General features: G+C 32.6%; 5 protein-coding genes and 2 long non-coding RNA genes across 8 annotated transcripts; all 7 read left to right on the forward strand.

Moving 5' to 3' along the window:
- Positions 1 to 9,004: 9,004 nt before the first annotated feature.
- Positions 9,005 to 34,770, forward strand: LOC145327136 (uncharacterized). 2 transcript variants are annotated; one of them, XM_080170699.1, is made up of 8 exons: positions 9,005 to 9,040; positions 26,601 to 26,653; positions 27,237 to 27,303; positions 27,766 to 27,829; positions 28,781 to 28,836; positions 29,476 to 29,512; positions 30,514 to 30,585; positions 34,319 to 34,770. In XM_080170699.1, the coding sequence occupies exons 2-8, from the start codon at positions 26,608 to 26,610 to the stop codon at positions 34,409 to 34,411; spliced, it is 435 nt and encodes a 144-aa protein (XP_080026825.1). In that variant the 5' UTR covers positions 9,005 to 9,040; positions 26,601 to 26,607; the 3' UTR covers positions 34,412 to 34,770. The 2 variants fall into 2 exon arrangements, with proteins under 2 accessions (XP_080026825.1, XP_080026824.1); XM_080170698.1 differs by having other exon boundaries at positions 9,022 to 9,040; positions 27,234 to 27,303.
- LOC145326644 (uncharacterized) lies at positions 12,065 to 12,874 on the forward strand. The gene is made up of 2 exons (XM_080170013.1): positions 12,065 to 12,508; positions 12,755 to 12,874. The coding sequence occupies exons 1-2, from the start codon at positions 12,170 to 12,172 to the stop codon at positions 12,872 to 12,874; spliced, it is 459 nt and encodes a 152-aa protein (XP_080026139.1). The 5' UTR covers positions 12,065 to 12,169.
- LOC145326645 (carbohydrate sulfotransferase 5-like) lies at positions 13,289 to 23,008 on the forward strand. Its single transcript, XM_080170014.1, has 11 exons — positions 13,289 to 13,486; positions 14,965 to 15,075; positions 15,503 to 15,544; positions 16,984 to 17,040; positions 17,703 to 17,788; positions 18,607 to 18,737; positions 19,261 to 19,337; positions 19,944 to 20,042; positions 20,419 to 20,487; positions 21,168 to 21,282; positions 21,989 to 23,008. The coding sequence occupies exons 1-11, from the start codon at positions 13,372 to 13,374 to the stop codon at positions 22,170 to 22,172; spliced, it is 1,086 nt and encodes a 361-aa protein (XP_080026140.1). The 5' UTR covers positions 13,289 to 13,371; the 3' UTR covers positions 22,173 to 23,008.
- Positions 34,771 to 43,863: 9,093 nt separating the features above from the next.
- Positions 43,864 to 76,407, forward strand: LOC145326647 (allatostatin-A receptor-like). The gene is made up of 14 exons (XM_080170015.1): positions 43,864 to 44,023; positions 48,841 to 48,922; positions 53,512 to 53,670; positions 54,541 to 54,602; positions 57,331 to 57,391; positions 57,891 to 57,975; positions 59,766 to 59,922; positions 63,188 to 63,252; positions 66,140 to 66,228; positions 72,178 to 72,270; positions 72,427 to 72,527; positions 72,806 to 72,882; positions 75,363 to 75,547; positions 76,312 to 76,407. The coding sequence occupies exons 1-14, from the start codon at positions 43,920 to 43,922 to the stop codon at positions 76,405 to 76,407; spliced, it is 1,416 nt and encodes a 471-aa protein (XP_080026141.1). The 5' UTR covers positions 43,864 to 43,919.
- Positions 76,408 to 78,189: 1,782 nt separating this feature from the next.
- On the forward strand, positions 78,190 to 81,069 carry LOC145327106 (uncharacterized). The gene is made up of 2 exons (XR_013882057.1): positions 78,190 to 78,312; positions 79,074 to 81,069. It is a non-coding gene; the product is annotated as an uncharacterized LOC145327106 (long non-coding RNA).
- Positions 81,070 to 82,670: 1,601 nt separating this feature from the next.
- LOC145325648 (uncharacterized) lies at positions 82,671 to 83,878 on the forward strand. Its single transcript, XR_013881539.1, has 3 exons — positions 82,671 to 82,726; positions 82,841 to 82,895; positions 83,097 to 83,878. It is a non-coding gene; the product is annotated as an uncharacterized LOC145325648 (long non-coding RNA).
- Positions 83,879 to 85,470: 1,592 nt separating this feature from the next.
- LOC145325649 (uncharacterized) lies at positions 85,471 to 89,166 on the forward strand. Its single transcript, XM_080168605.1, has 6 exons — positions 85,471 to 85,686; positions 86,050 to 86,153; positions 86,715 to 86,891; positions 87,895 to 87,936; positions 88,499 to 88,672; positions 88,833 to 89,166. The coding sequence occupies exons 1-6, from the start codon at positions 85,546 to 85,548 to the stop codon at positions 88,960 to 88,962; spliced, it is 768 nt and encodes a 255-aa protein (XP_080024731.1). The 5' UTR covers positions 85,471 to 85,545; the 3' UTR covers positions 88,963 to 89,166.
- The last annotated feature ends 42,481 nt before the right edge of the window (positions 89,167 to 131,647 follow it).

Below are 131,647 nucleotides of genomic sequence, written 5' to 3' on the forward strand. Positions count from 1 at the left end.
ATTTTCACTTCGTGTTTAAGGTTTAAACCTTTTTTACCTATTCAATTCTCCTTTTTTCTACTACTCTACAATTCTAAAATTACAATTAAACCCTTCATTTTTACATATTTTTTAATACATTTTTTCATATTTTTATTACATATTTCACTTTTAATTTTTTTTTAATAACTCATTCTAGTTTATAAAAGTTTATAAAATTGTTTTCTTAGATTAAATGTCACCGCCCCTGAATGGACAAACCCGCTGGTTTATTTGCTAACAATATATTAGCATAAAAACTTTGCAATTGAATTATAATAGGGTTAAATAGATAAGTAAATGCTCTAATTGAAACTTATTCTTTGATTAAAAGAAACCACCAAAATTTTTACTGTTATTTAGTCGGACCATGTTTCAAAACTGATGAAACCTCACTTTTAGTATGTTTGATGATGTAATAATTGATCGGTGAGTATAGAGCTTTATAATCTCTTGATAATCCTAATTTTATATTCCCTTCAAGCGCTTTAAAGATTTTCTTTATTTTTAACTAGCGGCTACGCCCCTAGAGACCTATACTATGCCAGAAAGGTCAGTTTTTTTTATTTCAAATAACTTGAGAAATAATTTGCGTTCAAGTCTCAACGAGAAAAATAATTTTTCAATTTTTTGTGATTTCTCTTAGGAGGGCGGTGGTATACCTCCCCCAAAATAGTTATAAACCTTCTCAGGACCTATGAGAAGCTACCCTGTTAAGGAAAACCCGATCGGTTCAGCGGTTAGCGAGATCCTTCAGTACAAACACATAGACAAAAAGACATCCTGTTACTTTATTATAAGAACAATTTTGATCTTACTAACTGCCGCGCTGGAACAATGTGGTTTGCTTTACAGCTTAGTATCTTAATAGTCCTGAAAAGATCTTCAACTTAAAGCAAATCCAATTTTAGCTGACAGAGTCACTTTATAAAAAAAACCAGCAGCTTCGCCCCTAGCCTTCGGGTACTATTCTTTATAGAATCGTAATTTGCAAAAATACGAAAAAAATTGTTTGCAAAAAAAAGATTGTGGGAAGGGGATTTTTACTTTTTTTTTGGGGGGGGGGCCCGGGGGTGTACCACCCCCAAAGAAAATAGCTTAAAGCCACCACAGACCAGTAGGTAAATATATTCCCTAAAGAGTAGAACCCAATCGGTTCAACAGTTAACGAGATCTTAAGCTTCAGACGGACAGACAGACAGAAATCGTTCTATTTTGTATTATAGATATGTTTTTGTAAATTTTTAAAGTCATAACAGAAATTATTTATTTCCGATTCTTTTATCCTTCCAACTAAAAATTATGAATTATATATCAATTGGGTTTAATATTTGATTTTGTACTTTTCTACACTGCATTGTTTATGTAAAATTCAAAGCAGGTATCTAAAGGGATTAGACAATGACCGATGAATAAATGTTCATCCCCAATGACGATACTCAAAATTTCCCCTTCTGTACATTACCATTCGTGGTTGAAACGTTTGGACACTCAACTAAATTCCATAAAAGTCCCCAATGTTGTTAAGCCAACGAATAAGAAAAGACCTCGGGGACTAGTGTAACAAACAGCCCAATGTCCCCTTCCTCCCTAAATTCAAAGTCAATTGGACAATAATAATTCTAAAACAATGGCTTAACCAGAATTGGCAGATTTTTTTTTTGTTTTCGATTGCGGTTTTTTTTTCACAATTCCTGCAGCTATTATATCGTGCGCGTGAAAATCTTAATCAGAGTATAAACAATTAGGACATTTAGACAAAGAGTTAATTGTGTAATGTAAATTTTAAATGTTGCAATGTTAACATAAGTAACCATTAATTTAAAAACCATATGGACATAACTAAACTTGTTGTTCTATGAAATGTTTTTTTTTCTCCTGAATATTAATATTGTTAAATTTGTTTCCTTTGATACCTTTATAAGTACAAATATCAATATTAATTACCTTCATGAAACTTATTTGTTTTACATGGAAATGCACTAAGTTAAAGGGTATTAGAATACTGAAAATGTATGATTTAATTAAATTAAGTCTTTGTATAAATATAGTTATTCTACCCATTAAGCTCATCATTAAGTTCGGCTAAGGTCACTTTTCTTTCATAGATATAAAATAGAAAATTAAAAAAAAAGTTTTTTCATTTTATTCGCATAATGAGTCAGCATTAAATAGTCTCATCACATAGGATAAAGCTTTGCTAGGATATATTAATACACCACTGCACTGTGTAAAAATTTCTCCGCTCGTGTAATGTAAAGCATATGACAAAACAAGTCAGGGATCAAGTCAAGCTGAGTATGCCAATAGCCTGTTTTGGCACACGCTACTTGACTTGGGGGAATATTGGCATACTCTACTTGACTAGGGGGGAATATTAGCATACTCTACTTGACTAGGGGGAATATTGGCACACTCTGCTTTACTTGTCAAGATATGTTTTTTCTAAAATTTTGAAATAATTTATGTATATAAACTAGCGGCTCCACAACCGCCCCCCCCCCCCCCCCTCGATGTCTCTAGGGGCATTTGATGGAAGAAGAGAGCTGAAAATCTCCTTTACATTTAAGTTTTAAAAAGAAAAACTATTGTAACAAAATCATGGTATTTTAAAGGACCAATAAGAAGCTTCATTGAAAGAAGAACCATAACAGTCCATCGATTAGTGAGATCTTTTATTTTAAAATTTTAATGGTTTTAGGCAAAATTTTTGTAACTTTTTTACTACTTGGAACAGAGAGCTCCTAGATGCTAGGGACGCAACTGCTAGTTTATATATTTTACGTACATAAAGTAGTAAATTTGTAGGTTGAATTATTATAACATAAATCGGAAAATATGTTAAATTCACCTTTTTTTATTTTTTTTTTCATGCTGCTTTGTTTGCTAAACTATTGGCATACTATGCTTTACTTGATGAAATATTGGCATACTAAGTTTTACTTGGGGGAATATTGGCATACTCTACTTGACTAGGGGGAATATTGGCACGCTCTGTTTTACTTGTTGCCATTGGCACACTCAGCTTGACTTGATCCCAAGTCAGATAAGTCCCTGAATAATAGAATCCGATCGGTTCAGTGGTTACTGAGATCTAAAGGGACAGACAGACATCATTCTACTTTGTATTATTCTATAATATATTTGCGATTACTTTTGTTTTATAGAATCTTCCAATTTTTAACATGTACAAAACGGCCTGCTTCATTGCTTCAAGATCCATGACAGATCTATATAGGAATAAATGAGCTCAAATTTTCCGAAGGATTAGTGTTTAAAACTCATAGTTTAAATCATTCTGTAATAACTCTCATTGACTGCTTAGTTAAATCCAATTATACTATTTTTCACGGACTAGATAAAGTTTTTAATTTTATGTTACTATTGTAAATGTCTTAATGAATATAATTTTGATTAATTTTTAAAAAGTATATAATGATGTAATTATAAAGAAATGGATATTTTGAAGAAGTAGACAGTAGCGACAAGTTTTTTGCGGCAGCTACGGGAACTAAACAATTTAACCCTTTGGGGAAGAAAATATCAATTTCCAAAAATGTAAAATATAAGTTATCACAATTTAAACAAAATAGAAATTTGCAATATACATATTTGATAAACGAAACAGCTTCTTAATATATTAATTAAAAATTAAAATAGAGAGAAATGTGAATAAGCAATTGAAAGAGATGATTGAAGATTAAGGTTTTTTTAGATTGTAAAACCTTAAAAAAAGTAAATAAAACATTAAATAAATCTAGCCAATTGCGGGATAGTTATGGCCTGCCACCTCTAGTATTATCAATATAAGACTGTAGTAACAGTATCGATTTATATAATCGCTATAATGTTTGATATTGGTCATAATGTCGACAGGCATATCAGGCAAATTTGCCAATCAGGAGAATATTAAGTCAGTCATAGCCGCCTATATCTTTGCAATATAGTCGATATAAATTATAAAACTCAAAGCACAATTTTAAATTTATTTCTAATCTCTCTATTTTGTACTTTATATGACAACTAGCGGCTTCGCCCCTAGCCTCTAGGAGAATTTTTAAAAATGTTGTTTACAATTTTTTAGATATTTTCTGTATTTTAAAACATTTTATAACCCTTTATAACAATTCCTGACAATTTATAACATTTTATAACTTTTAAAAAAAAATTTCTTTGCCATTAGCCTTTTTGGGGCTTTGACCTACAGGAGAAGGGAACTTTCACAATCTTTTTGAATTTGATAAAACAAAGTTTAAAAGAAATTTAAAAAGAAGAAAAATAATTGAAAATATAAAAAAACATAAAAAAGTATAAAAAAATGAAAAGATATAAAAATTTATAGAAATACATAAAAATATATAAATTCATAAAAAAAAATTAAAATTTGAAAAAAATATAAAAAAAAAATTTTTTTTGGGGGGGGAAATTTTCATTCTTGGGGGGGTTGGGGGTGTCCCACCCACCAAGAAAATAGCTTAAAACCACCACAGGACCAATAGGTATATACCCTAAAGAGTAGAATCCAATCGGTTCAGTGGTTACCGAGATCTTAAGCTTCAGACGGACGGACAGACATAGAGACATCATTCTACTTTGTATTATAGACTAGCGGCTTCGCCCCTAGCCTCTAGGGGCTTTGCCAAAGAGGTGATAAAAAAGATTAAGGCGAAATTCGTTAAAGGAAATGGGGGGGGGGGGATTATTTTGTTTTTTGGGGGGTTTGGGGTGTCCCACCCACCAAGAAAATAGCTTAAAACCACCACAGGACCAATAGGTATATACCCTAAAGAGTAGAATCCAATCGGTTCAGTGGTTACCGAGATCTTAAGCTTCAGCCGGACGGACAGACAGACAGACATCATTCTACTTTGTATTAAAGATATTAGATATCATCGCATTTAATGATCAACACACAAAATACCATTAGCCTCGGCCGCCCATACTGTGGGAAAAATCAGAACTGACAATAATTTAAATAAGAAATTATTAATAGAGGTAACGAGGCCAGGGATCAATTTTCAGAAGCAACTAAATGAGATATGAAGAGATTTTAATTGTATCATATTATGCAATATTTGTGTGTGTGTGTGTGTGTTATAGTGTTTTTAAAATCCCTTATTTTGGCACAGTGTGATTCTCACCTAAGAAATGTATAGTAATAGTTTATTATTAATTGTAATAGCAGGGCTCGGCAGCTATAGCCATAGTTATCAATCCTTTTGTTAATTGACCGCATAAATGCGTTAAGCAGCCGCTAAACATGAAAAATCATTTGTCGGATTACTAATCTGTTCATGCAGTAAAGCGGATGAATATTGGTGTCTATAATCGCTGCATCTGTCTCTTGACATTGTTGCCGCAATTTTTATTCCATTGCAAAAAACACGATATTGGGTTTGTTTAATTATCCATCTAATTAGTTTTTTTCAAGAATTTCATGCGTGGGAAAATTTTTCAAACGTGGGAACCATTTATTTTGATTTAAATGGTACATATGATTTTCATTTAAATTCATTTTTTGGACCTGTGGGAACTTTTTTTAACGTGAGAACCATTTAATTTTCATTTAAATGACACACATAATTTCTTTTTTTAGATGCAAGGGAAAAAAGTATGAGATGAGAAAATAATCTACATTTCCAGTATATCTTCAAAACTGATTAATATACGGTGGATTAGAACCGGTTCTCTGCCATACTGAAAATTTTATTTATAGCATCGTATTATATTCAGTTTTCTACGATTATAAAAATGTACAGTAAAAAACTGGTTTTAATCTTAAAATTGTACATTTTTATATCCACGGAAAGCTGTTTATAATAACTACGCACATCGCCCAATCATTTAATACCTTTGGATTTAAATATCCATTTATGCTAAATTTTGTTTGCTTAAATAACTCATTTATATTTTATGTTTGTCTACTAGTTAGTCTGCAACCTGCAGCTGATTTTTTTTATCAATTGATAGCGGGTGCCAAGCCCTGGATAATAAAAATTGCTGTGGCTGGGTATAATAAAAATAGTTGTGGTGCTTTGAAGTCATCTATCTAGTAGATAAATATTCATGATATATACAAGTACTAAAAAGTATACTTTTAAAACAAAATTAATAATAGAAGGCAAATATTGTTTAAGCAAATTCAATAATATTTTAGTAATGATGACATATTCATGTTATTTATAGTTATATAGCTGTTGTTTAAATAACTTTTTAATAAGGCTTAGTCTTGAACTAGAACGATGTCTCTCCGTCTGGAATTTAATTGTTTTTAAATAATTGAAAGTCTAAATTCATGATAAAAGTAAAGAGCAACCACAAATCGAATATGATTAAAGTCCCTCAACAGATTATGACGTCATACGTTAAATAACCAATGAGAGGCCAGCATAAATTTTACCATTGGTCAATTACAGTGTATACTGGCTATTCTATAACGTCATAATCTGTTAAAGGGACTTTAATCATCTTCCCACAAATCCATATAGAAAATATCTCTGTATGTTTGTACCGAAAGATCAAAACCTGGTCGTTCAGAGGTGAGTGGAATCCTTATAGACTGACGGACAGACAAACAAACAGCGTTTTACTTTACAACATTGTCATAATGACACATTAACAGCTGTTATTAATAAAGTAATTTTTATAATTAATATTAGTAATTCATTGCATCGTACTAATGACAGTTATTCATAGATAATGAAATGAAATATCATTATCATTTGTAGGGTATATTGCTTGATAAAAGCGAAGCTTTTCTACAATTAGGGTACGTCGAAACGTCCGTAACGGATAGATCTTAACGTTAATTTAGGTATATTAAAATTTTCCTATCGATTTCAAATTTGGCACGGTGATTTCTTAAGTAGTTAGATATGAGTTAGAAAGCGTAGCAACTCTATAATCATTACAAGAATGTCTGTATATCTATTTAAAACATATTTATTTTTGAATATTAATTCCTAAGACAACAATGTACAATATTAAAAACGAAGCATCTCTCAGATCCTAAAAATGAAAGTATGTCCTTATATATACGGTTCTCTATTTTGCAACAAATCTATGTACAATTTAGTTTAGACTTACAAATTAATGTTCTACTTTTTCAGTTTTGACGCTATCAAGAATCATTATTAGTTTGTCCTTCTTTCTGATTTTAGATATTCGCATTTATGGATGATGTCAACCTTGTTTTTTTAAGCAACTCAATATATATGAATGTTAGTCCGTTGGTTATTAACCCTTACAGATCGGGGGGGGGGGGGTCATATTGACCCCCCCCTCTAGTTTTTTTAATATCATTTTTTTTGTAGGTAAGATGGAGAGCTGTGACTTCATGAATTTTTAAGTTTAGTAATTATGCGTCGGCAGGAGTTGATTTTATTAGGATATCTGGTCTGTGTCGGTCGTGGTGTCCGGTCAAAGTCGGTTGGGTAGCACCAAAATTTAAAAAAAAATCTAAATAAATCTTAATTTCTACATTATGACTTTTGTGTATAAGGTAGAAACCTAAATTTTTTTTGGTGAATACTGAGTATCAATGACCTTATGAGAAAAGTGGTGTTATGACCGTTTGACCACACCCTGACCGACTTTATGACCGATTTTTGTCCGGCTTTTACTACAGACATATATCATGAATATCGTGGCTTCTATTACAGCTAGAGACCTATAAATTTTTTTGATGAATTCTTGAGCAACAATAAACAGATAAAAATATTAATTGGCGCCGCCAACCGCCGTTTTACCGCCGTAACCGCCGAAAATGGCGGTTTCCGTTATTTGCCGTTTTTCGGCGATGATCAGAAAAAGTAATTTTTTTGTTATGAAAAATAAAAGTTCGTCCTAAAATTTGATCATCCTAGCTGCAAAATTGGCCGCTCTACAGCTGTTTTAAAATTTAGCGGCTGGCCGCTAAAAAGCGGCTAAGGAGCGGCCTGACTGCTATGACTAGAAAAAGTAATTTTCTCTAAAAATACACATGAACCACCAGAAAAAAATTTTACGTCTTTATCTGTAACAGAAGCCAAGATAGAGGGGGGGGTCAATATGACCCCCCCCCCCCCCCGATCTATTAAGGTGGGAATAGGGGCCCGATCTGTAAGGGTTAAGGAATATTTTGTGATGTAGCCTTAGGAAAAATGCTTCTAAGTGGAATTGTAAAACTTTAAAGTTAATTTTCAAAAAAAAAAAACTGCTCAACTTATAACAAAATCATTCATGTTATTTAATATTAATAACAATATTAATATTAATAATAATATTAATAACAAGGTTGGGAAGGATGCTTTTTTGGCCGGATATCTGGCCAACGTTTGATATCCGGCAAATTACAGGATATCTGGCATTTAAAATCAGCCGGGTATCCGGTATCCGGATAGTTTCAATATCCGGTATCCGGCTGGATATTGAAAATGACCGGATATCCGGCCTAACCCTAATTATAACATTATTACCTATTTAATTTACATAACTTTTAATTTATTTTTATTATGTCTTCCGGTTAATAGAAATTAGCATATGTCAATAATAATATAAACAAAGATGATAATAACCATTTCTGGCGCAGTAACGACAAGTTCATAAAACAAGGACGAATACATTATATGAAAGCTTAGCTGTTGGAAATAATGAGCTAAACATTATGGAAATATTTAGAAATACAGGGAACAAGGATGACAACATCCTTAAAAACAAAGCTCTGAAACTGAAGGACAAACGAACATTAACATCAATAGAATGTCAGAACTGAAAATAAACAGAATATAAATGTGAAATATAAACAAATTTCTAACTAAGTAAATATGTAGCAAAACTGATATGATACAGAATATTGTTTAAGGACATATCTACTTTTTAGGACTTGATTATAGAGATTCTTCGCTTATGATATCATACCTAGTTGTAATAAGAATCAGTATTCCAAAAATCAGATGAAGAGGATACTCATTTTAAACAAAAAAAAAAACTGTGGTTTAAAATTAAACGACCAAGCTAATATTGCTTGATTCACTTCTACAAGAGACAAAATGAATTGAAAATGATTGCTAAAATCGAAATATATCTTCATGTCTTAGAATAGTGTAATTTTTTTAAAATAGGTTGAAAAACATACTAACTTTAAAATATTAAAATTTAAAAACTGTGGACTTACTTACATTCTGGTACCGATTAAAGAATTGCTGCGCTTTCTAAATCTCACCTAGCCACTACAGGAATCAATATGCTCAATTTGAAATTAATAGCACAATTCTAACATTCTTAAATTAACAATAAGAGCTATCTGTTACGGACGGACCTATCGATACAGATTATAGAAAAAACTTTGCTTTTAAAACGGAAATGAATTTAGATGCATTAAATATAAATTTCTATTTAAAAATCATGTTGATTTTAAAAATCTATTAAACTGTAGTCCTATTAACTTCATTAAAAGCGAGGCTTTTTTATAATTAGGGCAGGTCCGTGTCAGTCCGTAACGGATAGCTTTTTTCATTAATTTAGGCAACATAGAATTGTCCTATCAATTTCAAACTTTGCTTGATGATTCCTGTAGTAGTTAGGTGCAATTTAGAATGCGTAGCAACTCTATAATCGTCACCAAATTTATCATTAATTTAAGCATGTTAGAATTTTAAACTTTGCAAGGTGATTCCTAATATTTAAATGTTATGAGCAAAGCATCTTTATAATCAAGTCTTGAAAATGTATTTCCTTAAACATTATTCAGTTCTGACACTATACAAGTATTAATGTTTTTTTGTCCTACCGTTCCAGAGCTTTTCTTTTATGGGTGTTTTCAACCTTGTTGAGTTAAAAATATGCCTTTTAAATGATAAGTACAAATTCTAGGCACGAAAAAGTTTAGTATTGTTTTATATTTTGAATATAATAGTCTAAACATATGTTTAGTTTTAAATATATCCTTACTTCTAATTACCACATTAACGAAATCATTTAATTTTTAAAAGCCAAACTTTTCTATAATTAGGGTCGGTCCTATCCTTTTTTTAAACTTTGCATAATGATGCCTATGCTAGTTAGGTATAATTTAGAAAGTGTAGCAACTCTGTAATTAAGTCCTAAAAATGTTAGTATGTCCAACAAAAGTTTAATAATTTACTTACAATTTTGTTTATATTTATACATTTTTATTCTAATTATTCAATTCTGACTTCCTTGTTATGGGTATAAATCGTCATAATATCTATTAGTTTTGGTATTATCTGTCTGACTGTCAGTATGCTTTGTGAAGCTCAAGATATTATTAACGGCTGTACCGATATTTTGTGCTTGTCAGGGTATATATCAACTGATAATGTGGTGGTTTTTTGCAATTTTTTTTGAGGGTTTGAGGTTAACTCACAAACATTGACATTTTTGGTTTCATATTTTGTTTCTATATTACATATGGAAAAAAATCCTTATAATAAAGTAACAGGATGTCTGTTTGTCTGTCTGTATGTTTGTCTGTGTGTACCTAAGTATCTCGCTAACCGCTGAACCGATCGTGTTCTCCTTAACAGGGTAGCTTATCATAGGTCCCTGGAAGGATATAAATATTTTGGGGGAGGGTACCATCACCCTCTCAAGAGAAATTGCCTCAAAAAAAATACCCCCCCCCTCAAAAAACTTTAAAAAAATTCTTTTTACTTTTTTAAAATCTAAAATAATAGAATGGGTTATCAAATTCGACTCTCTCCTCCTAAAGTACCTCTACAGGTCTCTAGGGGCGTAGCCGCTAGGGACCTAAATAAAAAGATATTTGTATATCACACATTTTAATCACCTGTCATTAGTTAAATTGTTTTCTCTTATCTTTAATGTTCAAAATTGATAAATTCTATTTCTCCTACTGGATTAGTTTTAAAAAATGAATTATAAAGTTATCTTTCTTTACATAACTTATTGTTATTAGTTATTACAAAAAGTGATATAATGTGTTTTAGTCCCAAAGCCTCTCTACAATAATGGATATGAAATATACGTGGATATTACGACAGGGGAAAAATTGTCGTCAATTTAGATTGCTATTTCCCCTCTTTTTATTATACTCCATAAATATATGCTCTATAACTCACTCATATTTTCGTTTGTCAATTAATTGTTAAAATCGAAGCTTTTCTAAAATTAGGGTCGGCCCGTCCGTACGTAACGGATAGCTTTTTCGTTAACTTACGCATGTTAGAATTGTCCTATCGATTTAAAACTTTGCATGGTGATTCTTTTAGTAGTTAGGTATGATTTAGAAAGCGTAGCAACTCTATAATCATTACCAGAATGTCCGCACGTCCATTTTAAACATGTTGATTTTTGAAATTTTTTAACAACAAATTTTTATGTGATCTAATCATCCGATTGATCTGATTTTTGGTACACTGATTCCTGGGACAACAAAGTATAATGTTATAAGCGAAGCAACTCTATAATCAAGTCCTAAAAATATAAGTATGTCCATAAACATTATCCTGTATCAAGCAGTTTTTTAACAAATTTACTTACAATTTTGCTTCGACTCTTATACATTTATATTCTGATTATTTAGTTCTGACACTATACAAGTGTTGATGTCCGTTTGTCCTACCGTTTTAGTGCTTCGCTTTTATGGGTGTTGTCATTCTTGTTTTTATATGCAGAATTAAGTGAGTTATGCAACAAAGTAGTATTTTGCACAGCTGTCTTTTAATACAAAAAAAATTAAACCAAAGATGTAAAATTATGACGCACAAAATAACCCGAAATACAACTATTGGTTGAAACGTTTGGACTCTCATTTTAATTAATCAACTAATTAGAATTCAGAAAGTACTCAAAGTTGTTAAGCTAACGAATAAGAAAACGTTATTTTAATACTTTGGAAACTGATTTTAAACATTACAATGTTCCCTCCCTCCCTGGGTTTGTAAGGTTTGAAGGGGTAATCTATAGATGATTAGCTATTAGCTAATGTATTTTTTTTTATTTTGAAGGGGTAAAATGAGGGGTTTCAATGTTTGAGAGGAATAAAAGCCCCATTAATCCAACCCTTGGACGTCTATGTGTTTTAGTTTAGTTTCATATTTTCAGAAATGTGTTTAAAATTTAGAAATGCTGAGTGATCTTTTTGTGATAAATCACATTTTTACCTTAACACATAAAAAACTTTTTAAAAATGTTAAAATCTCGGTGTTGGTTCTCTTTTTTGATAGCCATTGGGGTCTTTAGTCTCCTGGCCAAAATTCATACCTTTGAATCAAGCTATGATTTCTCTGAAAAGCTGCTCAATATACAACAAAACTTCTTTCAAGCCTTTAATCCAACAAATTATACAGATGAAGTAAAGGAATATACAACGTTGCAATTACAAAGTTTGAACATTTCTTCAGGATCAGGAAAAAATTCGGTAATATCTGAACCTGAAATTACATCAGCAAATACTATTGTGACAGATACTGCTACAAATGATAAAGTTACAACTAGTACTGATGACATAGTTACAGCTAATACTGAGGTTGGTTTTCTAAAGCTGAAAATATATGTTTGTTTATGTTTAAGACAAGAAATGCCGCAACAGTAAAACAAATTCGTGGCTTTTTCGACAGTAAAACGACGACATTGTATTATATATTATACGCGGTATTCACACGTTATTTGGTTTGATAACTGAATATAATTAATTGATTTTAAAGCAGACGACAGAAAGAAAATTATAAACAAGCATATTATCAGCTTTAGAAAACCCATCTCTGATGACAAGGTTACTGCTAGTAATGATGAAGCTACTAAATCTGTGATAGTAAACAATATTACTCCAAATAAAGTTTATAATTTGCCAACAACAACGACAACAGAAAAAGGAAGGTGTAGCAAGTTTTAAATAAACTAGAAGCTTTGAATTTCAAGGGTTGTATGTTTAAAAATAGCTGAAAAACATCCCATACATGGCTTAAATAAAGCTTCTAATAATGAGCCATTGCTTTTTACCGACAGAAAACAGTTTAGCCTTGGCTGCAGACTTAATGACAGCTAGCTGGTGACAAAGTAGAGCCATATCTTCATACTAGATCATTAGTCAACCAACTTGGGAGACAATCATCTTTTATTTTCTAAAGCGTACTTTAGCCTGATTGGTATTATGTTTCCCAACCCTTTGATTGAATAACCTTTGACAGGAAGTCCTAATTCTGCATGTTAATGTGTATTTTGGGCCAAGGCATTTACCCCACACTTACTATAAATGCCATATATCAGACATAAAAGGAGTATGAACAACATGCAACGTCTTTATTTCAAACTCATATCACCTCCCCGACAACGAACGGATGCAATAAGTTTTTAAATATTTGCTAAACGCCCAATCAACCAGAGAATCCTATGCTGGAATTGGGCCAACACACTGTTGATAATGAAAGAGCTGAAATTGCAATAAAGTTGAAAAATTTTGTGTTTCCAGATGGGGAGAGCTTACAGGAGCATACGCCTGAAACAGGTACCTTAACTCTCAGGGATCTAAAGGGATAAGACAATAACATATACATTGATATACATTCACAATGATGATGTACAAAATTTCCCCTTCTGTAGATTAAAATTAGTGGTTGAAACACTCAAATTAATTAACCAACCAATCAAAATTTACTAAAGTCCACAAAGTTGGTAAGCCAACGGATAAGAAAACGTTATTATAAAACTTTGGAAACTAGTGTATTAAACAACCCATTTTCCCCTTTCTCTCTGTCTAACTCTACAGTCATATTTGTCATTAATTTAGATTGCCCAAATCATTACTAAACGAAGACTATATGGAGAGCAATAAACTTCGTAAAGAAGAAAGCAAGTGAGCGTGACTGACTCAGATAGACAGGCAAATGGACTTACGGACATATCCAGCTCAGGTTTAGAGAACTGAGGTGAATTCTTAAAAATACTTTTGTCCCACTAAAATCAGTTTGCCTCACTAAAATTAGTGAGGCTCGCTAAAAAAAATTATAAAAAACCCTCCAAAATTGCATAAAAAATCTACAAAAATTAAATAAAATCTTAAAAGGGCTATTACCATGAGATTTTATTTAATTTTTGTAGATTTTTACAGGGATTTTCGGGGATTTTTCACAAAAAGATTTTAGCAAGCATCACTAATTTTAGTGAGGCATTGAGTCAAAAAGTTTTTAAAGAATCCACCTCAGTGCTTTCACACAAAGTGAATGTTGATCACTATTACCTTCCCTCCTTATATTTTTAAAATATACTGAAAAAAGGGGGAGGTGGGATTTTTTCCCTAAGCCTATCCCCTGAGGCGGTAACCAGAGTTGGATCTTTAAATCATTTCAATGGTGCGCCAAATCGGGGTGAGCCGACATTCCAACAATGAGAGCAAAGCATTTTACGCTGTGATTGGCTGAAATTCGGCGCACCCCGATTTGGCGCACCATTGAATTGGTTTAAAGATCCAGCTCAGTACACAGTTTAAACTAACCTAACCTGACCTAAAGTAATATACATTGTTAAACACCCCTCCCACTTTTCATTTTTCATTTTAGAATTAGGGAGGGGGATTATCAGTGCTCAACAAGGAACATTGTGTGAAAGCGCCATAGAACCCGCTAATAAATTATGTACATAATTGAATAGGTCCATAATTACAGTTTGACTTAATAAGAGCATTTGACTACAACCCAACTTTACAAAGTAAACAGAGTTGGATTTTATTTTGTTTTTAAAAATTCCTTTTTTCAAAATACTTAATATTTTTAACTTGTTTTTTGTTAAACTTATATTAATTTTAACTAGTATGAAGCTTGTTGTTTTCTTAAGAATTTTTGCAAATATGGTTATTATTTTATAGAATTGAGAAGGCTTGAATAAAGCGAAATATATTTTCTACAAAGAAGTGTGTTCTTACTGTGTAGTTAGCTCTAGCCGCGCGTTTTTTGAGATTTACAGAATTATGCGAAAATTTATTTTTAGGTGGAACTCCTGCCCGTGCCATAATAATCTCTACCTGGCGAAGTGGATCAACCTTTATGGGAGACCTGCTCAAGTCACATCCTGCCGCGTATTACCACTATGAACCACTAGGCATTTTTCCTTATATTGTACTTGGTTCCTATATCCCCTTTTCTTTGTATATTGCATCGTAATATAGACAGTTTTTTTTCGGATGTTAAAATGAAAAATAAACGTGTTTTGTTAGGCCCGAGTCGCTGAAGACATTGGCAACATTAATTTATAAATTCACAATATCAATATTTTATTCAAAATACATAGTATAGTGTCTTTTGTCTGTTTGGAGCTTAAGATCTCGAAAACCACTGAGCCGACATAGTTATCAGGTAATATAGATAATAATTCAGTGGTTTAAAGCTATTGCCTTGGGGGATGGGATACCCTTCTCTCCCCCCTCGACCCCCAAAAATGACCCCTTCTCCAACTTTTAAAAAGGCATAAGATAAAGACCTTACATGCTAGGGACATAAAACAATACAATGTAAGAAAATATCTGTAGATCATTTTGAAATTATCCAAGTGAGAGATGGCGACCTTGCTCAGGGAAATTGTCAATACATTTTTAAGAAGCGCAGCTATACTATATTTTGGGTCTTTCTGTATGTTACAGATGAAGCCCCACTGCCATTTTTTTGTATGTTTCTTATAATCTCTTAACCTGTTAGGTTTTCAAGATTTAATTTTTTTATTCGGGGGTGAAGGGTGGGGGGTGAGGGGCGAAATCTCGTTATGATGGGAGGGGAGAGGGGTGTATTTCAACGTAAGAGGTGTAGTGAAATGTGACTTTACCAGAGGTGGATTCTTAAAAAAATTTGCCCCACAAATCGCTTAGTGGGGCAAAATTGTTTTCATGAAAAATCCACCAAAATCAAATTAAAAATCACATTGTCCCAATAAGCGATCAGTGGGGCAAATTTTCTAAAAGAATCCAACTCTGATATGTTAAAACTTTCGTGCTTATTGCATCCCCAACTTAGGGATAAAATGTTTATGGGGAGGAAGGTAAAATCTAAAATGTCTATTTCTAAAAATTGAGGGTAAAAAGGCCTATTTTACACGTTTTTTATTCAGTGAAGCTTACCCTGTGCATCTTTGGATCTTGGCTATTCCAGATTATTTGTAGGCCTTCTTATGCCGCTTAAAACAGTGTGCGGGCATGATCTGTACGTTCAGCCGTTTGGCAGCTAGCAGCCTTTAAAATTCATAGATTTTTGGAAATATTCTTTACCAGTAATATTTTACCGTGAACTGCAGTAGATCCTATGATTATTTTTTTAAAAAATGCGTTTAGATATAATTACAAACACTTGAAAAAAATAATTACTATCAAGTGAAATTATGTCATCTTTTTCAAATAGTACGAGTTATATAGGTCAATACACCTTAAATTAAAGGAAGTCTGCAGGAAATACAGAAAATAGTTGAAGCGTTGTATTTTCTGAAGGCTACCTTTACAGAAGATCTTATGCTTTTTAGATTGATATAATTTTTAAAGTGTGTTAGAAAATTCTAAGGTTGAAAGATGAAGATCATGCTTATAAAGAGGGAAATTGATGACAAAGTTTAAACAGTACATTAATTTGTAAGTCTAAACAAAATTAAACATAAATTTGTTGCAATATTGAGTACATACAGGACACTGTATAAGGACTTTCATTTTCGGGATTTTATTATATAGATGCCTCGCTTTTATTATTGAATCTTGCTGTCCTAGAAATCAACATTTTGAAACTCAGATGAAATCATACCATACAAAAAGTTGTTGTGAAAATCTCATCGTATTATCATAGAAGTCATCTTGCAAAGTTTGAAATTCATTGGACAATTCTAACATATATGAATTAACGAAAATACGCCGGCCCTAATTATTCAAAAGCATTGCTTCTAAAAATAGAGCAATTTAAAATCAAAACATAATTTATTGGGAGTTTCATAGCTACTGTATAATTTGATATTTATAAAATTGTATGTATTGACTTTAGGAAGCCATCAGCACCATCCGGAGCCTGTTTAAATGTAATTATACAAATCTTCAAGGTCTTAAATGCAGTTTTTTTGGTATTTTTTTTAGACAAAGACAATTATGTACATTAATAGAGCAGCAATAACAAGCGAAAAAAATTGTATATATATGTATAATATATATGTATATGATGTTTTCGGTTAGACAGTCTAGTCAGTCGAACGTTCACATTTATTGAGTAACTAAAGTAAAGACTCTACTAATAAAATAGCCCGGGTGGGAGTGGACTTTGGAGTGTATATTATGCTAGTACCCATAATCTTGAAATCTTAGGATATTAAATTTTGTTAGGGGGTTCAAACTGACAGTATCCACATTTGTAGACCTAAAAAATATGAGCCATCAATGGGGATGCACATAATTTCATCGTCCATGGTCTTATCCCTAAAGAACAGACTTACGGACAAACCCTAATTATAAAGTAGCAGAACCTATATGATCATAATGGTTTTATTATTAATTAGGATATTACACCACCAGATTATCATGTACTCTAATACATGAATATCATGTAGTGAAACGATCTCTTCCCCACCTACTGGATGAAAGAACTGACCAATAAGTGATGCTCATGTTTAAAACATAAATTGACGACTATTTCTGTCATAATATCCATGTATATTCTACATCCATTATGACCAGCAAAATTATAAAAATTAAAAACAGCATTTTGAAGACACTTCAGATTTCATAGAGTATGGTTGGGAACACAATGATCTATTCCAACAAAATAATCGTTTGTGGCGTCATTGTAACAACAAGGCACGGTTAATTTCAATTACAACTGGATATATTATTGCTTGGATGTTGCACCAGATTTTCATAAGTAACATTTGCAGCTGGCTAAAATAACGAAGTCACCTATCCATCCCCTCTCCTTCTACTGGATAAACAAACTGACCAACAAATGATGACCATTGTAGCAACCTAAATTAATGACATATTTTCTCCTATCAATATATCCACTTATTCTATATCCATTATATTACACAAGTAAATAACTTTTCTCTTAAACAATCTGTTACACATAAAGTTAGGTCCATCCATCTGTCCTCTAAAATCTCGCCTTGGATTTAATTTCCAAGAAATTTTCCTTCTATTCTTGCCATGGCTTTATGCTATTTTCAAGCGGATGGGGCACAAAGTACTCTCGTTCTAAAATGTATTCATATTTTTTTTCTCACTTTAATCAAATCTTATCTAATTAATATACTTGTATTTCCTTTTATTTCCACTTGTTTTAATTAGTTTTATTCATCTAATCTTTGGGGATATTACAATCAACGATTAATTGATATACATCTCCAACAAAGATAAACAAAACTACCCCTTCTGTAGATAAAAATTGTTGGTTGAAAAGTATGGACACTAATAGTTTGAAACCAACCAATAAAAATATTACAAAAGTACCTAACATTTTCGAGCCAACTAACAAGATACTTAAAATCAAAACTTTGGATACCATTGCAATTTGAACTCAAATGTCCCCTCCCTCCCTCTGAATTTATAATTTTTTTTCATGTATAGAAGTTCAGATTTTCTGCTTTTTTTCTTGATCTAAATTTAAATTAACCGTGAAGGACCACAGTCACTTTTGTTGGAATCCGGAATTTTTGCACAGGTTTTGTGCCATTTTTCCATTTCAAGTTGTGAAAAGTGTGAGGCTGAGGCTTAATTTAACAGAGAGCTTTATGGAGGATGATGTTAAAAGGCAAGAAAGTTTACAGTTATAATTATTGGTCTAAATTAAAGCAGCTTTTTCTGCTAGGGATCTAAAGGGATAAGACAATGGCCGATAAATGGATGTACATCCCCAATGATGATACACAAATTCCCCCTTTAACTTACTCAACTTAATGAATCGACCAATCAAAATTCATTAAAAGTCCCCAAAGTTGTTTAGCCAACGAAAAAGAAAACGTTATTATAAAACTTTGAGGACTATTGTAATAAACAGCCAATTGCCCACTCTCTCCCTGACTTTCAGCAATTAGGAATGTTGCTCGTTGTCGGGGAAATGATGAGTTCGAATCTTTGCCCAAAATTCGTTGATGACTTTAAAATTAGTAACTTTAAGGACTTTTAATAAAAGGTCCTGCAATCAAGGAGCTAGTTTTCTGCCATAGAAAATGTTAGTGGTTTATTGTTATTTCACCAAGAAATTCAGATGAAATCATTTATAAACAACATAAAATATTAACAATAAACATTTTTATATACTTTTTATTACATAGAAGAAACAAAATTGTCCTTTTGGTGAGGGATCCAAGAGGAGTTTTAGAAAGTAGAAAACATAGGGAATGGTGTCCAGGTAAAATTTTGGTGCTTTTCCTCAAAGTGTTTAGCGGGCACTAACCCCCATCACCTCATTTAAAAAAAAAATTGAAATAAGAAGGGGGGTTTTAGTTGAGGTGCTTAAATTTTTTGGGGCTACCCTATACCCAATATAAACTAACCTAAACTGACCTAAAAATGGATTTTACACAAATGATGGCACCTTTCAACAGATATTTGAGCAGTTTTTTGGGAATAAACTAGTTTTCTGTTCATATAGTTATATCAACTAAAATAAATAAGATTCATATGGTTTTATATATAAAAACTTTTAAAGGATATTTAAAGAAATATCATTAAATGTTTTGTTGAATTCAAAGAGCAAAATCCAACGGACAGGTCATTGAGTAACTATCAAAAAATACTTTTTACCTAACTGCTACTTGAAATTCCCGTGTTTATATTTATTGGAGGAACTCTCCCTAAAATAGTTATATACATCTTTTGGACCTACAAAATGTGTCACTATAAAGAAGAACCATATCGGTTTAGTGGTTAGCGAGACCCTAAGCTACAGACACACAGATAGACTGACATCCTGTTACTGTTACATATGGATTTATTTACATTTTTGTATGTTCAGGACACCCAGACTGTGAAGATCCAGAAAGACTATGTGGCGATATGGTAGACAATTATTATGCTGTCAACAGATTAATAAAACTTTATCCTGATAGATATAAGGAAAGTTAATGCTAATAGTAACATTATTGAATGTTTGACAAATGAATGTATAAGCATAGATGTATAATCCAGACAACTACCTGGTCCAAGTGGTGGAGACCTTTTTCGTCTGCTAACAAATTGCTTTCGGTTCTTTTTTTTGGCGACTTGGCGACTAGCAGCCGAGAAAACCATATTTCTGCATATAGCTTTACGGACTGATTGGCAGACGGTCAGACAAAGTGAATTGTATAGTAGCTTTGCTACTTAAAATGGGATGGAGATCCTAAAACATGCCTTTGTCCAACTAAAAACTTCTAAAAATCAAGCCCTTTACGAGATCTTTTGGGGCAGTAAGAAAGAAATCTTGTATTAATTGTATTAATTTTGAAACTAGGTGATCAGATATGAAGATTTTTCCATGGACCCATACAAAAATTCTAAGGAATTACTACAATACTTAGGCACAAGAAAATATTTGTTTTGTTATAAATTTTAAAAGAATATTAACGCTACGCCCCAAAATGACAAGATTGGTGCTTGAGGGAATGGATGGGACGCAAGGATTACTAAGCTTTTTATTTATGGAGGGGGGGGGGGGGAGTTTGAATTTTTTTTAGGAGGGGGGTAATCTTTATATCATAGAGACAAGGACGTTCAAACTTTTCAGAAAAATATAAAAAATGGGGGTTTAGTGGGCTATTTTTTCTGGAGCGATTTTTATTGGAAAAGTTGAGACACCCTGCCTAAAAATAGTTTAAACATTTCCTGGACCTATGAGAAGCTCTACAAAGAAAGGTCATATCGGTCCAACGAGATCCTTCGGTACAAATATACAGACAGACGGACACACACAGATACCTGATACTTTTGTTTCAGGATTACTTTTTTTAAACCTTTTTTAAATATAGTTGAAAATATCAGAATGGCTTAATCAAAATTTTAATTCTATAATACTTTTTTTAAGGGAAGGTATCTTCACCCTCACAAGGGAAATCACCCCCTAAATTTTTAATTTGTAAAACTAAAATTGAAAGTAGAGGATTGGACGTACCTCCCAATTTCTTTAAGAGCCCCTGGGGTCTTCTAAGGGCGTAGCCACTACGAAAAAACATAAAAATGAAACAATATTTATCTTTACAAGGTTTTACAATGAATAAGGATATAAAAATATTTTTGGATACCCACACCAAAACAAATGAGGGTGAGGTCTGGAGCACCACCAGGAATTTATGGCACACAATATTATTATTAGCGAAGCTACTCTATTATTCACTTTGTCTGTCCGTCAGTTTATACATAATGGGAGAAATGTGATTTCATCATTAACAATTTAAAATAGACATAGTATTCAAATGGGAAAAATAGCCTAAAACCATCCCGAGAATGAAAGCCTCAACAAAAAGGAGAATTAAATCAGTTCAGAAGTTATTAGGATCTTAAGCTTCAGAAAAACAAAACCCTACTACTTTATAATAATTAGTATATTGTCATTAATCTGGCAAAAAATATTTTTAATAATAATTTATGTATCGTATTATAGGCAGCTTTCCGAGGATATTAATTTTATGATTTTTATTTTATTATTCGAGGAAAAATTTTCTATAATACAATGATGTACATGATATTTCAGTATTCCTGAGAACCGGTTCTAATCCAGTGGATATTAATCAGTTTAGAAGCTATACTGGAAAAAATTAACATTACGTCCCTCTTAGGGGGCGTTTCTTCGTATTTTCACAGTAGCTTTTCTAATATTTCTAGCCCCTGGGGAGGGGTTCTAACCCTTCGGTGCAATCACCTAACCTTATACAACCTAACCTAACCTAAAATAACCTATCAAAAGCTACTGTGAAAATACGATAAAACGCCCCTTAAGAGGCGTTGTCACGAAAGGGACTATACTCCATTATTTAACCAAAGTTAATTTTTAAAAAAGGTTTGCCTTAACAAAATATGAACTAGGGACACCAAGAAGGCTCCGTTTGCATGGAGGAAAAAGCTGAATGCCAGTGAGGTACACAAAATCCAGGATGCCTGCAGAGATGCCATGCAACTCTGGGGCTACAGAGAGCTGCAACAAGGACAAGTATTAACACAGCTGGAACCAGTCATTGACTTGGAACATTTTCAGTTATCACATGCATGAAAATAGTACCAAATACCAAATAACGTTCCAATATCAAATATTGTTGAGCAGGGATCTAAAGGGATAAGACAATGGTCGATGAATTGAAATACATCTACAATGATGATACACAAAATTACCCCATTTGAAGTACAATAAGTGGTTAAAAGATATTAACACTCAACCTAATGAACCAACCAATTAAATTTAATAGAAGTCCCCAAAGTTATTAAGGCAACGTATAAAGAAACTTTATCATAAAACTTTACTAGTGTATTAAACAGCCCAATATCCCCTTCCTCCCTTATAAAAGTGGCAGCCAAATGACCAATAACGTTGCAATATGAAATATTGTTAAGAAACAATGCAGATGCGATTGAAAGGGCCATGCTTGACGTCATAAAAATACGTCTACTATCCATCTATTTTTAGGTTTTTTTTCTCACATCTTACTCCTTTATTTATGACGTCACACATGACACTTTCCAGTGCTTCAGCAATGCAGCCAAAACATGTAGGTTATGAGCTAAAAATATATATAATGTGATTTTAAAATGTAAAGAACGTGTCCTAATGTTTGTGTTTTTGTTTTAACCCATTCGTGACGATCTCCCAAAGTTCAAAGATTTGATTCAACGGGATTCAACAAAATAGATTTTTTCAATAACTACTCCACAGAATTCAAAAAGTAAGGTGTCAAATTAAAGATCTTACTTTTTTTTGTTCATAATTGCAATTTTCTTTTTTTTGTTACGTTTTAACAAAAACAAGAGATCTACAAGAAACTGATTGCATATCTAAATTCTATGGGTCATTTTACATCTACTACTTACTAAAAGCACCGACCAGCTATTTTTTTTTAAATCACAAAAGTTAGGACACGTTCTTTTGAATAATGTATGTTGCTTGCGTTATACTAGAGATATTGAAAAGTGTACCTGCTATTGCTATGTCGATTAAGTGTTAACGGGTTTACTGATTTTTTTTTTCTCATCACCATATCTATTTTCTAATACATAAAATGATTTTTTTTTATATGTATGTTAAGATCTCGCCAACCTCTGAACTGATAGAGTTCTCCATTATGGGGAACAAAGCTTCCGTGATGGTTTTAGACTATTTATTTCTAAATCTAAGTCATGGGTTGTTTTTGAACTTTTAGTCCGCCTGAAACCCCAAAGATGCTATTGGCGTTTACGCTAGTATCTATATACAACTTAGCATTTTGCAAATAGTCATTTATAAAGTCATTTTGTATTGTTGTTATCAAATAATCGAATAATGTGATATAAAAAATGCAATCTAAATGTGATTTTACATTTATGTATATTATAAAAAAAATATGTGATATTTTGTTAGAAAATTTAGTTTTTATCATTTTTTTTATAAATTCATTATTTTTTATAACAAAGCTGCCGAACAAATCGGAATGCAGAAGAACACAGAAAAAAAGAACAAGGATGACAACATCCATAAGTAGCTTAGCGGATGAATATAATAATAAGATGAACAGCTATCAGTAAGTTACAGTTAAGATGATTATAATTGAAGGACATCTTTACACGGAATTTCAAACAAATATCTCTAATAGCAACTAAGAAAAATCATGTTTCCCTAACGGATTATCTATTGCACACACAGAATAAAATACAGACGGACATATGAAGTTGTCGAGTAGATGTCTGTAGGTTATATGAATCTGCACACATAAATTTCATCAGTCTATACATGATAACATCAGAAAAAGAGCTTATTTCCTGTAAAAAATAAATGTATTCAGTTAGGGAATGACATACTGAGACCAAGTTAATTGTAAAATAGATGCAGGTAAAAAAATTGCCAAGAAATTATATTTAAAAAAACAGAAGAAAAATCAAATTATCTTGTAAAATTAGATTTTCCCTATAGCTATGTAGACCGACTTAGTAAATTATATGCTGGATACACAACAAAATTTAGCCATCTTAAATCTGGGTAAATAACGATTTTCCAAAACACATTTCAGAGGAAAAGATAGACACATGGAAATAGAGTAGCTTCGACTAAAAAAAGCTCTAAATTGATTAAATAATTTTATTTTTATTCAAGTTAATTATTTATGTTTAAAATTTAATCGTTAGTTTTATAACGGCTAAGTCATGTATTTTAATACCTAAAATAAAATGTTTTGAAATATAGTCTTTCTTTTGCTTTTCTGTAATCTATAGAACAGGAAACTATTATGCAGGAAAACAATTGCAAATTATTCAGTCAATGAAGTGAGGTAGGTAACATTGGACAGTGAATTATAGGCTACAGGTCCCTGAAATTGAATCATTTCGACATAGACGATATTATTATGAAAAGGGGGTAAAATATAAATGTCTTTTAACTTTTTGGAAGAACAAACCCCATGAAGTGTTCGTCATAGCAATAAATTGCCATTTGCTATTTTTTTCCAACAAATAATTTGCGCAAATAAATTGTAGTTGCCGCAAATTACTAAAATTTTTATTTGATGATTAATGCAAAGTTTTTGTAGATAGGCGGGTATTTGAAATCTTTATGTCAAAAATTGCGGCCACATGAGTTAATAATATACATTTTTTTCGTAGCATTATAGATTATTTTAGTAATTCTTATTTTTAATCCTTTGTTAAAAACAAATACATTTGCCCTAAACCTGAATGACCTTGCAAAGTTTGTTTAACCTATACTGAGTGTCTCGAAATGAACTATGTTTTCCGGTTTTGGAAAACAACCAGTAATATTCTTTTTATTCTTGTAGAATTTAGGGCTATAACATTCAATTAAAATCTTCTTTTTACTTAAAAACAACATTTTAGCATGCTCAACAAAATATTCTAATAATTACATTTAAAATTTAATTTCATAATATTTTTTTAAGAATAAATGATTAATTTTATTTTTGCTTTCGTTGTGATTCAAAAATGATAGTATTAAAAGTTCTGTTTAAGGTTAGCAGATCAAATCACAATATCAGCCCAAATCACAATGTCAATCAAACAGCCTTTCAAAATTCAGAATACTTTAAGTTGCATAAATTATAATAAATCGTTTTTTGTTGTTGTTTGTTTTTCTTCTACGTAAAGAAAGATAAAAATTTATGATTTTATTCAAAATTAATTTGACTTATAGAAATTCAGTACCTCAAGCATAGAACATAAGCAAACAGAAAATTTTATTTTTCATAGTGATTTTACAATCATTTTACAATTCAAAAATAATTTTTTTATTATCAAAGTCGGTTAGTAATTATTTGTAACAGATACCTAATATCGTTAAAATAAAAAGAAAACATTACAAGTTTATATAATAGGTTTGCTTTCTTTACGGTGTTGTTAGCTTACAAAATTCTGCTCAGTATGGACCTGATTGCTTATGTGTTATTTGAATAAATATTTTTAGAATTATTTCTATCAAGGCTCGGGAAGTCCCTCCACAGATTATGACGTCATACGATATTATAGCCAATGAGAGGCCAGTATACACTGTAGTTGACCAATGGTAAAATTTATGCTGGCCTCTCATTGGTTATTCAATAGTATGACATCATAATCTGTGGAGGGACTTTAATAATCTTTAAGGCTCGGCAGCTGCACGTCAGCCACGTTTATGCCTCAGTAAACTCGTCATTTTTTTAACTTTAGAATTCAGCTGGATGTCTAAACCTGTTTCTAAACAGACTATCCATCTTTTCGGAATTCTTTTATTTTGCACACAAGCGGGTTTAAATTTGAGTCTTACAGTTGGGGAGTAGAATCCATTTTTATAGAAGCAGAAATATAATCTATGATTACGGTTTTGACCCTCTAAAAAACGTAATCTACCATTCAAATTTCCCCTCTCTTAGTGATGATATCATCAACGCCGATATGATTTTTGTAATCTACCATTCCAATTTGGCCTCTCATGGTGATGATATCATTAATGCCGATACGATTTTGAAATGTACCATTCCACTTTCAAGAGAGGCGAAACTGGAATGGTGGTTTACACTTTTAACATCAACATAATTGAAATCATACATACTATTTTTAAATTATGTTAATCGTAGGAATGTATAAAATACTATTTATAATTATATTTTTTTATGTTAAATAAAAATAATAACTAGAATATAGAAATAGGAGAAAAGCTACTGTGAAAAATACTAAGAATCGCCCCATAAGGTGCGATGTTTTGAAAGGGACTATACCCGAATATACCATTACTATTATGTTGATTTAAATAAGGAAATCAATGTTTATGAATACGCTGATATGTAAACATAAATGTACTATTCCAGTTTCGCCTCTATTGAAAGTGGAATGGTACATTTCAAAAATCAGAGGGTCAAAACCGTAATCATAGATTATATTTCTGCTTCTATAAAAATGGATTCAACTCCCTAACTGTCTTATGTGCGGTTATGGCGCGGATGCAGGATGCTAATTTCTATTTATATTCAGATAAAATGGCAAAACTTTCTTTGCTGATAGTGGGCCTTTTTACTATAGTCGGTAAGTAAAATAGTTTTATTTCCAGTATATGGCTTCGAAACCGATTAATATAATCGGGATTAGAACCAGTTCTTGTCTGTACTAAAAAAATAAGTATAGCATCGTATTATACCTAATTTTTCAGATTTAAACAAAAATCTTAAAATTAATACCAATTTAATATCTGCGGAAAGCTGTCTATATTAGGATGCGATGAATAACCATTAGATGTTTATATTGTGTTGGGATGTAGTGAACTGTTAAGTGCACTAGTACCCAAAGTTTTATTGTAAAAACTTTGGTTACTTCTTTTAAATTTTGACTGGTAGGTTAATTAAATTGAGTTTCCAAATGTTTACACCAATAGTTTTAATTTTCGGAAGGGAAAATTTTGTCTATCGTCATTGGGGTCGTCTTTCCCTTAATATCACTGCTTGAACTTATATGATTTTTTTGCTTTATCAAAGATAGGATAAATTTACATCAGGCGTTTTTTTTAATAAGATGGGCGGATTTTTTTTAATGACCCATTCATTATAACCCAATTGCAAATTTATATGGCTGCCAAGAAAATTTCACCACTTAATTTTGTTTTAAAAAGCAGGTATAGCAACTGGGGAAAGCTGTGATGACTGTGAGAAGGTTCTTCTTGCTGGAGATGGGGCTTTCAGGTAAACACCCCACCCCGCTAAAAAAGGTTGTATCTCTAAAAAAAAGAATTATACTAGAAAAAAAGAAAATTTTTTAGTAAAGCGGAGAATTTTTGTAGCTGCTAAAACTATTGCAACGTCTATTGACAACACAAATCAGTTTTTTTTGGAAAAGCTACTCTAGAAACTTTTTTATAGTATACCTGGACGGCCATGTAATGCCAGAAACACTTACAAAGATATTCTTGATGGATACACCCTTGATAGAAGACAACTTACCCTTGAAAACTTAACTAGATGAAACATGCGTAAAATGAGTATTTTTCGCGCATTTATATGCACTGCAAGATTACTTATTGTGCCTATTAAAATTTTGTGCGGACATACACTCTATCTTGCAGCCTTTACAGTAAATATACTTTTTGGAGATGAACGGTCCCAGGAACATTTTACCGCGAACTGCACCGGACTTTTTTTTTCTAGCACAACATGGCCAATTTTCCACCATACCTGGGAGCTGAATGGAGAGTATGATGGTATGCCAAAGGTATGTTAATTTTATGACAGCCTTCATCTTCGAAAGGCATTAAAACTGTGTTTATGACAGCGGAAAAGGTGTAATTTTGACAGTGTATAAAATATTACCAAAAATACAGCATAAACAAAATTGACAAAAACACACACAGCCACTTAATTTGAATTTAAGCGATTAGTTAACAGGGATATAGAAATGTATCTAAAATCATATTCATTTGGTTGTCTTGGACGTTGAGACGTTTCTTGTATATTAAGTTGTCTATAATACGATTAATGATTTTTCAATTTGGCTTAGAACCGGTTCGAATCCAGCGGATATTTGTCGGTTACGAGGCATAACTCGAATGTATAAAAGGTTTGTCTGTTGTGATATTCCTTTTTAAGTTTGAAGAATTTTAGGGTCAGATGAACCATCTATATATGTTATGTCTTTTTTAAAAGCGAAGCTTTTCTATTATTAGGGTCGGTACGTACGTCCGTCACAGATGGATAGTTTTTTCGTTAATTTATGCATGTTAGAATTGTCCTATCGATTTCAAACTTTGCAAGGTGATTCCTTAAGTAGTTTGGTACGATTTAGAAAGCGTAGCAACTCTATAATCATTACAAGAATGTCCGTACGTCCATTTAAAACATGTTGATTTTTTACTTTTTTAACAAAAAATTTTTATGTGATCTAATCATCCGATTGATCTGTTTTTTGGTATGTTGATTCCTGGGAAAACAAAGTATAATATAAGCGAAGCAACTTTGTAATCAAGTCCTTAAATGTAAGTATGGTTATAAAAATTTTCCTGTATCAAGCAGTTTTCCAACAAATTTACTTACACTTTTGCTGTGACTCTTATACATTTATATTCTGATTATTCAGTTCTGACACTATATAAGTGTTAACGTCTGTTTGTCCTACCGTTTCAGTGCTTCGCTTTTATGGACGTTGTCATCCTTGTTTTACTATTAGTATTGGTGTTATGAGTGCATGGGTTCCCGTAAACAACTTATCTGGTACGGACAGAGGTAATGTATTTTCCAGTATGGCTTCTAATCCGCTTAATATCCGCTAGGTTAAAACCAGTTTTGGCCCATACTGAAAATAATATCGTATCAATTTTTCATGAAATAAAAATTATAAAATTACTTCTAGTTTTAATGGCCTTTGCATCGCCACATCGGGTCCAAAAAAAATAGGAATTAATCTTAACTTTCTATGTTACTATCTCCGGGAAGCTGTTTATAATTCAATTAAAAAAAACTATTTCAGCATAGTTTGATATATCTGCTCGATTATATCCGGTTCCAATCCATACTGAAAAATCATGTATTGCATCGTAAAATAAAATATAAATTGATCCATAGACGTCCAAGGGGGGGGGGGTAAAGGGGTGATTTCCCCCCCAAATAAAAAAAATGCCTCTATGAAATAAAGATTACACCCCCCCCCCCAAATTTATTTTAAAAATTTTACCCCCCCCAAAAAAAAAAAGCTTGAACGCCCCTGAATTGATCCCATATTTTTTTTATTTTACTATCCGCGGAAATTTAAAAGAAATATTATATTGCATTTTTAAAAATAATTTTTCGATCGTCTATATTTAGTTTAATGAATATATTCAACAACTTTTGAAGGTCGTCATCTTTGTTTTTATTATTTTTTAGATGGAGTATTGTGGACTGTTTACCCGGAGAAGATGAGGTCATTTTTAATACCAGATTTAACTGTCTGTCTGTCTGTAATGTACTTTTTACAGACTTTATTTTTGAATACTTGAAAATAATTTCTTTTCTTTCTTTCTCTGCTATCTCTTTTTTCCCTTAGTTCAAGTCGAAAGCTTAATAAAGAGCGCTTGCGAATCGCAAAATTAAACTTGTTTTCATTATAAACAGAAATGAAATTATTTTTGTTATAATACTTAACTACAGTCCAATGTTTCGTTCCTCTACTCCATAACATTTCTTTCTGTCTTTTTAAGTAACACTAGTTTCCTTCTCCGAATATTTCTGTTGTTTATATGCTATATAAGTTGAAAAGAATTTTAATGTATAAAATAGATTTAAAATCTGCATAAAAGTTTTAGGATTTTTTAAAAAGATAGTATTTTTTATATAATTCTTTATTTAAAAGCGCAAATACAATTTAGGTTAATTAATTTTGACCAATAGGATCTAGGTGGATTGAAACTACCTGAGCTCTGATTGGTTGAATGATGTACGAAACTTAAGCTTCTTCAATCAGAGCGCAGATTATTTTCAACCCACCAATCACAGGCGTCAAAATTAATTAATTTCAAATCTATTATAAACATTAAAATTCTTTCCAACTCATGTAGCTTACTGTTTATCTTGAAGCAATTTTCAATTAATATTTTGAATTGTTTCATCAAAAACAAAAAAATATTTAATATTAACATGCAGAAAAGTCAGATAGAGAGGGGACAATGGGCTATTTATTACACTAGTCCCAAAAGTTTTATAATAACGTTTTCTTATCCGTTGGCCTAACAACTTTGGGGACTTTAGTGAATTTTGATTGGTGGGTTTATAAAGTTCAATGATCATATATTTCAACTACTAATTCTAATCTACATTTTTGTAACCATCATTTGGATGTACATCTATTTATCGACCCTTGCCTTATCCCTTTAGATCCTGCAGAAAAGTAGGTATAATATTTGACCTAAATACAAATTTTGCTAGGCTTGCAACGGTGTTCATGAAATCCTGTATTCGCCAACAGTCTCCAAGGGAACCTGTGTTTGGGATGTGCAGGTTAATTATCATTTCAAAGTTTTTTGAACACTAGCGGGTACGCCTCTAGAGGCCTCTAGGGGCATTTGAGGAGGGGGGAGTTAGATGACCTTTTTTTAATTTAGATTTAAAAAGAAAAAAAATATTTTTTTTTTTGGGGGGGGGGGAATTTTTTCTAGAGGTGATTTCTCTGTAAAGGAGAACCATAACAGTTGAGTAGTTAGTGTGATCCTTCGCAACAGACAAAAAAAAGCTTGCTTCTTTATGTAATAGGATATCTTTAACTAGCGGATTCACTCCTAGAGGCCTCTAGGGGCACTTGAGGAGGGGGGAGTTAAATCACAAAAGCCATATTTTTACATTTAGATTTTTTTTAAAAAGTAAAAAATAATTTTTAGCGGAGGAAATGGTGGGAGGGGGTCGCCCCCCCAACCCCAACCTCATTTTTCATTTTAGTTTTTGAAGAAAAAAAAAATTTTTGAGGACGGGTAAATTTTTTTCTAGTGGAGATTTCTCTTGGAAGGGTGTTGTTACCCTCCCCCAAATTAGTTATAAACCTTCCCGTTACCTGAAAGAAGCTACACTGTAAAGTAGAACCATAACGGTTTAGCGGTTAGTGAGATCCTTCGCAACTATTTTTAACTAGCGGCTTCGTCCCTAAAGGCCTCTAGATGCACTTGGGATCACTGTGGGAGTTAATTATCAAAACCCATATTTTTACATTTAGATTTTCTAAAAAAGTAAAAAAATATTTTAGGGGGGGGGGAATGATGGGTGGGGGGGGGGGGGGGTCGCAGTATACCATTCTAGAACATGAATATTGAATATATCATGTATTTCGATTTAAACAATCAATTTCAATTATTCTTAAAAACGAAGTTTTTCTATGATTATGGTCGGTCCGTCAGTCAGAAACTGTTATAAATATGTTATAATTGTACTATCGATTTCAAACTTTGCATAATGATTCCTATAACAGCTAGGTACAATATACACTGTTATAAGTGAAGGATCTCTATAATCAAGTCTTAAAAATGTAAGTATGTCCTTAAACAGTATCCTGTATTTACCAAGTTTTGTAATATATTTACTTACAATTTAGTTTACTAAAAAATCATGTATAGCATCTTATCAGTGGCGTGCGAAGCACTTTGTCTAGGGGGGGGCATTTTGAAGATTTTGTAAAATTTTGCCCCCCCCTAAATCAAAGTGCCCCGGGGGGGCACTTTGCTTTAGGGGGGGGCATTTTGATTATATATACTAATTTTAAAAAAGGGCGTTTTAAGGGGTGGGATTATTTGATTATGGGCCTTCTAGTCCTTATCCCTTCTTCCCCATCCCTTCCCCCATCCCTATTTATATCCCCCATCTCTTCCCCCCTTATCTCTTCCCCTCCCATCTCTTTCCCCAATCCCTCCTCCCCACCTGCATTGACCGAAGGGAAGGGAGCTAGAAAGCATCTTCGAAAAAAAAGTACAGAAGATAATTTAACCTTCCCCTCCCCCCCCCCCCCCACCACCACAAAACATTTTATATGGGTGGAAGGAGATGTTATAAAATCTCAGCAGGAAGGATGAATAACCCCATTAAAAAAAAATTGGGGAGGGGGGGGAGATAAAAACACTCATTTTGGAAATAATTTACCAAAAATTAACCTAATATGTAAAACTGATTTTAAATATTTCTTTATTGTATGACAACAAGGATGACAACATCTTTAAGTAGCAAAGCACAAAAAATCATTAATAAGAATACAGACAAGTAGATTTAAAGAGCATCTGTTGAAATAAATATATATTTTAGGTAGAAAAAGTCACAAATCCTTTTTCCTGTATGTTGTGTGATGACAGACAAAGTAAATTACATACTGGATGCTCGAAACAGCGAGAAATTTTATTTTTTTTTAATATTATAATCAACAAAAAAATTTATCGTACCATAAAAACCAAAGATATAAATAACTATGTAAAAAATAAAAAAAATTACTTGTCCTTTCATCTACAGATATAAAAATCTCTTAGAAATATGGAAAACTTTGGGGTATAGTCTCTTTTGTGGCAATGCCTCTTAAGAGGCATTTCGTCGTATTTTCATAGTAGCTTTTGATAGGTTATTCTAGGTTAAGTTAGGTCAGGTGATTTCCCCGCAGAGTTAGGCAATTGGCCCCGCAGGAGCTATAAATAGGGAAAAAACTACTGTGAAAATACGACAAAATGCACCTTAAGAGGCAATGTCACAAAAGGGACTATACTCAAAATTTAAAAGATACAAAAATAGCCAAAAACGTCCTGAAAAGCAGTCCGACATCCATGAAATTTTAATAGTTATTATACTCCATAATGATGGGAATGTTAACATTAAGTTTTAGCCTTCTATCTTTAATTGCAGTTGAAAAAATCACATTTCCCCCTTAGCATTATGTACTGACAGCCATAGTGAATTATAGAGAAGCTAAAAAGTTATATCAACATATCCTACCCTCTTTACATGGCACTTTAAAACTCTGTTAATTTTTCATTAAGTGGTGTTTCCAAGGATTTATAAGGGCGGTGCGTGAAGCGCACCTAAAAATATTTACTCCACTAAAATCAACTAAAATCAATTAAAGACAACAAGAGTGACGTATTTCATCAAGTTAGGAATATAGAGTGTAGTTAGTTTTAAGGGTTTTTAATGAAAATTGCCATAAAAAACATGCCTTTATGTAAGGGTATGTACACAAAAATGATAAACTTATCCTGAAAATAATATGACATCATATAAAGTTATTCATTTAGACAGACCTACAGTGTTGAGAAAAAGGCTTAGATAAATATCAACGCTGTTTCTTTTTTATATAAAATAACTTTTTGATTAAATATTTGTTGTTTACAAATGATTTTATAGAAATAAAAACAAAATATACAATAAGATAAAAAGTAAAAACCATTTGGAAGTGCGTGAAGCGCCAATTTTTTTCTTCAAATATGCAGGGAGGGAGGGGTTTTTGGGCTATTTATTACACTAGTCCCCAATATTTCATATAAAATTTTCTTATTCGTTGGCTCAACAACTTTGGGGACTTTAATGGAATTTTGATTGGTTGGTTAATTAAGTCGAGTTTCCATACATTTCATCCACTAATTGTATCTATATAAGGGGTAATTTTGTGTATCATCATTGGGGAATGGGATGTACAAAATTTCTTTGGTAAAAAGTTTATATTATACAAAATAAAATACTTCCTATTACCTGGTCTGTTATGTTCAGTGAAAAAAGATTATAACCTAATTTCTACACTAATTAAAACATTTGGTAAGGTTAAATGAATAGTAACTGTCTATTTGGCGCGAAGCGCCAAAATTTTTTTTGGAGTATTTCTTGATCTTTTTTTGGAAACTGGGATAGTTGTGCTTTTTGTAGGGTAGGGGGCAAAAAGGGGCATTTTTGTTGACCAGGGGGGGGCAAAATGGGGCATTTTTCAACATTTAGGGGGGGGGCAGGGGGGGCGGTTGCTAGGGGGGGGCAGGGGGGGGCGTTTTGGTCGCTAGGGGGGGGCGATTGCCCCAAATGCCCCCTTCGGTTCGCACGCCACTGCATCTTATTATAGACAATTTTTTACGAATAATAAAAATGAAAGTCATGAGATTAATACCAGTTTTGTTAGACCGGGCGTTAGGCCCCTCGGGGCTATCAAAAAGGGTTTTGATTTCATTATTTTCATTTCAATATCCACGGAAAGCTGTCTATAATACGATTCGATTCAATTGTTTAGGGAGATTGGAACTACTGTACTGAAGGTTTGACCACCGCGGGCTGTGCTTCCTATGCAGTAGATGATAGAGTTCAATTTCAATGTACAGTTTGACAGGGTTAAGCTTTATTATATAGTGCCCTTAAAAAATGACGTCATAATGGCCTAACATTGGTCAATTAAAATGTATACTGTCCTGCCATTGGTAATTTAGTCTGTGTATTGGCCAATCATTGGTCATTTGTATTATATGACGTAATTTTTTATAGGAACTAAACAGCTTCTTTGACAGGGTAACAGTAAAGGGTAGGACAATGAACAGCAAATCATTCTTCCACCCAATTCTTAAGGGCTTTTTCATTCCTAAGTTCTGTTGTTACTTCTAGTTCTCTCTTTTGTTGTTAATCTTAAATTGCTTATTATGTAAGTGAATTTGACTTTTTAATGAAAATAAAAATAACTTTTTTAATCAATTATGTTCTTGTAGTAGCAAAGCTACTCTTTAATTCAAAATGTCCAACAGACAACAAATCCTTTGATTACACGACCTTTGTCCAAAAGTCCTAACTGTGCATGGTACTGAGTTGTGTCTGTTTATGAGCCAATATATTCAAGTCCTGCCACTCTTGGTGTTATCTTACAATGAATGAGATACATCCTGTTCTATACAACTTAGCCTGAAGCCTGTGAGTAATATCCTTATCACTGAACTAAAGCTTGCTTATAATTTCTGTGGATGATGTATTAGGTCAACGCCCTTTAGACAACCAACGCCTTGCACGACCTTTGTCCGGTAGTCCTAAATGCATGGTAACCAGTTGAGCCTGTTTTTTGCCAAGGCATTCCTCCTTCCAATTCAACTATTTATGCCACGCATCATACATAGCATAGGTACAATATAAAAAGTAGCCAAAGGACCGAACTAACAAATTTTTGTTAATTTTAATCCAGCTTTCTTCTCTATACAAAACAGTTGTTCTTGTTTAAGTTTTCATCTATCTTTTATCCAAAACAATAAATAGAAGAAGAAAAGAACTATAGAAGAGGTTTAATTTTATATAACTCAGATCATCTACTTAAAAACTACTTAAAATTTAACTTCAAATTCTAAGCTCTATTACAAAATAAGAAGGAAAATTTAATTAATTATTATACTATCTTTGTTAATATTTATCCTTACTATAGAGTAACGGGATCTTTGATTGTTTGTCTATGTCAGTAGCAAAGGATCTCACAAACCACTAAACCGATATGGTTCTTCATTACAGGGTAGTTTCTCATTGGTCCTGGAGAGATGTAAAACTATTTTAGAGGAGTGTGCTACCACCCTCCTAAGAGAAATCACCCGTAGAAAAACTAACCTCGAAAATATTTTTTCTTTCTTTACTTTTTAACTATAATCGAAATTGGGGTGCCCCCCCCCCCCCCTATCCAATCAATGACACCTAAATGCCTCTAGGAGGGTAACCGCTAGTATTTTTATATGCGATTAGGTGTACATGTTTGTCCCACTGCACTGCACTGTTTGTCGATTTGTTGAGTCTTGCTGTTGTGGATGTTGTCATCCAGAGGTGTACAGAAGAAGGATAAAAGGGGGTTGTATCCAAATTACTGGCAAAATTAAAGGGGGTGGATTCACTCCCCTAGGTATACATCCAAGAGGAGTGTCAAGTTTACTGCCACATTCCACTTAAATCTTATGGGGTGTAAAAAATTGCGCTTTTCGCGCGTCAATCCTTATACTAAAGTAACAGGATGTCTGTTTGTCTCTGTGTTTGTACCGATCGGGTTCTCCTTAACAAGGTAGCTTCTCATAGGTCCCGGAAAGGTTTATAACTATTTTGGGGGCGGGTAACACCACCCTCCCAAGAGAAATCGCCCATAGCAAGATCCCTGAACTTAGTTTGTATGCATAGACGTCCAATGGGGGGGGGGGGCGTAAAGGGGTGACTACCCCCCCCCAAAAAAAAAATCCCCCCCCAAATTTTTTTTACTTTTTCTTTTAAAATCTAAAATAATAAATTTGGGTTAAAAATTTCGACTTTCCTAAAGTGCCTCTAGAGGCCTTTAGGGGGGCGTAGCCGCTAGTATACAAATACACGAACACTTTTATTTTATTTTTAAGAGTGTGGGTGTAAACCCATGGGTATGTAACCACCCCAACAACATTAAAAATACAGTCTTGTAGTCTATAATACACCCCCCCCCCTTTGGTTTAAATGAGGTGTCAATATTTTCTGGTGTGCTCCGCGCACCCCCTGACAAAACCCTCTGTACATCACTTGTTTCATGAATGATAATGTAAACTGAGCAGGGAGCAGGGGACATAGGGCTGTTTTTTTTAATAGTCCCCAAATTTTTATAATAACTTTTTCTTGTTCATTACCTTGACAACTTTGAGAATTTTTTAAAGAGCTGATTGTCTAAACGTTTCACAACCACTAATCTAAGAAGGGTTAGTTTTATGTATAATCATTGGGGATGTACATAAATTTTTGGGCCAATGCAAATGTCTTATTCCTTTAAATCCTTGAACTTAGTTTGTATGACTATGATTAATCCTTGAAGGAAATTATGAAGACATTGCGCCCGTCTTTCTTTATTGTCCACATAGAATAATTTTATTTTCACTAGTTGCTTCGTCCCTAGCCTCTGTGGATGGAGGGGATGGAGTCAGGGAGAATAACATTAAACCATCCTACAACCCATTTAGACCAGCAATTCCCGAGATATTAGGCTTCCGTCCCAAAAAGCCTTAATACTTTTTATTTTTATTTCAATATCTCTGGAATATTGTCTGTAACACGATGCTATACAGGATTTTTTAGTGTGGCTGAGAACCAGTTCTAATTTTAAAGCCATACTAGAATAGTTATTTCTCGTATCATATTATAAACGGCTTTCCGCGGATATAGAATGTACAGTTATAAGATTAAAACTAGTTTTTTTAGCCCCGAGATGCCGAAGGCACGGGCTAAAAAAACTAGTTTTAATCTTATTATTGTAAATTTCTATATTCGTAGAAAACTGGATATAATACGATGCTAGACATAGTTTTTTCGTATGGATGAGAACCGGTTCCTATCCACCGGATTCGAATGAATACGAGAAAAAGAGATAAAATTTATTGAGATTTATTAATCACGAAACCTTTTATTTCACTACTCTTTTAAAAGCGAAGCCTTTCTGTATAGTTATTGTCTGTTATGTACGTCACTTTGTCTTTTATTTTTTCGTGCAGAAATAAAATATTTGTTATGAGTTAGGTTTACTTCACACGTTCTAATTTATAGGTTTCATTAATTTTTTTTTGAATGGTTTCGTCTCTAGATTGAGACATCCTATTATATAGAGTAGAAGCTTTATTTGTCTGTAAAGAATGATCTCGCTAACCGCTGACCCGATAAGTTTCTTCTTTACAGTGAAGCTTCTTGTCTTTTATAGGATATTCTATGAGGACAAAATACATAACGAGATCTTATTTCTGAACCAAACCTTGCTTAATGATGTACTCATAAGGGGCGTTTCGTCTTATTTTCACTGTAGCTTTAGATAGGTTATTTTAGGTTAGGTTAGATGATTGCCCCGCAGGGTTAGAGCCCCCTCGCAGGGGCTAGAAATATGAGAAAACCTACTGTAAAAATACAATTAAATGAACCTTAAGAGGCATTGTCACGAAAGGGACCATTCCCCGACTCTGTAATCGTTATCAGAAAGTCCGTACGTCCTTTCAAAACTTTTTAACAACAACTTTTTACAAGATATAATTATCCTGCTCTTCTAATTTTTAAAATCAATATACAATTTTACAAGCGAAGCATCTTTATAATCAAATCTTTGAAATGAAAGTATGTTGGTTTGTCCTTCCTTATGATTTTAGAGCTTTAGGACTTTTTCTCCCAATACCTTTAATTTCAGCAGACCAGTTGAAATAATAACTTACACAGTAGAAAAATATTATGCATACCATTAGAATCGTCATGAGCTCTAGTTTTTGGAAATATAAGTACCATTTTTGTGCTATTTGTAGTTTAGGAGCTATGTTGAAAATGTGAGAAAAGGTTGGAAAGTTTTAAGTCAGTTGGGACATTTTACCACGTAGCTCTTTTCCTATAAGTAGCACAGGAATGGTTCTTAAATATCCAAAAACTAAAGCTTATGATAATTCTAAATACATAAATCTTCAAAAATAAGCATTTTATATAATTGTTTTTTTTTCTATGCGTAGATAAGTTTTTAAAAAATCATTTCTCTTGAATGACCCTGTAGTTATTTGAACCAGATTTTTATGTATTCTAAACTCCAACTAGGCTAAAATATTGATACCCCAATACATTCACTTTACCTCATCCCCTCCCCTCCTACTGACCCATAAATGATTACCATTTTAGCAAGCTAAACTGACGGCAATTTTTCTACTGTCAATATAACAGATCTATAGTATAGATGTATATACAGACATCTACCTCCCTTCCTTTTTCAAAGACCTCTTTCGTCTGCTTCTAAATTATTTTGTGCTTCTTGGCTGTGTTAATATAAGCGACACCATTGGTTGATTTTCAATGACCCAATAGACAGGTTGCACAATGCACAAGGTGGTTGTGATGGGGAGATACAGTTATTTATCCCTTTCTAACTCTAGTGTTTTACTCTAATGTCAATATATCCACTTATTCTATATTCCTTAATTCAGTACGTTACCCTTTAAATTACGAAGAGGCCGAATCATAAATTTTACGCTGATCATTTTAAGGTTCAGAGTAAAGCTCTTTTTCCGATCTTTACTTTTGTCAAATTCTCTCTCGTTCTCTCTCTCTCCCTTCCTCCCTCTCTTTCTCTTTCTCTCTCTCTCTCTCTCTCTCTGTCTGTCTGTCTCTTTCTTCTTCTCTGAATTTCTCCGTTACATTTCTCTGGGGAGCCTACCAAAAATTATTTTAGTTGGGTGCTGATCTGTGCAATGTTAGAACCATTATTATATAAAATTACGCAACAATAGTTATTTCTAGTATGGCTTCGAAACTCATTATTATCCGCTGGAATAACTTGTTCTTAGCCATACTGAAAACTAATGTATAGCATCGTATTACATTAAAATTTTCTACAAATATTTCATTTTCATATTCGTGGAAAGCTGATTAAAATACGATAATTAGCTTCTTGCGGATAGTAAAATGAAAAATGTCCATAATACGATACGATACATGGTTTTTCAGTATAGCTCAGAACCAGATACCGGATATTATTATGTTTATAAGCCATTTTTGAAAAGTAATTCTTTAACTTTTAATTTGAAAACTTTTTTTTCTGGATATTTAAGGAATTAATTGAAGAACATTTTTTGAGATATTGGGTGATTTTTTTCTACCTTCCGAAAGTAGAAACTTATTAAGATTATTCATCCATTGTCGTGTAGAATAGTTGTGCAGTAGTCCAGGGATCTAAAGGGATAAGACAATGGCCGATAAATTGACGTGTAAAAAAATACCCCTTCTTGTGATGAAAAATATTTGTCGAAACAATTGAACACTCAACTCAATGAAACAACCAAGCAAAGTTCAGTAAAAGTCAAAAAAAGTTTTAGGCCAACGAATAGGAAAACGTTATAATAAAACTTTGGGGACTAGTGTAATAAGCCCGTTGTCCCCTCTCTCTTTCTCTCTGGCAGTAGTCTCCAGCTCCACTCAATATTAAATTTGGGATGGCTTAACTTCCCTTTTTTTATACCCATCAAAGTTTACCAACCCTGTGCACGCAGCACTACTAATAATTATCTATAATACAAAGTAGAACGATGTCTGTCTGTTTGTTTGTAGCGAAGGATCTCGCTAACCGCTGAACCGATCGGGTTCTCCTTTACAGGGTAGCTTCTCATAGGTTCCGGGAAGGTTTATAACTATGTTCTTGGGGGGTGGGACACCCCCAATCCCCCTAAAAAATGAAAAATACCCCACCCCCCCAAAAAAAGGGGCGAAGCCGCTAGTTAATTATAAAGTTGTTAAAGATTAATGGCTTATTAATAATTTTGTTATTTTTATGTTTAATTATACTTTATAATTAAAATGCTTTACTGAAATTTAGCTTATTATACATTTGATTGTCCGTTTTAAAATACTATTTCATTTATTTGGTTCCATTACGAAATTATTTTGATGAAATAGATTAACTTCTTCAGTTTTTTAAATGAGAAAATTTATTCTTTTAGATACATATCAGAAGATGAATAAAATTAAACTTAAAATACCATCAGAACTTTTAAAATGAATTTCTGCACTTAGAGTAAAATAATTTTGTACTATCGGCTGCGCCTTAGTAACTAGGGAATCTGTTCGAAGGGATTAGCAGGGTCGGCCTAAATCATTCCAATTAAAAAAGAACATCCTGTGACCCATGTTAAGCTACCCTAAAATTCAGAACGTGACAAACCCCAAACTGTCCAGATTTGAGCAAGACGATTCCTGTGACGTCATATATTTAAGGAGATTTTCTTCCCCCCTTCCCTTTTTCTTTCCCGAAACGTATATGACGTCACTGGAATCGTCTTGCTCAAATCTGGACAGTTTGGGGTTTTCCAGAACGTCAGCGGTTAAACGGCATGTAAGATTTTAAGCAAGAATCTATTTTATATAATTACTTGGATGTTGCACCATGGCTTTCCATATACTCTAATAAAATGATACTCGCAGCTGGCTAATAAAACGATACCCCCAATCTACCCCCATTACCACATCCACTTCCCTCCTACCTGATGTACGAACTAATAAATAAATGAGTTCTATAATAACAGCTGTTCACCTGTCAATATATCCACATATATTATATCCATTTAGTCAAGAAACATTTACTGGTATATAATAGGATAATTTGTATTAATTAGATTTCCTCGATACACTGTAAACTGCTGATAGTATTATATGGAATAAATGGATGCATAACAATTTTAATTAATACATTATTACTTGGTTGTTGCACCAGATGTTCAGTAATTCTATGTGATACCTGTAGCTGGCTAAAAAAACGTTACCACCAATCCACTCCCATTACCACATCACATCCCCTCTCCTCCTACTGGATAAAGTTTCACTTTTTGTAGTAAAATCATTTTATAATAGACGGTGTTGGATTGAAAGACCTTTCTTGAAAATAGCTTAAAACATGCTCAAAGAATCACTACAAGTCCACAAATGAGCGAGACAAATACACATCCAACTATAATATTATCGGGATACTTATACTTATTAGTGGCAAAGCTACTCTATAATTCTATAATTGTCTGTCCATAATTCCGTTCGTCAGTCAGTCTTTAACGCTATGGGGGAAATGTGATTTTTGCATCTACTTTTCGAGATAGACGACTAAATATTTTGTTACAAAATATAAATGTTAAAATTAAAAAAATACACGAGTAATTTTTCGTGATTTTTTCTCCAATAAATCTAATCTTGATTCTAACAAATGCTCTTTAAATCTTCCGTCATATGCCCATCCATGATTACTTGTGCTTCGCTCGCTACTTATATTGATGTTGTCATCCTTGTTAATAAAATTAATGGATGATAAGATAAGGTAATTAATTCTAATTAAGCCAGGATATAAATACTTATAAGTACAGACTAGAATAAATGGAAAGAAAATAGAATTTCCAGTATAGCTTCTAAACCAATTAAAATCTGCTGGATTAGAATCGGTTCTAAGTTATGCTGAACAAACAATATTAAGTAGCGTGTTGTATTACATAAATTTTCTACAATAATAATCTTAATATTTGTTTGGTGTTGCAGCCCGGGCCTTTGGTCCCTCGGGGCTAAAAAATGGTTTTAATTTTGTAATATCCGCGGAAAGATGTTTATAACACGATGCGATAAATAACTATTGTAAATTATAGATTTTTTTAACAGTCGTAGTGAACACTTTTAGTATTGATCTTATAATACCGATCATCAGCCCTATGTCGACCTTTGTCTCTATGTTCTAATTCTGTGTGTCTACGGCTGCGTCTATTTAATATTAACTTATTCACTTATTTGTCAAAGAAGAAAGGTCTTAAAGAGAGTAATTTTTTGTCGCGTATTTTTCGTTAAGTTGTGTGTAACGTTTTAGTTAAATGCGCTTATTAAGTCAAACTGTTTATAACTATGACCAAATATATATATGAAATGGTTATAATTAAGAACAGTCTGACTTAATAAGCGCATTTGAATAAATACTAACTCTTAACATTTAAGGAAACTTTGCGATGTTTCAAATAAAAGAGGCATCAACCATCCCTTTATACATAGATATCTATTTATACAATTAGTACTGTTCAGATAGATATGGACTAAATAAAAATAAGGATGACAACATTCATAAAAGCGAAGCACTGAAACAGTAGGACAAACGGACATTAACACTTATATAGTGTCAGAACTGAATAATCAGAATATAAATGTATAAGAGTCGAAGCAAAGTTGTAAGTAAATTTGTTTAAAAACTGCTTTATACAGGATTATGTTTATGGACATACTTACATTTGTAGGACTTGATTATAGAGTTGCTTCGCTAATAACATTATACTTTGTTGTCCTAGGAATCAATATACCAAAAATCAGATCAATCGGATGATTAGATCACATAAAAATTTGTTGTTAAAAAAGGAAAAAAATCAACATGTTTAAATTGAACGTACGGACATTTTTGTAATGATTATAGAGTTGCGACGCTTTCTAAATCGTATCTAATTACTAAAGAAATCACTATGCAAAATTTGAAATAGATAGGACAATTCTAACATTTTTAAATTAACGAAAAAATCTATCCGTTACGGACGGACGAACGGACCCTAATTATAGAAAAGCTTCGCTTTTAATTAAAGCGTTAAGAGTCAATAGATACAAAGGCAAATTTTGTTATAGGGATCAATGTTTTGTTTAGTGGCACTTGTTTTAATGAGTAGTAGCAATCACGCCCTTTTAGGCGTCAAGGGGCACTAATTAAAAGAAAAGGGAGAGGCAAGTTACCACTCCCCAAAAGAGAATGGATTTATAATATAAAAAGCAAGAAAAATAAATAGTTACAACCATCGCTTTACTGTAAAAAAAGAAACTATATTAATTCATCAGTTACCGAAATAAAACTGCTATGTATAAGGATTATATGCTTAATAAGAAAATAATGTTACTTTGACTCTAACAAAGCCCTAGATTATTAAATAGAATAAAGATTTTTTGTTCTCTACTACGATTTTATTGCAATCTTTGTCTGCCCATCCGTCAGCAACGCTATGGGGTAAATGTAATTTTCTCGGTTGCTATACAAGATACACGGATGACTAACGAGCATCCAGTATGTAATATACTTTGTACATTAGATTAATATCGATATGAAAAATATAAAATTATCTGAGAAAGGTTTTGTGATTATTAACGATGATATATTTCTGCCACTGATTTTAAGAAATCATCAATGCTATTTAAATCGAAATCGTAACTGTGACTTATGGATGTTGTCATCCTTATTTATTTATCAAATAGGCTTAGGCTAGGGTGCATAGACAATTCTAAACAAAATGCCAATTCTAATATTCTTTCAGAAAGCAAGAACAAAATAGCATAAAACCTAGAGTGATCTACGTAAAGTTTATAAAATGGAGGTGGAACTTGGCACAATAGAGGAGCATATGTTCCACAATGTGTCAGCTGATTCTATGAACATGAATTTTACTGAAATGGAGGAGGAGAAAATTAGAAGGTACGAATAGTCATTTTTACCTATAATACAAAGTAGAATGATGTCTGTCTGTCTGTCTGTTTGTTTGTCTGTTTGTTTGTTACAAAGGATCTCGCTAACCGCTAAACCGATCGAGTTCTCCATAACAGTGTAGCTTCTCTTAGGTCCTGGGAAGGTTTAAAACTATTTGAGGGAGGGTACCACCACCCTCCCAAAAGAAATCACCCGTAGATTACTTTTGCTTTCAAATCTAAATTAAGAAATTGGGTTATCCAATTAAATTCCTCCCTCCTCAAGTGCCCCTAGAGGCCTTTAGGGGCGTAGCCGCTAGTTCTTTTGATAAAGTAGTAAGGTTTTTACAAAAAAAATCGTCTGGGTATTATTTTTTTTCTGCCCTTCAATTCTCCTCCAATTACAAATGTTTTTAAGACAAGTGTACTTTTATGACAAATATATTTATGACAAGTAAATTTATGACAAAAATTACTGAGCCCTGATTGTTGATATTTATCCGTATTGTACTTTTCATGTATTCATTCTATCCTAATAAGATTGTTTATGACAGAAATCAGGGATCTATAGGGATAAGACAATGGCCGATAAATTGATGTACATTCCCAGTGAAATTCATTCCGTAGATTAAAATTAATGGTTGAAACGTTTAAACACTCAACTATTTACATGAATCAACCAATAAAAAGTCCCCAAAGTTGTTGAGATAACGAATAAAAAAAGGTTATTATAAAACTTTGGGGACTAGTGTAATGAACATCCCATTGTCCCCTCCTCCTCTGATATGACAGACAATACTGTATGTCTGTCATAATAGAATGTCTGTCATAATAATTCAGTATGAAGGAGATATAATCCAGAAAGTTTTTTTTTCTCATCCGCGAAGATACTCTATGAGTAAAACTAAAGTGTTGGTCTCGTATTCATTCGAATCCGGTGGATAGGAACCGGTTCTCATCCATACGAAAAAAATATGTCTAGCATCGTATTATATCCAGTTTTCTACGAATAAAGAGATGTACAACCATAAGATTAAAACCAGTTTTTCCGGCACCTCAGGGCTAAAAAAAAACTAGTTTTAATCTTATAATTGTACAATCTATATCCGCGGAAAGCCGTTTATAATACGATACGAGAAATAACTATTTTCTCATCAGCGAAGATACTCTATGAGTAAAGCTAAAGTGTTGGTCTGATTGGCTTTTTTTTGCCTGTAATTTATAGAAAAGGACATATAATTTCTTTTCATTTCAATGTTAAAATTGTTGCTAGCATTATTGTATTTTTCTGCATTTGAATACCCTTTTTCTTCGCCATTTTTCTCAACCAAATGCATGAAGGCTATATGATATTTCCCTTTATTCACTTTCCCCTGATTTATTTTTAATATCTGAGATTTTTAAGGTAAACACGAGCAATACTTGTCATATTTTTCACAAAGTTTCGCTAACAATGGACGCAGTCGCGTCCTTGTGTTTAGTTGTTGCTGCGTCTTTTTATATGCTTGTCTGACTTTCTCAATGTCTAACCAACCATTTGGCACCACTATAAAAACTCACTTTACCAAAAGTTATGACACATTTTGTGGACCAACCAATTTTTAAACCTGCATTTCAGTAATTTATTACGTGCCATTTGAGTGTTCTAAAGTACTTTTATTCTGTATATTTACGATTTAGTCTCGATTTCTCTTGGGATGGTGGTGGTATCCTCCCCCAAAGTAGTTATGAACCTTCTCAGGAACTATGAGAATCTACAATGAAAAGGAGAACCATATTGGTTCAGCGGTTTGTGAGATCCTTCCGTACTTAAAAAATTAGGTACCCCCACTACTTTTTTTCTGTTTTATGGGGGGGGGGGTTGAGGGTGTCTCAACCCCCTAAGAACTATAGCCTAAAGCCACCACAGGACCAGTAGGTATATTCCCGGAAGAGTAGAATCCGATCGGTTTAGTAGTTATCGAGATCTTAAGGGACGGACGGACAGACATCATTCTACTTTGTATTTTAAATAGTGTTATAGACATGGCTTTTTGAAGAAATTAAAGGAAAAATATCTTTCTTGGAGTGTGGTTTGTTGTGAAAAAATGTTGATAAGGTCAATTTGTCCATTTGGCTGCCAACTTCGTCAATACGCAGACAAAAGTTTAATGGAGGGGATACAAAATTCACAAATAAAAAAACATATTGCATATGTATATATTCAGAGGTGAGCAAAATTGAGGCGTCAGTTATGGTCAGTTATTAGTTCATCGAGTATTAGTGGAGGGGATGGGGTAACCGTTGCAAGTTTCACTTCATTAGAGAACAAGAAAATCTGGTGTAACATCCAATTATTGATATATCCCTTCTACTTATTTTTTGGGGGTATTTTGTATCACCACTTTTGTGATAAACAATAGAAGCTGTGGATACATTGAAAGCAGAAAGAAAAAAAGGTTACATAACAAAATGTTTTACATATTCTGTAAGTTTTGGCTATATTTAGATGTTTTAAATGGTAATCTTTGTTTTGTTGATGTTTTTTTTCTTTTCTAATAGTTGTTTCCACGGAAAGTAAAAAAATGAATTATAACATCAATTCTGATTTTGTGAGGGGGGGGGGGGGGCAAATTGAGTGGTTTAAAAGGTTTGAAGGGGGGCAATCCTAAAGTATTTTTAAAATTTTTGAGAGAGGTGAAATGATGGTATTCAAAGTTTGAAAGGTATAATCATTAATTCGCAAAGTTTTATAAAATCGTTTTCTCATTCGTTGGCTTAACAACTTTGGGTAATTACATAAAATTTTCATTTGTTGGTTCATTAAAATGAGTGTCCAAACAATTCAACCACTAATTGTAATCTATACGAAGAATAATTTCGTGTATCACCATTGGGGATGAATATAAATTTATCGGCCATCGTCTTATCCCTTTAGATTCCTGTGTCCGACCATATGTTGTTTACAATATTGTTCCCTTTCCCTGACTAAATGTATCTCAATCAATCTAACTGCCAAAAAAGCAATAACCATCTAAAAAGGTGCTTATTGTAGATAAATGTATCTCATTCAAGAAAGTTTATTTTGTAATTCCACTTTCATCGTACCCATGCTTTGTAGTAATGGATATACAGTGTGTTTTTAAAAGTGTAGCTTTTCTATAATTAGGGTCGGTCCGTCCGTCCGTCCTAACGTCTGAGATGGATAGCTTTTTTCATTAATAGGTATGTTAGAATTGTCCTAAATTTTGCATGGTGATTCCTGTAGCAGTTAGGTACGACTTAGAAAGCGTAGCAACTCTATAATCATTAACAGAATGTCCATACGTCCATTTTAAACATGTTGATTTTTTACATTTTTAACAACAAATTTTTGTGGGATCTAATTATCCGATTGTTTTGATTTTTGGTATACTGATTCCTAGGACAACAAAGTACAATATTATAAGCAACGCAACTCTATAATAAAGATGTAAGTATGTCCATAAACATTCTCCTGTATCAAGAAGTTTTTCAACAAATTTACTCACAATTTTGCTTCGACTCTTATTCTGATTTTTCAGTTTCGACACTATACAATTGTTAATGTCCGTTTGTTTTACCGTTTATGGCTTCGCTTTTATGGATGTTGTCATCCTTGTTTTTATTAGAACTTTTTTGAAAGCAGTTTTACTCTATTTATAGTTATCAAAATTTATTGATTAATGGCTTATTTTCTTCGTTTTTTAAGACCATTAGTGGAACAACAACAAAAATATTTTAGTTTTTATTTAAAAGTACAATAAAATCTAAAATTCAAAACTTAGGTGTCAACATCTAAAAATAGTTTTAGGGATTTTTTCTTATGCTCAAATCTTCTACCTTTTGCAAGAATGGCTGCAAAACGCTTCAAAGTTGAGATATAGAGATAAAAATTGATACAGATACTATTGGGGACATGCACTAGAACATATAAAAGTTTGAAGGTCATACCTCAACCTGGGAGGGAGTACTGAGCCCCCCAAAGTCGACTACTGAAAATCCAATTTTTTCTTGCAAAACGGGTAGAAAATTTGAGTATAAGAAAATGCGCTGAAACCATTATTAGATGTTGACACCTAAGTTTGGAATTTTAGATTTTACTGTACTTTTTAAATAAAAACTGAAATATTTTGTTGTTGTTCTATATTTAAATTCTGATAACTAAAAGTGAAGCATAACTGCTTTCAAAAAAGTTCTCATAAAAAAAACACAATGTATTATTACTTGGATCTTACAGCAGGTTTTCATTTTAAGCGGCATAAGAAGGTCACATATAATCTGGAATAGCCAAGATACAATGATGCACAGGGAAAACTTCATTGAAGAAAAAACGCTTAAAATAGGTCTTTTTCGCGCATTTCTCTGCACTGTGAGATAATTATGCATTATTTGTAGGTCTTCTTATGCCGCTTAAAACAGTGTGCGGACATGATCTGTACGTTCAGCCGTTTGGCAGTTAGCAGCCTTTAAAATTCATAGATTTTTGGAAATATTCGTTACCAGGAATATTTTACCGTGAACTGCAGTTGATCCATACTATATATTAATCCATAAATAAACAGAAATGCATGAAAGTAATAGGATGTCTGTCTGACTGTCTGTATGTACCCCCAGAAACATGTAATAAACATGGCTGCACAGAACGCTCAAAAGTTTGTAAAAAAAAGTCGAACCCCTCTAAATGTGATCTGATTCACTGGCTCTATTTTGATTGTTTTGATCATTAAGTTCAGTGTTTCATACCAATAATTGTAATCTACATAAAGGGTAATTTTGTGTATCATTTGTATATTTTGTGTATCATGTTCGATTATATTTTTTTTGTAGGTTGACTCAAATAATTGTACCTGTCACCTTTGGAATAATTTTGACTGTTGGTCTCATTGGAAATATTCTAGTTATTGCGGTGGTAAGTACGTTCTTCTTTAGTAGCGAAGCTTTCTATGATAATAAGTGTCGATCCTTTCGTCCATATGTCCGTTTATCCGTAAAGGATAGCTCTCAGTGTTAATTTTGGCATGATAGAATTGTCCTAGAGATTTCCAACTCTTCCACAAACTGGTGATTTCTATAGAAGTTTTACTATTTAGCGTAGCAGCTCTATAATCGTTCCCAGAATATCCGTAATTCTATTTAAATCATTTTGATTTTTAACGTTTTTGAAAACAGTTAGGTGATAATAATTCTATTCAGTTGAAATGCTAATTCCTATTAAAACAAGGTACAGTGTTATAAAAGCAAAGAGTCTGTATAATCAATTAAACATATCGACTGTTGGTCTCGTAGAAAATATTCTAGTTATAGCAGTAAGTCTTTGTTTAAAGTAGCGAAGCTGATCTACAAATCAACTAATTTTGTCGGTTAGTCAGCCTATTATGATCATTATATTTAGATGAATTTGAGATAAGAGCCAGTTCTTATTTTTAAATAAATTTCAACCCTGACCTAAATTAATAATTAAACAAACGACCCCTCCCCCCCTTTTTTTGTCAAGATTAAATTGGTTATAAAGCTAGGGGCGCAATTGTAAGCATAATCTTATTTTCATACATCTGAATAATTTTATATGATATAATTTTTAATTGGTTTACTTTCAACATGTTAATCGTACTATATACAATAATTTGACCTAATTAAGTCAAGAAAAAATAATTTAATTAATAACATTTCATTGAAATTATTAACTTTCTGAAATAACTTTTTTGATCTACGCCAGTTAAAGCTGAATTTATTCAGTCATTATTTAGAGAGAAAATTAAAAATCTTTTCATGATAGGATTATATTCATTTTCTAATGACAAAAATATTTAATATAAGAGTATGAAATAGGATGGGGAGATTATTTTTACGCCAATTGTCCTCTCCCTTAAAGCTAATATAAAGTTCAAAATAAAAATAAAAATTTAAAATTCGCCGAATGGTTTAGTAGTCAGAATTATGGTTAAGTAATGGATATATTATTTCTTGGATGTTAAACCAGATTTTCATGTACTGTAATAAAGTGACACTCGCATCTGGCTAGAATAATAAAAACACCATCAACCACCTTTATCCAATCCCCTACCATCCTACGGGATGAACGAACTGACCATAAATGAGGTCAAAATTAGCAATCTAAATTGACAACAAATATTTCACTGTTAATATAACCACGTAGTCTATATCCATTGTTAAATCCCTATAAAAATACTAGCGGTTGCGTCGTAGAATCTAGGGTTTTATGTATTCGAGGGTGCGGTAAGGGTAAAAAATAGCCTAAAATCATCCCAATACCTATTTGAAGCATATGGATACATTAATATGTTCAATATTTTAACCTTAAGATTCAGAAAACTATATCTATAATACAAAGTAGAAGATAATGTCTATCTGTCTGTCTGTCCGTCCGCTTGTCCCTTAAGATCTCGGTAACCACCGAACCAATCGGATTCTACTCTTCAGGGAATATACCTTTTGGTCCTGTGGTGGTTTTAGGCTATTTTCTTGGGGGGTGGGACACCTCCAACCCTCCCCCCAAAAAATCCCCTCTCATTTTTTTTACGAATTTTGCGAATTCGCCATTTATTCGGGAAAATTTGCGATTCGTTTGTATTTTTTTCGGCTGGGTAGGTAATAGAATATTTAATTATACCTCTTGGGGCAAAGCCCCTAGAGGCTAAAGGCGAAGCCGCTAGTTACTTATAAAAGAGGAACTGTATTTTGTTACAAAAAAATTACGATGCTCTAGAACTGAAACATTATGTTAACTTATTAACAAAGTTAAAGGAATTTTAGTTTAGAGTATATATACTGTTCCTGTACGTTTCATAACGAGACACAATGAAAAAAAGGGGTTTTTTTTTAATGCAACCATCTCGTAATCAGTGAGCAAATGGCACTTAGAATTCGAATTTCCATCTGAAATTTTACATGAGTAATCCTTGGTAGGTCTATTATCCCTAAATCGAACAAAAAGTTGGAAAAGTAACGGCTAACGGCTGGCGGCTCAGCCGTTTTGCCATTTTTTGGATATCTAAATTGCAAATTAGTCACGAAACCTATCTCCACATAATATTCTATTCCACTCCAAAACGCTTTTAAACGGTTCTAGACGGTAGCTATTGGTACTAGAAGTTTTAAAAATGGTTATTGCTATCATTTAACATGAATTAAACCAAAAATATGTTTTAAAAAGTTGATTCCTACGTAATTGATGATGGATTTACCCTGAAAATAGGCAAAAAACGGCTAAACGGCTGAGCCGCCAGCTGTTGTTTTTCCAACTTTTTGTTCGATTTAGGGAAAATAGACCTACCAAGGATTACTCATGCAAAAGTTCAGATCGAAATTCGAATTCTAAGTGCCATTTGCTCACCGATTACGAGATGGTTGCATTAAAAAACCCCCCCCTTATATTTAGAGTTGAACCAATCGATTTATTACTACTTGGATGTTGCACCAGATTTTCTTGTACTCTAATAAATTGAAACTCGCAGCTGGCTATACACCTATCCACTTATTTATCCCATCCTTTCCCCCCCTACTGGAAGTCACCAATAAATGAGGTCTTGCATTCTAGATTGATGACAATTTTTTCCTCTGTCATAATATCCACGTAAATACTAAATCCATTAATTCTAGTCATTAATAGTAGTTTTTCTTCTAAATATATGATTGTTTGTAATGTAAGTACAGTATAGTTGGTCAGAATTGATATTTTATTGATTGGATGTTGCACCAGATTTTCGTGTACTCTTATAAAGCGATGCTCACAGCTGGCTACTTTACTCAATCCTCGCCCATCCTACTGGATGAACAAAATGACCAATAAATGAGGTCTATATTAGCAATGGATAAATGGATAAATTTTCCCTGTCATAATATCCACGTAAATACTAAATCCAATAATACTAGTTATTAATAGTAGTATTTCTAAGGGAGTAAGGGAGGGGACAATGGGAAATTAATTCAATTCAAGAGTTTTCGATGAAAAGTAATGAAAACCAGATTTATCCAAAAATTTGACCAAAATTGTAAAGGGATCATGGTAATATAATATAGAACAAAATTAGTTCTAAGAAAAAAATCATTTACTTGAAAATTAAATTACCAATACATCACAATGAAGTAAACATTCTGTAATTAATCACTAGAAAAATCGTGTTTAGAACTTCATCAACCCTTCCCATATATTTTTAACTGACACTTAAATTCAAGGGGTTCTTAGATTGTTTAATACATAAATATCACAGTTTTGTTTCTATACATGAAATGACATTTTCTTGGTAAAAATATTTGTTAAAACCAGCCATCTAATACAAATTTTTCTGTCTGCTATATTCAAAACTAACTCAGCTAGTTAGCGGGGCATTGATGCGCTAGTACCCAAAGTCAGGCAGAACCTGCTGAATTCGTGCACATTCCCATTAAACCAGTACCCAAAGTCTGAGACTCTTAAAAAGTGAATATTCGATCCATTGTCCCCTTCCTTACTCCCTGAGTATTTCTACTAAATATTTGATTGTTTGTGGTATGTTTGTAAGTAGTTGGTCACAGGGAGGGAAGGGACATTGGGCAGTTTATTACACTGGTCCCCAAAGTCTTATAATAATGTTTTCTTATTCGTTAACTAACATCTTCGGGCACTTTAAATGAGTTTTTATAGGTTTGTTGACTAACTGTAATTTAAACAAGGAGCAATTTTGTGAATCATCATTGGGGATGTACACCAATTTATTGGCCATTGTCTTAACCCTTTAGATCCCTTTGTTGGTCAGACCGAAATTGGATAAATGCTATGATTAACCACGTTATACTAATAAGGAAGGTATTCTAGACAGACGCGCAATACAAAAAAGGATGGTAACATCCATAAAAGCGAAGCTCTAAAATCAGAAGGAAGAATAAACGAACAATAACTTTTATAGAGTGTCAGAACTTAATAAGCAGAACATTAATTTGTAATTCTAAACTAAATACAAACATAAGTAAAAAAATGTGTAAATACAGCATACTCTATAAGGACATACTTTCTTTTTTTAGGATTTAATCATAGAGATGCTTCGTTTATAATAATGTTGGACCTTTTTGTCCCAGGAATCATAGGTCCTTGGAAGGTTTATAACTATTTATGGGAGGGGGGGGGGGGGGGGGAATTTTACTTTTTCTTTTTAAAGGTAAAAAAGGACAGGGGGCCGAATTTAAGCCCCCACGATCTCAATTGTCAATAGAGGCCTCTTAGGGCTTAGCCTCTAGTGTATTACATAAAATGGTATAATAGCTTACATAACTCTAACATTATATATGACCATCCATATTGTTCATTAGTGAGTGTAAAAAAGCACAAAGCGTAGATCTTATGTTTATTATATAAATAAGAGTTAGATTTGTAATTTTTAAAGTTTATTTCCAGTATGGCTTCCAAACCGAATAATATTTGCTTGATTAAAACTGGTTCTTAGTCATACTGAAAAATCATGTATAGCATTGCATTGTAATACAGAAAATTGTGCTGCCTAGGTGAGCACAAATCCGCAGATGCGCAACACAACCAATCTGTTGATCCTGAACCTGGCCGTGGCTGACCTGCTGTTCATCACCATGTGTGTTCCATTCACAGCTGTGGATTATGCAATCATGTCGTGGCCATTTGGGCTGGTTTGGTGTAGAACAGTCCAGGTATAGTTTGGTGTAGAACAGTCCAGATATAGTTTAGTTGTTCCATTCACAGCTGTGGATTATGCAATCATGTCGTGGCCCTTTGGGCTGGTGTGGTGTAGAACAGTACAGGTATAGTTTGGTGTAGAACAGTCCAGGTATAGTTTGGTGTAGAACAGTCCAGGTATAGTTTGGTGTAAAACAGTCCAGGTATAGTTTGGTGTAGAACAGTCCAGGTATAGTTTAGTTGTTCCATTCACAGCTGTGGACTATGCAATCATGTCGTGGCCCTTTGGCTGGTGTGGTGTATAACAGTCCAGGTATAGTTCAGATCAGAACAGTCCAGGTATAGTTTAGATCAGAACAGCCCATGTATAGTTTTTATCAGAACAGTCCAGGTATAGTTTAATGTAAAACAGTCCAGGTATAGTTTAGAGTTGAACAGTCCAGGTATAGTTTAGGATGGACAGTCAAGGTATAGTAAAGATCAGAACAGTCCAGGTATAGTTTAGATCAGAACAGTCCAGGTATAGTTTAGATCAGAACAGTCCAGGTATAGTTTAGATAAGAACAGTCCATGTATAGTTTAATTGTTCATTCACAGCTGTGGATTATGCAATCATGTCGTGGCCCTTTGGGCTGATTTGGTGTAGAACAGTCCAGGTATAGTTCAGATCAGAACAGTCCAGGTATTGTATAGATCAGAACAGTCCAGGTAAAGTTAATATCAGAACAGTCCAGGTATAGTTTAGAGTTGAACAGTCCAGGTATAGTTTAGGTCAGAAGAGTCCAGGTATAGTTTAGATCAGAACAGTCCAGGTATAGTTTATATCAGAACAGTCCATATTTTTTAAAAATATGATTTTAAAATTAATGAATATTTATTTTCAGTATATAATCTACGTGACTGCTTATGTATCAATCTACACCCTAGTCATGATGTCAGGGGACAGGTTAGTCTTGCACAGTAGGGCTTCTAAACCGATTCATATCCGCTGGATTAGTACCGGTTCTCAGTAATACCGAAAAATCATGTATTGCAACGTATTACAGACAATTTTTCACAAATATTAAAATAAAACTTAGGATTAATACCAGTTTTGTTAGCCCTTTGGACACTCTGGGCTAACAAAACTGTTTTAATCTTAATATTTTTAATTTTTATACCCGCGGAAATCTGTCTATAATACTATGTGTCAAATAACTATTATACATTTAAAGTATCAGGATGCGCATGTATGTTACTTATTATCCCAGGAACTACTTCGCACATCCCTATTGATATTTCACAAAATTACCCCTTCTGCAGATTTCAATTAGTGGTTTGGACACTCATCTTTTAATTTACCAACTAATTATATTTTTCACAAAAGTTCCAAAGTTGCAAAGCTACGAATGTTCTGAAAAAAAAATGTTCGTTTATTATGTTAAAATTGAATTATATTTTGGTTAACTTTCGATAAATCTTTTTATAGCAACCTTGTCAAATAGAGATTTATAAGATTAATTTGGATTTATTTTATATTTTTTGCAAGGAGGGAGGGGTTATTTGGCTGTTTATAACACTAGTCAACAAAGTCATATTATAACGTTTTCTTATGCGTTGGCTTATCAACCTTGGACACTTTTATTGAATTTTGATTTGTTGGTTCATTTGGTTGAGTGTCCAAACGTTTCATCCAGCAATTGTAATCTCCATAAGGGGTAATAGTGTGTAACGTTATTGAGGATGTACATGAATTTATCGGCCATTGTCTTATCCCTTTAGATCCTGACTTTTTGGCCAAAATATAAAAAATATACATATATAATATATATGGTTTTATAAGTTAAACATTTTCTCGTATTCATTCGAATCCGGTGGATAGAAACCGGTTCTCATCCATACGGAAAAAACTATGTCCGTATTATCCAGCTTTCTACGAATATAAAAATGTACAAATACAAGATAAAACCAGTTTTTTTAGCCGGTGCCTTCGGCACCTCGGGACTAAAATAAACTGGTTTTAAACTTATAATTGTACATTCTATATCCGCGGAAAGCCGTTTATAATATTATGCGAGAAATAACTATTCTCGTATTAATTCGAAACTGATTGATATCCGCTGGATTAGAACCGATCCTCAGTCACACTTAAAAATCATGTATAGCATCGTATTACAGACAGTTTTCCACAACTTTTTTTTTTAAATAATCAGAAAATTTTTTCGTTTTTATTTCAATATCCGCGGAAAGCTGTCTATAATACAATGCAATGTGATAAAAAAAAAACTATAACTACTAAATAATGATTATAAAATTGAAAATAGACGATAGATTATTGTGCCTTCCTGATTTCAATAAACAAAATTACCCCTTCTGAAAATTGATGACGCTGCTAGTTTATACAAACCAATCAATATTTAACAAAATTTTTTACTTCAAAGAATAAAAGAACGTTCTTATTATAAGGAATTAGATTTTGAGAAAACTATTCTTTAAAAAATCATAATAGTTTTTAATCGCATCGTATTTTAGACAGCTTTCAACGGATATTCAAATGAAAAATTTTAAGATTAAAGTCAGTTTTGTTAGCGAGGAGGGGCTGAGGGCCCGGTCTAACAAGACTGTTTTGTTTAATTTTGCTATTCAATTCAATAATCATGGACAATTTTTTGTCATACGATGCTATACATGATTTTTTAGTATGGCTGAAACCCGTTTCTAATCCAGTGGATACTGATCGGTTTTGAAGTATTACTGGCAATGTCTTTATTTCTGAGTTGAAAAGAAATTGATTTCTTTTGTAAGGAATTTTCTTATTGAAATACACAAAAGGGATTAAAGATTTGCTTTCCAGTTCAGAATTTTAAATTAAATGATTTTACAACAAATTTTCTTTGTAATATTGTTACTAACAAGGATGACAGCATCCATAAAAGCGAAACTCTGAAACGGAAGGACAAACGAACAATAAAACTTGTAGAGTTTCAGAACTGAAAAATCAGAAATGTATAAGTCTAACAAAATTTATTGAAAAACTGCTTAAATACAGGATAACGTTTAAGAACATGCTCACATTTAAGGACTTGATTACCTAACCGTAACGGACGGACCGACCCTAATAAGAAATCTAAATTATATGCAAATTGGTCAAATAAAGTGCTCGACAGTAATTCTGAGGGGAAGCACCAAATCTCCATCTAAAATGTTAAATCAATAAGATGCTTCTATTACTCCAAAAGTAATTAGCAATGTATAATAGAGATCTAAAGGGATAAGACAATGGCCGATCCAATGATGATACACAAAATTATTCCCTTTTTTAGATTAGAATTGAACACTCAACTTAATGAATCAACCAATCAAAATTCCACAAGGTTGTTAAGCTAACGAATAAGACTAATATAAAACTTTGGAGACTAGTGTAATAAACATCCAATTATTCCATCTCTCTCTCTCTCTCTCTCTCTTTCTCTCTCTCTCTCTTTCTCTCTCTCTCTCTCTCTCTCTCTCTCTCTCTCTCTCTCTCTCTCTTTCTCTCTCTCTCTCTCTCTCTCTCTCTCTCTCTCTCTCTTTCTCTCTCTCTCTTTCTCTCTCTCTCTCTCTCTCTCTCTCTCTCTCTCTCTCTCTCTCTCTCTCTCTTTCTCTCTCTCTCTGGATGTATTTTATGTTTAAAACCTATTTTAATCCTTTTTTAGGTTTTTAGCTGTCGTTTTTCCAGTGACGTCATTGAGCATTCGGACAATACCATATACTAAGGTAAAATAAGATAGATAGATATCCATCCAAGTAATCAATATTTGGTATTAGGCCAATGGATTTATTAATACTTGGATCTTGCACCAGATTATCATGTACTCTAATAAGTTAAATCTTATAGCAGGCAAAAATAACGATCCCCGTATCCCCATATATTCCATTAACCTATCCCCTTCCCTCCTGCTATATGAACGAACTGACCAATCAGTGATGTCCATATTGCAACCTATATTGATGATATTTTCCCCATGTCATAATATCCACGTATATTTTATATCCATTATTGGTCTGGTGAAATTCATTTTCTTTCTTAAGAATCTACAACAAAAAATAAGTAAAGAATTAGAATTTAATCCAATTTTTCAAAGAAAATGAATGCTATTTTTAATTCATTATTTTTACCAACGCTATTCAATCTTTTGTAAAATAAACACAATATTAATTAGGTTTATTTACATTTTATTCATAATTATTGGAAAAAATCTATCTATCTATCTAGGTAGCTATAGCGTCCACGTGGATAGTAATATTGGTATGCTCCGCGCCAATCTGGTTTTCTCACAATGTTATCTCCATAGATGAGTGTAAGTAGTTTTTTTCCGTTGTGGCTTCGAATCCGATTAATATCCGCTGGATTAGAACCGGTTTTCAGTCATACTGCTGTAAAATCATATATAGCATCGTATTAAAGACAACTTTCCTCAAATACAAAAGTAAAAATCATAAAATTAAAAGCAGTTTTGTAAGCTATGGCCTTTGGCCCTTGGTTTTAATCTTATAATTTTTCATTGTCATAACCGCGGAAAGCTGTCTATTATACGATGCGATAAATAACTATATTGAAAGGAAAAAGTATATTTATATGGGTAAATTTGAAGACTTAATTGATCCCTTGTCAATTGTCTCAATCAAAATGTTTGTTAGACAACTATATCTTGTCTGGGTCTGTACCAAAGGATCTCGCTAACCACTGAACTGTTATGGTTCTCCTTTACAATGTAGCTTATCATAGGTCCTTTGAAGGTTTATATGTTCTAAATAAGGAGGGTAGAACCAACCAGCCCTCGAAACAGAAACCACCATTCGAAAAACAATTTTCACCCCCAAATTTTTTATCTCTTTTACTTTTACATCCATAAAAATAAAAACTTCTAAGCAGATTGAAAGTTGTAAGAGTTTAAAATCTGCTTTTTGAGGCATTCAAAAACAGATTCATTAATTGCAGATTCCTTGAACAGTATAATGTTTCATAACTGACTCTGAAGTAGTTTATGTAAGATTTTGTAAGTTTTTGGATAAATAGATAAGAAAATGATAAAAAAACATATCATAAATGAGACTAGCATTTAATAATAGTACTTTACATAATACTATAGGATGCTCGCCTAGCATATATAGAGTCTTTGCTCAAAGGGGGTAAGAAAAGAGCTGGAAAATAGCTTAGAACAATCTCGATGCTTACATCTTAAAATAAAATAGTATAAAAACATCTTGGGACCTATACAAAGATAAAACTCAATTAGTTCAGTTATAGTTATTGTAATCTTAAACTTCTGACAAAAAATGTTTGGGAATAGTTCCTTTCGTGGCAACGCCCCTTAAGGAGCGATTCGTCGTATTTTTAAAATGGCTTTTTATAAGCTATTTTAGGTTAGGTTAGGTGATTGCCCCACAGGGTTAGGCAATTGGACCCGCAGGGTTACACCTCCCCGCAGGGGCTAGAAATAGGAGAAAAGCTACTGTGAAAAATAAGAAGAATCACCCCTTAAGGTGCGTTGCCACGAAAGGGACTATACCCAAAATTTGTAAAACTTTATGAAATTAAAAATTAAATAGGATTTTACCAATAAGCAAGATTTTGAACCAACTTATCTATGTTTAAAGATATGGACCCATCCATTTTGAACAATTGGTTCTAGGGTTGAAGAATGTGTATGTGTCATATCCAGTAAATTGATTTTAAATTGGATCTTGCCCTCACTTTTATAATATTTCAATATTTTTTATTAAAGCCTTCTTTTAAAAATTGCAAATATTTTAGGTTCTAGTTTTAAAAAAGTAACAGAATGTCTTTGTTTTCGTCTGTCCGTACCGAAGGATCTTGCTAACCGTTGAATCTATATTGTTCTCCTTTACAATACAGCCTCTCATAGGTTCTTTTAAGATATAAAACTATTTTACGGGAAGGTTCAACCCGAGAGAAATCGACCCTAGGAAAAAAGATCCTCTTCCCACAAAAAAAATCTTATCAAAACTAAGATATAAAGTGGGGCGGGCGTGATTGGATAACAAAACTGGTTTAATTCTTTCATTTTAAAATCCGCGGAAAGCTGTCTATATAATACGATGAGAAAAATAACTTTTATATTTTTAGTGGAATTTTGTCGGTTTGACGAGTACAAGCACAGTTTTACCGGGTTCCACGTCGGGTTCTTTGTGACCTCCTTCGCGGTACCTGTCCTGATCATCCTGATCTTGTACCTGGCCATGCTGGGCAGGCTATGGACATCCACCTCCTACAGAATATCAAAGTAAGTCGATTTTCAATTATACAGACATCTACCTGGCCAGAGTGGTGGTGACCCTTTTCATCTACTAGAAAATTACTCTATGTTCTTTTGTAGCAACTTGGCTCGGTTTTTATTTCAGACGCTATTGGCTGATATTCCAAGACCCAATTGGAAGTCGCCGCAGGGTCCCCACGCCATACTGTAATACTTGTGCCCCCTCTATTCCTTTATTCAATTACTTGACAGTAGAAGAGAAATTAATTTCTTATATCTTTTTAACAATGAGATAAAAGCTTTGTTATCAATCTCTCTCTCTCTCTCTCTCTCTCTCTCTCTCTCTCTCTCTCTCTCTCTCTCTCTCTCTCTCTCTCTCTCTCTCTCTATCTCTATCTCTCTCTCTCTTTCTCTCTCTCTCTTTCTCTCTCTATCTCTTTCTCTCTCTCTCTCTCTCTCTCTCTCTCTCTCTCTCTCTCTCTCTCTCTCTCTCTCTCTCTCTCTCTCTCTCTCTCTCCCTCTCTCTCTCTCTCTCTCTCATGATGCACTTATGTTTAGCTAAAAGTTACAAAAAGCTTTGTTACCAATAAGCATAGTCGTTCTTGTTCTATTTTATCTTAACCTTTAAAATATCATTTGGATGTTGCACCAGATTTGCATGTACTCTAATAAATCAATACACACAACTGGCAAAAACAATAATACCCCCTATCCCCCTCCTTTATTCCATCCCCTCCCTTCCTAATTGATGAACGAGATAACCAATATTAAATGAGGTCCAAATTAGCCAAACTAAATTGACGAAAAATTTTCCCTGTCAATATGTCCATGTGTTATATATATCCATCTCTATTTTTAACTGGAAATGAAAATGTAAACATGAAACAGCTATTATCTTATTTAGACAGTTCTTTAGAAAAACATGGAAACTATTTGTTACATTGTAATTCTGTAATGGATGTAGAATATACGTGGATATTATGACAGGGGAAAATTGTTTTCAATTTAAGTTGATAACATGGACATAGTTCGATCATCCAGTAGGAGGGGAGGGTTTCTCTTGGGAGGGTGAAGGAAGAAGGTTAGCGAGATCTCACACACACAAACAAACATCCTGTTAATTATAGAAAATCGATATATTATTACTTGGATGTTGCACCAGATTCTATGTACTCTGATAAAGTGATGCTCGCAGCTGGCTAAAACAATGACCCCCCCCCCCCCTGCAACCCCTTTGCCCCATCCTCTACCATCCTACTGGATGAACGAACCGAACAAGCTAAACTGACTACAAATTTTCCCCGTCATAATATCCACATATATTCTATATCCATTATAATATCTTATCTTTGTTGTTTATTTGCCACCTTATATATTTTTGTACCATGATGAATTACAGGGATCTAAAGGGATAAGACAATGGCCGATAAATTTATGTACATCCCAAATCCCCATAATTAACCTTTCTGTAACTTAAAATTAGTTGTTTGGGCACTCAGCTTAATAAATCAACCAATCAAAATGTATAAATAAAAGTCCCCAAAGTTGTTAAGCTAACGGATAAGAAAACGTTATTATAAAACAGCGCAAAGTCCCTTCGCTCGCTTCAACCATGCACTTGTTGTGTGATTGATGCGATCATTTATTGTCAGAGAGTTATCTATTCTATTCTTTATATATGGATGTAGATAGAATACACATGCACAAGTGGGGGAAAGTGTCATCAATCAATGTTGCTATTTCCCTTGTCATTTATTGGTCAGTTCTTGTATTTATTGTTATTGTATTTATTGTATTGTTATTTCTTGGTCAGTTTGTTCATCCATTTGAAGGGGAGGGGATAAGTTGAAGGGGATTGGTCCTTTTTTTAAGCCCGCTACAATTTTCACTTTGTTAGAGTACATGATAATCTGGTGTAAGTTCCAAGTAATAACAAATCCATTGTTTTATAACATTTTGGGGTAGTTGACCCCAACAACCCAACTATGACAAACAACCTACCCTTTGATTGCATTACCCTTGAATAGGGGGTATCATTATATAAGCCAGCTGCGAGTATCTCTTTACTTGCTAATATGAACCTCATTTATTGGTCAGTTCTTTTTTGTCCAGTAATAGGGAAGGTTATGGGGTAAAGGGGATGGATGTTGGGTGTCGTTGTTTTAGATAGCTGTGAGTATTAATTTGTTATAGGACATGAAAATCTGAGGCAACATCCAATTAATAATATATCGATTGATGATACAAAATAATAAAATAGAAAAATAAGATAATAATCTTGTTAGTGTGATCTAGTAACTCAATACTACAAGATAACGAGAATAATACAAAACAAGAACTAAATTTTCCATTGTAATCATAGGAGGGAGCCAGAACTGTAAGAATCGTTTATTATTTAAGAGATAAGATAAGGGATACGACTCATAAATTGATGTACATCCCCAATGATGATACACAATATTACCCCTTATATAGCGTTGAATACAATTAGTGGTTGAAACATTTGGACACTGAAATTAATGAACCAACCTATCAAAATTCTATAAAAGTCTCCAAAGTTGTTTAGCCAACGAATAAGAATAAGAAGAATACCTTTTTGTTTATTATTACTTGGATGTTGTACCAGATTTTTACGTACTCTAATAAAGTAATGCTTACAGTTGGCTAAAATAATGATACCCCATCCCCTCCCCTCTTACCAAATAAACGAATTGACCAATACACGAGGTCTATATTAGCAACCTAAATTGACCCTAAAAGTTAGAAAAGCTTCGCTGCGTAGATTCGGCTGAAAAATCAAAATAACTTAAGAAGACTTATAAAGCATATTTTTGAAAAAATCAACTTAATTCAAATTAATTTCTATTGTTTCACCTAATTTTAAATTTTACATATTAGAGAGAAAAACTTGGATATTATGGCAGGGGAAAAATTTTCGTCAATTAAGATTCCTAACATGGAACTGGCTTATTGGGCATTCGTGCATCCAGTAGGAGGGGGGGGGGGGATTGGGTAAAGGGGGTTGAAGGGGGAAATCATTATTTTAGTCCCCTTGGAGTTTCACTTTATTACAGAACATGAAGATCCAATTAATAACATTATTTTGAATGTTTAAGGAAATTTATTATTTTCTATAAATATTGCAATATTTTTAATATTATTATTTTTAAAAACAAAAGTCTCTTTATTTGCAAAACTAGTAGGAGATTGTCAAAAGGGATTAGACAATGCCCGATAAATTGATATACATCCCCATTGATGATACATGGAATTACCCCTTCTGTTTTTTTAGGCAAGGTTTGAGGGCCAAGAAGAGAGTAACAAAACTGGTTATGGCTGTCATAATAGCATTCACAGGTATAAACATTTCTCGTATTCATTCGAATCCGGTGGATAGGAACCGGTTCTCATCCATACGAAAAAACTATGTCTAGCATCGTTTTATATCCAGCTTTCTACGAATATAGAAATGTACAATCATAAGATTAAAACTAGTTTTAATCTCATAATTGTACATTCTATATCCGCGGAAAGCCGTTTATAATACGATGCGAGAAATAACTATTCCAGTATGGCTTCCAAACCGATTATTATCCGCTGGATTTAAACAGGTTCTCAGCCATATTGAAATATCATGTACAGCATTGTAATACAGACAATTTTCCACAAATATTAAAATAAAAATCATTAAATTAATACGAGTTGTGTTTTCCCGAGTAACTCGGGGCTAACAAAACAGGTTTTAATATGTTATTTTTCATTTTAACATCCGCAGAAAGCTGTCTATAATACGTAGATGGAAATACCTATTTTAGATGTTTTTTTTTCTCAACAACTAAACGTAATATGTATGAGAATTGAAGAAAATTAGGTTCTTAATTTAGACTGGTAGGAAAAAGTACATTTGTAAAAAGTTTTAATGCAAATTATTTTTTTGAAAGTATAATTTGATGCAATTAGACCTTATCAACACGTTTGAAGTTGGTGATTTGATAAAAAACAAGGATGACAACATCCATAGAAGCGAAGCTCTGAAACGATATGACAGACGAACATTAATTCTTGTAGGGTGTCAAAACTGAATATACGAAATTTGAATATTAGACAAAATCATACGTAAATTTGTTACAAAACTTCTTTTATACAGAATTCTGTTTAAGGACATACTGATATTTTAAGGACTTGGTTGATTATAGAGATACTTCGCACAAATTATTGTACCTTATTGTAATAGGAATCAGTAATCCAAAAATCAGATAAATCGTATGATTTTATCACATAAAAAATTGTTGTTGTAAAAGAAACCATGTCTAAAATGAACGTACGGAAATTCTGGTAACAATTTAGAGTTGCTGCGCTTTCTAAATCGTACCTAACTACTACAGGAATCATGCAAAGTTTGAAATCGATAGGATAATTCTAACATGCCTAAATTAACGAAAAAAGCTATTCGTTACGGACGGACGGACTTACCGACCTTAATTATAGAAAAGAAATGTTTTTGTCAAGTGGGCCCTAATCGGATCTGAAGCCGTGATATGAGCGTTATTTATCGCATTGCATAAAAGACAGCTTTCCGCGGATATTAAAGTGAAAAATAATAATGTTTAAATCAGGTTTGTTATCCCCAAGTTGCCGCATGAAATTTTTCGGTGATACCATGTTATACATGATTTTTCAATACGGCGAAGAACCGGTTCTAATCAAGCGGATATCCATCGGTTTGATGCCATACTGGAAAATATATAACATTTAAAAAAAAATTCTCTCATTAATGAAAGAAAGGATTAGTCATTCCTAATAAATTTGGAAAACAAAATTTTTTCCTTACAAACTAAAAACTTTTTTTTAAACTTCCACTTTCTAAGTATACTAAATTGGGTCTTCAAAAGTCTATTCATTAAATGGATTTATTACTACTTGGATGTTACACCAGATTTTTAAGTTCTATAATAAAGTAAAACTTGTAGCGTTCTCAAATAACGATATATCCCCTTTGCACCTTCCCTATAATCTTCTATTAAAGAACAAACTGACCAATATAATAGTTCTATGTTAGCAACCTAAATTTATGACAATTTTCCCTATTCATTAATATCCAATTATGTTCTATATCCATTATTCATTATCTATTTTCATAAAAATTAACAAGGACTATTATTTTCATTGAAGATGAAATATTGAAAACAAAATTTGATGTCCTTTATCAAGAATACACAATGACAGTTCTTTAGTAGCGAAGTTACTCTATAAAAGTTTGTGTTTGTCGTTCTGATAGGTTGGGAGATTTTCATTAACAGATAATTACTTTTCTCGTATTCATTCGAATCCGGTGGATAGGAACCGGTTCTCATCCATACGAAAAAACTATGTCTAGCATCGTATTATATCCAGTTTTCTACGAATATAGAAATGTACAATCATAAGATTAAAACTAGTTTTTTTAGCCGGTGACTTCGTCACCTCGGGGCTAAAAAAACTAGTTTTAATCTCATAATTGTACATTCTATATCCGCGGAAAGCCGTTTATAATACGATGCGAGAAATAACTATTCTCGTATTCATTCGAATCCGGTGGATAGGAACAGGTTCTCATCCATACGAAAAAACTATGTCTAGCATCGTATTATATCCAGCTTTCTACGAATATAGAAATGAACAATCATAAGATTAAAACCAGTTTTATAGCTGGTGCCTTCGGCACCTCGGGGCTAAAAAAAACTAGTTTTAATCTTATAATTGTACTTTCAGAACCCTTTTTATACTCAATATATGTATAATAAATTTTGTTTTCATTTCTAATATTGATATATCCTATCTATTTTTCTCAATACTAAGAATATTATTATGAATTGTTTTAAACAGGATATTATTGTTTAGTAAAAAATATTAAGATTTAATTTGTTTTTCTATCCTTAACAACATAAAATATTCATTTAAATTTAAACCACCTCCACTTTTTTTATAGAACAACTTTTATAACTTTGTCCAGAGTATCTTAAAGAACATTAATGACTTATTAATGATGTTTTAATATCCTAATTATACAAGGATGACAACTTTCATGAAATTGGAAGAACAAAAAATAAGTCATATACCATAGATTCATAAAAAATAGAAAATTCATGTACAATTTTATTTAAACTTATATATTTCTATTTTGCTCTGTCAGTTCTGAAACTCTACAAGCTTCGATTTACGGATGTTGGCATCCTTGTTTTAACTAAAATTTATTCATTTTCAGTTTGTTGGTGTCCCATCCAAGTAATCCTGGTGGTGAAAGCTCTGAATGACACAACTTGGGACACGGAATATGATAAAATAGTTATCCAGGTAAGGTGTACAAGATCTCGCCAACTGCCAAATCAATCCAGGGAGTGCTTGAAAGTGTCATGTAAGACGTTATAAAATACGTCTAAAAAGGAGGGATGTAAGGAGAAGAGGGAAAGCAAACCCCTAAAAAATAGATGGATAATAGATGTATTTTTATGTTCTTCTTTTCAGGATACATCACCTTTATTTCTGTTATGGTTTTAAGCTTTAATATTCTAAGCCTTTTAAAAATTTTGTTGTTGTTGCTTTAATGACCTAGGTTCTTTGAAATAGAAGTTTCAGGTATGGCTTCGGAACCGAGTAATATCCGCTATATTAGAACAGTTTCTCAGTCATATTAAAAAAATCATGTATAGCATCGTATTACGGACAATTTTCTACGATTATGAAAATGAAAAAAACCTGAAATTGATACCAGTTTTGTTAGCTCTTGCATTCGACCCCTCAGGACTGACGAAACTGGTTTTAAACTTCTTCATTGTATTATAATATTACTTTTGCTTTTTTGCTTCGCTCTTAGAGACTAGAGTCGATGCCACTAGAAATTACATAAAGGAACTAATAAAGAATAATTCTTACATTTAAGATAAAAATTATTTTTATTGTCCAACATTTTAGCTAATTTTCCTGTATTCTTAGTATGGATAGACTGCAACCAGACTTAAGCTTCTTACAATTTGTATTTTTTAGCAGCGTAGGTACTCTATAATTCACGTTGTCTGTCTGTCCGTCACGCCATTGCAGTTATTCATGTTTAGAGCATCCAGTTTGTAATCTATTTTGTCCGTTGGTTTGTCATTCAAGCTATAAAATATAAAGATTAAAAAATATTAAATATGTGTGAAAGATTTCGTGATTTGATAAAGTGTTTCGTGATTCTTGATTTGAACAGATGCTCTATTAATCTCTTTGTCCGTATTCCTATCCAGGATTTTTTGTGCTTCGTTACTTATTGATGTAACTAGTCGGGGGAAAAATCTGTCAGTTTGCCCTTATGAAAATTGTGTATACTTGAAAATTTTCATTTAAATTGTAAAAGTTTTGATTCTTATAAAATATTTATTTATTTGAATTTCGTGACATTAGAATTAACAAAAGTGTTGGCTGTATAAAAAATTATTTTTAGAAATATTGTACAGTAGAATTCATTTATGATTCATCAGAAGTCAATAATAGTTAATTATCGCATCGTATTATAGACAGATTTTAGCGGGTATAAAAGTGAATAATTATAAGATTTAAACCAGTTTTGTTATCCCCGAGATGCCAAAGGCCCGGGCCAACAAAACTAGTTTCATATTATGAATGGGGTATTCCTATCCAGTTCCTATTCCTATTTCTATCCTTGTGAATAAATGATGAGCTATCGCTCCATCATTTATTCCCTCGGGCAAAAAATATTCATTCCTAAACAAAAAACTGGATAGGAATACCCCATTTTTATATTCGTAGAAAAGGTACACCGACAAACGTCCTACTACGACAAACGTCCTAATGCGACAAACGTCCTAAACCTGAAAATGCGACAAACCTCCTAATGCGACAAACGTACTAAGCCACAAACATCCTAAACGACAAACGTTCTAAAGGTACAAACATCCTAATGCGACATTTCTTAAGTAAAACGTCCTAAAATTTTTCAAAGGTTATGAAATAAAAAAAATCTTCCAAAATTTGAGAATAAAATCCACTAACAAAAAAACGATTGGAACAATGAAAACCAATATGGCGATAAAACACAGGGGATTATTTTTTAACTGAAATTTATTTCTTTAATAACTTCATCCACAGGCCAAATTTTAAAAATCTGTCCGACAGTTTTCCCAAAGTCTGTGTTGGCTATCAAACGGCATGGTTTCGAACCCGATACATCCTTGCATTAAAAAATTCGACCTTTAATTTTTTAGGACGTTTTACTTAAGAGATGTCGCAGTAGGACGTTTGTCGCTTAGGACGTTTGTCGCTTAGGACGTTTGTCGTTTAGGACGTTCGGAGGGATACTGGAAAATAAATATTTTTAGAAATAATGTACATTAGATTACAGTTTATTGTTTAAGTACATATTTAAGTTTTTTAGAGCTTGGTTATATGGATGCTTCGCTTATAACATTATACGTTGATGTAATAGGAATCATTATTAAAAAAAAACAGATGAATAGGATAATTATAACAAATAAAAAGTTGTTTTAAGAAAAAGGTTTTTTTTAAAAGTCAGTTTTAACAGGACATACGGACTTTTTAACGCTTATAGAATTGCTTCACTTCCTAAATAGTACCTAACCAGTTATAGAGATCACTTAATAGTAAATTTGAAATCGATAGGACAATTCCAACATGTCTAAATTAACGAAAAGAGCAAACCGTTACACGAGAAAAAAATTTTTTAGTCAATAAAATGGATGGGGTAAATGGGTGAGATGGGGGTTAACATTAGTTTTAGCCAGCTGCGAGTATTATTTTATTAGAGTTCATAAAAATGTGGCGCAACATCCAAATAATAATATATCTATTGATGAATTATGAAAATAGAGGCTTAATAATAAGAAAACAGACGTCAGCATAAAGTTCAACAAAGACTGAAAAGGAGGTTAACACTCTTTAATACCTGGGCTCGCCAGCCGTGCTATATCTACACCAGGGTTCGCCAGCCGCCGCGCTTCTGCCGCGACTAAGCCTAAATTTAAACCAGTTTGGTGCTTTGAAATTTTTTTGTTGAAATTTTCAATATTAGGGTTAGATTTAGACATTCAGCTGAATTTTAAAACTGTAGAAAGTTGATTTTTAAAAGGCTTACATTCGGCTGACGCCAAGCGGCTGTCGAGCCCTGTTTAATACATTTCAAGGCTACAGGATTAAGTAGTAGATATTTAAATCAAGGTCAACAATATTTGTTTCATCAATGTTGGGATGATGGAAAGAAAACGAAGTAGCGGGTTTCTTCGTATTTTTTACAATAGCTTTTCTCCTATTTCTAGTCCCTGCGGGGGGCTGTAACCCTGAGGGACCAATTTCATGACGAAACCCGCAACTTCGTTTTCTTTCCATGTTTCCAATGTTGTTTTATATTGTCTAACTAGAGGCTTCGCCCCTAGCCTCTAGAGGCTTTGCCCCAAATGGTATAATTACATCTTTTATTACCCGGAGATCCCCCACTCTACCATTATTTTAAATATAAAAAAATGGCGGGGGAATTTTTTGTTTTTGGGTGGGTTGGGGGTATCCCTCCCCCAAGAAAATAGCCTAAAACCCCCACATGACGATGACCAGTAGGTATATTCCCTGAAGAGTTGAATCCGATCGGTTCTGTGGTTACCGAGATCTAAAAAAAATTTATAAAAATTTTTCTTTTAAAATCTAAAATAAGAAATTGAATTATTAAATTCGACTCTCTCCTCCTCAAGTGCCCCTAGAGGCCTCTAGGGGCGTAGCCGCTAGTTATAGATATAGTCATTTATAAAAACAAATTCTGAATAGCCCAAAATATAAATAATCAGGGAGGGAGGAGACATTGGGCTGTTTATAACAATGGTCCCCAAAGTTTTATGATAACGTTTTCTTATTCGTTGGCTGAAGCAATTTTGGAACTATAATGAAATTTGTTTGGTAGGATCATTAAGTTGAATATCTAAACGTTTGCAGCATCATCATTGGGGATTTACTTCAATTTATCGGCCTTTGTCTTATCACTTTAGATCCCTGTAGAATGTTAACACTCTTTCTCGTATTCATTCGAATCCGGTGGATAAGAACCGGTTCTTATCCATACGAAAAATCTATGTCTAGCATCGTATTATATCCAGCTTTCTACGAATATAAAAATGTACAATCATAAGATTAAAACCAGTATTTTTAATCTTATGATTGTACATTCTATATCCGCGGAAAGCTGTTTATAGTACGATGCGAGAAATAACTATTAATACATTTAAGGCTACAGGATTATACAAGGTGAATAATAATAACATTAATATTGATTTAAATTAATGAAAACAATATTGCTTCGAATCCGAGTATTATCTGCTGGATTAGAATCGGTTCTTAGCCATACTGAAAAATTATGTGTAGTATCGAATTACAGACAATTTTCAACGAAAATTAAAATGAAATCATAAGATTAATACTAGTTAGATATAACAAAACTGGTTTCAATCTCAAAAGTTTTCATTTTAATATCCGCGAAAAGTGGTCTATAATACAATTCGATAAATAACTATTCCCGTATATGAGATAAATTTCTGTACGCAGATTGAAATACTTTAATCGCAATGAATTTATAAAAAATATTCTTAAGTATAAAAATTTGCATTCAATAAGGAATAAGATGAAGAATTAAAAGTTTTGAAAGGTTTAAATTATCTTTTTCTAAATATCATACTGTTATGTACTGGGATCTAAAGGCATAAGCCGATTAATTGATGTGTGTCCACCCCAATAATGATACCCCTTCAGTAGATTACAATTAGTAATTGAAATATTTGGACACTCAACTAAACAATCAAACCAATAAAGATTCAATAAAAGTCCGCAAAGTTATTTAGCCAACAAATAAGAAAACATAATTTCAAGACTTTGGGGACTGGTGTAAAAACAGCCCAATGTCACATCCCTCTATCCCTGGATAAATTCCTCTACTTATAATGTAGTACTTTAATCTTAATGAATTTAAATATTGATATATGCATTTCTTAAAGAATAAAATTAAAGAAGGTGTATCAACTTTTTTTTTATAGCTAGCCGGTTCTTTTAGTAAGTAGTAGATGTAAAATTTTTCATAGAATTCAGATATGCAATCGGTTTTTTTGTAGACCTCTTATTTTTTAAGTAATTTAAGTTTAAAAAAAAAAAATTAAGTCGATTTTAAGGTACTAAAATGCAACAAAAAAAAGAAAGAAAATGGCCATTATGAACAAAAATAGTAAGATCTTTAATTTGACACCTTACTTTTTCAATTCTGTCAGGTAATTATTGAAAAAATCGATTTTTTTAAACCCACGAGAATAAAAACTTTGAACTTAATTTTATTATTTCACAGGTAAAAAAATATGGGTTCATATATACCTTTAGAATCAGAAAAATATTACGAATTCATTGTAAGCAAAATTGAAAAAAAAAGTTTACAATATAGTATATAAACTACAATAAAAGGAATTATATGAAAATATCATATTATATTGTACAGGCAACGTCTTAATTCTTGAATTGAGTATAAAAATGGGAAGGGGGTAAAGAGGGGGTAAAAAAGGGAAGACGATAGTGTTGCCTGAACAAAAAATACAATTGGCCATTTGTTTAATTTTTAATTTTTTTACTTTTTTTCAATTTTGCTTACAATGGATTCGTAATATTTTTCTGATTCTAAAGGTATATATGAACCCATGTTTTTTATGTCTGTTTGAGAAAATATTTAGGTCTAAAGTTTTTATTAAACCGAGGTTAAAAAAATAGATTTTTTCAATAATTACTCAACAGAATTTTAAAAGTAAGGTGTCAAATTAAAGATCTTACTATTTTTGTTCTTACTGGCCATTTTCTTCTTTTATTTTGTTGCGTTTTAGTACCTTAAAACCGACTTAATTATTTTTTTTAAAAACTTAAATTACTTAAAAAATAAGAGGTCTACAAAAAAACCGATTGCATATCTGAATTCTATGAAAAATTTTACATCTACTACTTACTAAAAGAACCGGCTAGCTATAAAAAAAAAGTTGATACACCTTCTTTCCAATAAATTATGAAATTGGTCTTTCAAAGAATTAAAAGTTTTGAATTATGAAAAATATATTTTTTAAATCGTTTCTCAATGAATATAATATGCGTCGATATTATGACAGGGGAAATTGTCGTAATCATAGGTTGCTCATAATCCTCATTTATTGGTCAGTAAGTTCCTTCGGGAGGAGGGAAGGCACTTTATCTATCTTAATGTTATTTATATTTCTGTCTATCTAGATAATCTCCCATGTGATGGCTTATACCAACTCATGTTTGAATCCCATCCTGTATGCCATGATGTCAAAGAACTTTAGATGTGGATTTTGTCAGGTAAGGCAACTTTGTTCCTTAGTTTAATAAAGTTAGATTTAGATAATTAAATAGTAAGTAATTAAAGTTGGCTGCAGTATTTCCTAAGTAAATAGTTTCTTTTTATACTTCTTATTATTTGCTTCTTGTCACAAAAATAATTTTATAATTTTATAGTTGGTACCCCTGTTATCATCTGTTTCTCGGCGTGCCTCAGTACCTTTGCAGTACGAGATGACCAGCAGGAGGAAGCGTAAAAGTCTCCGCTCAACTAACAGGTAAAAAGATTAATCTGGTTGATGGTTGAAAAATTATTAAGCTGTTAATTAGCCTACTATTGGTCAATTAAACTGTATACTGGCCTACAATGGGTCAAATAAAATGTATACTGGCCTACCATTGGTTAATTAAGATGTACATTGGCCTACCATTAGTCAATCAAATGTGAACTTGCCTACCATATGTAATTTAGTTTGTGTATTGGCATATCATAGTCAAGAAGGTGTCCATCAGTGTAGATTAAATATCAATTATCTATCTATCTATCTATTTCTAGATCCCACAGTCAAGAAGGGGACCATCAGTGCAGATTAAATATAAACAGTCCAATCTCTACTAACTGCACCAGCTTAGGTAATCTTTTGTTTGAAGCTACTCCACTAAAAGGGTTAGTGGGGGGGGGGGTGTAAAGGGTGTTTATAACTTCCCCCCTCCCCCCCCCATAGATCTAAATGTTGCAATAAACCTTTGGCTCTCAAACAAGGACAATATCTTTAAGAAGTAGAAAAAAACATTAAAATATTAATTAAAACATTACATTATAGTGCTTACTTAAAAGTAACATTGTAATAATTTTATTAACATCTGGACGATATGGTTCTCTTTTACTTGCAATAGGTTTTTACTCTTTTTGGGGAGGGTACCTCCATCCTCCCCAAGAGAACTTGCCCTTGGAAAAAAACACAAACATCGCCCCCCCCCCAAAAAAAAAAATATCATTAAAAAAACTAAATGGGTATTTGAGTTACTTTAACCAAAAAAATCCATCAAAATGAATACAAACGTTACGATTTAAATTAATAAATAATGAAATTAGGATTTGATAATACTTAATTAATTTTAAATCCAGCAAAAACAAGACTTTAGGTTTCCCAAGTGGATATCTTACATAAACTACAATTCTCCATGTGTTTATTTTGATTATAAGTTAAAGGACTACTGTTTTCTTGCAAATATGATATATGCATTAAAAAAGAATATTATTATTAAAAAATAAAATACAAATAGAATAACATGAAGTAAGAATTTTATTTTATTTTAAAAAGAAATTATAAAAATATAAATATTTCAAAATTAATGACCTCTAGTGGATAGTTCTTAAACTAAAGTTTAGCAGTAAAGATTAAAATTTTGATAACATACTAAGAGAGAAAAACATTATAGTTCTAAAGACCATCAACACACCAATATTACTGTACAAAGTTAAAAAAACTGGTATTATTGTTAACCCCACTTGATACGTTTGCGTGACCAAAATTCATTAGTGATGATTTTTGACTGATAAAAATGGATATAGGATATAGGTGGATATATTGACGGGGGAAAATTTGAAGTCAATTTATGTTCCTATCATGGATCTTATTTATTGGTCAGTTCATTCATCTAGTAGGAGGGGAGGGGATAGGGTGAAGGTTGTGGACGGTTGGTATGGTTATTTTAGCCAGCTGCAAGTATTACATTTTTAGAGTACATGAAAATGTGGTGCAATATCCAAGTAATAATAAATCCATCATGATAACAGAAACCTGAAAAGCCCAATAGAGATTGTAGTAGTAGACTAAGAATTAAAAACCAGTCAATATTAACATATGGAATTTATTCTTGTTTAATACTAGCATGGCATTTTCTTCCGAAAATATTTATTTCTATGTAAATCTTATTATCAGGATTATCAGAATATAAATTTTGGTCGCGGCAGTTATACTGCAGTTAGCAGCCATTCCATCAGTGTAGGTGATCGGCGGCAAAACGGCAGCAAATTTACATGGAATTTTGATATGACATGTAGACATGTTAGAAAAGCTTTAAATTAGAATTACAAAAGTAATTCAAAGATTGATGGAGACCTGGAAGATCAGGACCTGCAGAATCATACCTGGAACCTAAAATTAACTTGAACACCTATATTTATATAAGGATATAATGCCATATGATATCTTAGTATTTTGGTAACAAAGAAAAGTAAACAAAATATTTTTCAACTCTTAATTATGTGTCTCACCCATATCTGAAAATGACTATGAGTTTCAAACACTTGGATAACTCAAGCTCATAAATAGATGTGTATTTCCTATATAGATCCGACATGGATCTTGAAGTAATTAAGCAAGCCGTTTTGTAAATGTTAAAAATTGGAATAATCTGTGAAGTAAAACTTGTCGCAACTATAGGTATTAAATCCTACTTTTTAAATCTTGAATGGTTGGTTGTCTGTTGGAAGTTTTCACATTCTAAACAAGTTTGTTGCTGCTTTACTTCTTATGGATTAAGTAATCCTTGTTAATTCTCTTAAATGGCATGCAATGGATTTTTTTCTTTAAAGCAAAATTTCCTCTACAGTAAGATTTTTGCAATAATTATTAATAACAAGAATGACCACATTCATGAGAAATTGTACAAGTTTCACTGATACAGTTCAGGGAGGGAGGGGGGGGTATTGGGCTGTTTATTACACTAGTCCGCAAAGTTTTAAAATAACTCTTTCTCATTCATTGGCTCAACAACTTTTGGGAGTTTTATTGAATTGGTTCATTAAGTTGAGTGTTCCAACGTTTCTACCACTTATTTTAATCTACAGAAGGGGTAATTTTGATTATAATTATTGGGAATGTACATTAATTTATCGCCCATTGTCTCGTTCTTTTAGATGTCTAACAAAATCATTAGTTGGTGCATAAAAACATTTCCTAAAAATTAACTTTAGTTTTTTACTCATTAAAGAAGAATAAAAGTGCAGTAATTCGCCAAACACATCAATAGCTAAAAAGAGCAAGATTGAAATGAACCATATGACAATCAACACCTAAAAAAAAGTTAATTAAATTTTGTTACAGGAGCTGTATCAAGCATAGCCCTGGCTACCGCCACCCTTATCCACTCCACGCCGGGCTTCGGCGCTCACACCACCTGCGGGCTCAAGGGCTTCACCATCCAACACGCTGATATGCTGCGGAATGGTGGCACACTCAGGCGACACCCCACAACCACTCCCCTGGGAGCATTGAGCCCAATCTCTCAGGTATATTATCTCTCAGTAATATATTAATGGATTGATAGATTGATTGATTAAAAGATTAATAAATTGATAGATTTATAGAATGATATAATGTTAGATTGATAGATTGATATATTGGTAGATTGGTAGATTGATATATTGATAGGATTTGATTTATTCATAGCTAGATAGATTAATAGATATATAGATTGATAAATTTATAGAGTGATAGATTAATAGATTGATAGATTAATAGATTAATGGATTGATGGATTAATTGTTAGATAGATTCATAGATTTTTATATTAGTAGATTCATATATGACTCTTGAATTCATAGATTAATAGATTTATAGATTGATGTATTGATGGTTTGATTTATTCATAGCTAGATAGATTTATAGATAGATATATTGATAGATTTATAGAGTGATAGATTAATAGATTGATAGATAAATAGATTTATAGATTGATAGATTAATGGATTGATGGATTAATTGTTAGATTGATAGGTAGATTCATATATTTATATATTAGTAGATTCATAGATTGATGTATTGATGGTTTGATTTATTCATAGCCAGATAGATTAATAGATAGATTGATAGATTACATATCTAGGACCACAATGGAACTAATAACTGTATATCTAGGAGGCGATGAGACTAGAGTGTCATAATCACCATCATGACTATATTGGAACTAATAACTGTATATCTAGGAGATGATGAGACTAGAGTATCATAATCACCATCATGACTATAATGGAACTAAAAATTGTATATCTAGGAGATGATGAGACTAGAGTGTCATAACCACCATCATGATCATAATGGAACTAATAACAAGGACAACAAACATTCTTGCCAGGAAAGTGTTATCTAAGGATATTTTGTTCAACAGCCAAATCTGTTTTGACTATTTCTTGCCGTTTACAAGATATTATTGGATATTATTTCAATTCGTGGTTGAAACGTTTGGACACTCAATTTTATGAACAAACCAATCAAAATTCAATAAAATTCCCCAAAGTTTTTAGACCAACGAATAAGAAGACATTATGAAACTTTGGGGACAAGTTTAAAATAACAGCCCATTGTCCCCTTCCTACCTGTTCATATACAAACAATTAGGTTTAATTGTAGATGGCTACATTACTAAAAATACTATAAACATTTTATGTGTACTTTTACTTTATTATTGTCTTAAATGGGGAAATAAGACTATTTTTCTAGGATAATTGCCAATTAACAAACGAAAATGTATGTTATTTTCATAAAGATAAAGGTATTGGTAAAAAATCATGTATCTGAAGGGATAACACAATTGCCGTGAAATTGATGTACATCCCCAATGATGATAAACAAAATTACCCCTTCTGTAGATTAAAATAAGTAACTTTATTCAGTTTCTTTATATTGGGAAATGAAGAAGAATAAAAAAATAGTGATTTCCCACAAAATTACCCCCTTCCCTTACTTATAAAATAGATTGAAAACAACGAGTTCTTTCCCATGATTGCCCCTGCAATGAATTATAGTCAGTGTTCTACAAATATTAAAATTAAAATCATAAAATTAAAACCAGTTTTTGAGCTCTGGCCTTCGGCTCATCAGGTCTAACAAAACTGATTAAAATCTTAATTATTTTTCATGTTAATATCTGCGGAAAGCTGTCTTTAAAATTCTACATCTACACATTTATTCCTGGCGTTGAAGTATAAAAAAATAAATGTTTTCCTAAAGGACACATTAAAGTGTTATTGTTTGTATTAATTACTCTATTTCCAAGTAACAAGGACAATAACGCGCAAAAAGTGTTTAAATTCAAAGAAATAATGACTTAGAACTTATCAGATATCTAAAGGGATATGACAATGGTCGAAAAATTTATGTACAATTCCAAAATGTTGATACACAAAATTACCTCTTCTGTAGATTACAATTAGGAGTTAAAACGTTTGGACACTCTACTTAATGAACCAACCAATTAAAATTCAATATAGTTCTAAAAGTTGTTAAGCCTAAGAATTAGAATACGTTATCATAAATTAACAGCCCGATGTCCCCTGCCTCCCTGCATTCATCGCTGCCCTAATATAGGACACTTGAAATGTCCTGTAATAAAGTCATACCCCTAACAATGAATTTTTTATTACTTGGATCTTACACCAGATTATCATGTATTCTAATAAATTGTGAATCTTGTAACTGACAAAAATATTAACCCCCTCCCCTTTATCCCACCCCTTACCTCCTACCGGATGATCGAATTGACCAATAAATGATATCCATGTTTGCAACCTAAATTGACAACAATTTTTCTCCTATCATAATATCCAAGTATATTCTACATCGATTCTTTTACAATTGACATTTAGGACTTTAAGAGAAATGTAATGTAATGAAGTCATACCAAAAGAGGGAGGGGACATTTGGTTGTTTATTAGTCCCCAAAGTTTTATAATAACAATTTCTTATTTTTGACTAACAACTTTGGGGACTTTTATTGAATTTTTAATGGTAGGTTCATTAAGTTGAGTGTCGAAATGCTTCAACCACTAATTGTAATCTACAGAGGGCTTAATTTTGTTTATCATAATTGGGGATTTACATTAATTTATCGGCCATTGTCTAACCCCTTTAGATCCCTAAATATCATATAACACTGGCACCGCCACAGGAGAACGGTGTTGTAGAAAAACAGCTGAGAAAACAGAATAGCGCAACATCTGTTGAGGAAACACCTCTCATGGACCAAAAATATCCAGCCATGCATCCCATACATGAGGTATCTATCTTTTAATCTATTTAGCTATCTATTTTTATCTATCTATTAATCTATTCATTTATCTATTCATTTATCTTTTCATTTATCTTTTCATTTATCTATGCATTTATCTATCCTTCTATTTATCTATTAATTTCTCTATCTATTTCTCTATCATTTATACTTCTATCCATCTATCTATCTATGTATCAATCTCTTATCTATTTATCTATTTTTTATCTATTCATTTATCTATCTATTTTTACATTTTCTATTCACCCATTTTGTCTATCTACCGTCTATATATCCATTGGTCTATCTATATACCTAACTATTTATTTATCTATCTTTTTTACTATCTGTTTATATAACTATCTATCTTTCAATATATATTTTGATAAATTTTACTCTTTTATTTAAGCATTTTTCGTGTTCTGTCTTAAAATGACAATCGCAGCTGGCTAAATCCACATATTTTACCCCATCCCCTTCCCGTCCTACTTTATGAACGAACTGACCAATGAATGAAGGTCATTTTAACAACCTAAAATAAATACAAATTTTCTCCTGTCAATCTATACATGTATTTTATATCAGGAATAAGGTATAACCAACAAGCGAAATAAATATAAAAAAATATTTTGGGGGGCAAACGGAGAGGTCGTCAATTTTACGATGTATGCCCCCCAACGACAGCTGAAAAACACGTATTTTTTCGTGATTTCCCCCCGAATTAATTTCGTTACTGGTATAAGCTGGTTTTATATCCATTGTAATTCCAGGTAGTGAAAGAGCCAACTGTAGAACAAGAACAACCGGAAACCAAAGCACCTGTTCTCACCAGAATATCAAATGGTCCCGGCAGCATTGATAAGTAAAAACCAATGATGATACTGAAAATTACCCCTTGAACACTCACCTAAATACACATCCAATCAAAATTAGATAATAACTAAAAGTCCCCAAAGTTGTTTATCCAAAGAATAAGAAAACTTTGGGGACTAGTGTGAAAAAGAAAAATCTTACTATAAATTGCTTATAATAAGTAGTTATAATGACCCAAACAAAACTAAAAAAAACTAAAAAAACTGAAAAAATAAAAACAATTATAGTTATTGATCGCATCATATTATAGACAGGTTTCCGCGGATATTGAAATGAAAAATTATAAGACTATAACAAGTTTTGTTAGCACCATGGGTCCAAAGATCTGGGCTAACAAAACTGGTATTAATTTTAATTTTTTTTTATAATTCGTTGAAAATTGTCTGTAATTTGATGCTATACATGATTTTTTAGTATGGCTGAGAACCTGTTCCAATCTAGCGTATAATAATCGGTTTGGAAGCCATACTGGAAAATATATACATACCTGAAAATGATTACACGTAGTGATATTAAACAAATCTTTAAAAAATGATTTTATATTAAAAAAATGTAAATCTTCCACCCAAAAGAATTATAGTTGTTTGTAAATATATGTATTATAATTCAATAAATTTGTGTGTGGGGGGGGGGGGGTAATTTAAATGTATAATTTTGTATTCCTTTTTGGAAAAAAAGGCGTCTAGTTTTTTTCACTTCTTTCACCAATCTAAAAGAATTATATGGTTATTATTAAATGGTTATTTTTTGGTTAATTTTTTTTAATATTAGGGTGATTTTAGAGGGCAATGTAATTTCTTTCTGTTTAAAGTTTGTATGTCTTTACATACAAGGAAAGTAATCTTTTTTTTTCATTCCAAAAAGGCATCAGTTATTAAAACCATTCTTGTTACTTTTAGAATTGGGAACAACTTTTTGTGTTCATGCTAAAAATACATAAGAGACCTATAATACATAGGACCTAAAATAATATTCAATAATAACTTATTTAACTTATGATATTTGTTATAAAAATATTTAATTATGATTTGTTAAAAATGTAATTGTGATAAAGTATTAGAAAATTATTATTTATCGCATCGTACTTTAGACAACTTTCCGCGGAAGTTAAAATGAAAAATTATAAGATTCAATTTTTTTTGCCCTGAGGGGCCAAAAGCCAGGGCTAAGAAAACTGGTATTGATTTTATGATTGTTTTTTTTTCGTGGAAAATTGTCTCTAATACGATGCAATACATAATTTTTAAGTAGGGTTGAGAAACGGTTCTAATTCACTGGTTGTTAATCGGTTTTGAAGCCATTCTGGAATAAGTTTTAGGGATGATTACATTAATCAGTAGCGAAGCTTTCTAATTAAAATATGTTAGCACTAGCGGCTACGCCCCTAGCATCCAAGTGATCTGGTTTCAAAGGGCAGAAGAAGGATATATCAATAGCTTAAAACCATTCAGAGACTAAAATTTGAAAATAAAATAGCCTAAAACCATCACAGGAGCTACATTCTGTCTGTGTGTACCATAGGATCTTGCTAACCGCTGAACCGATATGGTTCTCCTTTACAATTTTACTTCTCATTGAATCTGGGAAGGTTTATAACTATTTTGGGTGAGGATTCCATCACCCTCCCAACAGAAATAATTTTAAGTTTTACTAGGGGCCTATAAGGGCGCATCCTCTAGTACAGAAAAAAAGAGAATAGTTGGAATATTAGAAAGTCCCTGAAAAAGTAAAAAGTCGAACAACATACCGATAAATTTATACATATGTATAGAGTAGATTCGCTTTACTTGTAAAATTGATAATGCATAAATGTGTATATTATAAATGTAATAGAATATATATTTGTAAATTATTTATTGTTATAAATATATTTTTAAAAACACAAAAAGAAAACAGTTTTTTAAGGGAAGCTACTCTATAAACTTGTGATTGGTTGGAATGATATGTCATATTGGATATTGTTATTTTCACCAGCTACAAGTTTCACTTTATTATAGTACATCAAGTGTAAGATCAAAATAACAAGGATGACAACATCCATAAAAGCGAAGCACTGAAATGGTAGGACAAACGGACATTAACACTTGTATAGTGTCAGAACTGAATATACAATATTTGAATGTATAAGTTTTGACAAAATTATACGTAAATTTGTTACAAAACTTCTTAAATACAGAATTCTGTTTAAGGACATATTGATATTTTTAGGACTTTATTATAGAGATAATAGGAATCAGTAATACAAAAATCAGATCAATCGGATGATAATATCACATAAAAAATGTTGTTAAACAAGTAAAAAAAAAACATGTTTAAAATTGACGTACGGAAAGTTTGAAATCGATAGGACAATTCTAACCTGTTTAAATTAACGAAAAGAGCTAACTGTGACGTATGGACGGACGGACGGACCGACCCTAATTATTTAAAAACTTAGCCTATATAAAAATAAATCTATTGTTGTGCTTCGAGTATATCTTTGTAGGACATTCCTCAAAATTCAGGGATCTAAAGGGACAAGACAATGGATGCTAAATTAATGTTCATACTCAATAATGATACACAAAACTACCCCTTCTGTAGATAACTAATAGTGGGTGAAACGTTTGGACACTTAACTTAATGAACCAATCAATCATTATCCAATAAAAGACCAAAGTTGTTAAAACAACAAATATGAAAACTTCGTTATAACTATAACAGTATAACTTTTGGGACTAGTGTAATAAAAAGTCAAATGTCACCTTCCCACCTGCAAAAATTAAATTTTTTATGCGACGCTTTTCTATAATTAGGGTTGGTCCGTACGTCGAGAACATATATTTTTTTTGTTAATTTAGGCATGTTAGAATTGTCCTATCTATTTCAATGTGATATAATTATCCGATTGATCTGGTTTTTAAAATACTGATTCCTAGAACAACAAAGTACAATGTTATAAGCAATGCATCTCTATAATCAAGTTCTAAAAATGTAAGTATGTCCTGAAAAATTATCCCGTATTTAAGCAGTTTTGAAACAAAGTTACTTACAATTTTGTTTATACTCATTCATTTAAATTCTAATTATTCAGTTTTGACACTCTACAAGTGTAAATGTTCGTTTGTCCTAACGTTTCAGAGCTTCACTTTTATGGATGTTGTCATCCTTGTTTCTGTGTAAATTCAATTCAAATTTTGAAACGCCAATTATATTTTTGACTGTCTCATTAAAATAAATTTGTATTAAAGAGTGTCAGGTTTAATAAGACATTTTTATGACAGCATCTTCTTTGTTGATGACAATTATAACATGATATCAATGCATAATAAGGTTGCAAATTGGTTATAGAATAAACGTAGATTTTATGACAGGGGAGAAATTGTCGTCAAATCATGCAAATTATAAAAAGGATTTACATTCTAATATTTTAAATATATGTTGTACTTTGAAAATTATATTGAAAAATAAATCAAACTCAAGTGTTGTTTGACAACTTTTGACATTGATCTTCATTTAGTAATCTTTAACATGTTGAATCTTAGACTTATTCTTTTTTTGTTCATGTTAGGTACAGTAAATGCAAATATTTGATATAATAAATTTTCTTTTAGTCATTTATAAATTTGAATAGTTAGTTTTAAACTAATGAATTTGAAAAAGGAAGCCAATTTTTGTTGTTTAGATATATCTGTGAGTGTTCCTCTCTTTGAGGAAATATTGGAAGAAGAGTCTTTTAGGTAGGGTTGGGCCGGATATCCGGCCGGATACCGGATATTGAAACTAACTGGATACCTGATATCCAGCTGATTTCTAATGCCGGACAACCGGTAATTTGCCGTATATCCAGTCAGATACCGGATATCTGGAATTAGAAATCAGCCAGATATCCGGAATCTGGTATCCGGCCATAAAAGTATCAGGCCCAACCATACTTCTAGGAGTAGTATTCCTTGTTGTATTGGCCAAGATATAGACACCTGCAGACAAACTAGAACAAACATGAAGGCATATGCAGCCAAGCACCTTGAAATACCTGGAATAAATGGCAGCTTAGTCTTTGATAGTCTTGTCGGAGGTAGTAATAATACCCTTTATTACAGAAACAATCATGCCGAAGCAGTTATAAATTTTAATAAAGAAAATGGAGGAATGCATGGTGATATTTCTACAGACTCAGCAGATTTCTTTTTCCTTGAATATTGTGGAGCTAACATTCATACACTTAAAAGAATGAATGTTGCCAGGATAAACAAAAAGAAATGTCTCATATTAGATCCTAAAAGGACAAAAAGATCAATTACAATATCTGAACAAGAAGATAATAGTATCATACTAAAATCTTCATATTTAAGCAGTAATAGATTTGTCCCAGATTTTTCTCCCAAAGTTTCAAAAGAAGCTACTATAACTGTAAAAATTTATTATACCCCAGAATTTGCAAGAAGCACACCAGATCTGAAAGGATTTTTTAACCAGATAATTGACAAGACAAATCAAGGATACAAAAATTCTAAAGTAAATCTCAAAGTCAAAATATTTTGCACAGAAATGACAACAATTCATGAAACAAACAGCCTAAGATCACAAATCTATCAGTTTGCAGTAATGAAAGAAAATTCTGTCAAACTAGTTGGTTCAGCAGATTTTGCTGTTTTATTTGTGAATGATGATCCTGATGCTTGTGGAGTCACACTTTCTTATAACATTCATCAAGGAACTTGCAAATTTAATCATAAACATTGTTGTCAATATTCAATCTCAGGGACAATAATGATCTAATTTGCAAGAAAATCAAATGCTAAAGCTATTTTTTACTGACAAGATATTGAAATATTCGAGTATAGTCCCTTTTGTGGCAATGCCCCAGCGATTCGTCATATTTTCAAAATGGCTTTTTATAGGTTATTTTAGGTTATATTGGGTTAGGTGATTGCCCCACAGGGTTAGACAATTGGCCCTGCAGGGTTAGAGCCCCCCACATGGGCTAGAATAAGGAGAAAAGCTACTGTGAAAATACGATGAATCGCCCCTTAAGAAGCATTGTCACAAAAGGGACTATACCCAAATATTCACTAAACCCGAATTATAAAATATAATTTCTTTACTTTATTATAGCTTCTGCATCGCAATCCTCTATGAACACCTTTTTGTTTAAAATATAAATTAAACATAACTGGGACCAATATAAAAAGCTTCTATAAATTGGAGAACTCAATTGTTATATCAATTAGGTAAAAACAATTGACCAACACCAAAACATTAATGCTTTAAGTTATGAGATACAAGAATTAAATTTTTGTTTATCCTGCCTATTTTCACTATGGATAATCGGTCTCCCTCATAGCTCATTTATAGAATGTTGGTTACCTTATCGATGCTCTCCAAGAGGGGGGGTTTTGTAGTTGTTAAAAATTTGGAGTTTGTGTGTAATAAAAGTTGTTGCAATTATAGGTATTAATATTGTTAATGTCGTGTGGGTGAGTTGCACCTGGACTGAACAGTCAACTTGTCAACTCAAGGCCAGACTCTTGGTCCTTCACCTCATACCCGTAGTACAGTACATTACAGACAACCAACCCTTTGATTGCACGATCTTTGTCTGGAGATCCTAACTGTTCATGGTAATTAGTTTTGCCTGTTTGGGGCCAAGGCATTCCCACTACTCTGCATTTTTATGTCCTGTGCCAAACAATGCAGGTAGGTACCATTATTAACGTCATTGGTATGACGCGGATTCGAGTTGCATCCTTCCCAACAGTTTCCTTGACACTTTAATTAGAACCTGTGGGTAATTTACACGTCAAACTTAAGGGTGGAGAGTTAAGGTTTAGTGATTTTTTTGGTCACAGTGTTATTGCGACAATTAATGCAACCAAAGCATGAACATGACTCTGTATCAGCAATGACTGAAGCCACACCAAATCCTAGGGACTTTTCAATGCAACCTAGGATCTAACATGACTCCTAGTTGTTGAACTAACAAACGCCACACTAGTGAGCTACTACACAATGCTAGTCCACAAGGACTTTTCAATCAACCTATGCCCTTACAGCATTTTTCAATCACTAGTGCACCATGCCAAGGACCACCCATGCATACCTGATTTAGGGCTAAGGCTTCCTCCCTACTCTTACTCCAATCACTAACGCCTGAAAGAGCAGCAGTAGGTACTAATTTTACATCTTTAGTATTGATGCGGTCTGGGGACTCGAACCCGACACCTCCCCAACAGATAGGCGGACGTTAAACCACTGAGCCATATCTGCGTATGAAATAAAATAAACTAATTTGCAAGGTGTTGACAAAATTTAGGCAAACCTATAATTGGAGTAGTAAAAGCATGTGCAATAGAGAACCAAGCATTTGCCCACCAGCTGGGTCATCTCATGGGACTTGGGCACACTCAACAAAACAATATGAGTAAGAAATCCAAATATAAAGATGCTAATGGTCTTTTGTTGGATAAAGGAAAGTCAAAAGTTGGTTACCACACAATTATGGCTTATCCTTATCAAGATCATCAAAAGGTTAAGTATGAATGTTTCATATAATACCTATATTTGCGATAATTTTTGTAACACAAAAACTTCTAATTCTAAACATTTACAAAACGGCTTGCTTTATGATTTAATTTGTGATTTTTAAAATGTTATAACAAAACTTTAATTTGCTTTGTTTGAACTTGAAGTATACAGTTTTAAATTAGTTGTAACATCAATTTCTAGAATGGGTATCTATAATACAAAGTAGCTTGATGTCTGTCCGTCCGTCCCTTAAGATCTTGGTAACCGGTATCCGGCCACAAATGTATCTGGGCCAAACCTATTATTAAGGTTGCAAGACAAAGAATCTTTCAACTAATATGATAAATAAATGTTCCATATGATTAGGTTATTAATTACTACTCCAACCCAGATGTGATATTCCCAGAGACTGGAACACCAACTGGAATTAGAGGCAAAGCAAATAATGCTAGAATTCTTGAATTGAATAAGTAAGTAAATTCTAAGGTTGTGCCAAATATCCGTTTTGGCCAGATATCCGGTCATTTTCAATATCTGACCGGATACCGAACATTAAAACTATTTGGATACCGGATATCCAACTGATTTCTAATGCTGTTTATCCAGTTATCTAGCCAGATATCGAATGTTGGCCAGATATCTGGCCTGATACCAGATATCCGGCATTAGTAATCAGCCTGATATCAGGTATCCTGTATCCAGCAAAAAAGTAACTGGCCCAACCCTAGTAAATTCTATAATGATTACTGAGATTTGTCTTTCAAAAAGAAGACTTGGTATAAGATAGTCAGGAATAAGGTATAACCAACAAGCAAAATAAATCTTAAATAATATTTTGGAGGCAGATGTAAAAGTTGTTAATTCTAAGTGTTGACCCTCAATGACAGCTAAAAACAAGAATAGGTTTAATGACTTTTTTTTCAAATTAATTTCATTGTCGGTATAAGCTGATAAAATAGTACAACATAATCAGATAGTGAGGTCAAATTCTTACTTTTTATACAGTCATACAACAAATATATATTTTTTAGAGAAGCTCTGGCACAACTTGGTACAGAAAAGGAAGATTGCTACATGCAACAACGATTATCTCCAACTTGTATTGTACAAAAAGAAGCTATACTTTACGAGACAAAATATATTATTATGAAGAAAGATGATTCTCGTAGTGAATTTTCCCAATGTGCTGACCCTTGTGAAGCTCAAAGGTTATTTTTAAGCTTATTATTTTCCCTGTAAAACATTAAACTATACACAAATTTTTTCCATGCTGTTCATTAGACTGGCCCAAAAAAAACATGAATTTTTAAATCTTTACTGATACCTGGAAGTTGTCACAGACTCTAAATTAGACCTTTCAGTGAAAACTAGACCTCTCTACAATGTAAATTGACCTCGGCATTTCCTTTCTAAAATTTTGACCAAACAAATAATATTTTCATGATTTTAACTATGAATAATATAACAAAACTTCAAATATGAGAAGCAACGATAAAAGGTAGACAGAACCACCATTCCTGCAGAATATCCCCCAAAACATCCAAAAACATTGCTTTTATTTGAACTGATGAATCATAAAAGAAATTGAACTAAAACAGTAATTATTAGTCTTATTAGAAGAGAAATGGTGAAAAACTCTAAAAATCAATGTTTTAAAGACTTGAAATAGGAAAAAGATTTATCTAAAAAATATTTAACTTTCAAAAAAATAATTTGATTAATTATTATCAAACCAGGAATAAGAGTAAGGTATATCGTTAATTATTTTTCTTCAACTATTTTGCAGTATGGCTTACCTTTCCCCATACATTTTTTCCTGGTAATTTTATATCAAATTTCATTGTTTGTAAACAAAAGCAGACAGAATATGTGTAATGCTTTCTTAATTGGGGAAGAAAAAGTGAAAATAAAAATGTATTTGCCGAGGTAGCAATAAATTTTTTCATAAAATCTATTATAGGGCTAAAATCTACAAACAATGCATCATTGCATAACCTATTTTAACTTTCAGTGCATTGAAAAGCCATTTAGACCTGTACTTGGGACACTCTACTATTCATAGAAAACAGACCAAATGAAAAAAATCAAATTATTTGCAGTAACAAAATTGAAGTGTTATGCCCTCATAGCACTTTGTTTCTAGAGGCCTCTAGTGGCACTTAAAATGTTTTTTTGTTCAAATAATACAATACCTATCTATGTTGCTTTCAGGTATCCACAATACCTTCTTATGTTGCGTTCAAATCTCTATAGGTAAAAAAATTTATTTTTTTATGATTTTTCTTGGGAGGGAGGTGAAGCCCTCCCCTAAAATAGTTATAAACCTTCCCGATATTGAAATAGGCAAAATATGAAAATATGAATAAAAAAGATGCTAAGTTCAAATTGTCAATTAACTTTTTTTCACACTTTCATATATACTTTCAATCTTTTTTAAAAATATTTTTAAATTTAATTTTAATATTTTTGTCATATAATACTTAAATATACCATACTGGAGATTATATGAACCTGAGGTAAAAAACGTTTTTGCTCACTGTCTCATTAAAATTAGTGAGGCCTGCTAAAAAAAATTTTGTGAAAAGATCCTCCAAAATCGAATAAAAAATCTACAAAAATTAAATAAAATCCTAAAAGGGTTATTAACATAAGATTTTGTTTAATTTTAGTAGATTTTTATTGCGATTTTGGAGGATTTTTCACAAAAATTTTTAGCGAGCCTCACTAATTTTAGTGAGGCAGTTAGCCAATTTAAAAAAAATATCCACTTCTGTTCTAATACAGCAGATAAAAATGTTAAATCAAACTGTTTCAGTGGAGATTTTTGCCAAGGTCATGAACTAAACAGACGGAAACATACGTGTAAAAACTTTATAATGAGAAGGGTACCTGATCAGTTTTCAAGTTGGGGGCCTCTCAACGAACGAAGATGTAGAAATGAAAGACTGAGATATGTTTTTAAAAAAATACAAGGTCCTGTGCAAACAAGGTATTACATTTTATAGAGGATTGTTTCATCCTCTGAAAACTATTTGCCAATTAAGATTGAAGTCGAATATTTTCGATGTCGATGTATAAAAATTTTAAAAATTTAAAAAAATTCTAAGAGGATAATACCTAATTTTTAATTGTTTTCGGGTGAAATGAAGATCTTTCGAAGCAGAAACTGAACTAATATGCCATGGAATATGTGTTAAGAGAAAATTCTGCATGAGATGGACATTTCATTTTAGAACTAAGAAATGTACATTTTATGGATATAGTTGGCATGAAGATTAAAAAGGGAAAAAGAATAAAGCAAATGATCATGAACTGTATAATTCAGAAAAAGAATTTGAAAGGCTGAGAAAGAGAGAAATGTTACAGTAAAAAAAAACAATATTGTTTAAATAAAAAAAACTTTATTCTAACTTTAATTCGTTCGTATACTTTTTATGAAGTAAGACAATCTCTTTTAAAAAATTAATACAAACTTGTGTTTTATGCTTTCTTTTATACAATTTTAAAAAGTATTTCCTAAAGTATTTATTGTCGCTTTTTCAGTCAAGTAAAGTCAGTTATTATTGCAACTTTACAAAGTGTCTAAAAAATGACGTCATATAATGAGGGAAATGAGGGGAGGAGTGGGAAGAAAACCCTTGAAAAAGAGATGGATAATCCCTCTTTTTTATGACGTCAAATAGCGCAGAACATATATTATAGACAAACCTGTGTAATGTACTTTGGAAAAATCCTTTTTTCATTGACAAAGTTCGTTTGAACACGATTTGCGTTTTCAAAAATTATATTAACTTTTTTAAAATTGGATGTAGAATAAACGTGGATATTAAGACAGGGGAAGAATTGTTGTCAATTTAGGTTGCTAACATCAACATCATTTATTGGACAGTTCGTTCATTTAGTAGGAGGGGAGGGGATGGGGTAAAAGGGTGTTTTGATGGAAAGTATGATTATTTTAGCCAGCTACAAGTTTCACTATATTATAATATAGTACATGATAATCTGGTGTAAGATCCAAGTAATAAAAAATCAATTTTTATATAATTTTTAATGAATCGTAAAAGACAAAGATTCAAGCTTGGTGATAACAAAGAAAAATTTTATGAAATAAATATTTATCAAAGAGCATATATTCTGAAAAACTATTATAAAAGACTTTTGGGGCAGGGAGGGAGGGGATATTGAACTGATTATTACACTAGTCCCCAAAGTTTTAATTAGTTTTCTTATTAGTTGGTTTTAGAACTTTGGGGACTTTTATTGAATTTCGATTGGTTGGTTCTTAAAGTTTAGTATTCTAACGTTTCAACCTCTAATTGTAATCTACAAAAGGGGTAATTTTGTGTGGGACAAACATCCATTTAACGGCCATTGTCTTATCCCTTTAGATCTCTGGTATTTTCTAATAAACTATCATAAAAGACTTTTTTGTGCTTAATGGGATCAATAGAAATTTTAAAGGTTTCGTCAAACGCACGTTTTTATATTCCTGAAAGTTGCAAACGTATGCCGTTTTTAGTAGCGAAGCTACTTTATAATCTGATATGTCCGTCTCTCCGTCCGTATGTTCGTCCATCAGTCTGAAAGATAGTTGGCAGAAATTTTAAGTGATTATACAAGTTCACACTCTAAATATTTTCACCAAGTTTCATTGAGATTTGTTTATCAATTTAGGTTATAGACGTCCAAGGGGGGGGGGTAAAAGGATGATTACCCCCCCAAACATATTTTACATTTTACCCCTCCAATTCCAAATTTACCCCTACCTTGGGGGTGCCGTAGACATCTCCAACTATTTAGGAGGGGGTATTTACCACCCCCAAACAATTTTAGGGGAGGAAATTCCCCCCCCCCCCCTCCAAAATAAAAAAATCCCTAACAAAAGAAAAACATTTGGCGCGCTTCGCGCGCATTTTTACTACTAAATATTAATACATAATCAAATTTACCCCTGCCAACAGATTTCACGAAGGTAATTACCCCCCCCCCCCAAGCAAATTTTCCCCCCGGGGTAAAAATTTTGAGGGGGGGGGAAAAATTTTTTGACCATTTTACCCCCCAAAAAGCAAATTACCCCCCCTTAAAAAATTTTTACCCCCCCTAAATAAAAAAGCTTGGACGCCCCTGATTTAGGTGCTAGATCAATTTCTAGATTTTTAAGTTTTTGTGATTTTCTCGACTCCACTTCAAGATAGATGGCTGAATTTTTTAGGTATACATTAAGTTTGCATTCTACACATTTCCATTAAGTTTCATTAGGATTTGCTTACTGATTGGGGTGCTAGATCGATTCCTGGATTTTCACGTTACCCAAACAAAGACCATTATAGATTTTTGAAAAATATTTTTTTTTACGACACTCATATTTTAAATTATGGATGTTGTTATCCTTGTTTTGACATAATTAAATTATCCTCTTCATCTGATTTTTGTAATACTGATTCCTTTTACAACATGGTACAGTTTTATAAGTGAAGCATCTCTATCAAGTTCTAAAAATAAAAGTATTACTAATTTATGACACTCTACAATATTAATTGTTCCTTTATGCTTCCTTCTAATTTCTTGTGTCTATAAGAAGCTTCACTTTTTAGGAGAACCATATAGGATCAGCGGTAAGTGAGATCCTTTTCTACAGACAAAAAGCTTTATATAATAGGATAGGATAGAATGCACAAAAATAATTATCTAATAATTATCTAAGATCTTTATTGATGAGAAGTGTAATTTTATAATCGTTTTTTTTTGCACACTCTAAAATTTTTGCTTATAAGAATTTCTGTTAAATGCAATTTTTTTTTGCGAATTATTGGATTTCTAAAATTTTTGAATAGTACATTAGTTAGTTAGACAGTTATTAGATAATTTTTACTAGCGAAGCTACTCTATAATTCAAAAAGTCTGTCTGTCTATCCGTTATAAACGTAATGAAGGAAACGTGATTTATCAGCAACTATTTGATATAGACGGCTGAAACTTCTTGCCAACATTCCCATTATTATGGCGCATACTAGGTTCATAACTGCTAGTCAAACCGTGAGACTGTCTGAGCTTTTTATTTTTAGGGTGGGGTAAAATAAGGGGTTTTTAAGTTTGAGGGGGGGGGGTGAACACCCCTTTTTCTCCCACTATTGTACGTGTACACGTTAAACACCCTGTATTTCTAATATAGATAGAAAAATAGATCAACTGAAAATGGATCACCTATTACTTCCCTATTTTCCGATGATGTACAACAGATAACCCAACTATTTCAAACGCTATTTTAAGCTACATCATCATTGATGAACTCCAATTTAGTTTCCGAAAGTGTACCTAGCGTCCGCGCCCTATCTCGAAATTTGCTATTTGCTAAAAAAGCTTCAAACTTCTAAAAAAAATTAAATTTTAAACATTAAAATTTTGAATGTATAATGTATAAATCGCCTTGTTTTCACAAATTTCCGGAGTAGCTGAAAAAAGGGTCTGCAATAATTGGGTTATCTGCTGTACACTTTAGGAAACTAGGGCTAGAATAGGAAACTAAATTGGAGTTCATCTCATCATTAATTTAAAAATAAATAATAAGACGAGTTTTTATACATCAAAATTTTAATTTTTCAAATTTAGATTTTTTTTGAAGTTTGAAGCTTTTTTAAAATTCATTGTAAATATTGAGATAGGATAAGGGTGCTAGGTACACAATTGGAAACCTAAATTCAGCTGACCGAAAAATAGTGTTATTTATCAAGGAGGGAGGGACATTGGTTTTTTTATTACATTAGTGTATGAAATTTTGATTGGTTGGTTCCTTAAGTTGAGTGTCCAATCGTTTCAACCACTTATTTTAATCTACAAAAGGAGTGTTTTTGTGTATCTTCATTAGGGATGTTAGAACATCAATTTATCAGCCAATGTCTTATACCTTATGAACCTTGAATATTTATAGAGAAGCTGTGCTACGTAAATTAATTACTATTTACATAAACGAGATTTATTTTACATTTTAAGAATGCTATTAATTTCCATAAATATAATATTACATTCAAAAAATAACATTTATGTAAATGTATTTAAGAATCTAAATATTATAATTAGATAATTTGTTATACTAGCTGTTAAGCCCTTATTTAACAGGGAACAGTTAATAGCCTAAAACCACACCAATCCGTTAATCTTTAAATAAAGCACAACACCTTACTTCTTTATCAAATACTAAAAGTATCTATGCTCTTAGCAGAAGGGGGTGTGGTATCTCCAGGCAACCAACTAATTTAATTACACGACGTTTGTCTGAAAGTAATGACGTAATGAGTTGCACCTTCCCTTTACTTTGTCTATTAATGTCGCGTATCTGACATAGCAGCAGTAGGAACTATTTTTAACGACGTTGAGCCGAGATTCAAACAAACCACCTCCCCGACGACGTGCGGATGCGCTTAAGATACGGTCGAAGGTCATTTTTATGGACGAATGTACTTTCTTATAAAAAAAAATTGAAAGGTACATATTAGATTCTGCTTAAAAATGATTTATTTTTTTCAAAATTAATCTTGATTGAATCCAATATAAGTAAAAAGATACAAGTTTAAGGATTTAAAAAGGATTTCAACAAATCTTATCAGAAAGTTTACTTGAAAAAGAAAAATACAAATTGATCAAAAGTAATGGATTTATTATCACTTGGATGTTACACCAGATTTTCATGTCCTCATATAAAGTGAAACTCTCATCGACCAATAAATCAGTTCCATGTTAGCAACCTTAATTGACGACAATTTTTTCACTGTCATAATATCCATGTATATTCTATATCCATTTCAAAGTACAAAGCTACTGTAGCTGTAATGCTATTGTGGTAATACGACAACCAGACGGACGGGCAGTTTACAGAATTGCTACGCTGTGACTTATCATAACAAGCCCTCTGCACTAATCCCATTATATCACCATTTATCTCATGACCGACGGTGACCCCGCTATCCAGCGGTCAAACTGGCCTGCCTAAATGTGGGGAGGGGCACAAACACGCAGCTATCACGCGCCCCTCACGCAATTATACAACCGGGAGGCGCTGCCTCCCCTTTTACCACAGCTGCCCCCACAGCCTGTCTACCACCGGGAGCTAAGCCCTTGCGTCCCACACCCCCTTCAAACCTAACCATTGTTATAATCTGTTGTATATATATAGAAAACATTCATTGTAAATATTATTCAGTTAAATATATAATTTCTGTATGACTAAATCCTGCTAGTTTGTTTTGGTAGAATAATTCAAGGCTAAGGCTCGTTGGACTCGAACTCGCAACCCTGTGAGCTGAAACGTTCGGCTTACCACACTATAACTTGTGTTGAACAAAGCATTATAAAATAAGGATGACAACATCCATAAAAGCGGAGATCTGAAACGCTATCTATCTATCTATCTATTTATCTATCTACATACCTATCTAACTATCTCCCTATCTATCTATCTATCTATCTATCTATCTATCTATCTATCTATCTATCTATCTATCTATCTATCTATCTATTTATCTATCTATTTATCTATCTATCTATCTATCTATCTATCTATCTATCTATCTATCTATCTATCTATCTATCTATCTATCTATCTATCTATCTATCTATCTATCTATCTATCTATCTATCTATCTATCTATCTATCTATCTATCTATCTATCTATCTATCTATCTATCTATCTATCTATCTATCTATCTATCTATCTATCTATCTATCTATCTATCTATCTATCTACCTACCTACCTATCTATCTATCTATCTATCTATCTATCTATCTATCTATCTATCTATCTATCTATCTATCTATCTATCTATCTATCTATCTATCTATCTATCTATCTATCTATCTATCTATCTACCTACCTACCTATCTATCTATCTATCTATCTATCTATCTATCTATCTATCTATCTATCTATCTATCTATCTATCTATCTATCTATCTATCTATCTATCTATCTATCTATCTATCTATCTATCTATCTATCTATCTATCTATCTATCTTGGTAACAAGATAATCAATCCTCATATGATAGTTGACATAGGGACATTAAACACGAATAAAGTTTGTATGAAAGAATTAAGGTTTAGACAATACTGCCAAATTGTATTGCTGTTTCCACTCATCCTTATAATAAAGTAACTTGATCTTTGTGTGTGTCTGCCTGTACCAAAGAATATTATTAACTGATGTGGTTCTCCTTTAAAATGTAGCTTCTAAAAGGTCCCGGGAAGGTTTATAGCTATTTATTGTAGGGTAGCCGCTAGTATTGCATATGGAGAAAAGGTATTTTTTATGTTACGTTATGTTAGGTTAGGTTAAGTAAGGATTAGCCGATATTGATATTTGGAGCCCCAAGAAGTGCTAATAATTATTAATCAATTTTAACCAGTGGCGTGCACAGTGATTCACCAGGGGTGCCTCACTATTAAAAGATGAAAAAAGGAGGATATAGACCATCCCAAATTTAACTTTAAGGGGTATTGAAAACCCTATACCTAACGCCATTGATTTAGACCTAATCTAATCTCTAACAAGGATGACAACATCCATAAAAGCGAAGCACTGAAACGGTATGACAAACGGACATTAACACTTGTATAGTGTCCAAACTGAATAATCAGAATATAAAAGTATAAGAGTTGAAGCAAAATTGTAAGTAAATTTGTTGAAAAACTGCTTGATACAGGATAATGCTTATAGACATACTTACATTTTTAGGACTTGATTATAGAGTTGCTTCGCTTATAATATTGTTCTTTGTTGTCCCAGGAATCAATATACCAAAAATCAGATCAATCGGATAATTAAATCACATAAAAATTTGTTGTTAAATAAGTAGAAAAATCAACATGTTTAAAATGGACATACGGACATTATGGTAATGATTATAGAGTTGCTACGCTTTCTAAATCGTACCTAACTACTACAAGAATCATCATGCAAAGTTTGAAATCGATAGGACTATTCTAACATGCCTAAATTAACGAATAAAAGCTATCTATCTCGGACGGACGTACGGACCTACCCTAATTATAGAAAAGCTTCGCTTTTAAAAAAATATAAAAAACTACATGCGAAAAAACTAATGACAAGCGACATAGAACAGACATGAATGTCTTTTAGAGCCGCTTTGCCGCTAAAATACTTTTGAAATAATTTAGTTTCATTTTAGAATGTGTCTTTATGTGTCTAAATGTTAATGAACTATGTTTATACATCATTGCAGATTTTAGTGTGTGCATATTTTAAATAAATGTTAAGGCTACGAATGTCCACTGGATTAGAATCAGTTCTCAGCTTTAATGAAAAATCATATAAAAGACAATTTTCCACGAAGATTAAAATAAAAAAATAAAAAAAATTATCTCTGGCCTTAAAACCACGGGACTAACAAAATTTTTCATCTTTATAATTTTTCATTTTAATATGCAGAGAAAACTGTCTATATTATGATGCAACAAATAACTATTACTATATGTTTGTTATTTAAGACTTTGAAAAATCTAATGAACCTACCAAAATTCACGTCTCTAAAGTTGTTAAGCCAACGAATAATAAGATGATATTATAAAACTTTGAGGACTAGTGTAATGTTTAGCACAACGTTCCCTCCCTCCCTGATTTAACGTCTTTTTGCTATCATAAATATCTACAATTATGTATGCACGTTGGTTTTTGAGCATATAAAGCGTGCTCTATATTTGTGGATGGTTTTAGTTAAACCTATGCATACGCCTTAGGCAGTTGTTCAACCCATCCTATAATCCACTCTTCTGCATAGATATACGTTCAGTGAGGCGCTGGGGTGCATTTAGTTGTGCTAGAGCGGTAGTACTTAGATTTTATTGTTGATCATTTGGTTTGATATTATATGATTATTCAAAAGATAGAATCAGGACTCGGCAGCCGCGTGTACTCCTCAGTGAAAGCGACAATTTATAACTTTAGGATTCAATTGGATGGATGTCTTAACCCGAACTAGCCATCTTTTTTTAATTTCATTTTTTCATACAAGCGGGTTTTAATACTAGGCTTATGCGCGGCTGATGCGCAGCTGCTGAGCCCTGAAATTAATTAAAATTTAGGTATATATTATGTTTATATATTTCATCCTCGACAGAGTAATCTTTGCGGTAGATAGGAAAGTACACATTTTTAAATTTATGTAATCATAGATGTATTTCTATAAAATATGTTTTTAGGATATTAATTTTATAGTTTAAATCATTTATTTTATTATTCATCATGAAAAAGTAACAGGATGATTTTGATTGTCTGTATATCTGTTTGAACCGAAGAATTTTGCTAACCTCTGAACCGATTTGGTTCTTCCTTACAATAAATTCCACTTCTTGTGCCTTTGGAGGCATCTTGGGGGGTAAAATAGTATTTATAAAACATGTCGAAATTATGTCAGCTATTGCAACTTCTATAAAGCCTATACTCGACCAATTTACAGGATTATACTCCAGGGATGGAGGAGACATTGGGCTGTTGAGTTTTCTTATTCGTTGGCTTTTAATTGGTTGGTGCTTTAATTTAACCACTAATTGTTATCTACAAAAGAAGTAATTTTGTGCATCATCATTGAGAATTTACATCATTCTATCGGCCAATGTCTTATTCCTTTAAATCCCTGATTATACTTAGAGTTTTAAGTGCTGACAAAAAACGATATTGTTCGCTTTATTAGACAGTAGTATATTTAAGGTCCACACTAACTATATATATATATGATAAGTAGTAAGCGTTACCATTAGCGACAATTGGATTATGTTAACATAGTTTTATACGCCCTTATTTAAGCCAAGCTCTTCTCTAAATAACATGTATTTATTTTTTTATTAATTTTTGTTGAAAACCTAAAAATTTACTTGATTCTTTGAATAAAAAACTTTTAATTAGGGGGAGTGAAGAGTGATATACTAAATTTTTAGTAAAGTTTTGACGGAGGAAGTATAATTAGTGGGGGTAAAAACAGTTCTTAGCCATACTAAAAACCATATAGATCATTGTATTACAGACAATTTTCCACAAATAATAAAAATATACGCAGAAAGCTGTCTATAAAACGATGCGATAAATAACTATTAACGTCTTCCAACTGTTTGTCAAAATATTTATCCCTTTGAAAGATAATGCAGGGATCTAAAGGGATAAGACAATGGCTGATAAATTGATGTACATCCTCAATGTCTGTACACATTACAATTAGTAGTTGAAACGTTTAGACATTCAAGTAAATGAACCAACTGATCAAAACTCAATAAATGTCCTTAAAGTTGTTAAGCCAATGAATAAGAAACGTTATAAACTTTGGGTATTAATCTAATAAACAGCCAAATGTCCCCTCCCTCTCTGGTGCAGAGAATGTGCATCTTTTTTGAGTATGAACCGTTTTGACATTTCATTTTATGATGAACTCTGACTAATTTAAGTGGTGTCCAAACATTCCCGTGCATTTTTAAAAGATTTTTTTTTTTAAATATCACATTGACGAAAGTAATGGAAATAAGTTATTGTTCTATCTTTAAAAAGATAATGAAGTAAGAAAAGTAAAGTGTAAAACAGTTATAAAATATTGATCGAAATTTTCTAAATGTGCCCTCTTTAATAAAATGGTATAATATGACAAATTGAAGTTTCAGAAAAAATACATTTATGGGGAGTTAAAAAGCAGTTTATCTTTACAACTCATTAAAGTACTTTCCTTAGACCTTTCTTTAAATTAATATTTATATTTTAAGAATTTTTAGGCAAAATGAAAGAGTTATCTTAATCTTTCTTGCATCACATTTTTTACACAGAGCATTTTTAATACCTACACCTTCTACAAATCTGACGTATTTTTTACAGAGAACACGAACTAAAATTTTTTATTTAAATCCCTCTGTTCTTTCTGCTCCGCCACTTTGTATGAAAACCAGAGGTGGATTCTTAAAAAAAAATTGCCCCACTAATCGCTTAGTGGGGCAAAATTGTTTTCGTGAAAAATCCTCCAAAATCACATAAAAAATTTACAAAAAATAAATAAAATCTTATGTTAATAACCCTTCTATGATTTTGTTTAATTTTTGTAGATTTTTAATGTGATTTTGGTGGATTTTTAACGAAAACAATTTTGCCCCAGCGATTAGTGGGGCAAATTTTTTTAAAGAATCCACCTCAGTTGGGTAGGTGGGCGTTTTCCAATTGAATATTTAACAATAAGAACAAATGAAAAGTAATTTAATAATTTTAAATTTGATCTGCCTTTGTTTCATACGTATTTACATATTTAGAAAAAAATAATTTGTCTTTTGTTACAGGGATCTAAAGGAATAAAACAATGGCCTTTAGATTATAATTTGTTGAAACGTTTGGAGACTTAAATCCAAGAACTAACCAATCAAAATTCATAAAATACCCCAAAGTTGTTATGTCAACGATAAGAAAACTTTTAAAAAAACTTTGGGGACTACTACTTTTACTTCTTTATTGCTATAGTAGACACTAGCGGCTACGCCCCTAGAGGCCTATAGGGGCACTTGAAGAGAGGAGGGTCGAATTTGATAATCCAATTTATTATTTTAGATTTTAAAAGTAAAAGTATAAAAAAATGGGGGTGGGAAAATGCCCCCCCCCCTTCCTCCAATTCTTAAGTTTAGTTTAAAAAATATAATAAAAACAATTTTTTGGGAGGGTGATTTTTTTCTAGGGGATATTTCTCTTGGGAGAGTGGTGGTACCATCCCCCAAAATAGTTATAAACCTTCCTGGGACCTATGAGAAGCTACCTTGTTAAGGAGAATCCGATCGGTTCAGCGGTTAGCGATATCATTCGGTACAAACAAACAGACAGACACACAGACAGACAAACAAACACACATCATGTTACTTTATTATAAGGATTAAAAGATTGTAGTATATATTTGTGGCAATTGAAAACAACCCGTTGAAAACTTTGGATACTTTTATTCAATCTTGATTTGTAAGTTTAAAAACTTGCTGTGTCCAAACTTTTCAACCAACAAGCTTAATTTACTTTAAGGGTAATTATGATTCACCTTTGGGGATGTACATAAGTTTATTTTATCCCAACTTTTCGACCAATACGTTTAATCTACATTAGGGCTAATTATGTAATTCATTATTGGGGATGTAGATCATTTCGACCTTTGTCTAATTTGTCTTTTTTTCTATATATTTTGACTTTTTTAGGTTATACTACTTCTGAACAAAAGTATTCTTGTTATTTAGAGTACAAGATATGTTTCGTGTTCTCATATTGTTCAGCGAAGGAGTCCCATTAGACTAGTCCCCAAAGGTCTTTAATGACTTTTTCTTATTCGTTGACGTAACGATTTTTGGAACCTTTGATTGATTGGTTGATTTATAAACTTGAGTGCAAAAAACGTTTCAACCACTTAATTAGAAGGGGTAATTTTGTGTGTCATCATTTGGGATGTACATCAATTTATCGGCCATTGTCTTATCCCTTTAAATCCATGTATGTTTTATGTTCTCGTATTGTTAATCTTTTAATAAATCACACAAAGACAGAGATAAAGGAATAAGTAAAAAAAACATCACAACACAGAGATCTATTACACTAGTCCCCAAAGTTTTATAATAACGTTTTCTTATTCATTTGCTTAACAACTTTAGGGACTCTAATTAAACTTTGATTGGTTGGTTTATTAAGTATAGTTTTCAACTGTTTAAACCTATAATTTTACCTACAGCAGGGGTATTATCATTGGGGATGTACATCAATATATCTTTCATTATCTTATCTCTTTTCCCATGCTGTTTGTGACAACAGAAAGAGAAAAAAATGTTTGAATTCACAAATCTCGCCAAAAACGTGCAAGATTTATCTTAAGATTAACCAGCTAAAAAAATATAAAAACAAATGGCGTTCGCATGATCCAGAAAATAACTTTAAAAAGCAAAAATATATGTACTTAAATGTTGAATGGTTTTATATACTTACAAATTTTAGAAAGCAATATATATGACTTAAGGTTTTTTGTTAAACGTTCTCAAAAATATTAGAAATACGATATGTGGATAATGTGTCAGCTATTACCACATGAATTTAATGCTTTAAAGTCGACAAAAACCATTGTAACTGTAGGTAAACGTTATATATTTAAAATATTTTTAAAGTTTTGTTTAGAAGATTAATATCTTATTTCATGTTAAAGTTATGCTCACAGCTGGCTAAAATAACGTTAGAATCCATCCACCACTTACCTCCTACTCGATGAATGAATCAACAATTGAGGTCTATATTAGCAAGCTAAATTTGCGACAAATTTTCCCCTGTAAATCTATCCACTATATAGATATTTTGCAGTTTTATTGTGAACACCTTGAGAAATAATAAAAGCACAAAAACCTAATTAATTCTATTATAACTGTTACTAGCGGCTGTGCCCCTGGCATCTAATGACTCATATGAAAATGAACTCAAAAAGTATACCTATCCCACGGCTAAAATGTTAATAAAATAGCCTAAAACCCTCCGGACCTTATGTGAAGCTTTCCTAAATAGCAGTATTGAATCAGTTTATTAATTCAAAACTCAAGCTTCAGACTAAAAAACCTTACCACTTTATACTATAGGATAGAAGAAAACTATATATACCAATGATCATAAACAAAATCACTCCTTTTATGATTAAAATCATTAGCTTCAAATCGGGGACACTTTAAGTTTGAACCAACCAACCACAGTTAAATAAAAGTTCCCAAAGTTTAAAGTTAAAATGAATGAAGGATAATATTATAAAACTTTGGGTATCAGTATAATTTACACTCTCATGTACCCTTCCTCCAAGATTTTGCTTAATTTTGCTTTTTAGGAAAGATTTACAAAGGTCCCAGAATTATAATAGAATATCTTTTAATCAAGACCTTTGAATGGTTTTAGGCTATTTTACTTCGCTCTTTACCTTTCCTAGAGACTAGGGGTGCAATATTTTAAGCACATTTGGTCTGACATAAGTTAAAGAGTAGCTTCCCTTAAAAAAAACTTCTTGTAAATTGTTCGACCTACTTTTGCAAATGGATAACATAGCATTTTTATTATATTGATGTAAATCTTTTTAACAATTTGTATTTGTATGTTAGTAAGTGAGGGAGGGAGGGAGGGAGGGAGGGAGGGAGGGAGGGAGGGAGGGGAAATTGGTATATAAATTATACTGGTACCCAAAGTTGTATACATACTTTTTCATAAATTTTCATAATCCATTGGTTGCATTGATATTGTTGTTTGAAGTATTATTTGTTAACTATTTGTTGTTAATTTATAATGAGGGGAAGGGGGGGGGGGTAAAAGTCGACCCCCGTCCATTTTCAATTTTCGTTCTTATTAACAAAAAAAACATTTTTGTGGGGTTGGGTTGTTTTGTTCTAGGGACAATCTATCTTGGAATGGTGGTGGCACCCTTACCAAAATTAGCTGTAAAACTTCCCAGGACGCAACACTGTAAAGGAGAACCATATCACAGGCAGATAGACGGAAAGACATCCTGTTACTTTTATATAAGGATTTACTGCGCTACTTATGGAAACGTTTATTTTTGTTTTGTATATGCCTACTATACCTTAATAAAAGCCAATTGCAAATATGTAAAATCATTAGTTACTCATAATTGATTATCAACTTATAGTCCATACATTCTATATACCACATAACCAGGAAGGGAGGGAACTTTGGGCATTGCACTGGTACCCAAAGTTTTATAATAATGTTTTTTTTTATTCGTTGGCTTGATAACTTTTGATTACTTTTAAAGAATTTTAATTGCTTGGTTAATTAATTTGAGTGTTCAAACGTTACAATCACTAATTGTAACCTACATAAGGTGTAATTTTTTATTCACAGTTGAAAAATTCATAAATTTATCGGCTATTGTCATATCCCTTTAAAGCCCTCCCATATCTATAATACAAAGTAGAACGATGTCTGTCTGTCTGTTTGTTTGTCTGTCTGTTTGTAGCGAAAAATCTCGCTAACCGCTGAACCGATCGGGTTCTCCTTTACAGGGTAGCTTCTCATAAGTCCCGGGAAGGTTTATAACTATTTTCTTGGGGGGTGGTACACCCCCAACCCCCAACCCCCAAACAAAAGGCTAGAGGCTAGGGGCGAAGCCGCTAGTAATAACATAAAGATGTAGGTTTAAGAAAAATAAGAATAACAAAATCCACTCGATCGACTCTATCCGCCCCCCCCCCCTGAGAAAAAAATTTGAAATTGTAAGTAAAATGGAAAATAAAGGGTTAACTTACCCGACCCTCCTTCCTTCTTTCCCTCGAGTACCTCTAGGGGCGAAGCTGCTTAGTTATGGATAAAGTGACTTCAGATTTATTTACTTATTTATCCTAATTTTTGTAATACAGTAAATATAGCAAAATAATGGATATATTATAAACTTGGATATAATATAATATTGACAATTTGTCGTCAATTTAGCATGCTAATATGGGCCTCATTAATGAATCAGTTCTTTAACCCAGTAGGAGGAGAAGTATTTGGGTAAAAGGGGGTATGGGGGTATCGTTATTTTAGCAAGCTGCCATGATCAATTTATCAGAGTACATGAAAAAATGGTGCAACATCCAAGTAATAACATATCCATTAGCAAAATATAATGTGGTTGCTTTAATTATACTTTTATTACAAAAACATTAACTATATATGCATATATATATTTATACTTAGCAGGGATTTAAAGGGATACGATTTTGATACACAAAATTACCCCTTATGTAGATTACAATAAGTGGTTGAAACGTTAAGATACTCAATTTAATGGACCAACTAATCAATATTTTTAAAAAGGCCCCAAATATATTTTGCCAACAAATAAGGAAACACTTTGGGAACTAGTGTAATAAACAGCCCAATTTCCCCTCCCTCTCTGTATATTTACAGTATATTGACCTACATAGTAAAGGCATTAAGAAGTGTAATAATACTTAAATACAATTATATAATGTAACAATCGATATATAATTATTTGGATGTTGCTCCAGATTTCCATAGCCCAGAACCTGCCCTCTGTACCAATACTAAGCTTCACTGAAAATCATATATTTAATACTTTAGATTTATATAAAAATTTTCTCTAAAATTTACCAAAACCAAAAAATCCTCCAAACCACCAGGGGTCTAAAGCGATAGGACAATGGCCGATAAATGGCCAAATTGATTGAACTCAAAATTACCCCTTCTGTAGATTACTATACTGTAGAGGTTGTTGAAACGTTTCGACACTCAACTTGATGAACCAATTAAAATTTAAGTCCCCAAAGTTGTTTAGCCAAATAATAAGAAAACGTTATTATAAAACTTTTGGGACTAGAGTGTCTCTCCCTCCCTGCAAACCACAATCTTGTAGACGATTTTAAAAATATTTTGGTTACACTAATTAACTAAATCACCCAAAAAACATGAACAACAAGGATGACAACATCCATAAAAATCAGATCAATCGGATAATTAGATCACATAAAATGTTTCTGTTAAAAATGTAAAAAAAATTAACATGTTTAGAATGGACGTACGGACATTCTGGTATTGTGTTGCTAGCTACTCTTTCTAAATCGTATCTAACTACTAAAGGAATCACACCATGCAAAGTTTTGAATCGGTAGGACAATTCTAACCTGTTTAAACGAAAAGAGCTAACTGTGATGTACGGACGGACGGACCGACCTTAATTATAGAAAAGCTTCGCTTTTAAAAAACATGAACAAAAATACATTTTAACTGTTCTTTAATTGTTTTAACCCAATAATAATTTAGAGTTAAATAGACAAAAAATTATCATGTCTGGAAAATATCAGGAACAAAGAGGACAATGGGTTGTTTATTACACTGGTCCCCAAAGTTTTATGATAACGTTTTCTTATGTTTTGGGAATTTTTGGATGAATTTAGTTGGTTGGTTTATTAAGATGAGTGTCCAAACGTTTCAACCACTAATTCTAATCTACAGGAGGGGTAATTTTGTTTATTATCATTTGGGACCACTGAGAAAATATAGCAGACGAGATCTAATATGTATATTTTGTAATTTGGCTCGACTTGTTTGGCTCAAAATTATGTCTTAAAATTAATTGACAACCTAGATGTTTTACTATAAACGTTTTTCTCGTATTCATTCGAATCCGGTGGATAGGAACCGGTTCTCATCCATACGAAAAACTATGTCTAGCATCGTATTAAAAACCGCTTTCTACGAATATAAAAATTTACTATAGTAATATTAAAACCAGTTTTTTAGCCGGTGCCTTCATCACCTCGGGGTTAAAAAAACTAGTTTTAATCTTATAATTGTACATTCTATATCCGCGGAAAGCCGTTTATAATACGATGCGAGAAATAACTATTATTAGTTTGTATCACCCAATCAGGATCGATAATATCAAAAACTTTTAAGTGTATCTTATGCCCGAGGAGAATAATATTCAGGGATCTAAAGGGATAAGACAATGGTCGATAATTTGATGTACATCCCCAATAACATTACACAAAATCCCCCTTTTTGTAAATTACACTTAGTGATTGAAACGTTTTGACACTCAACTTAATAATCCAACCAATCAAAATTTATAGAAAGTCTACAAAGCTGTTAAGCCAAAGAATAAGAAATCATTATTATAAAACTTTGGGGACTAGTATAATAAACAGCCATTATTCCCAGTCTCTCTAATAATATGTTTTTTTAAAGTTTGAAACAATGAAACTCTTCTTTACAGACACGAGACAACCTTTTTGCCTTGCACATTTTTATGACTGTCTGTTCTTGAAACTATACAGGAATAGGACAATTGGCGAAAATTTAACTTTCCTCCAAATTATTATATGAAATTTTGATGAAGCATTACAAAGTGTCTCAAAAAATCAGCCATGTGACGTCATAAAAATGAGAGGAGAAGAGGGAAAGAAAATCTCTTAAAAAGAGATCAATAATCCTTAATTTTTTGACGTCTCATTGATGATTTTTTAAGAGACTTTGTAAAGCTTCAATTTTGCTTTATGAAGCGAGTAGAATTGCCTGTAGAGTGTCCTCTCCCTACCAATGATTGATCATTTTTAGTACCGTAGCTTCTCTATAATTCAAATTTATCCTTTCGTCTGTATGTCTGTAAACAATGGAATGGAAGTAATTAAGTAATTTAAAATAGACATCTGTAATTTTTGTTAAAGCATCTAGTGTATAATTATCATCTGCCTATAGCTCACTTCAATCGATGATTTTTTACTTCGCAACTCTTGGTTGTTTTCATCCTTGTTAAAAATATAATCCTGTGTTTCTTGTTCAGCTGATATTTAACAGAGAGTAAGGGGAAAATAAGCTGTTTATTAAACTAGTCCCCAGAGTTTTATAATAACAACTTTGGGGACTTTTGATTGGTTGGTTAATGAAGTTGAGTGTTCATAAGTTTCAACCACTAATTTTAATCCACAGAAAGGTTAATTTTGATTGTAATCATTGGGTATATACATTATTTTATCGCTTATTGTCTTATCCCTTTAAATCCCTGGTTTCTTGTTTAGCTGATATTTAATTAGGTTTTGAAAATTGAGCTGAAGGTAAAAAAGGTTCAAGTTTCAAGGTGTTTCATCAACACAGTTGCAAGTTTGCAAAAAAAAAATATTTTATACATCTACATTTTTATTGTTTATTAGATTTTTATTATGCTGTTTTGATTACTAAAACTATTTAAACGATGCACCGAAAACAGAAGCAGTGGCTAAGCTCCCCCCAAAATAGATAAAAACCTGACCTGGACCTTTAATATGCTTCTCTTTAGAGTAAAACCAAATCACTCAAGCAGTTAGCGAGAACATTTTGTAAAAAAGATAAACAATTTTCAGTATGGCATTGAAACCGATTAATATCCGCTGGATTAGAACCGGTTCTCAGCCTTATATAAAATCATATATAGCATCGTATTACAGACAATTTAGGCATAGAGATCACAGAATTAATACCAGTTTTTTCAGACCAGGCTTTTGGCCCCTCGGTGCTATAAAATCTTTCTTTTATCTTACATTTTTTCATGTTAATATCCGCGGAAATCTGTTTATAAAACGATGTGATAAATAACTCTTTTTATTAAAAATATTATTTGCTATTATATTTGTAGTCTTTTTTGTAAAAATGTAGGAAATATTTGGTTCAAAATTTGTTTACAAATAAACAGTCTATAGATAAATCTTCAAAATATATTTCTACTATTCGAATAGCTAAACTAATACATAATATAAAAATTGAAACCAAGCTAAATGGCGTTGCCACAAAAGACCAAGAAGCAAAAGACCCAATTAGATCTTTTGTATTAAGTTTTTTTTCTTTTAGAATTAGGTCTTTTTTAAGAGATTGCACCAGAAATAAAAAAAATATTCATTTAGACAGAAAAATGCCGTAAAATACCGTAAATATCCCCCCCCCCAAAAAAAAAAGTTTGCGACTTTTAAAGCTGAAAGTACAAGAATCTTTCTTTTGCACGACTTATTAACATATTATGTTTAAATTAGCTTCAACACTTTTTATGTTGGAGGGGGAGGGGGGTTGATTTCCGGAATAGGCTAAAGTACCTACCAACGTCTAAAAAAAGCAATTTTAGTTGCTGTATATTCTTTACTATCAGCTACGCCCCCTAAAGGCCTCTAGTGGCACTTAAATATTTCCTTTTAAAATATTTAAGTTGCAAAATATTTTATCTATGTTAAGATTAGCTTTTTATTCATGTTTCTACGCTGGCGCCGCCTAGCGGCCCTCACAATATTTTTTGCCATTCATTTTTGGAGGGTGGTGGTGCACACCTTCCCAGGACCTCTGAGAAGCTACAATGTAAAGGAGAACCATAGTGGTTCAGCAGTTAGCGAGATCCTTCGGTACAGAAAGACAACAATACTGTTACTTTGATCAGGAATTATTTTATTGTACTTTCCATGGATCTAAATAGATAAGACAATGTCCGATAAATTGACGTACATCCCCAATGACGGCACACAAAATTACCTCATCTGTAGATTACAATTGAAACGTTTGGACACTCAACTAAATGAACCAACCAATAAAAATTCAATAATAGTTCACAAAGTTGTTAAGCCAACCAATAAGAAAACGTTGTTTAGGGACAGGATAATTAACCCCCCCCCCCCCCCCCCCTACCATTAACGGTAAAATAACGTTACTATAAGACTTTGAGTAATTGTAAACAGACCATTGTCCCCACCCTCCCTGCAAAAGTTTATTTCGTTTGACTTTTAACATGTTTCAAATAAATATTAAGACATTTTTATGACATAATTAATATTTATAATATCATATAAAGTTTTATATCTATTTATATCTTTAAACAATGCTTACGGTTTAAATAGCGCAGCTTCGCTATAACTAGCGTATCTGTCTGTATGTATGTTAGTCCTCGTAGGAAAGTTAAGTAATTGCTTGTACCCTCCCTTATTATAGTTGTAAGGCTTCCTTGGTCCTATAGGAAGCTACACGGTAACGGAGAACTTTATCGACTTTTTTTACTTATTTAAAAGAAACAGGATGTTTTTCTGTATGTGTATCTGTTTGTCTGTACCGAAGAACCTCGTTAACCGCTGATCGATGTGGTTCTCCTTAAATGTGATGCTTCACATAGCTCATAGGTTTATAATTATTTTTGGGGGGGGAAGGGGGTTCTACCACTCTCCAAACAAAACTCGCCCATAGAGTGTATCCAGGGATGTGTCCCCCTAGTCCCTGGTTGGGTTTAAGCCAGGGATCTTAAGTGATAAGGGCCGATAAATTGTTGTACATCCCCAATGATGACACAAAAATTTATCTCTTCTGCAGATTATGTTTATGGGTTGAAAAGTTTTGACACTTAACTTAATGAACAAATCAATTACAATAAGTGGTTAAGCCAACCAATAAGAAAACGTTGTCTTAAAACTTTGGGGACAAGCTTTATAAACAGCCTATTATCCCCTACCTCCCTGGGTTTAACCTCTGTTTGACAGCGCACATCTCCATCTGTGATTTAAAAGATTGCTTTGCATAAATATCATAATCAAGGTGACGTCATACAGGTAGCCAATTTAATTAGGCGGAACAACAATTTTTAAAGACACATACTATTGTTGGGCCAACAGCATAGATGTATATACAGACAACTACCTTTTTTCCTACCTCAATGACGTTATTCGTCTGCTACCAAATTGTTTTCTGCCACTTGGCTGTGTGAATACACACTACTACACCATTGGTTGATATTCAATGACCCAATTGAGAGTCAGCACAAGGCCAGTGCGTTGGGCAGATACAATTATTTAACCATTTCCCCTCTAGTTTTTACTCTAATGTTTGGCCAATCTAGTATCTTAAAGTAGCATAGCAGCGTAGCTATGATTAATCCGCAAATTACTCAATGGTAGAAAGATGTATTCTTTAGTTTTCATGACTTGAACAGCGATTCACTAGCAGGGGGGGGGGGGGAGGTAAGCCATTGGGGTTGAAAAGGGGGGAGATAAGCCTTCCTAATTTCAATTATAAAGGGGGTGTTGACACCCCTCTTATTCATTCTACCGCACGATACTGCTTATAATTAACTAATCAAATAATTGCGGATCATTTAAAACAATAAAGCTTTAATCGTAGGGGGACAAAGTCACTAAAAAATCAGCCACATGACGTCAAAAAATGAGGGAGGTGAGAGAAGTAATGGCAAAGAAAACCCACCCCAAAAAAAGAGATAATTCCTCATTTTTATGACGTCACAAGTCGGATTTTTGTGGGACTTTGTCAGCCTACGCTTTAATTTTTTTAAAAGACTTAAATCATCCCCAAAAACTCACAAATCTAGTTTTATAACAATATTACATAAAAGTGCAACATATGTCTTTATTATTTTTTTTATATGAGAAAAATTTTTGGAGTGCAATGCTACCTTATTAATCCTCCTGTATATATAACCTTGATTTTGATGTGCTAAAAAGATGAACTGAAATTAGTTTCCGAATGTGAACACATTTTCCTAGGTGTTTCCCAATCCTATCTCAATATTTGCTACTGGCTAAAAAACCTTCAAACTTCAAAAAAAAATCTAAATTTGAATGTATTAACGATTTATACATTATACATTCAAAGTTTTGATTTTTAAAATTTTGATTTTTTTTTTTTGGAAGTTTGAAGGTTTTTTAGCTAGTAGCAAATATTGAGATAGGATTGGGAAACACCTAGGAAAATGTGTTCACATTCGGAAATTAATTTCAGTTCACCGCTAAAAATCGTGCGCAAACATTTCTGTTTTAAATTCTGATTTTAGTATTCATATGAAACAGCTAAAAAATAGGTTATGATTTTATTGCATTTTAAAAAGATTTTAATCGCTTTTTTGTATTTGAAGGAATTTTTGAATATAATTGTTAAATTTGTTAACTTTTATTAGGTAAAATTTGATTTTATTAAAAATTGAAATTTGCAATTTTTTGAAATGTTTCGCTGTTTCGTATGTTATAAATTATTTCTGTTATGTGTCTTTATTTAAATTTTGTCTTCTTTTACTTAACATATGTATGTACAATACAATGTATCAGGCATCCCAAGAGATGAGACAATGGCAATACACAAAATATAGATTACAATTAGTGGTTGAAACGGTTGGACACTCAACTTAATGAATAAACCAATTAAAATTCACAAAAGTCCCCAAATGCTAACAAATAAGGAAACGTTATTACTTTGTGGACTGTTTAAAATAACTGGTTACGAGCCATACTGAAAAATATGTTTAACATTGTATTACAGACAATTTGCCACGAATTTTAAAATAAAAAATCCTAAAATTAATACCGGCCTTCGGTCCTTGGGTTGAACAAAAATGGTCTTAATCTTTTAACCTTCATTTTAATATCGGCTGAAAGCTGACTATAATACGATGTGATAAATAAATAATCTATTTTTTACCAAAAAATCCACTTATTTTAGTGATTTTTATATTTTCTCGCATGCTTCATACATAAAATTGACAAATGCTCCAAAATTGGTAAATTGTATTTAGTTCAAAGCGCTGCTTCGCATACCAATTTACATAGAAGACGTTTTTACAAACTAGGTAAAAATGGTTATTCATGCATATTATCATAGACAGCTTTCCGTGGGTATAAAAATTTTATTTTAATATATGCAGAAAATTGCCTTAATACTTTACATATCCAAAATTATTTTTTAACTGGTATTAATTCTATGATTCTGACAATCTACAAGTGTTAATGTTCGTTGTCCTTCCATTTCAGAGCTTCTCTTTTATTTTGTTGTCATCCTTGTTTTTATCTTAAGAAGTACATATTTATCTTAAACGCTGATCTTTTGCTAAAGAAGCTTTTAGAATTAACTTTTTTTATTTCAAGAATCATTTAAATGGAAAAGGTTAAATTAATGGATTTATTATTACTTGGATCTTACACCAGATTATTATGTACCTACTGGATGAACAAACTGACCAATAAATGATGTCGATGTTAGCAACCTAAATTGACGATATTCTACATCAATTGTTCACTTTTTTTGTCTGCTAGCAAATTACTTTCTGATTTTTTTAGCGACTTGGCTGTGTTAGTATTCCTCAGATATTTAAGACTCAATTGAAAGTCGGCAATTTGACCCCAACCCTTGGACATACAGTTATTTAACCCCTGCTCGGCAAGAGTTGATCTTATAAGAATATCTGGTCTGTGTCGGTCGTGGCGTCCGGTCAAAGTCGGTTAGGTGGCACCAACTTTAGAAAAAATTCTAAATGAATCTTAATTTCTACATTATGACTTTTGTGTATAAGGTAGAAACCTAAAATTTTTTTGGTGAATACTTAGAAATCAATGACCTTCTGAGAAAAGTTGTGTTATGACCGTTTGACCGCTCCCTGGCCGACTTTATGACCGATTTTTGTCCGGCTTTTACTACAGACATATATCATGAATATCGTGGCTTCTATTACAGCTAAAGACCTATCAATTTTTTGGTAAATCCTTGAGCAACAATAAACAGATAAAAATATTAATTGGCGCCGCCAACCGCCGTTTTACCGCCGTAACCGCAGAAAATGGCGGTTTCCGTTATTTGCCGTTTTTCGGCAATAAACAGAAAAAGTAATTTTTTTGTTATGAAAAATAAAAGTTCGTCCTAAAATTTGGTCATCCTAGCTGCAAAATTGGCCGCTCTACAGCTGTTTTAATAGTTAGCGGCTGGCCGCTAAAAAGCGGCTAAGGAGCGGTCTGACCGCTATGACTAGAAATAGTAATTTTCTCTAAAAATACACATGAACCACCAGAAAAATTTTATGTCTCTAACTGTAACAGGAGCCGAGATAGAGGGGGGGTCAATATGACCCCCCCCCCCCCCTTCGATCTATTTAGTTGGGAATTGGGGCCCGATCTGTAAGGGTTAAAAGAGAATAAACACTCTCCCCTATAAAGTCTATTGATAAAAATTCTTCCAAAATGTAAAATTTACCTATTGAAAATAATAAATTATATTCTTTGAAATAAATAAATCCGCGAAGCCTTACATTGAAAAACTACCTCAAATCTAAAAACCGAAAATTTCTAGTAATAAAAGTTCAAAAAAATATTTGGTAAATGTTAAATCTATATAACTTTTTCGTGGAAAATAAATTCTATAGAAAAATGTGGAGGGGAGAGGATATAAGAATAAATTACACTGGTTTTCAAAGTTTTATAAATATGATCTATCATTGCTTATATGATTTTTGAAATAATCACAATATCATAAGCAATGCATCTCTATAAAAAATGAAAGTATGTCCTTTTGTGTATCCTGTATTTAAAATTGTTCGTTTCCTCTTTTCCTTCTGATCTTAGAGCTTCGCTTTTATTGATGTTCGAATGGCTTCGAAACTGATTCATATCCGCTGAATTAAAACCGGTCTTCAGCCATACTTAAAAATCATGTATAGCATCGTATTAAAGAAAATTCATACCAGTTTTGTTAGCTATGGCCTTCGACTCATTGGGGCTACCAAAACTGGTTTTAATGTAATGATTTTTCATTTTAATATCTGCGGAAAGCTGTCTATAATACTATGCGATAAATAAATATTTCAATACTTGTGGATTTTAGCTAAAATATTAATTCTTTTTTCCAAAAAATGTTATACCTCTCTTTCTGAGAGATTATATGAACTGATAACAGTTTTAAGTACTATATTGATCTTCAGGGAGGGAGGGGACATTGGGCTATTTATTACACTAGTCCCCAAAGTTTTATAGTTTTCCTATTCGTTGGCTTGTCATTTTCTGGGAGTTTTATGAAATTTTGATGAGTTGGTTCATCAAGTTGATTGTTCAAACGTTTTAACCTCTAATTATAATCTACATGAGGGGTATGCATTGTTGGTATACATCAATTTATCGGCCATTGTCTTATCCCTTTAGATCCCTGATTTAAAGTACTATTGATCTTTACCCCACCACGATGTCGCATAAAAGACAGGAATACAGAGAGTTGACAATGATTGATTATTTTATCTTTCCTTTCATTTAAAAAGGCCCATATCAATTTTTGAAGCCAAAAAAAACATTTAATTCAATGATAACACAGCCTATAAGATTCCTTTGGGCTACTACCAAACTTACTTGAAAATCATAAAACGATCAGCCCAGCCGTTAACGAGATTTTTCGGGACATACAAACGCCCACAACTTACTACTTAAAGATAAAACAAGCAGGGGTGGGGGAACCATTAGGCTGTTTATTACTCTAGTCCACAAAGTTTTATAATATTGTTTTTCGTGTTTTTTGATTGGTTGGTTCTTTAAGTTGAGTGTCCAAGCGTTTCGACCACTTATTGCAATCTGCAGAAGGGGTAATTTTATTTATCATCATTGGGGATGTATTATCCCATTAGATCCTTGCAAAATAAGAGACTTTATTTTATATGTGCTTTATACCTTTATTACTGCTTAAACCAATTTAACAAAATGTTAATGGCATCGAGAGTGAAAAGTTTCTGGATTACGGGTTCGGTCTATTGGTTGAAAAATATATAATATAGAAAATAGTAATAGTTATTTCTCGCATCGTATAATAAACAGATTTCCGCGGATATAGAATGTACAATTATAAGATTAAAACCAGTTTTTTAGCCCCGAGGTGCCGAAGGCAAGGGCTAAACAATTCTACATTTTTATATTCGTAGAAAGCTGGATATAATACGATGCTAGACATAGTTTTTTCGTATGGATGAGAACCGGTTCCTATCCATTGGATTCGAATGAATACGAGAAATAGATTTCCAGTAAGGCTTCGATTAAAAAAAAACACATTGATTTAAAGCAAATGTCAATAAAGCTCTAGAAATGATTCTCCTAATTGGACGAGTACCATCCTACAAATCGATGTTGCATAAGATTTTCATGTATTCTGATAAAGTGATGCTGGCTAAAATAATGCACAGTGCGATCTTTTGCCAAAAAACGGGACATTTAGAGTAGACAAAAGTAAACTTCAAAAAATAAGCTTGTATTTGAAAAAATGATGTAATTTCTTTTGCTTTAACTCGGAAATAACTTAAATTTTGCCTCTGTTAACTTCTAATGTGCATTTGGTAAGTACTTCTTGCTGTTTTGCAGGAGCGAAGTTACCCTATTTTTGAAAAATCTATAAAACATCATAACTTTAGTTAGGATAGGAATATTTTAACAAAATCAACGTCTATTTAAATATTTCTTCAATGCAAACAATGTTTGTGAACAAGAATATAGCGTCAGGTGCACCCAGTTCGAGTCCCGGCATTTTTAGGTAGGCCTAGAATAAGTAAAGTAAGACACTAATAAGGCATGTTTTCAAATATTTTTTTTTGTAGATATAAACAACAATATTATATTTTTTCAAAAACTTTTGATTTTGTGTTAATAGCTTTATTCTAAGTCTAGCTATCTTCATTTAAAGTTTGTATAAGAATATAAACATAATTACTTATATTATTCTCACACGTATATTGCTCTCTCTCTCTATCACACGCATATATTATAAGGTTTTAGAAAATATTATAAAAATCCCCAAATTTGAATTTCTGCTGGACAGAAACCGGTTTGAAATACAAATTTTTCTAGAAAATATGAAATTTAGCAAATTTAATTGCTAAAATAAAAGTATTTATAAGTCATCTTTATTTAATGACTCATTTAACCCTTAAATGTCCATTAAAAGCGCGAGAATGGCAAAAATTGTTAAATATCACGCCATCGGCGGCAAATAATGGCAAAACGGTTCGCCGGAGGGGAATAATGCAGAAGTCAAGAAAGATCCGCCTTAAAACATTTAAAATATTGCAGAGATGACTTTGGGCTCTAAAATGACTCCTTCCCCCTCTAACAAAGGAAAATTTGAAATTAACAAGAACGAAATTGTTCAAACCATGCAATGTAAAATGCTCAATTACTCAAAAACGGCCGGGAGGCCCCAGGTTGTGAAAACTGTTTTATACACAATACATGTTGCATATTAATATTATTATTGCAAAACCCGGGTCCTCCTGGCCGTTTTTGGGTAAAATAGAGAAAACTGATTTTTTGGGGTTAAAAATCTTAATATTTTTGGTGAAATTTTCTCACAAAATGTCAATTTACACCACCAAAAAATATTTTTTTAAAATTTTTCTTAAATTAGACATTAGTATCTGAAAAGTACCTCAATCAAAAATTATTTGCATAAGCTGAACATAAATGTATTTTTTGTTGCTTTGAAAAATTTGTGTAAAAAAATCTGGAAAATCATCAAAACTAAAAAATTTCTTTTCTAGCTGTCTACTTAACGCCATTATTAGGTCCTAGGATAGATAAAAGTCGATTTTAAATTTTTTGGATGTCCCGATTTTTTTCAAAAGATCGCACTGTGTAATGATACAACCACCCCGTTGACCCCATCCCTTCTCCTGCTACAGGATGAACGAACTGTCAAATAAATAAGTTCCAAATTAGCAACCTAAATATATATTATTTATCCTCTGTCAATATATCCACGTATAACCTACATCCATTTCTATTATAGGTATTTCTTTATTAAAGTTACTAGCGGCTTAAAAATTTAAGGCGAAATTCGTCAAAGGACCAAGGAAATCTTTTACAAAACATAAAGGACCAAGGAAATCTTCAGCAAAAAAAAATGGGGGGGATTTTTTTGTTTTGGGGGGGTTGGGGGTGTCCCACCCCCCAAGAAAATAGCTTAAAACCACCACAGGACCAATAGGTATATACCCTGAAGAGTAGAATCCAGTTCAGTGGTTACCGAGATCTTAAGGGACAGACAGACGGACAGACAAACATCGTTCTACTTTGTATTATAGATGGAGAATGGAGGGAGGGAGGGGGACTTTGGACTGAAAGATAAAACTATGCTGGTTCCCAAAGTCTCAATCGTTGTTTTTTAGATTTTTATTAGATCATACAAATAATCAGTGTTTGAACTTTTTAACCAATAATTTTATGAAGGATATTTAGTAGCAGGTAAATGTTGACTTACTTGCCGAAGTCTTTTTATTTTTTGCTAAAATATTGCATGAAAAACTAGCTAATTTACATGAACACTTTCGTGAAGTTGTTCACGAGTCTTTAACATATTAAAATCAGATCAGTGACATTTTTTTCAGACATTTCCGACATAAGGACTTTATAATACTTACTAGCGGCTACGCCCCTAGAGGGAGGGTAAGTCGACTCTCCACCTTGAAATAAAATCAAGGGGAGTAACTTTTTTTTAAAAAAGGCGATTTCTTGAGAGGGTAGTGTTAACCTCCCCCAAAATAATCATAAACCTTCCCTGAATCAATGAGAATCTTCTTAGTAAAGGAGAACCACATCGGTTCAGCGGTTAGTCATATCCTTCGGTAAAAACAGACATCTTGTTACTTCTATATAAGGATACAAACAGCTTTTACCCTAGGCCTAGCATGGAAATCATTTGAATTATGGAAAGAAAACGAAGTAGCGGGGTTCGTCGTATTTTCACAGTTATTGATAGGTTGTTTTAGGTTATGTAAATGGATTGCCCCACTGAGGTAGAAAATAGGAGAAAAGTTACTTTAAAAATACGACGAAACCAGCTACTTCGTTTTCTTTCCATGATCCAATCATTATAATAACATAGAATCTTTTTTTTCAAAGGCTGGCTTAAAAACTTTAGTGTTTTTTTATACTTTGATTAAATTGTAACTAGTTTTGTACACTTTTTTCTACTAATAACTGCATTACAGAAAGATTTTAAAGGGGAGTTTTGTACCGAGCCTTACCTTAGATTACCTCGTATGGGCGGGATTACAGTCCAGGACTTCTTCGACTTGATGTACTATACGCACCCTTCTATGTCCAAACACCCAAGGTTATTAGGTGAAGTAACATCCATCAGACAACCAACTCTCTGTGATTGCACGACCTTTGTCTGAGAAGTCCTAACTGTGCATGGTGACGAGTTGCGCCTGTTTTGAGCCAAGGCATTCCCCCCACTCTAACGGGAACCATTTTTAACGTCTTTAGTTATGACGCGGTGTCGGACCGGTTTTGGGCCAAGGCATTCCCCCCACTCTAACGGGAACCATTTTTAACGTCTTTAGTTACATAATGACGCGGTGTCGGACCGAGATTCGAACCTATCATCTTCCCGACGACGAGTTCAGGCCTTAAAAGCTGTCCTAAAATTTTCCTATTGGAGACATAATTGAAGGGATCTAAAGGGAATGGCCGATAAATGGATGTCATTGTCCATCATCAAAGATAATACACAAAATTCTATAGATTTAGATTGATTGAATGAACCAACCAATCAAAATTCAATAATATTCCTTAAAGTTGTTAAGCCAACAAATAAGAAAACGTTTTTATAAAAATGAAATGGGGACTAGTGTAATAAACAGCCAATAGCCTTTCTTTTCTGACATAAATGTCCTTTTTGGTTGTTTACTTCTTCCTTGTTTAAATCAATCATGTTTAACATGTTTTGATTTAAATAAATCATGCAGCTTTTTATACATCAATTCTTTATCTTTCTTCCTTTTTTTAATTCCGCTTTTTTTCTTTCTTTTTCTCTCCCTAACTATCGATAAACTAAACTCGTATAATAGTTATTTATCGCATCGTATCATGAACACCTTTCCGCTTATATTAAAATGAAAAATTATAAGATTAAAACTGGTTTTAATTTCATGATTTTTATTTTAATTTATGTAATACGATGCTATACAGTGTGGCTAAGAACTGGTTCTACTCCAACGGATATCTATCGGTTTCGAAGATATACTGGAAAGACCTTTCTCGTATTCATTCAAATCCGGTGGATAGGACTCCAACGGATATCTATCGGTTTCGAAGATATACTGGAAAGACCTTTCTCGTATTCATTCAAATCCGGTGGATAGGAACCGGTTCTCATCCATACGAAAAAACTATGGTTAGCATCGTATTATATCCAGCTTTCTACGAATATAAAAATATACAATCATAAGTTTAAAACCAGTTTTTTTAGCCCGTGCCATCGGCACCTCGGGGCTAAAAAAACTGGTTATAATCTTATAATTGTTCATTCTATATCCGCGGAATGCTGTTTATAATACGATGCGAGAAATAACTATTAACTAATTATCAAAGTCAAATTTAATGAAATGAAATTTATCAAACAGAGTTTACAACATTTCATTTTTAAAATAATCTTGCAAATATTAGAATTAATCGTCCTAAAAATGTCTATCCAAACAAGGTCTAAAATGATAAGACAATGGGTGATAATTTGATGTACACAATAATGATACACAAAATTATCTCTTCTGTAGGTTACAATTAGTGGTTGAAAGTGAAACGTTTATACACTCAACTAAATAAAAAAACCAATTAAAATTTAATATAGTCCCCAAATTTGCCAATCCAACGAATAAGAAAACGTTACTATTAAACATTGTGGAGCAGTGTAATGAACAGAACACCCCAATGTCCCCTCCCTCCCTGCTCTGGAGCTCTAAATGTTAAATTTGCTCACGAATGCACAAATTTAGAAATGACAACCCTAGCTTTAGTGCTTTGACATATAGAGTTCCTAGGAACCTACAAAAAAAATCAAAGTTATTTATCGCATCGTTTTATAGACAGCTTTCTGCTGTTATAAATATGAAAAATTATAAAATTTAAACCTGCTTTGTCAGCCCCAAGCCTCTAAAAAGTTTTAAATTTAAAATAAAAATTTGGTTATCGAATTCAACTCCCCCCCTATTTAAGTGCCCCTAGAGGCGTCTAGGGGGCGTAACTGCTAGTTTTACATATTTGCTGTACTTTTTTGTTGCTTTTATTTGCTGTTTTTACCATTGTCCCCTGTGACATGCTGATATGTTAGTAAATCAACGATAAACATATTTTTAAAACAATCACCACACAAGACAGGGATCATTTTTCCTGTCTAAAATACGATTAAATGACTCGATTTTTCGTTCTCTATATTTTTTTAATGAAATTTATTTTGTAGAATACAAATTCCAAGATAAAATAAGAACAATCAGCCAAATTCTATAAAATATGCATCACGATTTAGACAAACATAAAAATTATTCACCAAAAAAGGTTTTGAAAAGGCAGGGAAGAGTGGACACTGGTCCCCAAAGTTTCATGTTAACATTTTCTTATTCGCTTGGCTTAATAACTTTGGGGACTATTACTGAATTTTGATTGGTTGTTTCATTTAGTTAGCTGCTAAAAAGTTTTAACCACAAATCGTAATCTCAGGGTAATTTTGTATATCATCATTGGGGATGTACATCAATTTATCGGCCATTGTCTTATCTATTTAGTTCCCTGTAAAAAAGTTTGGAAATTAACAAGGACACATTGGGCCATGACACACAAAGTCACATGTAAGGAAATAATCATGGAGGGATGGGATATTGAGCTATTCATTACATTGGTCCTCAAAGTTTAAAAACGTTCGGGACTTAAACAATTACAGAAATATAGTTAAAGATATAGGTAAAAATGAATAAAGAGGACACATAAATAAAAAGAGCTTTAAAAATTAGGGATCATGGAAAGAAAACAAAGTCATTCCTAAAAGAGGACAGAAGTCACCTTCCTAGGAAGTACATAAGTAGCCTTCCTTAAGTGAGAATTTGTTGGATGAAGGGCATAACATGCCTCCCTTAACAAAGATTTTGCAAGATTGAGGACATAAGTAGCCTCCCTTCACCTCACAAAACCTAGCTTTTTGATCCTTCACATAGCAAAATCTTGCATAAAATTGGTTTTTGGTCCTTCTCATAGCAAAATATTGGAGAACTTAGCTTTTCTGTCCTTCACATAGCTAATTCTTGCAAAACATAGCAAATTCTTGCAAAACATAGCAAATTCTTACAAAACATAGCAAATTCTTGCAAAACATAGCAAATTCTTACAAAACATATCAAATTCTTGCAAAACATAGCAAATTCTTGCAAAACATAGCATATTCTTGGAAAACTTAGCTTTTCTGTCCTTCACATAGCTAATTCTTGCAAAACATAGCAAATTCTTACAAAACATAGCAAATTCTTGCAAAACATAGCAAATTCTTACAAAACATAGCAAATTCTTGGAAAACTTAGCTTTTCTGTCCTTCACATAGCAAATTCTTGCAAAACATAGCAAATTATTGCAAAACATAGCAAATTCTTGCAAAACATAGCAAATTCTTGGAAAACATAGCAAATTCTTGGTAAACTTAGCTTTTTTGTCCTTCACATAGCAAATTCTTGCAAAACATAGCAAATTCTTGGAAAACTTAGCTTTTTTGTCCTTCACATAGCAAACTCTTACAAAACATAGTAAATTCTTGCAAAAACATTGCAAATTCTTACAAAACATAGCAAATTCTTGCAAAACATAGCAAATTCTTACAAAACATAGGAAATTCTTACAAAACATAGCAAATTCTTGCAAAACATAGCAAATTCTTACAAAACAAGCAAATTCTTGCAAAACAGCAAATTCTTGCAAAACATGGCAAATTCTTAGAAAACTTAGCTTTTCTGTCCTTCACATAGCTAATTCTTGCAAAACATAGCAAATTCTAACAAAACATAGCAAATTCTTGCAAAACATAGCAAATTCTTACAAAACATAGCAAATTCTTGGAAAACTTAGCTTTTCTGTCCTTCACATAGCTAATTCTTGCAAAACATAGCAAATTCTTACAAAAAATAGCAAATTCTTGCAAAACATAGCAAATTCTTACAAAACATAGCAAATTCTTTCAAAACATAGCAAATTCTTACAAAACATAGCAAATTCTTGAAAAACATAGCAAATTCATACAATGAAGGTCCCAAACTCAAAAACGAATTTTCAGCGCGATCCGACCACCGATTCTCTAGATATGGTGACCTTGTGTCCTTAGTACCAACGGTAAGATTTGGGAAATGGTTCGAATCCTTAGTAAATTTGGCTAAGTCCAAAAATTTTTTGACACTTTTTCGACCTGGTGTCCTCTCATTAGGTACGCTTGGTGTCACCTGGGTATTTTTTCTTCAAAAATTTCAAAAGTGTCAAAATATTTTTGGACTTAGCCAAATTTACTAAGGATTTGAACCATTTCCCAAATCTTACAGTCGGTACCAAGGACACCAGGTCACCGTATCTCAAGAACCAGTGGTCGGATCGCGCTGAAAATTCGTTTTTGAGTTTTGGATCCTTATTGTAAGATTTTGCTATGTTTTGCAAGAATTTGCTCTGTTTTGTAAGAATTTGCTATGTTTTGTAAGAATTTGCTATGTTTTGCAAGAATTTGCTATGTTTTGTAAGAATTTGCTATGTTTTGCAAGAATAAGCTATGTGAAGGACAGAAAAGCTAAGTTTCCCAAGAATTTGCTATGTTTTGTAAGAATTTGCTATGTTTTGCAAGAATTTGCTATGTTTTGCAAGAATTTGCTATGTTTTGCAAGAATTAGCCAAATGAAGGACAGAAAAGCTAAGTTTCCCAAGAATTTGCTATGTTTTGTAAGAATTTGCTATGTTTTGCAAGAATTTGCTATGTTTTGTAAGAATTTGCTATGTTTTGCAAGAATTTGCTATGTTTTGTAAGAATTTGCTATGTTTTGTAAGAATTAGCTATGTGAAGGACAGAAAAGCTAAGTTTTCTAAGAATTTGCTATGTTTTGCAAGAATTTGCTATGTTTTGCAAGAATTTGCTATGTTTTGTAAGAATTTGCAATGTTTTGCAAGAATTTGCTATGTTTTGCAAGAATTAGCTATGTGAAGGACAGAAAAGCTAAGTTTTCCAAGAATTTGCTATGTTTTGCAAGAATTTGCTATGTTTTGCAAGAATTTGCTATGTTTTGCAAGATGAAGGACATAAGCAGCCTTCCTAATGTAAGAATTTGTCAGACAAAGGACATAAGTCACCTCCCTTAAGTTAGATTTTGTAAGATGAAGGACATAAGTAGCCTTCCTTAGATCAATTTCCAGTGACTTCTGTCCTAATTAGGAATGACTTTGTTTTCTTTCCATGATCCAAAATTAGAATTAGATAAAAATATGAAAAATCCTTAAACTAAATTAACAGGATGTCTTTGTGTTTGTGTGTTTGTTTGTACCGAAGGATCTCGCTAACCGCTGAACCCCCAACTCCCCCAAAAAATGAATAATCCCCCCAAATTTATTTTTATTTTTTTAAACTTAAAGTGTCCCTAGAGGCCTCTAGGGGCGTAGCCGCTAGTTGTAGATATAGAGACAAAGAAAGGTCCAAATCAAGTCCTAAAATGTAAGTATGTCCTTTAAACAGTATCCTAAGTAGCTTTAAACAAATTTGCTGACAATTTGTTTCGATTTTTATACATTTAGATTCTGATTATTCAGTTCAGACACTCTACAAGTGTTAATGTTCATTTGTCCTACCGATTAAGAAGAAAAAACTAACATTGATTTTCTATTTTTTAAAAGTTCGTTCTACCATTTAAATTCAAAGCTTCGCTTTTATGGATGTTGTCATCCTTTTTTCTTGATTTTTTATTCGTTAAACTGCATACATATTTGGGGCGTATCCTCTTTATTAAATCCTTTTTATTATTGCTTTTATTACTGAATTATCATTTTATTAAGATTAGACCTATATATTAAAAACATATTGAAGGGTTTAAAGTTGTGTTTATGGCAATAAGTCAGGGAATAGGCCTTAAGGGGACATTTTTACACTAGTCCCCAAAGTTTTATAATAATCCTACCTTATTCGCTTACTTAACAACTTTGGACACTTTAATTAATTTTGAGTGGTTGTTTCACTAAGTTAAGTGTCCACACGTTTAAACCAAAAATTGTAATCTAAGAAAAAGGTAATTTTGTGTAGCATCATTGGGGATCTAAATGAATTTATTGGCCATTCCTTCAGATTGTTTAGCAATGGTTTTTAAAAGCGAAGCTTTTCTATAATTATTAAAAGCGAAGCTTTTCTATAATTAGGGTCGGTCCGTCCGTACGTCCGTCCGTCCGTACGTCCGTCCGTCCGAGATAGATAGCTTTGATTAGTTAATTTAGGCATGTTAGAATTGTCCTATCGATTTCAAACTTTGCATGGTGATTCCTGTAGTAGTTAGGTACGATTTAGAAAGAGTAGCAACTCTATAATCATTACCAGAATGTCCGTACGTCCATTTTAAACATGTTGATTTTTCTAATTTTTTAACAGCAAATTTTTATGTGATCTAATTATCCGTTTGATCTGATTTTTGGTATTTTGATTCCTGTGCAAACAAAGAACAATATTTTAAGCGAAGCAACTCTATAATCAAATCCTAAAAATGTAAGTATGTCCATAAACTCAATAAACATTATCCTGTATCAAGAAGTTTTTCAACAAATTTACTTACAATTTTGCTTCGACTCTTATACTTTTATATTCTGATAATTCAGTTTAGACACTATACAAGTGTTAATATCCGTTTGTCCTACCGTTTCAGTGCTTCGCTTTTATGGATGTTTTTATCCTTGTTTTATTACTTTTATCTTACCCCAGATTTTTAATTCTACCCCTTTGCCTACTATTAGATGAACAAACTGAACAATAAATGAGTTCCATGTTAGCAAGCTAAACTGACAAATATTTTCCCCCGTCATAATATCCATGTATAATCTTCCATTCTTTTGTTTAGCTTATAAAAATAAAGTTATAGTTATACGGTAATATTTACGCATAAACAAATATTAATATTATCTTATGATTAAATTATGATAATTATTTTTCATTTAAATATTGATTTAATTTGGTAAGAATTTATAAAAAACTACTTTAACATTGGTTAGGATTACGTAATAAATTTTGTGATTAATTAAAAGTAGCTAAAAAAGACGTCAGGGGTAGTTAAACTCCTGACGTCAGACAAAAAAGACATCAGAGGTAGTTAAACCCCTGACGTCAGACAAAAAAGACATCAGGGGTAGTTAAACCCCTGACGTCAGACAAAAAAAGACATCAGGGGTAGTTAAACCCCTGATGTCAGACAAAAATGACATCAGGGGTAGTTAAACCCCTGATGTGTCTTTTTTGTTTGGGGGGAGGGGGTGATGGCTTTTTTGCTGTTGTTGAGTAAATATTTTCCAGTGGGGCTGATCGAATCTGATTGATATCCGCTAGCTATTAAAAGACAGGGTAAGGTTTATATCTATATTGGGGGAGGGTATCACCATATCTCCAAAGAGAAATCGTTCCTACCTAGAAAAAGTGTCAATCCCCATAACAATAAAAATGGTGTATAGTCCTTTTCTTGGCAACGCCCCTTAAGGGGCGTTACTTCGTATTTTCACAGAAGCTTCTCTCCTATTTCTAGCCCCTGCGGGGCCAATTGCCTAACCCTGCAGGGCAATCACCTAACCAAATATCACCTAACCTAAAATAACCTATCAATAGGAATTTTGAAAATACGACGAATCACCCCTTAAGGGGCGTTGCCACGAAAGGGACTATACTTTTTCTTTTAAATTCTAAAATTAAAAATGGGGTTTCATCTATAACCTCCCCCCCCCCCCACTACTCCCCCAAATCTCAAGTACCCCTAAACTTGTAATAGATATTACACAAGAAAATAATTTTATTTATCAAAAGTTATAGACAAGCTATAATCTTTAAGCTGATCAAATTCTTCAGATTAAGATTTAAACTTTTTTTATAATGTTGAGTTTCATTATTTCTAAATTGACTGTTAAAGTAGCCCCCTCTCCCCTATTCTAAATCAATTTACGGTCCTACGACAAACGCAGGAGTCCCAAACGTCGGAGTGGACAAACGCAGGAGTGGATACTTAACCGAACCTAACCTATTTTAAACTATTTTTTAGGTTTTTTAAATGTCTAACCCCTGCTGGGGGCTTATTTGTATATTCATATCTTAACCTAACCTAACCTGTATAGAAATACCTAATTAAATTAATATTTTAACACTCCTGCGTTTGTCCACTCCGACGTTTGGGACTCCTGTGTTTGTCCTGAGCTGGATCCCAATTTACATATTTACAGGGAGGAGAGACATTGGGCTGTTTATTACACTAGTTCCCAAAGTTTATAATTACGTTTTGCTTAATCGTTGGACAAAGAACTTTGGGGACTTTAAATTAATTTGGATTGGATGGGTGTCGAATCATTTCAACCACTAATTGGATACTTACAGAGTAACAGCAACATTAGAATTAATATTGGAAGTCTGAATGGGTGAGGGGGGGAGAGGGGTCAAGTCTCCCTATTGTGAAAAAAAAATATTTTGCCGTCTAGAACTTTTCTAAATTTTCAAAGGAAAAATTCTTTGAAATTTAGAGGGATAACAAAAAGAAATTTTTTAAGGAAAAGCTCATCATTTGGCTAAATTAAAAAGTTTAATAAAAAGATACTTTTTTATTTTAGTATATATAGACAAAATAACAGAGAGGGAGGGGACATTGGGCTGTTTATTTCACTAGCCCCCAAAGTCTTATGATAACGTTTTCTTATTTGTTAACTTAACAACCTTAAGGACTTTTATTGAATTTTGATTGGTTGGTTTATCTAGTTGAGTGTACAAACGTTTCACAACCACTGATTGTGATCTACAGAAGGGGTATTTTTTTAATCATCATTGGGGATGTACTTCAATTTAACGGCCATTGTCTTATTTCTTTAGATCCTTGCTTTATCAGAACGTAAAACATTCTATGATGTTTAGTTTCTACCTATAGATATTTAATTACTTGGATATTATCACAGGGAAATTATGTAGTTAGTTTAAGTTGCTACTATAATCAACATTTATTGGTCAGTGCGTTCCTCCTTTAGGATAGGATGGGCGGTTTTATTATAGAAGCCAGCTGTATCAGATTAGGCGAAAATCTGGTGCAGTATCCACGTTTTTATATATAGATTTTACTAAAACTAAATGGCTAAATATGAATTTTTTTTTTATGAAATTCTACCTTTTAAAGCTTGCAAAGATATCTCAAATGGATTTTTCATTATTTGGATTTCATGTTCTCTAATAAAGTGAAACTCGCAGTGGACTAAAATAACGATAACCCTCATCCACCTACTTTAACCCATCCCCTCCTCTCCTACTATAACAATGAACTGTCCAATAAATGATTTTCATTTTAGCAACCTAAATTGACGACAATTTTTGTCCTGTCATAATATCCCCGTATATCCTATATCCATTTTATTAATAAATCTGTAATTTTTCAGAAAATCTCAAAATGAACCGTACACTGCTTGCTTTTGGCCTTTTGGCTGTTGCCTTGGTTTGTGGAGGAAAAACTAAGAAAGAGGTAAGATTCATATAAAAATAATGACGTCACACTGGCCTACTATGGTCAATTAAAATGTATACTGGCCTGTCATTGGTCATTTGCATAGAATCCTTCCCTCATCCAATACAGAGCCATTAAATGCTAATTGAGCATCCGCTTGAAAATAAAGAAAGGGAAATAGAATGAGGAAATCCTCTATTTTGCAAAAGCATGACAGACAAACAGACAAGCAGAATTAAATAGTAGCTCCGCTTCAAGAAAACCTAATTTGTTGTCCAAGTTCTAGACAGATACGATGCCAGAGACAAGTATTTGGAATATAACAAAAAAGAGAATTACATATCTCTTTGATCAGATAAATTTTCAATAAAGGGGGGGGGGGGTGGAGGACAACTTTCGAGGGAAGAGTTGTTAATTATCCCCCAACCAATTGCTGCCTATTGCACCATCAACTAATTTGAGGCAAATTAGTTAGAAGTAAGGGTAAAATCTAATATTTTTAAAAGCGAAGATTTTCTATAATTAGGGTCGGTCCGTCCGTCCGTCCGAGATAGATAGCTTTTATTCGTTAATTTAGGCATGTTAGAATTGTCCTATCGATTTCAAACTTTGCATGATGATTCCTGTAGTAGTTGGGTACGATTTAGAAAGAGTAGCAACTCTATAATCAGTACCAGAATGTCCGTACGTCTATTTTAAACATGTTGATTTTTCTCCTTTTTTAACAACAAATTTTCAAGTGTTTTAATTATCCGTTTGATCTGATTTTTGGTATATTGATTCCTGGGACAACAAAGAACAATATTATAAGCGAAGCAACTCTATAATCAAGTCCAAAAATGTAAGTGTGTCCATTAGGGTGGGTTCATATCGGAATTAGACAAAGCGGGGATATGCAACAGATAAAATTAACCTTAAAAACATTTCTGACCGAAAAAGAATTTTAAAAAATTGAGTTTTAGAACACGACCACTTAAAAATATAATTCATTACTTATTAGTGTGCAAAGACGACATTAAAAAAAAATTTTGAATCAGAACGATGGCTTCATGGTGCTCCCTGGAAAGGCCTTGAGGAGCTGAATCAGGAACTTTTGTCCGTTTCAAAATATCTCGTTCCTAGCCTTAGAAATCACTAAAAAAACAAAAATTTTTAAGGTTTATTGAGAATTGTCCAATTTGTAGAGGTTTTTTAGATTTTCTCAGGCTAGGAACGAGATTTTTTGAAACGGACAAAAGTTCCTGACTCAGCTCCTCAAGGCATTTCCAGGGAGCACCATGAAGCCATAGTTCTGATTCAACAAATTTTTGACTCCCATTTACAAATAGCTATACAATTGAATGTCTGGTCGTCAGCGGTTTTAAGACTTAGGATAAATTTTAAATCATCCAGAGGTGTATTATATCTATATAAATTGAGTGCAGATCCCCGCTTTGGCTTCAGAAAAAAAATGTCCAAAATCAACCCACCCTAGTGTCCATAAACATTATCCTGTTTTTAAGCAGTTTTTCAACAAATTTTCCTACAATTTTGATTCGACATTTATACATTTATGTTCCGATTTTTCAGTTCAGATACTATACAAGTGTTAATGTCCGTTTGTCCTACCGTTTCAGTGCTTCGCTTTTATGGATGTTGTCATCCTTGTTTTTTGAAGATCTGAGGGGGTAATTGCATGTAATAGATTGCTCAAAAAAAATTATTATATCTAACCTAGTCAACTACCTGGCCCAAGTCTTGGGGACCTTTTTTGTCTGCTAGCAAAATGCTTTTTTTGTAGCGACTTGGCTGTGTTAATATTTTCGATGCTATTCGCTGATATTAAAAGACACAATTGTAAGTCGGCACATGGTCCCCATCCCATGAATATGATATATATATAGGTCGTGTCCCCTCTATTCTTTTACTTTATTGTTCTAAATAGTTTTTCAGCATATATTTTCCTCTGTCTGCTAAGATGCACCGATCTTGATTGACTTATAATAGACAAATATGATACAGGCTATGCCAACAGTGGCGCAGCAATAACAAGCTAACAAAATTAGATTACTTATGTATAGCTAGATAAGATTTACAATTTCGGAAAGGTACTGTCAATAAATCACTGTATATGACTTTTTTATCATATGAAAATTAATGTAGGAAATGTTCCTAGAATATTAAAAATCCTTTATCCTATTATATAAAGTAGTAAGATTTTTGTCAGTAAAGAAGGATCTTGTTCACCGCTAAACTGATATGGTTCTCTTTTACACTGAAGCTTCTCATAGGTCAAGGTTCCAGATTAGCTATATCCATGGAGTAGCTTCGCTTCTAATAAACAAATAATAATACATTCCGAGCCAAAAATATAATTATCTATCTTATACACAAATATAACAAGGATGTTAACATCTATAAAAACGAAGCACTATAACGGTAGGACAAACGGAGTGTATAGTGTTAGAACTGAATAATTAATAAGAATATAATATAAGAGTCAAAGCAAAATTGTAAGTAAATTTGTTGAAAAAACTGCTTGATACAGGATAATGTTTATGGACATACTTACATTTTTAGGACTTGAATTTAGAGTTGCTTTGCTTATAATCAATCAATATACCAAAATTCAGATTAATCAGATGATTAGTTAGAACATAAAAATTTGTTGTTAATAAAGTAAAAAAAAATTAACATGTTAAAAATGGACATACAGACATTTTGGTAATGACTATAGAGTTGCTACGCTTTCTAAATTGTACCTAAATACTTCAGGAATCACCATGCAAAGTTTGAAATCAATAGGATAATTTTAACATGCCTGAATTAACGAAAGAGCTAACTGTGACGGACTGATAGACTTACAGATGGACTGACGAACGGACTGAGCCTAATTACAGAAAAGCTTTGCTTTTGAAAATAATAATAAAGATATGTTATGGGAATTATATTTTTCTTAAAGTAGCAGTATGTGTGTGTGTGTGTGTGGCTGCATATGTGTGTTTGTGTTTGTGTGTGCATGTGTGTTTGTTTGTGTAGAAGAAAAATATCTGTTGCTTAATATCTGTAAAAAGGCTAGCTAAAAAATATGAAAAAATAAAAATAAAATGTTTTAGGATAAGTCCGAGGATGAGCTGTTGGAACTAAGTGAGTCCCAGAGTTATGGATATGGTTATGGTACTAAGGTCAGAACTTAGTTTTTTAGTAAGTGCTCAAACCATATAGCCCCACTATTTTTTGAGATTTTGAATATCCCCATGTCAATTTGCAATATGCATTTTCTACTTCATGAGTCTCAGAGTTATGGATTAGATATGCTTATTGTAATAAGGTCAGAACTAAATAATAGTTGATAAGTAAGTGCTCAAACCAAATAGCCCCACTCTTTTTTGAGATTTTGAATATTCCTATGTCTGTACACATTTTCCACATTTATGTTCGCAGATTTCACAAAATTTAGATCATCAGCTTTCATTCTTTATTAATATCAATTTTGCATTCATAATACTGTTTGCAAAAATAGCTTCATGCTACTTTTGGCATTTTTATGAAAGCCTTATATAAAAGTAACAGAATATATATTTGCCTGTCTGTATCTTGATATATGCGTTGGACTATAGAAATAAAATAGATCATTAAAAAAATTGCATTAATAACTTGAAACAAAAGGAAAAGGGTAGTTTTTTAATGTTCATTAAGTTTTCTTAAGTTAAATAACAACGCAGTTATAGGCCCTGCAGGATTAGAGTACCGCAGGTATAGAACCTGCTGAGTTTTGGCCCTCCGATGAGTTCAGGCAAAGGAAAACAAACTACCACCCCTTTATGTTCATTTAATCAAAAAATGGGCGGGTGTAAGTGCTCAAAAGGAACTTTGATGGAAAGTACCAAAAAACCTTACTCTGTTTAAATTGATGGACCACATGGAACCTCTACAGTGTATGTGCATGGATTTGGTACAGACAATGACGTCTATAATGGATAAATTATTACATGGATGTTGCACCAGATGTCCATGTACTCTGACAAAGAAATACTCGCATCTGGCTAAAATAAGGATACTTTTTTACCCTTCCCTACTGGATGAACGAATTGACCAATAAATGAGATCCACTTCAGCATGCTAAATTGACGATAAATTTTCCCCTGTCAATGTCTCCACATATATCATATATCCATTAAATTTAGGTTGAAGGTCCACATGGAACCTCTACAGTGTATGTGCATGGATTTGGTACAGACAATGACGACTATAATGGATAAATTGTTACATGGATGTTGCACCAGATTTTCATATACTCTGATAAAGAAAAACTCGCAGCTGGCTAAAATAACGATACTTTCTTTTACCCTCCTCCTCCCCTACTGGATGAACGAACTGACCAATAAATGAGATCCATTTCAGCATGCTAAATTGACGACAAAGTTTCCCCTGTCAATGTATCCACGCATATCCTATATCCATTATATTTAGGTTGAAGGTCCACATGGCACCTCTACAGTATATGTGCATGGATTTGGTACAGACAATGACGACTATGATCATCATGCTGCTGCCCCTCATCATCTTAAGGAATTCATTCTTGGATATTCTAATTAAAATGTTATTTGTCATTAAAATATTCACGAACTTTTAACTTAGAAAAGTGGTAAGTTTTTTTTGTCTCTAGATAAGGGATTTCGAAAACTAATAAACCGATTGAGTTCTCCACTTTATAGAAGCAATTTATAGTTTGCTTCAGACATATTTTATTTTTAGATTTAAGTCTTAAGAATTTTTTAAGCTATTTTTCTAGCACCTCTCAGTTCCTTTTAATACAAATATCCTAGATCTTAGTGGCGAAGCCGAAAGTTTTATATTTCAAATATATATAGATGTTAAGATATGATATGATGACAATACAGGGAGTAAGGGAGGGAACAATGGATCGAATATTCAATTTTTAGGAGTCTCAGACTTTGGGGACTGGCTCAAAGGGAATGTGCAAGAATTTAGCAGTTTCTGACTGAGTTTGGGGACTTGCGCATAGAATGCCGCTACTCGTTATGTATGTTTTGAATATTGCAGACGGGGAGAAGGGATAAGGGAAGTGGGGGGAAGGGAAATAAACACTCGTTGTGTTAGTTTGGAATGTAGCAGACGGAGAGAAGGGAGAAGGGAGGTGGGGGCAAATAAAAATTACACCAAAAAACCTCAATA

The sequence above is a fragment of the Acartia tonsa genome, chromosome 8 (genome assembly GCF_053477335.1).
Source record: "Acartia tonsa isolate MP-2025a chromosome 8, ASM5347733v1, whole genome shotgun sequence".
NCBI lineage: Eukaryota > Metazoa > Arthropoda > Copepoda > Calanoida > Acartiidae > Acartia > Acartia tonsa.

What these genes read in the sequence shown, in the direction of transcription:
- LOC145326644 (XM_080170013.1), top strand. Translation starts at nt 12,170, where the DNA reads ATGTTAAAATCTCGGTGTTGGTTCTCTTTTTTGATAGCCATTGGGGTC. An exon ending in TAGTTACAGCTAATACTGAG is followed by an intron (nt 12,509 to 12,754) that starts GTTGGTTTTCTA and finishes TCTGATGACAAG; the next exon opens with GTTACTGCTAGTAATGATGA.
- LOC145326645 (XM_080170014.1), top strand. Translation starts at nt 13,372, where the DNA reads ATGCTGGAATTGGGCCAACACACTGTTGATAATGAAAGAGCTGAAATT. An exon ending in GAGAGATGGCGACCTTGCTC is followed by an intron (nt 15,545 to 16,983) that starts AGGGAAATTGTC and finishes TGTATTGACTTT; the next exon opens with AGGAAGCCATCAGCACCATC. An exon ending in ACATAGGGAATGGTGTCCAG is followed by an intron (nt 19,338 to 19,943) that starts GTAAAATTTTGG and finishes TTGTATGTTCAG; the next exon opens with GACACCCAGACTGTGAAGAT.
- LOC145327136 (XM_080170698.1), top strand. Translation starts at nt 26,608, where the DNA reads ATGGCAAAACTTTCTTTGCTGATAGTGGGCCTTTTTACTATAGTCG. An exon ending in GGGCCTTTTTACTATAGTCG is followed by an intron (nt 26,654 to 27,233) that starts GTAAGTAAAATA and finishes TGTTTTAAAAAG; the next exon opens with CAGGTATAGCAACTGGGGAA. An exon ending in CTTATCTGGTACGGACAGAG is followed by an intron (nt 28,837 to 29,475) that starts GTAATGTATTTT and finishes ATTATTTTTTAG; the next exon opens with ATGGAGTATTGTGGACTGTT.
- LOC145326647 (XM_080170015.1), top strand. Translation starts at nt 43,920, where the DNA reads ATGGAGGTGGAACTTGGCACAATAGAGGAGCATATGTTCCACAATGTG. An exon ending in GAGGAGGAGAAAATTAGAAG is followed by an intron (nt 44,024 to 48,840) that starts GTACGAATAGTC and finishes TTTTTTTTGTAG; the next exon opens with GTTGACTCAAATAATTGTAC. An exon ending in ACCTCCTACAGAATATCAAA is followed by an intron (nt 59,923 to 63,187) that starts GTAAGTCGATTT and finishes CTGTTTTTTTAG; the next exon opens with GCAAGGTTTGAGGGCCAAGA.
- LOC145325649 (XM_080168605.1), top strand. Translation starts at nt 85,546, where the DNA reads ATGGGACTTGGGCACACTCAACAAAACAATATGAGTAAGAAATCCAAA. An exon ending in CTTATCAAGATCATCAAAAG is followed by an intron (nt 85,687 to 86,049) that starts GTTAAGTATGAA and finishes CCATATGATTAG; the next exon opens with GTTATTAATTACTACTCCAA. An exon ending in CAAGGTCCTGTGCAAACAAG is followed by an intron (nt 88,673 to 88,832) that starts GTATTACATTTT and finishes GGTGAAATGAAG; the next exon opens with ATCTTTCGAAGCAGAAACTG.